This window comes from Lynx canadensis, chromosome X, assembly GCF_007474595.2.
Source record: "Lynx canadensis isolate LIC74 chromosome X, mLynCan4.pri.v2, whole genome shotgun sequence".
Classification (NCBI taxonomy): domain Eukaryota; kingdom Metazoa; phylum Chordata; class Mammalia; order Carnivora; family Felidae; genus Lynx; species Lynx canadensis.
The window spans coordinates 48301920-48446098 of NC_044321.2; the positions used below are offsets into that span (position 1 = coordinate 48301920).

The 144179-nt window shown below is 40.9% G+C and overlaps 1 protein-coding gene across 2 annotated transcripts; it reads left to right on the forward strand.

The window, feature by feature from the left end:
* Positions 1–16811: 16811 nt before the first annotated feature.
* On the forward strand, positions 16812–104813 carry NBDY (negative regulator of P-body association). 2 transcript variants are annotated; one of them, XM_030305189.1, is made up of 3 exons: positions 16812–17149; positions 18899–19017; positions 104158–104813. In XM_030305189.1, exon 1 carries the CDS (start codon positions 16915–16917, stop codon positions 17119–17121), a length of 207 nt encoding a protein of 68 aa, XP_030161049.1. In that variant the 5' UTR covers positions 16812–16914; the 3' UTR covers positions 17122–17149; positions 18899–19017; positions 104158–104813. The 2 variants fall into 2 exon arrangements, with proteins under 2 accessions (XP_030161049.1, XP_030161050.1); XM_030305190.1 differs by lacking the exon at positions 104158–104813 and adding an exon at positions 73561–73674.
* The last annotated feature ends 39366 nt before the right edge of the window (positions 104814–144179 follow it).

Consider the following 144179-nt stretch of genomic DNA (forward strand, 5'->3'; position numbering starts at 1 on the left):
AGAGAATAATATAAAGAATTACATGCTGACAAAGTGGGCAATGTAGAAGAAAGGAGAAATTCCTAGAAACATAAAAACTACCACAACTGAAACAGGAAGAAGAGGGAAAACACAAAGAGATCTACAACCAGCAAAAAAAAAAAAAAAAAAAAAAAAAAAAAAAAAAAAAAAATTGAATCACTAATCAATCTCCCAACAATCAAAAGTCCAGAGCCTTATGGTTTCCCAGGGGAATTCCAGCAGACATTTAAAGAAGAGTTTATAATATTCTTCTCAAACTCTTCCAAAAAATCGAAATGAAAGGAAAAGTTCCAAACTAATCCTACAAGTTCAGCATTATGCTGATTCAAAAACCAGACAAAAACTGCACTGAAAAGGGGATTTACATGCCAGTATCTCTGAAGAAAGTGGATATAATAATTTGCAACAAAATACTTCTTACTAGATACATCTCCTGAGGCAAGGAAAACAAAAGCAAAAATGAACTATTGGGACATCATCAAGACAAAAAGCTTCTGCACAGAGAAGGAAAATTCAACAAAACTAAAAGGCAACTGATCGAATGGGAGAAGAAATTTGCAAATGATAAATCTGATAAAGCATAGTATCCAAAATTTATAAGGGACTTATCAAACTCAACACCCAAAAATCAAATAATTCAGTTAAAAAATGGGAAGAAGACATGAATAGGCATTTTTCCAAAGAAGACATCCAGGTGGCCTACACATGAAAAAATGTTCAACATCACTCATCATTGGGGAAATACAAATCAAAGCTACAATGAGATAGCACCTCACACTTGTCAGAATGGCTAAAATTCATAACACAGGAAACAACAGATGTTGGTGAGGATGTGGAAAAAGGGGAATTGTCTTACGTTGTTGGTGGGAATGTGAACTGGTGCAGTCATTCTGGAAAACAGTATGGAGGTTCCTCAAAACATTATAAATAGAACTACCCTATGACCCAGCAATTGCACTACTAAGTATTTACCCAAAAGATACAAAAACACTGATTAAAAAGAGTATATGCACCCCAATGTTTATAGCAGCATTATCAATAATAGCCAAGTTATGGAAAGAGCCCAAATGTCCCTCAACTGATGAATGATGAATGGACATATATATATATACACATAAATATATATTTATTTATTAAATTTATTATTTATTATTATAAATTATTATTAAATATATAAATTTATATATATATGATGGAATATTACTCAGCCATCAAAAAAATGAAATCTTGCCATTTCAAATGACATGTATGGACCCAGAGTGTATTATGCTAATTGAAATAAGTCAGTTAGAGAAAGACAAATACCATATGATTTCACTTACACATGGAATTTATGATATGGTACAGGTGGACATTGGGGAGAAAAAAGGTAGAGGCAAACCATAAAACAGACTCTTCCTATAGAGAACAAACTGAGGGGTGCTAGATGGGAAGTGAGTGTATGGATGTGTTAAATGGGTGATGAATATTAAGAAGGGCACTTGTGATAAGCACTAAATGTTATATGTCAAGTGATGAATCACTAAATTCTACTGAAACTAGCATTATACTATATTTAAACTAACAGGGTTTTAAATAAAAACTGGAAACAATCAATCAATCAATCAATCATGGGGACATAAAGTACAACATGGCAATTATACTTAATAAATACTGTATTGCCAATTTGACAGTTGCTAATAGAGTAAATCTCAAAATTTTCACAAGAAAATTAATTATGTAAGTATGTATGGTGATAAATATTAAATAGAATTATTGTGGTGATAATTTTGCAATATATACAAATATCAAATCATTATATTGTATACCTGAAACTAATATAATGTTGTATGTCAATTATACCTCATTTTTTTTTAAATTTTTTTTTTCAATGTTTATTTATTTTTGGGACAGAGAGAGACAGAGCATGAACGGGGGAGGGGCAGAGAGAGAGGGAGACACAGAATCGGAAACAGGCTCCAGGCTCCGAGCCATCAGCCCAGAGCCTGACGCGGGGCTTGAACTCACGGACCGCGAGATCGTGACCTGGCTGAAGTCGGACACTTAACCGACTGCGCCACCCAGGCGCCCCTACCTCATTTTTTTTTTAAAAAGACAGAAGGGCGCCTGGGTGGCTCATCAGTTAAGCATCTGACTTTGGCTCAGGTCATGATCTCATGGTTTATGTGTTTGAGCACCTTGTCAGGCTCTGTGCTGACAGCACAAAGCCTGTTTCAGATCCTCTGTCTTCCTCTCTCTCTCTGCCTCTCCTCTGCTCATGCTCCCTCTCAAAAATAGATGAATAAACATTTTTTAAAAATGACTGTGAACAAACAGCAAAAAAAGAGATAAATAACAACAACAACAATACTACTACTACTACTAATAATAATAATAACTGTTGGGAAGGAGGTGGTAGCCAAACCCTTGTGCACTGTCAGTGAAAATGCCAAATGGTACGGTGACTAACATTTTGGTGTTTCTTCAAAAAATTAAACAGAATTACTATGTGATCTAGCAATTCCACTTCTGGGTCTTACCAAAAAACTTGAAAGCAGGATCTTCAAGAGATATTTTTACACTCATGTTCATGGCAACATTATTGACAATAGCCAAAACGTGGAAGGAACTCTAATGTCCAATAACAGGTGAATGGATGAAAAAATTGTAGTATATACATATAATAGAATATTATTCAGCTTTTCAAAGGAAGGAAATTCTGACACATATTCAGTTTTTAAAGGGAAGAAAATTCTGACACATGTTACAACATGAATAAAGTAATTCACAAAAAGAATAATATTGTATAATTATATATATATATATATATATATATATATATATATATATGAAGTAGTAGAGTAGTCAAACACATGCAAACAGGAAGTAGAATGGTGGTTGCCAGGGGATGGGAGCAGTGGTGAATGGGGAGTTGTTGCTTAAATGTTATAGTTCTCAGTTTGGCAAGATGAAGACTTGTGGAGATCGGTTGCATAATACCTAACACTCCGAGATTTACACTTTAAAATGATAAAGATGATTAAGATTTTTAAATAAAAAACTTTACATTATGTGTATTTTATCACAATAATTTTTTAAATATTAAAAATGAAGCACTGATATATGGTACATCATGAATCTGAAACATATGTGAAAGAATCCTGATGCATAAAGACCGTATATTCTATGATTCCATTTATATGAAATTCCAGAATAGACAAATCCATTGAGATAGAAAATAAATTACTCATTTCCAGGGGCTGGGGTAGCAAAGGATTGGGAATGACTACTAATGGGTACGTGGGTTTCTTTTTGGAGTAATGAAAATGTTCTGAAATTGAATAGTGGTGATACATGCACAATTGTGTGAAAATACTTAAACATGCCAAATTGCATGCTAAAAAAGGTGAATTTATGGTATATGTATTAATTGTCAATAAAAAAAACTGAGAACAACCAAAGTGTCCACAAACATTCATCCATAGAAAATTAGCTAAATAAAATATGCAAAGTCCATATAATGGGATTGTGTGCAGTCATTAAAAAAAAATTAACAATGAGAAGAACATATTATATGGAAAAATCACCAAGCTATATGATTCAGTTAAAAAAAAAAACAACTAAGTACAAAAACTGTAACTATATGATCATCTTTGTGAAATAAAAAAAAGAACACATATGCAAAATATGGATGCCATGACAGTGAGGATGGACGAGGCATAGGAGTAATTAGCGATATAGAAGACAAGATTATGGAAAATAATGAAGCTGAAAAGAAGTGGAAAACAAAAATCATGGCTTGCAAAGGCATATTATGGAATTCAGTGATATATTGATATGTACCAACTGTCCCAGTAGATTAACAGCAAAAAAAGGGGGCAAAAGTTTTATTTGAATAAATTTTAGCTGCAAACTTCCCCAATCTGGGGAAGGACACAGACATCAAAATCTAAGGAGCACAGAGAGCTTCCATTAAATCCAACAAAAGCCAACCATTACCAAGGGATATCATAGCCAAATTAAAAAAAAAAATACACAGGGGCGCCTGGGTGGCGCAGTCGGTTAAGCGTCCGACTTCAGCCAGGTCACGATCTCGCGGTCCGTGAGTTCGAGCCCCACGTCGGGCTCTGGGCTGATAGCTCGGAGCCTGGAGCCTGTTTCCGATTCTGTGTCTCCCTCTCTCTCTGCCCCTCCCCCGTTCATGCTCTGTCTCTCTCTGTCCCAAAAATAAATAAACGTTGAAAGGATTTAAAAAAAAAAATACACAGACTTTTGTAGCAACGTGGATGGAACAGGAGAGTGTTATGCTAAGGTGAAATAAGTCATACAGAGAAAGACAGATACCATATGTTTTCACTCTTATGTGGCTCCTGAGAAACTTAACAGAAGACCATGGGGGAGGGGATGGGGGGAAAATTTACAGAGAGGGAAGGAGGCAAACCATAAGAGACTCTTAAAAACTGAGAATAAACTGAGGGTTGATGGGGGGGTGGGAGGGGAAAGTGGGTGATGGGCACTGAGGAGGGCACCTGTTGGGATGAGCACTGGGTGTTGTATAGAAACCAATTTGACAATAAATTTCATATTAAAAAATACACAGAAAAATACACAGAGAAGAAAAGAATCCTGAAAGCATCAAGGTAGGGGGGGGGAGGCAGGAAACCTCCTTAACTTACAAGCGAAGACAGATTAGTTTCCAGCAGATGTATTTGCAGAAACTTGGTAGGCCAGAAAGTAGAGGCAGGAAATTATTCAGCATGCTGAATGGGAAAAAAAATGCAGTCAAGAATGCATTATCTAGTAAGGCTGTCATTCAGAATAGAAGCAGAGATAAAGAGTTTCCCAGAAAACAAAAACTAAAGGAGTTTGTGACCACTAAACCAGCCCCGTAAGAAATTTTAAGGAGGACTCTTAAGAGGAGGAAGAAAAAAAAAAGACTAAAAGCAACAAAGACTAGAAAGGACCAGAGAGCATTCCCAGAAACAGAAACCTCTACAGGTAACACAATGGCACTAAATTCATCTTTCAATAATCACTCCGAATTTAAATGGACTAAATGATCCAATCAAAAGACATATGGTATCAGAATGGATAATAAAAAAAAAAAACAAGATCCATCTATATGTGGCCTACAAGAGACTCATTTTAGGCTTAAAGACACCTGCAGATTGAAAGTGAGGGGATGGAGAACCATCTATCATGCCAATGAATGTCAAAAGAAAGCCTGAGTAGCCATACTTATTTCAGACAAACCAGATTTGGTTTAACAAAGACTGTCTCAAGAGATTAAGAGGGCAATATAAAATAATTAAGGGGTCCATCCATTAAGATCTAAAAATTGTAAATGTTTATTCCCCCCAATTGAGAGCACCCAAATATATAAATCCATTAATAACAAACATAAAAGCCTCATTGATTATAATATCATAATAGTAGGGGATTTAACACACCAATTTACAGCAACGGACAGATTACCTAAGCAGAAAATCAACAAGGAAACAATGAATGGCTTTGAATGACGCACTGGACTGAATGGAGTTAACAGATACATTCAGAACATTTCACCTGAAAGCAGCAGAATACACATGTTTTTCGAGTGAACATGGGACATTCTCCAGATTAGATCGCATACTGGGGCACAAATCAGCCCTCAACCAGTACAAAAATATCGAGATTATACCATGCAAATATCCATACCACAATGCTATGAATCTTGAAGTCAGCCACAGGAATAAATTTAAAAAAAACCCCACAAATACATGGAGGTAAAAGTACATCCCACCAAAGAATGAATAGGTTAACCAGGAAATTAAAGAAGAAAGAAAAAATACATGGAAGCAAATTAAAATCAAATCACGACAGTCTAAAACCTTTGCGATGCAGTAAAGGCAGTTCTAAGAGGAAAGCATATTACAATTCAGGCCTATCTCAAGAAGCAACAAAAGACTGAAATATACAACCTAACCTTACAACTACAGAAGCTAGAGAATGAACAGCAAATAAAGCCTAAAGCCAGCAGAAGAAGGGAAATCATAGAGTAGAGCAGAAATAAACAATATAGGGGGGAAAAAAACCCCAGTAGAACAGATCATTGAAACTAACAGCTGGTTCTTTGAAAGAATAAAGAAAATTGATAAACCCCTAGTCAGACTTATCAAAAAGAAAAAAGACATAACCCAAATAGATAAAATCACAAATAAAGAGGAGAGATCACAAACAACACCACAGAAATATAAACAATTATAAGAGAATACTATGAAAAATTATATACCAATAAAATGGGCGATCTAGAAAAAATGGAGAAATTCCTAGAAACTCAAACTACCAAAACTGAAACAGGAAGAAATAGAAAATTTGAACACATCCATAACCAGCAAAGTAACGGATTCAGTAATCAAAAATCTCCCAACAAACAAGAGTCCTGGACCAGATGGCTTTCCAGGAGAATTTTACCAGACATTTAAAGAAGAGTTAATACCTATTCTCAAACTGCTCTAAAAAATAGAAACGGAAATTAAACTTCCAAACTTATCCTATGAAGCCAGCATTATGTTGATTCCAAAACCAAAGACCCCATCAGTATTCCTGATGAACATGGATGTAAAAATTCTCAGCATGTTAATACCAAATCATATTCAAACGTACATTAAAAAAACATTCAGCATGATCAAGTGGGATTTATTCCTGGGCTTCAGGGCTAGTTTAATATGCACAAAACAATCAATGTGATACAACACATTAATAAAAGAAATGATAATGACCGTATGATCCTGTCAATAGTTACAGAAAAAGCATTTGACAAAATATAGCATCCATTTTAGGGTTTTTTTAATGCTTATTTTTGACAGAGAGAGAGACAGAGCATGAGCAGGGGAGGGGCAGAGAGAGGGAGACACAGAATCTGAAGCAGGCTCTAGGCTCTGAGCTGTCAGCACAGAGCCCGACGAAGGGCTTGAACTCACAGACCACGATATCATGACCCGAGCCAAACTTGGATGCTCAACCGACTGAGCCACCCAGGCGCCCCGAGTTTTTTTGTTTGTTTGTTTTGTTTTTTAATTTGAATACAAGTTAGTTACCATGTAGTGTAGTATTTGTTCCAGGAATAGAATTTAGTGATTCATCACTTACATATAACACCCAGTGTTGATTCCAACAACTATCATCTTTAATGCTGTTCACCCACTTAGCCCATCCCTCCACACACTGACTCTCCACCAACTCTCATTTAGTTCTCTATATTTAAGAGTATCTTATGGTTTGCCTCCTTCTCTTTTGTTTTTATGTTATTTTATTTTTACTTCTATTTCCATAAGTTCATCTGTTTGCTTTCATAAATTCCATATCCATTCTTGATTTAAAAAAAAACACTCAAAAAAGTAGGCATAGATGGAAAATACCTCAATATCATAAAGGCCATATCTGAAAGTTCCACAGCTAATATCATCCTCAATGGGGAAAACTGAGTCTTTCACCTACAGTCAAGAACAAGACAAGGATGTCCACTCTCACCATTATTATTTAACATAGTATTGAAAGTCTTAGCCTCAGCAATCAGACAACAAAAAGACTAAGATGCATACAAATCAGCAAGGGAGAATTCAAACTTTCACTAGCTGTAGATGATATGATACTCTATGTAGAAAAACCAAAAGACACCACCAAAAAGTTGCCAGAACTAATACATGAATTCAGGAAAGTTGCACATTATATAATCAATAGGCAAAAATCTGTTGAATTTCTATATACCAATAACCAAGCAATAGAAAAATAAATCAAGGAATGGATTTAATTTGTAATTGTACTAAAACCAATAAGATATTTAGGAATAAATCTAACTAAAGAGGTAAAGATCTGTACTCTGAAAACTATAGAATACTTATAACAAGAGAACACAAATAAATGGAAAAACGTTCCATGCTCATGGACTGGAAGAACAAACATTGTTAAAATGCCTATACTACCCAAAGCAATCTACACGTTTAATGCAATTCCTATCAAAATACCACCAGCCTTTTTCTCAGAGCTAGAACAAACAATCCTAAAACTTGTATGGAACCACAAAATACCCCAAAAAGCCAAAGCAATGCTGAAAGCCATAAGCAAAACTGTATGCATCATGATTTCGGATTTCAAGCCATATTACAAAGCTGTAGTCAAGAAAACAGTATGACACTGGCACAAAACAGACACATAGATCAATGGAGCAGAATAGAAAACCCAGAAATGGACCCACAACTATATGGTCAACTAATGCTTGACAAAGCAGCAAAGAATAGCCAATGGAAAAAAGACAGTCTCTTCAATAAATGGTGTTCAGAAAACTGGTGACATGCAGAAGAAAGAACCTGGATCACTTTCTTACACCATACAGAAAAATAAATTCAAAATGGATGAAAGACCTAAATGTGAGACACGAAACCATTAAAATCCTGGAGGAAGACACAGGAAGCAACCTCTTTGACTTTGGATGGAGCAATTTCTTACTAGACACATCTCTGGCAGGAAGGAAAACAAAAGCAAACATGAAGTATTGGGAACTTCATCAAGATAAAAAGCTTCTGCACAGTGAAAGAAACAATCAACAAAATTAGAAAGCAGTCTACAAAATGGGGAAAAGACACTTGCAAATGATATATCTGATAAAGGGTTAGTATCCAAAATCTAGAAAGAACTTATCCAATTAAACACCAAAGAGCAAACAACCCAGTTAAGAAACGGGCAGAAGACATGAATAGACATTTTTCAAAGAAGACATCTAGATAGCTAACAGACACATGAAAAGATGCTCAACACCACTCATCATCAGGGAAATGTAAATCAAAACCACAACAAGATACCACCTCACACCTGTCAGAATGGCTGAAGCTAACAACACAAGAACCAACAGGTGCTGCTGAGGATGCAGAGAAAGGAGAACTCTTTTTCACTACCTGTGGGAATGCAAACTGGTGCAGCCAATTTGGAGAACAGAATGTAGGTTCCTTAGAAAACTGAAAATAGAATTACTCCAAAATCCAGCAAATGCACTATTAGGCCTTTATCCAAAGGATACAAAAATACAGATTTGAAGGGGTACATGCACCTGAGTGTGTATAGCATGTACAGCAGCATTATCAAAAATACCCAAACTATGGAGAGAACCCAAATGTACATGGATTGAGAAATGGATAAAGAACATGTGGTGTTTATATATATATATGATTATATATAATGGAATATTATATATGTATAATGGAATATATATATGTATAATGGAATATTACTTGGCCATCAAAAAGAATGAAATCTTGCCATTTGCAATGACATGGATGGAGCTAGAATGTATTAAGCTAAATGAAATAAATCAATCAGAGAAAGATAGCAAAGGATTTCACTCATATGTCAACCATAAGAAACAAAACAGATGAACCTATAGGAAGGAGCAGAAAAAGAGAAGAGAAGGAAAAAAGCCATAAGAGACTCTTAATGATAGAGAACAAACAGGATTGATGAAAGGAGGACAGTGGAAGATGGTCTATATGGGTGATGGCTATTAAAGAGCACACTTGTTGTCATTAACACTGTGTGTTGTATGTTAAGTGATGAATTAGTGAATTCTCCTGAAACCAAAATTGCACTGTATGCTAACTAATGTTTAAATAGAAAGAAAAAAACTAAAAATAGAACTACTCTATGATCCAGAAATTGCACTATTTAGGTATTTACCCAAAGGATACAAAAATACAGATTCAAAACACCTCAGTGTTTATGGCAGTATTATTAACATAGCCAAACTATGGACACAGCTCAAATGTCCACCCACTGATGAATGGATAAAGAAGATGCAGTATATATATATATATATATATATATATATATATATATATATGATTTAATATTACTCAACCATCAAGAAAATAAAACCTTGCCCTATACAACGACATGGATAGATCTAAAATGTATTATGCTAAGCAAAATAAGTCAACCAGAGAAAGACAAATATCGTATGATTTCACTCATATGTGGAATTTAAGAAACAAAACAGATGAACAATGGGAAGGGGGAAAAAAAGAGAGGGAAACAAACCACAAGGACTCTTAATGATGGAGAACAAACTGAGTGCTGATGGAACAAGGTGGATGGGAGATGGGTTAGATGGGTGATGGATATTAAGGAAGGCATTTGTGATGAGCACTGAGTGTTGAATGTAAGTGATGAATAACTGAGTTCTATTCCTAAAACCAATATTGCACTGTATGTTAACTAAAAAAAGTAAATAAAAACAGAAAAAATTAAGCCCTCCAAAACCCCTAAAATAAAACAAATTATACTTGTAAGTCTCTCTCCAAATCATTCTTATTTCTCAATTTATGAAAATGCTAGAAAAACTCCATGGCTCTTGTCCTTACATTGGTACTGAAAAACAATTAACAGAGAAGTCCTTTATATATATATTTTTAATTTAACATGATACTTTATTTTTTTATTTATATGAAATTTATTGTCAAATTGGTTTCCATACAACACCCAGTGCTCATCCCAACAGGTGCCCTCCTCAATGCCCATCACCCACTTACCCCTCCCTCCCCCATCAACCCTCAGTTTATTCTCAGTTTTTAAGAGTCTTTTATGGTTTGGCTCCCTCCCTCTGTAAATTTTTTTTCCTTGCCCTCCCCATGGTCTTCTGTTAAGTTTCTCAGGATCCATATAAGAGTGAAAACATATGGTATCTGTCTTTCTCTGTATGGCTTATTTCACTTAGCATAACACTCTCCAGTTCCATCCACGTTGCTACAAAAGGCCATATTTCATTCTTTCTCATTGCCACGTAGTATTCCATTGTGTATATAAACCACAATTTCTTTATCCATTCATCAGTTGATGGACATTTAGGCTCTTTCCATAATTTGGCTATTGTTGAAAGTGCTGCTATAAACATCAGGGTACACGTGCCCCTATGCATCAGCACGCCTGTATCCCTTGGGTAAATTCCTAGCAGTGTTATGGCTGGGTCATAGGGTAGATCTATTTTTAATTTTTTGAGGAACCTCCACACTGTTTTCCAGAGTGGCTGCACCAGTTTGCATTCCCACCAACAGTGCAAGAGGGTTCCCGTCTCTCCACATCCTCTCCAGCATCTATACTCTCTTGATTTGTTCATTTTAGCCACTCTGACTGGCGTGAGGTGATATCTCAGTGTGTCTTTTTTTAATGTTTTTATTTCATTTTTGAGAGACAGAGCATGAGCAGGGAAGGGGCAGACAGAGAGGGAGACACAGAATCTGAAGCAGGCTCCAGGCTCTGAGCTGTCAGCACAGAGCCCGAAGCAGGGCTCCAACTCAGGGACCATGAGATCATGACCTGAGCTGAAGTTGGACGCTTAACCGACTGAGCCATCCAGGCACCCCTCTCAGTGTGGTTTTGATTTGTAGTTCCCTGATGAGGAGCGATGGTGAGCATCTTTTCATGTGCCTGTTGGCCATCTGGATGTCTTCTTTAGAGAAGTGTCTATTCATGTTTTCTGCCCATTTCGTCAATGGATTATTTGCTTTTCGGGTGTGGAGTTTGGTGAGTTCTTTATAGATTTTGGACACTAGCCCTTTGTCTGATATGTCATTTGCAAATATCTTATCACATTCCATTGGTGGCCTTTTAGATTTGTTGATTGTTTCCTTTGCAGTGCAGAAGCTTTTTATCTTCATGAGGTCCCAATTGTTCATTTTTGCTTTTAGTTCCCTTGTCTTTGGAGATGTGTCAAGTAAGAAATTGCTGTGGCTGAGGTCAGAGAGGTTTTTTCTTGCTTTTTCCTCTAGGGTTTTGATCGTTTCCTATCTCACATTCAGGCCCTTCATCCATTTTGCGTTTATCTTTGTGAATGGTGTAAGAAAGTGGTCTAGTTTCATTCTTCTGCATGTTGCTGTCCAGTTCTCCCACCACCATTTGTTAAAGAGACTGTCTTTTTTTCCATTGGATATTCTTTCCTGCTTTGTCAAAGATTAGTTGGCCATACTTTTGTGGGTCCAATTCTGTAGTCTCTATTCTATTCCATTCATCTATGTGTCTGTTTTTGTGCCAATACTACGCTGTCTTGATGATTACAACTTTGTAGTTGAGGCTAAAGTCTGGGATTGTGATGCCTCCCTCTTTGGTTCTCTTCTTCATCATTACTTTGGTTATTCGGGGTATTTTGTAGTTCCATACAAATTTTAGGATTGCTTGTTCTAGCTTCGAGAAGAATGCTGGTGCAATTTTGATTGGGATTGCACTGAATGTGCAGATAGCTTTGGGTAGTATTGACATTTTAACAATATTTATTGTTCCAATCCATGAGCACAGAATATTTTTCCATTTCTTTGTATCTTCTTCAATTTCCTTCATAAGCTTTCTATAGTTTTCAGCACGCAGATCTTTTACACCTTTGGTTAGGTTTATTCCTAGGTATTTTATGCTTCTTGGTGCAATTGTGAATGGGATCAGTTTCTTTGTCTTTCTGTTGCTTCATTATTAGCGTATAAGAATGCAACTGATTTCTGTACATTGATTTTGTATCCTGCGACTTTGCTGAATTCGTGTATCAGTTCTAGCAGACTTTGGGTGGAGTCTATCGGGTTTTCCATGTATAATATCATGTCATCTGCAAAAAGTGAAGCTTAGAGAAGTCCTTTATATTTGTACATGTAAGGGGAAATTTCTTGGCCTTGATCTGAAAGTCAATTTCCAAAAGAAATCACTATTAATCAACCAACTCTCCAATTTAAAAAACCCTAAATGAAAACAGACCGCGATCATGCAGAGGTGGTTCAGTTTTGTTCTCTATTGTTATTTTTTGACCGAAGTATACTAGATATACAACATTCTATTATTTTCAGCTGTACAACACAATATTTCAACATTTGTATGCATTGAAAAATGATCACCACAGTAAGTCTAGTTACTGTGTGTCACCATATAAAATTCCAAGTTTTTTTCTTATAATAGGAAACTTTATGATTTACTTTCTTAGCATATTTCAAATTTGCAATACAATATTATTCACTATATTCACTATGCTGTATATCACATCCCCATGACCAATTTATTTTATAATTAAACATTTGTACCTCTTGATCCTCTTCACTCATTTTACTCACTGCCCAAATTCCTGCCTTTTGGCAACCACCAATCTATTCTCTGTATCTGTGAGTTTTGTTTTGCTTTGCTTTGTTCATTTTTTTGTTTACTCCACATGTAAATGAAATAATATGGTATTTGTCTTTCTCTGTCTTACTTCAGTTAGCATAATACCCTCTAGGTCCATCTGTATTGTCACAAATAGCAATATTTCATGTTTTTTCATGGTTGAGTCATATGCCTGTGTGTGTGTGTGTGTGTGTGTGTGTGTGTGTGTGTGTGTGAATGTACCACATCTTCTTTATCCACTTATCCATTGTTTTGGACACTTAGGTTGTTTCTATACATTGGCTATTATGTGAATAATGTTGCAATGAACATGGGGTGCATATATCTTTTTGAGTTATTATTTTTATTTCCTTTGCATAAATACCCATAAGTGGAATTACTGGATCATATGATAGTTCTATTTTCAATTTTTTCAGGAACCTCCATACTGTTTTCCATAGTGATTGCACCAATTTACATTCCCACCAACAGTGCACAAGGATTCTCTTTTCTCCACATTCTCACCAACACTATGATCTTTTTGATCACAGCCATTCTAACAAGTGTGAGGGGACATCTCATTGTGGTTTTGATTTGCATTTCCCTGGTAATGACTGCTATTGACAATCTTTTCATGAGCCTATTGACCTTCTGCATGTCTTCTTTGGGAAAAAAATCTATTCCTATCTTATGTCTATTTTTAATCAGATTTTTTTTGTTATTGAATTGTATGTGTTCTGTATATATTTTGGATATTGGCCCCTTACCAGGTATACAGTTTATAAATATTTTCTTCCATTAAGTATATTGCCTTTTTTATTTTGTTGACAGTTTCCTTTACTATGCAGAAGCTTCTTAGTTTGATGTAGTCCCATTTGCTTATTTTTGCTTTTGCTGCCATTGTCTTTGGAGCCAGATTTAAAAAAATATTGCCAAGAGTGATGTCAAGGGGCTTACTGTCTATATTTTCTTCTAGGATTATTATGGCTTATGGTCTTACATTCAAATCTTTAATCCATTTTGAGTGAATTTTTGTGTATGCTGGAAAACAGTGATCCAATTTCATTCTTTTTCACTTGGCTGTCTGCCCTGTTTTCTGAGCACCATTTATAGAAGAGACTGTCATTTCTCCTCTGTTGTTGTCTTTTGAGCACTTAAAATTATGAAACAAATTCAGATCTATAACACTTCTCAACTCTGGTTTGATAGCCCTTTATCCTAACAGTGCCCTCTTCTGGTTTTATGATTCACATTCACCTATTTCATCTGTGTTACAAACAAAACAAAACAAAACAAAACAAAACAAAACAAAAGCTTAACTTGGAAAAAATGATGGGTAAAGGTCATTTTGAAACCTAGCTGTAAAAGGCTTTGGTTTTCCATTTTAGCATAACAAAAACAAACAAAAATCCAGTTGGGAGTACAATGGTGGTTACCAAGGACTGGGGAAAGGGGAAAACGGGAAGGCACTGTTTAATGAGTATGAAAAAATTCTGGAGATTGGTTGTACAACACTGTGAATATACTTAACACAACTAAACTATACATTTAAAAATGATAAAAATGATAAACTTTGTGATTTTTTACCACAATTAAAAATAAAAATAAATAAATCCAGTTGAGGTATAAATAGTCCAGGTTGATGGCAGCAGCTTAAGTTGGAACTGTTTTCACAAGTCAAATGTTTACCATAAATCAAACACGCCTGGATTTGATATAATTTTTAATTCCTGTCATTTTACTAAAATGGGCAATGTTTATCTTAATTTACTAAAACTATAGCTATAAAACAACTTAATTTCAACTTTTACTCTTAAAGTCTTTCATCTTGCAGATAATAAAATATTCTGCAGTACAAAAAAATAACAGTAAGGTTTGACTTATTCAAATGGGTAGAAGGGATAACATTCACTGAAATAAAAAAGACTAGGGAAGGAGCAAGTTTGGAGGGTTGGGATAAACCAATGGTTCTAAGAGGGGATGATTTTGCCTTCTGAGGGACATTTGGGAGCGTCTGGAAACATTTTTGTTTTTCACAGTTGGGAGTGGTATGGAGGTGCTACTGATGTATGTTGATATACTGCTAAACATCCTACAATGCACAGGGCAGTCCCCCACCACAAAGAGTGATCTGGCCTCAAATGTCAATAGTGCCAAGAGTGAGTAACCCTAAATTAGAATCCTTTCCTCTGACTTTAGCCACTGTTTCTCAGGCTTTGCAGCAGTTTATTCTTCTTCTGTCTATAATTACACAGTAGTCTGTCTTTAGCTCACTTCCTTTTTCCTCTATATTTTCTCTTGAGGATACCATCTATTCCCATGACATCAACCAACAGGTCTATGTTAGTGACTCCCACATCTGTTAAGTCTAGTCCCAACTACTTTTCTAAATCTAGAGCATTGTTTCTCTTAATTTCCCTTCACATGTTTTCACTAACCCACTGCTACAATATTTTTATTAGTGGCATCTGGTAGAAAACCACAGGGTCACTTATTTCCTAAACATTTACTGAGTATCTAGTTTGTGTAAAGGGCTGCACTGGTACTTAGAGGAAGGTAGTGATGGTGGAAATGAGAGGCAATCATGGTTAATAAGTACTTTAAATGCATGATCCCTAATTATGGCAATAGTTCTACAAGGAAGAAATTACTATTTCCTGGAAACCATAGCTCTAAATGTTTAATCGGCTACTTAAATATCACAGGGCTTGTAAGTAACAGAGTATTTTAAAAGTCAGTTCTATTTTGACATTAAGGATTGAACTCTTTCCATTAAAAAACACTGAGGACAGTGCTGTAAAACCGTGGTCTATTTTGTACATAGCCAAAGGGGAATGGATGTGAATGCTGAAGGTCTAAGAAGTTCCAGTAGCCTTTTCTTCTAAGCCATATCACACCCATTTCTTACCATATATCATATATATATCATATATCTTATTACCATATATCATTGAATATAATACACCAGTAGTAAGATGAATTATTATTTTCCATAACTCTAAGAAAACAAAAACTTTGCCAATTAAAGTATGGCATTCCATCGAGATTTAGATTTATTAACTGAGATTTTATAGATGTTGAAACATTAAAAATCATTAGACATTTTAAAAAGTAAGCCTTCAGAGATTTCTAATTTGTTAAAATATGAAGAAAAATGTAACCCTACATTCTAAGACATACGGCGAATTTATTTTCCACATTCAATTACTATGTTTAATGCTAGTGTGCTATTTTGCACTTTAGTCAACTACCATGTTTTCAATTGCTTTTCAAATTGTCCTAGTTAGTTTAATGGCTCTGTGTTACATAGCTGCAACTCGGTAGTAAAGCCCTTAGCTTTTCAATAATGTCTTTGTTCTCCCCCTCCCGCCACCTGCGCCCCTTACCCCCCACTCTACCCCTCCGCGCCTTTCCACAATCTATGCAGAGTTTACCAATTAGAAATAAACCTGGATTTCTTCTAATCTTAAAATTGCATAGATTGTGTAACACAGAACATAGATTTAGTTACATTTAGGGGGACGGACGGTGGTAAAACATTATATGTTAAATATACATGTCTTTTTAAGACCCACCCTTATAGAACGTTAAAATAGGGTGGAGTAAGGAGGGGAGGGCGGAGGCGGAGAAGGGATATGCGTTTCAGGATACAGGAAATACGGTCAGCGCGAAACCCGGAGGAAGCTCTGTGCCTGGAGGGGACCCGCCGCCATCTCAGGTCTCAGCCTCGCGGGGCCCACCACAGAGAGCTGACGCCCTGTCCTAAGAATCCTTATGGGTGACCAACCTTGTTTCTCCGGGAGATCCACGCTCCCACCTGGAAACACGCGGGAAACCAGGCCTCCAAAAAAGCGCTGCCTCCTAGCTCCACGGTGGGATTATCCAGAGGGAACCCCCAACGGAGGTAGTACCACTCTTCCCTCTGCACCTTCTCCTTCATCACCCGGCCTGAAATCGCACCCTCCTCCTCCGGAGAAGTAGTAGAATGTACTTCTCCCACCCAAACCAGGTCAGATTCTTTCCTTCTCATCTGGGACATCCAGGCTCTTTGCAACTTAATTACGCACTTTCCCAGATCTCCTTCCCCTTTTCTCTATTCCCATGATTTCATAATCGAAAAACACAGTAAACAAACAAAAACCATACTGGCATTGAGTAGCTCTTTCACAAAATATGCTTGGGCAAAATTATGGATATTGAATGACATTAAGTAAATTATTTTTGATATTTTAGCTGTGATAATTGTTATATTTTTTTAAGAAATAGATTTAAATCTCTTGATATGTTTAAAAGTAATTCAGTGGGGCGGAAGTGGGAGTTACAAACAAAATGTTCATGAGTTGATGATAACTGGGTGATGTATACATGGAAATTCATTATACTGTTCTACTACTTTTGTGTATATTTGAAACTTTTCCATTGAAAAGAAAATCCTTGGTTCAAGATCAGTAACAACATATGGAAGGCCTCATTCCTATGCTAACAGGCTCAATTCCTGTGCTAACGGAGGGTATTTTGAAGTGTCTTCAGGAGTGGGTTTCTCTGTATGTAGCAGGAAAATTTAATAAGTTAAAAACAAACAAACAAAAAAACAGTATGGTAAGTTAAACCCAAGGGCCATAATGTTTGCTTGTTCAAGGTATGCAGGGATCACCCAGGATGGACAAAGTCATTCTGCTTGGTAATAATCATGACCCATCAAAAAGGAAAGGGGAAATTTGGGTGGTTCTTTAAAGGGTGAGTGACATCTGGCATGTGGAAGGGGAGAGAATGCTTTTCAGGCCTGGTGTTTTCAGGACAAAAGTCCCAAAGTGGGCTTATGGGAAAAGCTTGGGTGTAATTCTGAATCTTTGAGAAAGAAGGACTTGGAAGTGCAATAGAGTGTTGCAAGGCCTTGAATGTTACGCTAAGGAGTATGCAGTTTAATCTAAAAGCAGTGGTAACCATTGAAGATTTTCAATCAAGTGATATATTTTAGGAATCCAGTTTTTACCATCAGAGAAACAGCCTTCTATTTAGAAGACTTTATGGAATGCAAAAAATAAAACCAAATCTGACCCAAGGCTCACAGGTCCTTGTAATCCAAAGGAAGCAGGGCATCCTTTTTTCATTCATACAGTAAACCCTTATGGAACTCTTGCAATGGACAAGGCATTGTGCTGGGAGCTGTAGGGAATGGATGAGCAAGGCATAGTGCCTGGTACATAGTTGGAGTGAAACAGATACTTGAATAAATAAGTCAATAAATGCTAGGATAACAGTGGCAACCAAGGAGGCTCTGGACTTGGGACTTGGTGACAGTGCATAGAAAAAGAATGAGCTTTTTTGCTTGAAAGCATCATCCAGTCATTCCTTTACACTCTGATTTCCATCATTTTTACCTCAATGTACAAAAGGGTAGTGCTGGTAGAGGTTAGGGCATAGGGATAGCAGTGCTCATGTAGAAAACCAAGGATGTTGTGCAGGGCAAAAACTGCAAGAGCTACATAATTTCATCTAGTGATTCAAATCATTGAAAATTGTAATATAGCATATATTTACTGAACATTTTTTATGTGCCAGACACTGTTCTAAGGGGCTTCTAGAATCCACACTCTTAATTTGCAATAGACCCCTTCTAATATGATCTATATAATTGTTTTACAGGAATATATAATAGAAATGGGAGCACGGTGGAACATAAGGACTTGAGGAGGCCAGGGGAAAGAAACGTCCAAAAACAGAGGAAATAATTTTACCTTATTTTACTATCTTTTAGTCTCTGAGGGATTGCAGAATGACTCCATTTCCTTGGTGCATTCATAAAATGGTTCACCCTGTGAAGATGATGAAGACTATTGACAATGCTGCCCTGATTTTTCTGATGTCCTACACCAGGTAATTGTGTTTTTTAAGGTACTTTCTTTACCAAAAACTTATTAAGGGAGGAAGAGGAATAAAAGTTGTAAAAATAAATAGCCAAACAAAAAACAAAGCTAGCACAAAATGGTAAAATTGAAACTATTTTCTACATTTTATAAAACCATACATACCATATAATAATAATGTAATTTATAAGCTGCTTTGTTAAATTCACTCCTAATTTACCTTATAGTTTTTGTTGTTAGTGTGAAATGTATTTAAATTTTTTTTAATGTTTATTTATTTTTGAGAGAGAGAGACACAGAGTACAAGTGGGGGCAGGGTCAAAGAGAGCAGGAGACACAGAATCTGAAGCAGGCTTCAGGCTCTGAGCTGTCAGCACAGAGCCCGTTGTGGAGCTTGAACTCAGGACTGGTGAGATCAGATCTGAGCTGAGGTCGGATGCTTAACTGACTGAGCCACCCAGGCATCCCTGAAATGTATTTTTAAAACCAGATTTTCTGATTTTTGTTGGTAAATGGGAACATGATTGATATTTTTACATAGTGATTTTATATGCTACAGATTCTCTGAGTTTTGTTCTGATAATTTATAGATTCTCTTGGATTGTCTATTAGCTATGTTGTGAATAATGGCAGTTTCTTTCTTTCAATATTTGTTTTTTAGCTTGTCTTACTGTGCTGGTTAGGACTTTCAGTACAATGAGAAATAGTAGCGATAGGAGATTTTCTTACCTTGCTTTTGAATTTACAGGGGAATTCTATAAATGTTTCACCATTTTTAGTAGATTTGCTTCTTCAGGATAAGGCAGTTTGTTTCTATTCTTAGTATGCTGAGAGCTTTAATTCTGAATGAATATGGAGTTTTTTCTCCATTAATATGACAGTGTGACCATGTGACAAATTACAATAATTAGTTTTCTAATCTGTTTCCTGCTTTTGGTTTCATCAGGCCTCACCATTGAATACTTTGTTTCCTACTTTAATAATTTTTGCTTTTATCTTTATTATTACCTTTTTTACTTGCTCATTTTCTAATTTATTTATTTGGACCTTTACCCAGTAATTTTCAATCTTCTTTTCTAAAATAAGAATTTATGGGGCGCCTGGGTGGCGCAGTCGGTTAAACGTCCGACTTCAGCCAGGTCACGATCTCGCGGTCCGTGAGTTCGAGCCCCGCGTCAGGCTCTGGGCTGATGGCTCGGAGCCTGGAGCCTGTTTCCGATTCTGTGTCTCCCTCTCTCTCTGCCCCTCCCCCGTTCATGCTCTGTCTCTCTCTGTCCCAAAAATAAATAAAACGTTGAAAAAAAAAAAATTTTTAAAATAAGAATTTATGATTATAAATCTTCCACTCTGTACAACTTCATAATTTCACAGATTTATATATGTATTTTACTATCATTCAATTATAATTTCCCTTATTTCTTTTTTGACTCATGAGTTGTTTAATTTACAAACATGAGTCTATTTTTTAAAAATCATATTGTGAAATCATTAGTCCAATTACAGTTAACTTCATCTGATTTTCTTCTTTAAAGTTTTTTTTTGTCTTTCTTATAAGAAAAAGCAAAATATACCAGCTTTTCATTTCAACACATTTGGCCATATAAAACTTTTTCTTTCATTACATACATAGAAATGCATGTGCATGCTATTCAATGATGGAGTTATTCCTGATACATATATTTATGTTTTAAAAAATTTGTTTTAATGTTTGTTTATTTTTGAGAGAGAGAGACAGAGTGTGAGTGGGGGAGGGCAGAGAGAGAGGGAGACAAGGATTCCAAAGCAGGCTCCAGGTTCTGAGCTGTCAGCATGGAGCCCGATGAGGGGCTCAAATCTGAGCTGAAGTCAGACGCTTAACCTACTATATTTTTGTTTTTTAAAACTTTTCATTTTGATCTCATTTTACACTTTAAAAAATTTTGAGAATATTACAAAGAACTCCCATATACCCTTAACCCAGATTCACCAATTAACATTTTCCCATACTTGCTTTTTCATTCTCTATTTCTCCCTCTCATACCTCTTCTCCTTCTCCCTTCCTTTTTTCCTCCCCCCCTTCTCCTCTCCCCTACCTCTCCTTTTCTGCCTTTCTCCCTCTTCCTCTTCCTCTGAACTATTTAAGAATAACTTGTAGATATCATGCTTCTTGACTGGTAAATACTTCAGTACCTGTAAATACGTCAGTGCATATTTCTTCAGAAAGATAACCTTACATAAGGTTATACATAACCTTACATAACCTCACTACATGTGTCAAAATAGAAATTGACAATGTTCTAATTTTTATGTGTTTCATATACCTTTATTGTCAAGATTATCCACTTATAAACAATGGAAAAGGGATGAATTTGGGAGAACACATATTTCAAGTGGACAATGCAAGCTGTATTATAGTTCTTTTTTGTCTTGCTTTATTGAAATATGTTTGACATACAATGTTGTGGTAGGTTTCAGGTATATAATATGATTTGCTGTATCTATATATTACAAAATAATTGCCACAATAAGATTTCACACAGTCATCTCACACAGTAACCATTTTGTGAGTGTATGATGAAAACTTTTAATATCTATTCTCCACGACTTTTAAGTATACAATTTTGTTAATTTTAGTCACTAGACTATAGTATTAACTACAATATTATATTGTATTTTGTATTAATTGTATTTTGTATTTGTATATTGTATTAATACAATATAGTATTAACTACAATACTAAATATAGTATTAACTACAATATTGTAGTATTAACTACAATAACTATACTATACAATTGCATAAGTATATATAACTATACTATTAACTATAGTATAATGTACATCATGCTGTATATTAGATACCCAGAGCTATTATTCATGTTATAACTGAGAATCTATACCCTTTGACCACTGTCATCCATTTTTCCCACCCTCCCACCTCTGGAAACTACCAATCTACTCTGTATTTATGAGTTTGTTTGTTTGTTTAGATTCTATGTATAAATGAGATCACTCAGTGTTTTTCTTTGACTTATTTCAGTTAGTATAATGCCCTCAAGTTTTATCCAATGTGTTGGAAATGAAATGTGTTGGAAATGAAATGTGTTGGAAATGAAATTTCATTTCATTTCCTTTACCTGTTCATCTGTCAGTGGAGACTTAGGTTGTTGCCATGTCTTAGTTATAAATAATGATGCAGTGAACATAGGGGTGCAGATGTTTCTTCAAGATTAGTGATTTTATTTCCTTTAGATATATACTTGAAGTGGAATTTCTGGATCATCTAGTAGTCCCAATTTTAATTTTTTGAAGAACCTCCATGCTATTTTACATAATAGATGTACCAGTGTACATTCCCATCAACAATGTACGAGGGTTCCCTTTTCTCCACATCTTCACCAGCATTTGTTATCTCTTGTCTTTTTTATAATACCCATTCTAACAAGTGTGGGAGATATATTGCTGTGGTTTTGGGGTTTTTTTTGTTCATTTTGTTTTTCAAACTATGGTTTTGATTTGCATATCCTGATGACTAGTGATGTTGAACACCTTTTAATGTGCCTATTAGCCATTTGCATATTTTGTTGGGAAAAAATTCAATTCAGGTCATTTGCATCTTAGTAAGTTGGATTATTTATTTTTCTTCTATTGAGCTGTATAAGTTTCTTACATATTTTGGATATTAATTCCTTATCGAATACATGGTTTGCAGATGTTTTTTCCCCATTCCATAGTTTGCCTTTTTATTCTTTTGCTGTGCAGAAGCTTTTTAGTTTGATGTAGTCACAACTTGTTTACTTCTTGTTTTTGTTGCTTGTGCTTTGAGTGCCAAATCCATAAAATCATTGCAAATTCCAATGTCAAAGAGCTTTTTTCCCTGTTTTTTTTTCCCAAGGGTTTTATGGTTTCAGGTCTTACCTTCAAGTCTTTAGTCAGTTTTGAATTAATTTCTGTGAGTGGTATAAGTAAGATAGGGTTTCAGTTTCATTTTTTTATATTAATACCCAGTTTTCCCAGCATCATTTATTGAACAGACTATCTTTTCTCCATTGAGTACTCTTGGCTCCCTTGTCAAATATATGTATTGACCATATAAGTGGGGGCTTATTTCTGGGCTCTCCATTCTGTTCTGTTGGTCTATGTGTCTGTTTTTATGCCAGAAAAATACTATTTTGATTACTATAGCTTTGTAGTATAGTTTAAAATGGTGTTCCCATATTATCTAGGCCATATTCAAATTTGACCAATTGTCCCAATATTGTTTCTTATATTTATTTTCATTTCTTGGTTGAAGTTTCAATCCAAGATGATGCATTGCATTTAGTTGTTGTGTCTCTTCAGTTTTCTTTAATCTGGAACAGTTCAGTCCTTTTTTTTTTCCTTTCGTAACTATTGACAATTTTTAAAAATATAGGACAACTAGTTTGTATATTGTCCTTCTGTTTAAGTTTGTGTGCCTTTTCTTCACTATTATATTTGGATTATGCATTTTGGCAGGAATACCAGAGAAGTAATGTTGTATTATTCTCAGGGCATCAGATCAGTGGCACATGATGCTGATTTGACCCCTTAAAAGTGATGTTAATCTTGATTACTTGGTCAAAATGATGTTTGCTAGATAAATCCACTCTAAAGTTACCATTTTCCTCTTTTTTAAAAAAATTTGAGAGAGAGAACATGAGCACATGAGTGGGGGAGAGAGGCAAAAGGAGAAAGAGAGAGGATCTTAAGCGGAGCTCAATCCCACGATCCAGGGATCATGACCTGAGTGGAAATCAAGATTCGGATGCTCAAACAACTGAACCACACAGGTGCCCCAGCATTTTCCTGTTTGTAGTTAATAATTTTGCTGGGAATACTTTGAAACTGTGTAAACATTTTGTTCCTCATCAAACTAAAGTCCACTGGCTTTAATATCCATTGATAATTCTTGACTGAATTAGTATGATGGCTGCAAGATGGGAATTTTTAATTTTTTTTTCAACGTTTTTTATTTATTTTGGGACAGAGAGAGACAGAGCATGAACGGGGAAGGGGCAGAGAGAGAGGGAGACACAGAATCGGAAACAGGCTCCAGGCTCTGAGCCATCAGCCCAGAGCCTGATGCGGGGCTCGAACCCACGGACCGCGAGATCGTGACCTGGCTGAAGTCGGACGCTTAACCGACTGCGCCACCCAGGCGCCCCAAGATGGGAATTTTTTAAACTACATCATTTTTACTATGTTTATAAATTTGTATTCTATTTTAAGGAAGAGTTTTATTCTCTGTTTACTTATTGACCTTCTTTTGGACACCTTCATTTTTACTTTATTTCATGAATATCTTATTGCTACCATTATTTATTTTAATGTTCAAATTATCCCAGACTTAACCAATGACAGCCCATTCAAGCTGGCTCCTCTGTCCATTTGATGTGCTCCCATCATTCTGATACATACTTTGACATCAGCATTTTCTTACTTCCTTACTTTTAGGCTTGTCTTTTATTCCCTGTCTCATTGAGAGGGAGATGGTATTTAGGAACCAAAACATCGGTACGTGTTTTTTTTTGTTGTTGTTTAACATGTTACTCTTGGGGAAGATGGCAGCGTAGGAGGACGCTGGGCTCACTGTGTGTCCTGCTGATGACTTAGATTCCACCTACACCTGCCTAACTAACCCAGAAAACCACTAAAAGACTAGCAGAACGGAGTTTCTGGAGCCAAGCGCAGACGAGAGGCCCACGGAAGAGGGTAGGAAGGGCGGAGAGGTGGTGCTTGCTGCACGGACTGGCGGGAGGGAGCTGGGGTGGAGGGGCAGCCTGCCGGCCAAGCAGAGCCCCAGAGTCTGGCTTGCAAAAGCGGAGGGGCCAGACGGAGTCTGTTCCCACAGCAAGCGCGACTTAGCATCTGGGAGGTCATAGGTTAACAGCTCTGCTCAGAAAGCTGGAAGGCTGGAGGACAAAGGGAGGGAGAGTTGCTGAGCCCCGGGATGACAGAGCTCAGTTTGGCGGGGAACAAGGGCGCTCGCCAGCGCCATCTCCCTCGCCCATCCCCCAGCCAAAATCCCAAAGGGAACCAGTTCCTGCCAGGGAACTTGCTTGCTCCACGCAAAAACCCAACTCTGTGCTTCTGCGGAGCCACCCCTCCGGCAGCGGGTCTGGCTCCCTCTGGCTGCCACAGGGCCCCTCCTGAAGTGGATCACCTAAGGAGAAGCGAGCTAAGCCTGCCCCTCCTGCTCCCGTGCACCTTGCCTACCCACCCCAGCTAATACGCCAGATCCCCAGCACCACAAGACTGGCAGTGTGCAAGTAGCCCAGACGGGCCATGCCACCCCACAGTGAATCCCGCCCCTAGGAGAGGGGAAGAGAAGGCACACACTAGTCTGACAGTGGCCCCAGCGGTGGGCTGGGGGCAGACATCAGGTTGGACTGCAGCTCCGCCCACCAACTCCAGTTATACACCACAGCACAGGGGAAGTGCCCTGCAGGTCCTCACCACTCCAGGGACTATCCAAAACGACCAAACGGAAGAATTCCCCTCAGAAGAATCTCCAGGAAATAACAACAGCTAATGAACTGATCAAAAAGGATTTAAATAATATAACAGAAAGTGAATTTAGAATAATAGTCATAAAAGTAATCGCTGGGCTTGAAAACAGTGTAGAGGACAGCAGAGAATCTCTTGCTACAGAGATCAAGGGACTAAGGAACAGTCACGAGGAGCTGAAAAACGCTTTAAACGAAATGCAAAACAAAATGGAAATGACGATGGCTCGGATTGAAGAGGCAGAGGAGAGAATAGGTGAACTAGAAGATAAAGTTATGGAAAAAGAGGAAGCTGAGAAAAAGAGAGAGAAAAAAATCCAGGAGTATGAGGGGAAAATTAGAGAACTAAGTGATACACTAAAAAGAAATGATATATGCATAATTGGTATCCCAGAGGAGGAAGAGAGAAGGAAAGGTGCTGAAGGGGTACTTGAAGAAATAATAGCTGAGAACTTCCCTGAACTGGGGAAGGAAAAAGGCATTGAAATCCAAGAGGCACAGAGAACTCCCTTCAGATGTAACTTGAATCGATCTTCTGCACAACATATCATAGTGAAACTGGCAAAATACAAGGATAAAGAGAAAATTCTGAAAGCAGCAAGGGATAAACGTGCCCTCACATATAAAGGGAGACCTATAAGACTCTTGACTGATCTCTCTTTTGAAACTTGGCAGGCCAGAAAGGATTGGCACGAGATCTTTAATGTGCTGAACAGAAAAAAAATATGCAGCCGAGAATCCTTTATCCAGCAAGTCTGTCATTTAGAATAGAAGGAGAGATAAAGGTCTTCCCAAACAAACAAAAATTGAAGGAATTTGTCACCACTAAACCAGCCCTACAAGAGATCCTAAGGGGGATCCTGTGAGACAAAGTACCAGAGACATCACTGCAAGCATAAATCATACAGACATCACAATGACTCTAAACCCATATCTTTCTATAATAACACTGAATGTAAATGGATTAAATGCGCCAACCAAAAGACATAGGGTATCAGAATGGATAAAAAAACAAGACCCATCTGTTTGCTGTCTACAAGAGACTCATTTTAGATCTGAGGACACCTTTAGATTGAGAGTGAGGGGATGGAGAACTATTTATCATGCTACTGGAAGCCAAAAGAAAGCTGGAGTAGCCATACTTATATCAGACAAACTAGACTTTAAATTAAAGCTGTAACGAGATGAAGAAGGGCATTATATAATAATTACAGGGTCTATCCATCAGGAAGAGCTAACAATTATAAATGTCTATGCGCCGAATACAGGAGCCCCCAAATATATAAAACAATTAACCAGAAACTTAAGCAACCTTATTGATAAGAAGGTGGTAATTGCAGGGGACTTTAACACTCCACTTACAGAAATGGATAGATCATCTAGACACACAGTCAATAAAGAAACAAGGGCCCTGAAAGATACATTGGATCAGATGGACTTGACAGATCTATTTAGAACTCTGCATCCCAAAGCAACAGAATACACTTTCTTTTCGAGTGCACATGGAGCCTTCTCCAAGATAGATCACATACTGGGTCACAAAACAGCCCTTCATAAGTATACAATAATTGAAATTATACCATGCATACTTTCAGACCACAATGCGATGAAGCTTGAAATCAACCACAGGAAAAAGTCTGGAAAACCTCCAAAAGCATGGAGGTTAAAGAACACCCTACTAACGAATGAGTGGGTCAACCAGGCAATTAGAGAAGAAATTAAAAAATATATGCAAAGAAACGAAAATGAAAATACAACAATCCAAATGCTTTGGGATGCAGCGAAGGCAGTCCTGAGAGGAAAATACATCGCAATCCAGGCCTATCTCAAGAAACAAGAAAAATAACATGTTATTCTTTCCATTTAATTGTACTTAGTACAGACATTTTCTTCACCAGTTTTTTTTTATTGTAAAATTTCAACTCTTCAGAAAAGTCAAAAGACATCCTTCAGGTAGATCTATCCATTGTTTATTTTGCTACATATAATCTTTTTTCAATGTTTATTTTAAGAGAGGGAGAGTCTGGGAAGGGCAGAACACGGTTTATATGATACTGTTTATTTAGTATTTGTTGAGATTTGCTTTATGTCCTTGTGTATTAATATATATTTTATATAATTTTATATATAAATTTATATATATTTGCTGAAACATTTGGAAGCAACTTGCAGATATTATGGCACTTAAGCCCTAAACACTTCAGTATGTCTTAAGAACAAGAGCATTGCTTTTATTACACTCAGAGAAACTTAACACTGATATAATTCTGTTATCAAACATATTGTCCCCAAATTTCCCAATTACCCTAACAATACCCTTTAAAGCTTTTTATTTTTTTTTGATACAGGATCCAGTCAAGGATCCTATACTGTATTTAGTTGTCATGCCCTTTTAATCTTTTTAAATCTAGAATAGCACTTCCTCATCCTTTCTTAATGAGGATTAGAAAATTAAAATTTTTTAAATTTCCCAAATATTGACATTTCTGATGAGTCCAGGCAATTGTCCTGCATATGTGCCACAAAATTTTTAAAATTTTCAAAATATGGACATTTCTGATGAGTCCAGGCAATTGTCCTGCATTGTGCCATGTGTTTCCCCATGATTAAGCACTTTTAGCAAGAAGACTACATAGGTGATGCTGTGTGTTTGCATCACATCAGGAGGCACAAAATACCAGTTTGTCACATTCATTATTGATGGTGCTAAGTTTGCTGATGTTTTTTACAGATTATTTTAAGAGTAGTTTTAAGTTCACAGCAAAATTGAGAAAAACACAGAGAGATTTCTCATATATCTACTGCCCCATAGTACATAGACTTCCCTATTATCAACATTCCCTACAAGAATGGTATAGTTGTCACAATTAATGAAACTACATTGGCATACAATAATCACCCAAAGTCCATAGTTACATTATTGTTCAATCTTGGCATTGAACATTCTGTGGGCTTGGAAAAATGAATAATGGTATGTACTCTCATTATGGTATCATACAGAGTATTTACACTGCCTTGAAAGGCCTCTTTATTCTGCCTATTCATCCCTCCCTCTAAACCTCTGGCAACCACTGATCTTTTTACTGTTTCATAGTTTTACTTTTTCAGAATGTTAGCAGTTGGAATCATACAGTATATAGCCTTTCAAGTTGGTTTCTTTCCATTAGTAATATGCACATAAGGTTCTTCCATGTCTTTTCAGGGCTTGGTAGCTCATTTCTTTTTAGAATAACATTCCATTGTTTGAATGTACCAGTTTATCCATTCACCTACTGAATGACACCTTGGTTGCATCTAAGATTTGGCAATTATGAATAAAGCGGCTATAAATACCTATGTGAAGATTTTTGTGTGGACATAATTTTTCACCTCCTTTGAGTAAGTATCAAGAAATGGGGCACCTGGGTGGCTCAGTTGGTTGAGTGTTTGACTTCAGCTCAGGTCATGATCACATAGTTTGTGAGTTCGAGCCCCACATCAGGCTCTCTGCTGTCAGCAAAAAGCCCAAGTCGGATCCACTGCCCCCCTCTCTGCCTCTCCCCTGCTTAACACTCTCTCTCTCTAAAAATAAATAATTACTAAAAAAAAAACCCAGAAACATGATTGCTTATATTTATAGTTCTATTTACATATTTATATACATATGCATCATAACAAATACATAAATATATTTTTTCTGAACCATTTGATGGTAAGTTGCCTTATGAATCCTATGTACTTCAGTCTGTGTTTCCTAAGACCATACTCATTTTTCACCAATTATGCCAGTAAATGCCATTTATTAAAAAATCATAAAGAATCTGGTCCAGGGTCCAATTCATAATCATGTTGCATTGAGCTGTCATGTTTGTTTTTTTTAACTTTTTGAAGTATGTATTTTAATTTATTTTATTTTTAAAATATAATTTGTCAAATTGGTTTCCATACAACACCCAGTGCTCATCCCAACAAGTGCCCTCCTCCCTGCCTGCCCATCACTCATTTTCCCCTCTCCCCCACGCCCCATCTACCCTTAGTTTGTTCTCAGACATGATATCTGTCTTTCTCTGCCTGGCTTATTTTAGTTTCCTTTAATCTGCAGTCGTTTCTTAGATTTTCTTTGTGTAGAAAAAAAAATTAGTTTTGAAGATGGTAACATGGTTATTTTATAGAATGTCCTTCAAGTTCAGTTTGTGTGGTGTTTCCTCATGATTACATTCAGCTTATGTGCTTTTGTCAAGGAACATCACTGGAATGATGTTTTGTTCTCAGTGTATTATATCAGGAGGCACATGGTGTCGATTTGTTCTATAACTTTACCTCTTAATTTCTTGTTACAAAATGCTGTTCAGGAGATTGCAGAATGCAAGGCTTTGATACCGTTTTGTAATATGGATAACTAGGTGGGTACTTTTCCCTTTTCCTTTAGGGAACACTTTTTTTGGACATGGGTGGAATTATATTTTATGACTGGTAGCATATTTTTTGTCTACTTTAACTATTTATAGATATGTTCATCATTAAATGGAGTTCTCATGTCTATTCTACCGTAATTCTACCATTATATATATATATATATTTTTTTTTTTTTGCCTCAGAGTATTTATTAGTCTGCCTATTTGTCTCTCTCAGAAAGGTTTTTTCAGCACCTTCACATGCACAGTCTCCTTTAGGTACATTTTTCTGTAAGGTTAGCCAGTTTTTTCCATTTCATTACATAAGGACCTTCCTGTACTACTTTATTATTTTATAATTATTTCAAATACTTTATTCTATGAAGCTAATTCATAATGTTTTTTAATCTTATTATTTTTCTAATTCCAATATAATTCACATACAATGTTAATGTAGTCCAGGTGTATAATATAGTGATTGAAAAATTCTATACATTATTCAGTGATCATCAAGATGAGTGGGTTCTTAATCACCTTCAACTGTTTCATCTATTCCCCCATCAACCTACCCTCTGTTTGTTTTCTATAGTTAATAGTCTGGTTTGTTGTTCGTCTGTTTTTTCCCTTGTTTGTTCATTTTGTTTCTTAACATACACATATGAGTGAAATTATATGGTACTTGCCTTTCTCTCACTGACTTATTTCACTTAACCTTACACTCTAGCTTCATCCATGTCCTTGCAAATGGCAAGAATTCATTCCTTTTTACAGCTGAGCAATAATCCATTGTGTAAATACACCACATCTTCTTTATCCATTCATCAATTGATACATGCTTGGGTTGCTTCCATATTGGCTGTTGTAAATAATGGTGCAGTAAACCTATGAGTGCATATGTCTTTTTCAAGACAGTGTTTTCATATTCTTTCAGTAAATACTCAATAGAGAAATTACTGGATCTCATGATAATTCTATTTTTAATTTTTTGAGGAGCCTCCATACTCTTTCCACAGTGGCTATCCCAATTTGCATTCACACAGAGCACATAAGTATTCCTTTTTCTGCATATTCTTGCTAACACTTCTTTCTTGTGTTTTTGTTTTTGCCATTCTGACAGGTGTAAGGTAATAGCGCTTTGTGGCTTTGATTTGCATTTCCTTGACGATGAGTGATGTTGAGCATCTCTTCATGTGTCTGCTGGCCATCAACATGTCTTTTTTGTTGAAATGTCTTTACATTTCTTCTGTCCATGTTTTAATTAGGTTATTTATTGTTTGGGTGTTGGTTTTCTAAGTTCTTTATATATTTTGGATACTAATCATTTATCATATATGTCATTTTAATTTTGTGATTGTTTCCTTCACTGTGCATGAGCACTTTTTATTTTATTTTTATTTTTATTTTATTATATAAATGTAATTTATGGTCAAATTGGTTTCCATACAACACCCAGTGTTCATCCTCACAGGTGCCCTCCTCGATGCCCATCACCCACTTTCCCCTCTCCCCCAACCCCCATCAATCCTCAGTTTGTTATCAGTATTTAAGAGTCTATTATGGTTTGTCTCCTTCCCTCTCTGTAACGTTTTTCTTCCCCCTTCCCCTCTCCCAAGGTCTTCTGTAAAGTTTCTCAGGATCCAATTATGAGTGAAGACATAGGGTATCTGTCTTTCTCTGCCTGCTTTACTTCATTTACCATAATACTCTCCAGTTCCATCCATGTTGCTACAAATGGCCAGATTTCAATCTTTCTCATTGCCAACTAGTATTCCATTGTATATCTAAACCACATCTTCTTTATCCATTCGTCAGTTGGTGGACATTTAGGCTATTTCCATAATTTGGCTATTGTTGAAAGCGTTGCTATAAACATTGGGGTACAAGTGCCCCTATGCATCAGCATTCCTGTATCCCTTGGGTAAATTCCTAGCAGTCCTATGGCTGGGCCATAGGGTAGATCAATTTTTAATTTTTTGAGGAACCTCCACACTGTTTGCCAGAGCAGCTGCATCAGTTTGCATTCCCACCAACAGTGCAAGAGGGTTCCCGTTTCTCCTCATCCTCGCCAGAATCTATAGTCTCCTGATTTGTTCATTTTAGCCACTCTGGTGTGAGGTGGTATCTGAGTGTGGTTTTGATATGTATTTCCCTGATGAAGAGTGACGTTGAGATCTTTTCATGTGCCTGTTGGCCATTTGGATGTCTTCTTTAGAAACGTGTCTATTCATGTTTTCTGCCCATTTGTTTTTCGGGTGTGGAGTTTGGTGAGTTCTTTATAGATTTTGGATACTAGCCCTTTATCCGGTATGTCATTTGCTAATATCTTTTCCCATTCCCTCGGCAGCCTTTTAGTTTTGCTGATTGTTTCCTTTGCAGTGCAGAAGCTTTTTATCTTCATGAGGTCCCAATAGTTCATTTTGCTTTTAATTCCCCTGCCTTTGGAGATGTGTTAAGTAAGAAATTGCTGCAGCTGATGTCAGAGAGGTTTTTCCTGCTTTCTCCTCTAGGGTTTTGATGGTTTCCTGTCACACATTCAGGTCCTTCATCTGTTTTGGTTTATTTTTGTGAATGGTGTAAGAAAGTGGTCTAGTGTCATTTTTCTGCATGTTGCTGTACAGTTCTCCCAGCACCATTTGTTAAAGAGACTGTCTTTTTTCCATTGGATATTCTTTCCTGGTTTGTCAAAGATTAGTTGGCCATATACTTGTGGGTCCAATTCTGGAGTCTCTGTTCTATTCTATTGGTCTATGTGTCTGTTTTTGTGCCAAAACCATACTGTCTTGATGATTAGAGCTTTGTAGTAGAGGCTAAAGTCTGGGATTGTGATGCCTCCCTCTTTGGTTTTCTTCATCAATATTATTTTGGCTATTCAGGGTCTTTTGTGGTTCCTTACAAATTTTAGGATTGCTTGTTCTAGCTTTGATAAGATTGCTGGTGTAAATTTTATTGGGATTGCTTTAAATTTGTAGATTGCTTTGGGTAGTATTGACATTTTAACAATATTTATTCTTCCAATCCTTGAGCATGGAATATTTTTCCATTTATTTGTATCTTCCTCAAGTTCCTTCATAACCTTTCTATAATTTTCAGCATACAGATCTTTTACATCTTTGGCTAGGTGTATTCCTAGGTATTTTATGCTTCTTGGTGCAATTGTGAATGGGATCAGATTCTTTATTTGTCTTTCTGTTGCTTCATTATTGGTGTATAAAAATTCAACCAATTTCTATACATTAATTTTGTATCCTGCAACTTTGCTGAATTCATGTATCAGTTCTAGCAGCCTTTTGGTGGGCTCTGTCAGGTATTCTATATAGCGTTTCATGTTGTCTGCAAAAAGTGAAAGTTTGACATCATCTTTGCCAATTTTGATGCCTTTGATTTCCCTTTGTTGTCTGATTGCTGATGCTACGATTTCCAACACTATGTTAAACAATAGTGGTGAGAGTGGACATCCCTGTCGTGTTCCTGATCTCAGGGGGAAATCTCTCAGTTTTCCCCATTGAGGATGATATTAACTGTGGGCTTTTCATAAATGGCTTTTATGATGTTTAAGTATGTTCCTTCTATGCCAACCTTCTCAAGGGCTTTTATTAAGAAAGGATGCTGAGGGGCGCCTGGGTGGGGCAGTCGGTTAAGCGTCCGACTTCAACCAGGTCACGATCTCGCGGTCCGTGAGTTCGAGCCCCGCGTCAGGCTCTGGGCTGATGGCTCGGAGCCTGGAGCCTGTTTCCGATTCTGTGTCTCCCTCTCTCTCTGCCCCTCCCCTGTTCATGCTCTGTCTCTCTCTGTCCCAAAAATAAATAAAAATGTTGAAAAAAAATTTAAAAAAAAAATAAAAAAAAGAAAGGATGCTGAATTTTTTCAGATGCTTTTTCTGCATCGATTGACAGGATCATATGGTTCTTAAGTTTTCATTCATTAATGTGGCGTATCACATTGATGGATTTGCAAATGTTGAACCAGCCCTGCAGCCCAGGAATGAATCCCACTTGATCATGGTGAATTATTCTTTTTACATGCTGTTTAATTCGATGTCCTAGTATCTTGTTGAGAATTTTTGCATCCATATTCATCAGGGATATTGACCTATAGTTCTCTTTTCTTCCCAGGTCACTGTCTGGTTTGGGAATCAAAGAAATGCTGGCTTCCTAGAATGAGTCTGGAAGTTTTCCTTCCCTTTCTATTTTGTGAAACAGCTTGAGAAGGATAGGTATAATCTCTGCTTTAAACATCTGGTAGAATTCCCCGGGGAAGCCACGTGGTCCACACCTCTTGTTTTTTGGCAGATTCTTGATAACTGATTCAATTTCTTCACTAGTTATTGGTCTGTTGAAATTTTCTATTTCTTCCTGTTTGAGTTTTGAAAGGGTGTGGGTGTTTAGGAATTTGTCCATTTCTTCCAGGTTGTCCAGTTTGTTGGCATATAATTTTTCATAGTATTCCCTGATAATTTTTTGTATTTCTGTGGGATGGGTTGTAATAATTCCATTTTCATTCATGATTTTATCTATTTGGGTCCTCTCTCTTTTCTTTTTGAGAAGCCTGGCTAGAAATTTATGAATTTTGCTTATTTTTTTCAAAAAACCAACTGTTGGTTTCATTGATCTGCTCTACTGTTTTTCTGTATTCTATATGCTTTATTTCTGTTCTGATCTTTATTATTTCTCTTCTTCTGCTGGGTTTGGGGTGTCTTAGCTGTTCGGCTTCTAGTTCCTTTACGTGTGCTGTTAGATTTTCTTCTTGGGGTTTTTCATGTTTCTTGAGATAGGCCTAGATTGCAATGTAGTTTCCTCTCAGGTGTGCCTTCGCTGCATCCCCCAAGGGTTTGGAGTGTTGTGTTTTCATTTTCATTTGTTCCCATATATTTTTTAATTTCTTCTTTAATTGCCTGGTTGACCCATTCATTCCTTAGTAGGACGTTCTTTAACCTCCTTGCTTTTGGAGATTTTCCATCCTTTTTCCTGGGGTTGATTTCAAGTTTCATAGCATTGTGATCTGAAAGTGTGCATGGTATGATCTCAAGTCTTTTATACTTATGAAGGGCTGTTTTGTGACTCAGTACGTGATCTATCTTGGAGAATGTCCCATGTGCACTCGAGAAGAAACTATATTATGCTGCTTTGGGATGTAGAGTTCTAAGTGCATCCGTCAAGTCCATTTTGTCCAATGTATCGTTCAAGGCCACTGTTTCTTTACTATTTCTCTGTCTAGATGATCTGTCCATTGTTGTAAGTGGAGTATTAAAGTCCCCTGCAGTTACCACATTCTTATCCATAAGGTTGCTTATGTTTGTGATTGTTTTATATATTTGGGGGCCCCCAAATTCGGTGCCCAGACATTTATAATTGTTAGCTCTTTCTGATGGATAGACCCTGTAATTATTATATAATGCCCTTCTTCATCTCTTGTTACAGCCTTTAATTGAAAGTCTAGTTTGTCTGATATAAGTATGGCTACTCCAGCTTTCTTTTGTCTTCCAGGATAGTTCTCCATCCCCTCACTTTCAACCTGAAAGTATCCTCAGGTCTAAAATGAGTCTCTTATAGACAGCAAAGAGATGGGTCTTGTTTTTTTATCCATTTTGATACCCTATGTCTTTTGGTTGGAGCGTTTAGTCCACTTACATTCAGTGTTTTCATTGAAAGATACGCGTTTAGAGTCATTGTGATATCTGTAGGTTTCATGCTTGTAGTGGTGTCTCTGGTACTTTGTGGTCCTTGCAACATTTCACTCACAGAGTCCCCCTTAGGAACTCTTGTAGGGCTGGTTTAGTGGTGATGAATTCCTCCAGTTTTTATTTGTTTGGGAAAACCTTTATCTCTCCTTCTATTCTGAATGGCAGTGTTGCTGGGTAGAGGATTTTTGGCTGCATATTGAAGATTTCCTGCCATTCCTTTCTGGCCTGCCAAGTTTCTGTAGATAGGTCTGCTACTACCCTCATGTGTCTACCTTTGTATGTTAAGGCCCATTTATCCCTAGCTGCTTTCAGAATTCTCTCTTTATCCTCGTATTTTGCCAGTTTCACTATGATATGTCGTGCAGAATATCGATTCAAGTTACGTCTGGAGGGAGTTCTCTGTGCCTCTTGGATTTCCGTGCCTGTTTCCTTCCCCAGATCGGGGAAGTTCTCAGCTATGATTTGTTCAAGTACACCTTCAGCCCCTTTCTCTTCTTCTTCTTCTGGAATTCCTATGATACAGATATTGTTCCATTTGATTGCACCACTTAGTTCTCTAATTCTCCCCTTGTACTCCTGGATTTTTTTTATCTCTCTTTTTCTCAGCTTCCTCTTTTTTCATAATTTCATCTTCTAATTCACCTATTCTCCCCTCTGCCTCTTCAGTCCACACTGTGGCCGCCTCCATTTTATTTTGCATCTCATTTATAGCATTTTTAATTCAGCATGACTATTTTTTAGTCCCTTGATCTCTGTAGAATAGATTCTCTGCTGTCTTCTATGCTTTTTTCAAGCCCAGCGATTAATTTTATGACTATTATTCTAAACTCTTGTTCAGTTGTGTTGCTTACATCTGTTTTGATCAATTCTTTAGCTGTCACTTCTTCCTGGAATTTCTTTTGAGGAGAATTCTTCTGTCTCGTCATTTTGGCTAGTTTTCTGTCCCTTATGAGTTTTAAAAGTTTGTTACACGCTCTGCACATGCAAGCACTGCTATATATACTGAAGGGCCTTACCCTTCAGGAGGTTGTTTTTGGAGAGTGTTTCTTGCTCTCTGTTGTTGTGACTTTGGTTATTTTATTTCCCTACTCGTAGTGATGTTTTGGACCCTCCACCTGGTGTGCTGATTTGTTCCTTGAAGTAGTCCTGGAAAGGAAAACCAACAAACAGACAAACAGGACAGACAATCAGGAAACAAAAACACGCAAACACACAAACAAATAATACAAACAAACAAAGAAAAACAAAAAACAGAAAACTAAAAACAATCAAAAAGCAAAAAACCAGAAACCCCAGCTACAAGTAAACACATGGTAGAGGCGGTGCTGATGCAAGAGCACATACAAAATGATAGATGACAGGGGCGTAGAAAAAGAAAAAATAAACATTGACCAGGAAGCGAGACTATTCGGCCTCATCCATAGAGAGAGAAAAGAAAAGAAAGAAGGAGGCGGGGGAAAAGAAACAAAGATAAAGTTACCCATAGAGAGAAACTATATAGCTTGATTATTCCAGAGAGAGAGAAAGAAGGGGTGTAGAACATGTGTCAAGAGAATCGATTAATTATGCCTGTTTAAACAAACCAATAACCAGAGTAACCAGCCTAGAGGAGGGAAGAGATAAGGAGGAGAAATGAAAGGGACAATATATCCATATAACAAGATTGTCCTAGAATTAATCCAGGCAATGCAGCAGGACTGGTCTGGAGGAGGGGTCCCTCTGTTTCCACAGCATCTATCCCACTCCAGTAGATACTCAGTTACCTGGCTTACAGGGGCGTGGTTTGTTGTAGGCTGGTTCTGCCTCCCCTGTGGGCCCCACAGACCAATCCCTGAGGCCCTGCCTTGGTGGTAGCGGGGAGAAAAATGGCGACCCCTAGTCTCTTCTTCACAACCCGGTGTCCCAAATCTCTCCTTTGTAGACATCCTGACTGTGCTGGGGGTTCAGACGAGGCTGTCTGTCTCAGTCCATCAACTCCTATGCCCTGGTGCTTGGCTGGGATTTAAACTCCCACTCTGTGGGCCCCAGTACTGGGGAAGCGCCTCCCAATATGTGATCCTTGCTGGTTTTGTCCTGTGCCATAGCCCTTCCAGGGAAGTGACCGGTTTCTCCTGCTGCTGACTGAGCCACTGACATAACAGGGAACATGGATGTGGCGCCCCTGCTCTCCAGGTGCATGAACAGGGCAGCTGGCCCCAGTCTGAAGGAAGCACTGCAGTTAGAGATGGGATCCCTCTCAGTCCTGGTCTGAGGTTTTTTTCTCTTGTCCAGATACAGTCCTACGTTTCCCCAGCCGCTCTTTCTCTTCCCTTTGTCTCTCCGCTGAAGAGGGTCCCTCCCCTAACGGGCGCCAAAGTGGACCGTTTTATCTCCCCCTACTCACAATCACCCACCTATGGCCCGGGACTTGTCCCGGTTTCTTCCTGGTAGACTCAGTCTCTTTTCCTCCCAGACTCTTGGGGTTCAAAGTCCTTTGGGTTCAGCCCTTCTTTCTTTGAGAGCCTCAGAAAGTTCTGATCCCCCTACTTCTCTGCCATGTTGGCATCTCTAGCTAACCAGCAAAGAAATTAAATCAGAAATCAAAAAAAATCTCCTAAACGATCAACAGTTCAGGCCTTATGGCTTCACAAGTGAATTCAAGCAAACATTTAAACAAGAGTTAATACTTACACTTCTCAAACTATTTCAAAAAAATATAAAAGGAAGGACAAACTTCCAAATTCATTCTATGAGTCCAACATTACCCCGATACCAACACCAGATAAAGACTCCACTAAAAATTAGAACTACAGGCCAATATCCTTGATGAACATACAGGCAAAAATTCTCAATACCAGGAAAGCAAATCTAGCAATACATTAGAAAAATTATTCACCATGACCAACTGGGATTTATTCCTGGGTTGCAAGGGTGGTTCAATATTCACAAATCAATCAATACAATATACCATATTAAAAAAGAATGGAAAGGACCATATGATCCTCTCAATATAAGCAGAAAAAGCAATTGACAAAGTATAGCATCCATTCATGATAAGAACCCACAACAAAGTATGGATAGAAGGAACATACCTTAACATTAGGAGGCCATATATGAAAAACCCACAGCTAGTATCATCCTCACTGTGCAAAAACTGAGAGCTTTGCCTCTATGGTCAGGAACAAGAAAGAAAATCCACTGTCACTATGGTTATTTAATATAGTACGGGAAGACTTAGTCTCAGGACTCAGATAACACAAAGCAATAAAAGGCATCCAAATTGGCAACGAAGAAGTCAAACTTTCACTATTTGCAGATGACATGATGCTGTATGTAGAAAACCCAACAGATTTCATCAAAAACTGCTAGAACTGATATACAAACTCAGTAAAATTGCAGAATACAAAATCAACGTGCAGAAATTTATGGTATTTCTATACACCAATAATGAAGCAATAGAAAGGTATCAAGGAATCAGTCCTATTCACAGTTGCACTGAAAACAGTAAGATGCATAGTAAGAAACCTAACCAAAGATCTCTACTCTGAAAACTATAAAACACTGATGAAAGAAATTGAAGATAACACAACAAAAAGGAAAGATATCTCATGCTCATAGATTAGAAGAACAAATATTGTTAAAATGTTTATATTCCCCAAGGCAATCTATACATTAATGCAATCCCTATGAAAATAACAACAGCATTTTTAACAGTGTTAGAACAGAGAGGCGCAGGAAGATGGCGGCGTAGGAGGACGCTGGGATCACCGCGCGTCCTGCTGATCACTTAGATTCCACCTACACCTGCCTAAATAACCCAGAAAACCGCCAGAGGATTAGCAGAACGGAGTCACCGGACCCAAGTGCAGACGAGAGGCCCACGGAAGAGGGTAGGAAGGGCGGCGAGGCGGTGCGCGCTCCACGGACTGGCGGGAGGGAGCCGGGGCGGAGGGGCGGCTCGCCAGCCAAGCAGAGCCCCCGAGTCCGGCTTGCAAAAGCGGAGGGGCCTGACGGACTGTGTTCCCACAGCAAGCGCGACTTAGCGTCTGGGAGGTCATAAGTTAACACCTCTGCTCCGAAAGCGGGAAGGCTGGAGGACAAAGGGAGGGTGAGCTGCGGACCCCCGGACGACAGAGCTCAGTTTGGCGGGGAACAAATGTGCTCGCCAGCGCCATCTCCCCCGCCCATCCCCCAGCCAAAATCCCAAAGGGAACCGGTTCCGGCCAGGGAAATTGCTCGCTCCGCGCAAACACCCAACTCTGTGCTTCTGCGGAGCCAAACCTCCGGCAGCGGATCTGACTCCCTCCGGCTGCCACAGGGCCCCTCCTGAAGTGGATCACCTAAGGAGAAGCGAGCTAAGCCTGCCCCCCCTCCCGCCGTGCACCTTGCCTTCCCACCCCAGCTAATACGCCAGATCCCCAGCATCACAAGCCTGGCAGTGTGCAAGTAGCCCAGACGGGCCACGCCACCCCACAGTGAATCCCGCCCCTAGGAGAGGGGAAGAGAAGGCACACACCAGTCTGACTGTGGCCCCAGCGGTGGGCTGGGGGCAGACATCAGGACTGACTGCGGCCCCGCCCACCAACTCCAGTTATACACCACAGCACAGGGGAAGTGCCCTGCAGGTCCTCACCACACCAGGGACTATCCAAAATGACCAAGCGGAAGAATTCCCCTCAGAAGAATCTCCAGGAAATAACAACAGCTAATGAGCTGATCAAAAAGGATTTAAATAATATAACAAGAAGTGAATTTAGAATAATAGTCATAAAATTAATCGCTGGGCTGGAAAACAGTATACAGGACAGCAGAGAATCTCTTGCTACAGAGATCAAGGGACTAAGGAACAGTCACGAGGAGCTGAAAAACGCTTTAAAGGAAATGCAAAACAAAATGCAAACCACCACGGCTCGGATGGAAGAGGCAGAGGAGAGAATAGGTGAACTAGAAGATAAAGTTATGGAAAAAGAGGAAGCTGAGAAAAAGAGAGATAAAAAAATCCAGGAGTATGAGGGGAAAATTAGAGAACTAAGTGATACACTAAAAAGAAATAATATACGCATAATTGGTATCCCAGAGGAGGAAGAGAGAGGGAAAGGTGCTGAAGGGGTACTTGAAGAAATCATAGCTGAGAACTTCCCTGAACTGGGGAAGGAAAAAGGCATTGAAATCCAAGAGGCACAGAGAACTCCCTTCAGACGTAACTTGAATCGATCTTCTGCACGACATATCATAGTGAAACTGGCAAAATACAAGGATAAAGAGAAAATTCTGAAAGCAGCAAGGGGTAAACGTGCCCTCACATATAAAGGGAGACCTATAAGACTCGTGACTGATCTCTCTTTTGAAACTTGGCAGGCCAGAAAGAATTGGCACGAGATTTTCAGGGTGCTAGACAGCAAAAATATGCAGCCGAGAATCCTGTATCCAGCAAGTCTGTCATTTAGAATAGAAGGAGAGATAAAGGTCTTCCCAAACAAACAAAAACTGAAGGAATTTGTCACCACTAAACCAGCCCTACAAGAGATCCTAAGGGGGACCCTGTGAGACAAAGTACCAGAGACATCACTACAAGCATAAAACATACAGACATCACAATGACTCTAAACCCGTATCTTTCTATAATAACACTGAATGTAAACGGATTAAATGCGCAAACCAAAAGACATAGGGTATCAGAATGGATAAAAAAACAAGACCCATCTATTTGCTGTCTACAAGAGACTCATTTTAGACCTGAGGACACCTTTAGATTCAGAGTGAGGGGATGGAGAACTATTTATCATGCTACTGGAAGCCAAAAGAAAGCTGGAGTAGCCATACTTATATCAGACAAACTAGACTTTAAATTAAAGGCTGTAACAAGAGATGAAGAAGGACATTATATGATAGTTACAGGGTCTATCCATCAGGAAGAGCTAACAATTATAAATGTCTACGCGCCGAATACCGGAGCCCCCAAATATATAAAACAATTACTCATAAACAGAAGCAACCTTATTGATAAGAATGTGGTAATTGCAGGGGACTTTAACACCCCACTTACAGAAATGGATAGATCATCTAGACACACAGTCAATAAAGAAACAAGGGCCCTGAATGAGACATTGGATCAGATGGACTTGACAGATCTATTTAGAACTCTGCATCCCAAAGCAACAGAATATACTTTCTTCTCGAGTGCACATGGAACATTCTCCAAGAGAGATCATATACTGGGTCACAAAACAGCCCTTCATAAGTTTACAAGAATTGAAATTATACCATGCATACTTTCAGACCACAATGCTATGAAGCTTGAAATCAACCACAGGAAAAAGTCTGGAAAACCTCCAAAAGCGTGGAGGTTAAAGAACACCCTACTAACGAATGAGTGGGTCAACCAGGCAATTAGAGAAGAAATCAAAAAATATATGGAAACAAACGAAAATGAAAATACAACAATCCAAACGCTTTGGGACGCAGCGAAGGCAGTCCTGAGAGGAAAATACATTGCAATCCAGGCCTATCTCAAGAAACAAGAAAAATCCCAAATACAAAATCTAACAGCACACCTAAAGGAAATAGAAGCAGAACAGCAAAGGCAGCCTAAACCCAGCAGAAGAAGAGAAATAATAAAGATCAGAGCAGAAATAAACAATATAGAATCTAAAAAAACTGTAGAGCAGATCAACGAAACCAAGAGTTGGTTTTTTGAAAAAATAAACAAAATTGACAAACCTCTAGCCAGGCTTCTCAAAAAGAAAAGGGAGATGACCCAAATAGATAAAATCATGAATGAAAATGGAATTATTACAACCAATCCCTCAGAGATACAAACAATTATCAGGGAATACTATGAAAAATTATATGCCAACAAATTGGACAACCTGGAAGAAATGGACACATTCCTGAACACCCACACTCTTCCAAAACTCAATCAGGAGGAAATAGAAAGCTTGAACAGACCCATAACCAGCGAAGAAATTGAATCGGTTATCAAAAATCTCCCAAGAATAAGAGTCCAGGACCAGATGGCTTCCCAGGGGAGTTCTACCAGACATTTAAAGCAGAGATAATACCTATCCTTCTCAAGCTATTCCAAGAAATAGAAAGGGAAGGAAAACTTCCAGACTCCTTCTATGAAGCCAGTATTACTTTGATTCCTAAACCAGACAGAGACCCAGTAAAAAAAGAGAACTACAGGCCAATATCCCTGATGAATATGGATGCAAAAATTCTCAATAAGATACTAGCAAATCGAATTCAACAGCATATAAAAAGAATTATTCACCATGATCAAGTGGGATTCATTCCTGGGATGCAGGGCTGGTTCAACATTCGCAAATCAATCAACCTGATACATCACATTAACAAAAAAAAGAGAAGAACCATATGATCCTGTCAATCGATGCAGAAAAGGCCTTTGACAAAATCCAGCACCCTTTCTTAATAAAAACCCTTGAGAAAGTCGGGATAGAAGGAACATACTTAAAGATCATAAAAGCCATTTATGAAAAGCCCACAGCTAACATCATCCTCAACGGGGAAAAACTGAGAGCTTTTTCCCTGAGATCAGGAACACGACAGGGATGCCCACTCTCACCGCTGTTGTTTAACATAGTGCTGGAAGTTCTAGCATCAGCAATCAGACAACAAAAGGAAATCAAAGGCATCAAAATTGGCAAAGATGAAGTCAAGCTTTCGCTTTTTGCAGATGACATGATATTATACATGGAAAATCCGATAGACTCCACCAAAAGTCTGCTAGAACTGATACATGAATTCAGCAAAGTTGCAGGATACAAAATCAATGTCCAGAAATCAGTTGCATTCTTATACACTAACAATGAAGCAACAGAAAGACAAATAAAGAAAATGATCCCATTCACAATTGCACCAAGAAGCATAAAATACCTAGGAATAAATCTAACCAAAGATGTAAAGGATCTGTATGCTGAAAACTATAGAAAGCTTATGAAGGTAATTGAAGAAGACTTAAAGAAATGGAAAGACATTCCCTGCTCATGGATTGGAAAAATAAATATTGTCAAAATGTCAATACTACCCAAAGCTATCTACACATTCAATGCAATCCCAATCAAAATTGCACCAGCATTCTTCTCGAAATTAGAACAAGCAATCCTAAAATTCATATGGAACCACAAAAGGCCCCGAATAGCCAAAGGAATTTTGAAGAAGAAGACCAAAGCAGGAGGCATCACAATCCCAGACTTTAGCCTCTACTACAAAGCTGTAATCATCAAGACAGCATGGTATTGGCACAAAAACAGACACACAGACCAATGGAATAGAATAGAAACCCCAGAACTAGACCCACAAACGTATGGCCAACTCATCTTTGACAAAGCAGGAAAGAGCATCCAATGGAAAAAAGACAGCCTCTTTAACAAATGGTGCTGGGAGAACTGGACAGCAACATGCAGAAGGTTGAAACTAGACCACTTTCTCACACCATTTACAAAAATAAACTCAAAATGGATAAAGGACCTAAATGTGAGACAGGAAACCATCAAAACCTTAGAGGAGAAAGCAGGAAAAGATCTCTCTGACCTCAGCCGTAGCAATCTCTTACTCGACACATCCCCAAAGGCAAGGGAATTAAAAGCAAAAGCGAATTACTGGGACCTTATGAAGATAAAAAGCTTCTGCACAGCAAAGGAAACAACCAACAAAACTAAAAGGCAACCAACGGAATGGGAAAAGATATTTGCAAATGACATATCGGACAAAGGGCTAGTATCTAAAATCTATAAAGAGCTCACCAAACTCCACACCCGAAAAACAAATAACCTAGTGAAGAAATGGGCAGAAAACATGAATAGACACTTCTCTAAAGAAGACATCCAGATGGCCAACAGGCACATGAAAAGATGTTCAGCGTCGCTCCTTATCAGGGAAATACAAATCAAAACCACACTCAGGTATCACCTCACGCCAGTCAGAGTGGCCAAAATGAACAAATCAGGAGACTATAGATGCTGGAGAGGATGTGGAGAAACGGGAACCCTCTTGCACTGTTGGTGGGAATGCAAATTGGTGCAGCCGCTCTGGAAAGCAGTGTGGAGGTTCCTCAGAAAATTAAAAATAGACCTACCCTATGACCCAGCAATAGCACTGCTAGGAATTTATCCAAGGGATACAGGAGTACTGATGCATAGGGGCACTTGTACCCCAATGTTCATAGCAGCACTCTCAACAATAGCCAAATTATGGAAAGAGCCTAAATGTCCATCAACTGATGAATGGATAAAGAAATTGTGGTATATATACACAATGGAGTACTATGTGGCAATGAGAAAAAATGAAATATGGCCCTTTGTAGCAACGTGGATGGAACTGGAGAGTGTAATGCTAAGTGAAATAAGCCATACAGAGAAAGACAGATACCATATGGTTTCACTCTTATGTGGATCCTGAGAAACTTAACAGGAACCCATGGGGGAGGGGAAGGAAAAAAAAAAAAAAAGAGGTTAGAGTGGGAGAGAGCCAAAGCATAAGAGACTGTTAAAAACTGAGAACAAACTGAGGGTTGATGGGGGGTGGGAGGGAGGGGAGGGTGGGTGATGGGTATTGAGGAGGGCACCTTTTGGGATGAGCACTGGGTGTTGTATGGAAACCAATTTGTCAATAAATTTCATAAAAAAAAAAAAAAACAGTGTTAGAACAAACCATCCTAAACTTTGTATGGAAACACAAAAGACCCTGAACAGGTAAAGCAATCTTTGAAATGGAAAAACAAAAGTGGAGGCATCACAATCCCAGATTTCAATGCTGTAGTGATCACAAACAGTATGGAAGTGGTACAAAAACAGACACATAGATTGATCGAACAAAATAGAATAGTCAGAAATAAACCCAGAAGCACATGGTCCACTAATCTTGGAGAAAGCAGGAAAGGATATCCAGTGGGGAAAAGTCTCTTCAACAAATGGTGTTGGGAAAATTGGACCACAACATGCAAAAGAATGAAACCGGATCACTTTCTTACACCATGCATAAACATACATTCAAAATGTATTAAAAACCTAAATGTGAGACATGAAGCCATAAATATCCTAGAGATCACAAGTAGTGACCTCTTTGACATTGGCTGTAGCAACTTCTTTCTAGATATGTCTACTGAGGCAAGGGAAACAAAAGCAAAAGTAAACTGCTGCAACACCATCAAAATAAACTGCTTCTGGAGCTACTGGGTGGCTCGGTAGGAGGAGCATTCAACTCTTGGTTTCAGTTCAGGTCATGACCCCCAGGGTCATGGTATTGAACCCTGTGTCCGAATCCACACTAAACATGGAGCCTACTCAAGATTCTTTCTCCCTCCCTCTGCCCCTCGTCTCACTCTCTGTCTCTAAGAAAATAAAATAAGGGCAAAGGGGGCCAACAAGGTGGAGAAGTAGGGGGATCCATACTTCCCGTGTCTTTCATACAAAGAAGGGCAGAAGCCAAAGCACATTGAACCCCAGGGCATGGGAGGAAAAGAGACTCACTCTACCAGGAAGAAAATGGGAAAACGGGAGAAAAGATAGGTGGGTGTTTGCGAACTGGGGAAGATAAAAAAGGCCGCATGGGCATGGAGGGGAGGGACCCCCTTCCTTCTGTGAAGAGACAAAGGGAAGAGAAAGAGTTGCTAGTGAAGGGTAGGACCGTATCTGGACAGGAGAAAGACCTCGGACTGAGACTGAGAGAGATCCTATCTCTAACTACAGGGCTTTCTTCAGACTGGGGCTGGCTCCCTGTTTGTGCACCTGGGGAAGAGGGGAGCCAGCCTTGGGTGCGGTGGTAGATCAGGGGCACAGTCCGCAGTTGGAGAAAGTGATTCCCTCCCTGGAGGGCTGCACGCAAAGCCTGCCTGCATCCACCCCCCCCAATGCTGCCCCCCTCAGCCCCCCCTTCAGTGGCTGCCCCAAGGGTGCAGTATGCAGTAGGAGAAGGCATCCCTCTCCCTGGAGTGCTGTGGGAAAAGACAAAGCCTGCCGGTGTCTGCCTGTGACCGCCACCGCCAACCCCGGGGTGCGGCAGTGAGGGTGGTGGCACAGTCTGCAGTAGAAGACGGTCCTCCCTGAAGTGCAGTGGCACAGACAAAGCCAGCCGGAACCACATTTCGGGACTGCACTGAGAGGTGCTTCCCCAGTGCCAGAGCACATGGAGTGGGACTTGAATCACATCCAGCACAGAGTCAGGGGAGTTGTCGGAGTGAGAAGGACTGCCCCATCTGCACCCACGGTATAGTGAGGACAACTCAAACTGCACCCATGGCACAGTGAGGATGACTCAAACGGAGTCTACTGGGTATTATTCCTTGGAGAAGAGACTGGGGGAATCACCATTTCCCCCACCCCCACCACCAAGGCGGGGCCTCAGGATCACTCCAGGGGCCCATAGCAGAGGTGGGTCCAGATTACACCATACCACACCCCTTTGCACTGGGTAACTGTGTATCTACCAGACCAGGACAGACCCTGGGGACAGCTCCTCCAGACAAGGGTTGCAGCATTGACTAGATTAACTCTAGGTCATTTCTGGATATAAAGATATATTCTCCCCCCATGCCCCCCCCCCACCATTTCTCCTCCTTATCTCTTCCCTCCTCTAGGCTGGTTACTCTGGTTATTGGTTTGTTTAAACAGGCATATTTAATCGATTCTCTTGACACATGTTCTACACCCCTTCTTTCTCTCTCTCTGGAATAATCAAGCTATATAGTTTCTCTCTATGGGTAACTTTATCTTTGTTTCTTTTCCCCCGCCTCCTTCTTTCTTTTCTTTTCTCTCTCTATGGATGAGGCCGAATAGTCTCGCTTCCTGGTCAATGTTTATTTTTTCTTTTTCTACGCCCCTGTCATCTATCATTTTGTATGTGCTCTTGCATCAGCACCGCCTCTACCATGTGTTTACTTGTAGCTGGGGTTTCTGGTTTTTTGCTTTTTGATTGTTTTTAGTTTTCTGTTTTTTGTTTTTCTTTGTTTGTTTGTATTATTTGTTTGTGTGTTTGCGTGTTTTTGTTTCCTGATTGTCTGTCCTGTTTGTCTGTTTGTTGGTTTTCCTTTCCAGGACTACTTCAAGGAACAAATCAGCACACCAGGTGGAGGGTCCAAAACATCACTACGAGTAGGGAAATAAAATAACCAAAGTCACAACAACAGAGAGCAAGAAACACTCTCCAAAAACAACCTCCTGAAGGGTAAGGCCCTTCAGTATATATAGCAGTGCTTGCATGTGCAGAGCGTGTAACAAACTTTTAAAACTCATAAGGGACAGAAAACTAGCCAAAATGACGAGACAGAAGAATTCTCCTCAAAAGAAATTCCAGGAAGAAGTGACAGCTAAAGAATTGATCAAAACAGATGTAAGCAACACAACTGAACAAGAGTTTAGAATAATAGTCATAAAATTAATCGCTGGGCTTGAAAAAAGCATAGAAGACAGCAGAGAATCTATTCTACAGAGATCAAGGGACTAAAAAATAGTCATGCTGAATTAAAAATGCTATAAATGAGATGCAAAATAAAATGGAGGCGGCCACAGTGTGGACTGAAGAGGCAGAGGGGAGAATAGGTGAATTAGAAGATGAAATTATGAAAAAGAGGAAGCTGAGAAAAAGAGAGATAAAAAAAATCCAGGAGTACAAGGGGAGAATTAGAGAACTAAGTGGTGCAATCAAATGGAACAATATCTGTATCATAGGAATTCCAGAAGAAGAAGAAGAGAAAGGGGCTGAAGGTGTACTTGAACAAATCATAGCTGAGAACTTCCCCGATCTGGGGAAGGAAACAGGCACGGAAATCCAAGAGGCACAGAGAACTCCCTCCAGACGTAACTTGAATCGATATTCTGCACGACATATCATAGTGAAACTGGCAAAATACGAGGATAAAGAGAGAATTCTGAAAGCAGCTAGGGATAAATGGGCCTTAACATACAAAGGTAGACACATGAGGGTAGTAGCAGACCTATCTACAGAAACTTGGCAGGCCAGAAAGGAATGGCAGGAAATCTTCAATATGCAGCCAAAAATCCTCTACCCAGCAACACTGCCATTCAGAATAGAAGGAGAGATAAAGGTTTTCCCAAACAAATAAAACTGGAGGAATTCATCACCACTAAACCAGCCCTACAAGAGTTCCTAAGGGGGACTCTGTGAGTGAAATGTTGCAAGGACCACAAAGTACCAGAGACACCACTACAAGCATGAAACCTACAGATATCACAATGACTCTAAACGCGTATCTTTCAATGAAAACACTGAATGTAAGTGGACTAAACGCTCCAACCAAAAGACATAGGGTATCAAAATGGATAAAAAAACAAGACCCATCTCTTTGCTGTCTATAAGAGACTCATTTTAGACCTGAGGATACTTTCAGGTTGAAAGTGAGGGGATGGAGAACTATCCTGGAAGACAAAAGAAAGCTGGAGTAGCCATACTTATATCAGACAAACTAGACTTTCAATTAAAGGCTGTAACAAGAGATGAAGAAGGGCATTATATAATAATTACAGGGTCTATCCATCAGAAAGAGCTAACAATTATAAATGTCTGGGCACCGAATTTGGGGGCCCCCAAATATATAAAACAATCACAAACATAAGCAACCTTATGGATAAGAATGTGGTAACTGCAGGGGACTTTAATACTCCACTTACAACAATGGACAGATCATCTAGACAGAGAAATAGTAAAGAAACAGTGGCCTTGAACGATACATTGGACAAAATGGACTTGACGGATGCACTTAGAACTCTACATCCCAAAGCAGCATAATATAGTTTCTTCTCGAGTGCACATGGGACATTCTCCAAGATAGATCACGTACTGAGTCACAAAACAGCCCTTCATAAGTATAAAAGACTTGAGATCATACCATGCACACTTTCAGATCACAATGCTATGAAACTTGAAATCAACCCCAGGAAAAAGGATGGAAAATCTCCAAAAGCAAGGAGGTTAAAGAACGTCCTACTAAGGAATGAATGGGTCAACCAGGCAATTAAAGAAGAAATTAAAAAATATATGGGAACAAATGAAAATGAAAACACAACACTCCAAACCCCACCACTGCTTTGCTGGTTTTATGGATGTGATCAGCATTGACCAGACTGGGGTGAATTTCTATTTGTGACTGGAGGTGCTAACCTGGGAAGAATTGGTGTGATCGTCAACACAGAGAGACACCCTGGTTCTTTTTATGTACTTCATATGAAATATGCCAATAGCAACAGCTTTGCCACCCAGCTCTCCAACATTTTTGTTGTTTGCAAAGGCAACAAGCCATGGATCTCTTCCCTGTGGAAAGGGTACCTGCCTCACTATTGCTGAAGAGAGACAGGAAACTGGCAGCCAAATAGATCAGTGGGAAAAACGGTTTCTAGGTGATATGATTGGATGTCTTTATACTTAAAGATACTACAGCAAAATAAAAAAAAATTACTTTGAATGTAAATGGACAGTACTTCAATCATAAGGCATATTGTTGCCAAATGGATAAAAAAGTGATATCCATTTATATGCTGCCTAGGAGAGACACCTTTCTTTATATATTTAATGTTTATTTGTTTTGAGAGAGAGCAAGCATGTGCAGAGGAGGGGCAGAGAGACAGGGAGAGAGAATCCCACTGACAGTGCAGAACCTGATATGGGGCTCAAACTCACAAACTGTGAGATCATGACATTAGCTGAAATCAAGAGTCAGATGCTTAACCAACTGGCTACCCAGGCGTCCCCAGTAGATACATTTCTGATGTAAGTACACATGCAGATCGAAAATGAGGGTATGGAGAAACACTTACAATACATGGATGCCAAAAGAAAGCCAGGGTAGCAATACTTATATTGGACAAAATAGACTTTAAAACAAAGACTCTAGGTAGAAACAAAGAAAGATGCTCTATAGTTACAAAGGGGGCAATCCAACAAGAACATACAAAAATTACAAATGTACATTTACCAAACACGGGAATAACAAAATACATAAAATGGTTCATAACAAACATAAAGGAACTAATTGATAGTAATAAAATCGTAGTAGGGGACTTTAATACTTCACTTACATCAATTGATCATCTGAACAGAAAATCAAAAGGGAAACAGTGGGTTTGAATGACACACTGGACCAGATGGACCCAAATTCAGAACATTCCATTGTAATACAGAATACACATTATTTTCAAGTACACATGGAATATTCTTCAGACTATATCACATATTAGGCCACAAAACAAGTTTCAAAAAAATGAAAAATATTGAAGTCAGTTTAGACCACAAGGCTTTAAAACTAGGAATCAACCATGAGAAAAATGCTAAAAAGATCACAAATACATGGAGGTTAAATAACATGCTACTAAACAGTGAATGAGAACACCAAGAAATCAAAGATAAAGTTAAAAATTACATAGAAGTGAAAATAAAAATACAACAATCCAAAAACAAAACAAAACAAAACAAAAACAATGATCCAAAGTCTTTGGGATGCAATAAAACAATAAAAGTGGTTCTAAGTGGGAGGTTCATAGCCAAATAACAGCAATATAGGCCTATTTCAAGAAGCAGGAAAAAATATCAAACAACTTAACGTTACATCTGAAGGAGGTACAAAAAGAACAACAAACAAACCCCATACCAGGAGAAGGATGAAAATAATAAAGATTAGAACAGAAATAAATGATATAGAAAGAAAAAGATAATATTAAATATCAATGAACTAAGAGCTGGTATCTTTTTTTCCCCCAATGCAATCCTTATTTATTTATTTATTTATTTATTTATTTATTTATTTATTTATTATTTTAATATGAAATTTATTGTCAAATTGGTTTCCATACAACACCCAGTGCTCATCCCAAAAGGTGCCCTCCTCAATACCCATCACCCACCCTCCCCTCCTTCTCACCCCCCCCCATCAACCCTCAGTTTGTTCTCAGTTTTTAAGAGTCTTTTATGCTTTGGCTTTCTCTCGAACAAGAGCTGGTATCTTGAAAAGATTGACAAAGGTGATAAACCTTTAGCCAGACTCATGAAAAAAAAAAAGCATTCAAATAAAATCAATAGCGAGAGAGGAAAAATAACAACTGACACCACAGAAATACAAAAGGTTGTAAGAGAATATGAAAATTATATGCCAACAAATTGGACAATCTGGAAGAAATGCATAAATTCCTAGAAACATACAACCAACCAAACTGAAGTAAGAACAAATAGAAAATTTCAACAGGACAATTACCAACAATGAAATTGAATCAGTAATCAAGAAACTAACAAGAAACAAAATCAGGACCAGATGGCTTCAAAGGGAAATTCAACCAAACATGTACGGAAGAGTTGATACCTATTCTTAGCATGCTTTTCAAAAAAAAAAAAAAAAATAGAAGAGGAGGGAAAACTTCCAAATTCATTTTATGAGGTCAGCATTACCGTGATACCAATACCAGATGAAGCTATCACAAAAAAGGAGAACTACTGGCTAATGTCCCTGATGAATATAGATGCAGAAATTCTCAATAAAATACTAACAAACCAAATGTAACAAAAAATTTTTTTAAAAATCATTCAAGATGATCAAGTGGGATTTATTCCTGGGAGGTGGTTCAATATTTGCAAATCAATCAATGTTATCTATCCCATCAGAAAAAGAAAGGATGAAAACAATAGAATCATTTCAATAGCCGCAGAAAAAGCATTTGAGAAAGTACAACATCCACTCATGATAAATACCTCAGGAAAGTAGGTTTTGAGGGAAGATACCTCAACATAATCAGGTTTGTATATGAAAAACACATAGCTAACATCATGCTAAATGGGGAAGAAATGAGAGCTTCCCCCCTAAGGTAAGGAACAGGACAAGGATGTTCAGTTTCACCACTTTTATTCAACATAGTACTGGAAGTCTTAACAATCTGACAACAAAAAGAAATAAAAGGCAAACATATTGGTAAGGATATACTAAAACTTTATTTGCAGATGATATGATACCCTGTATAAAAAACCCCAAAGACTCCAGGAAAAAAACAAAAACAAAAAACTCCTGGAACTGATAAATGAATTAAGTAAAGTTACAGGATACAAAATCAATGTGCAGAAATCTGGTCCATTTCTCTGCACTTATACTGAAGCAGCAGACAGAGAAGTTAAGAAAACAATCTCATTTATGTTTGTACCAAAAATAATAAAATTCCTAAGAATATAATTAGCCAAAGATGTGGAAGACATGTACTCTGAAAACTATAAAACACTAATGAAAGAGATTGAACATGACACAAAGAAATGGACAGATATTCCATGTTTATGGATTGGAAGAACAAATTCTGTTAAAATGTCTACACTACCCAAAGTAATATACACATATAATTCACTCCCTATAAAAATAACAACAATGTTTTTAACAGAACCACATCAATCGTAAAATTTGTATAGAACCACAAAAATCTGAAATAGCCAAAGCAGTTGTGAAAAAGAAAAACAAAGATAGAGGTATCAGAATTCCAGATTCCTAGTTACATTACAAAGCTGTGAAATCAAAGCAGTATGGCAGTGGCACAAAAATAGAGACATATATCAATGGAAAAGAATAGAAAGGCCAGAAATGCATCCACAATTAAATGGCTGATTAAATTCCAATAAAGTAGTCGAATATATGCAATGGGAAAATGATAGTCTCTAACCAGTGGTGTTGGGAATACTGGACAGCTGCATGTAAAAGAATGAAAATGGACCACCTTCTTACACCATAAACAAAAATGAACTCAAAACGGATTAACAACCTAAATATGAAACCTGAAACCATAACAATCATAGAGGATACACACAATAATTACTCTGACATTAGTCATAGCAACATGTTTCTGTGTATGTCTCCTGAGGCAAGGTGGGGGAAGCAAAGAAACTATTGGGAATATATCAAAATAAATAGCTTCTGCAGAGTGAGGGAAACAATAAAAAAAAACCACTAAGAATCAACCCATTGAATGGGGAAAGATATTTGCAAATGACATATCTGATAAATGGTTAGTATCCAAAAGACATAAACAGAATATACAACCCAACACCAAAAAAACAAATAATGCAATTAAAAATGGTAACAAGACATGAACAGAAATGTCTTCAAAGAAGACATCCAGATGGCCAACAAAAACATGAAAAAAAAAATGCTTATCACCACTTATCAGGGAAGTACAAATTAGAAGTACAATGAAATATCACCACACACCTGTCGTAATGGCTAAAATCAACAACACAAGAAACAATAGATTTGGAAAGAATGTGCTGAAAAGGAAACACTTGTGCACTATTGGTAGAAATGCAAACTGGTGGAGCCACTTTAGAAAACAATGTGGAGGTTCCTCAAAAAGTTAAAAATACAACTACTTTATGATCCAGAAGTTGAACTACTGAGAATTTACCCAATTAATACAAGTACACTAACTCAAAGGGATACATGCACCCCAATGTTTATAGCAGCATTATTTACAATAGCCAGGATATGGAAGCTACCCAAGTGTCTGTCAATTGATGCATGCATAAAGAAATTATATAATATATAGGGAAATATTATTCAACCATAAAAAAGAATGTAATTTTACCATTTATAAGGACATGAATAGAGCTAGACAATATAATGCTTATCAAAATAAGTCAGAGAAAGACAACATATCATTTCACTCATATATACAATGTAAGAAAAAAACAAATGAGCAAAGGAAAAAGAAAGGTAAACCAAGAAACAAACTCTTAATTATGGAACACAAACGGACGGCTACTAGAGGTGAGTGGGAGGGTGAGTGAAATAGGTGATGCGTATTAAACACACTTATCATTTAAAAATAATAATAAATGAAGTGGCAAAACAAGATAGGCATACAAATTTGTAAGTAAGAAATCAAACTGTCATTTTTGGAGATGACTTGATAATACGTAAAGAAAACCCTAAAGGGGCATCTGTTAAGTGTCTGACTCTTGATTTCAGCTCAGGTCATGATCTCTCACTGTCATGATATGGAGCCCCACATAAGGTGCCATGGTGAGCAAGGAGGCTGCATAGGATTCCCCTTTCCCTCTCTGCCCCTCCCCCACTCACACTTACTTTCTTGCTCAAGTTGAATAAATATTAAAAATATGTTTAGATATTTATTTTTGAGACAGAGAGAACACAAGCAGGGGAGGGGCAAAGAGAGAGAGGGAGACGCAGAATCTGAAGCAGGCTCCTGGCTCCAAGTGGTCAGCACAGAGCACAGAGCCTGACATAGGACTTGAACCCATGAAATGTGAAATCATGACCTGACCTAAAGTCACACCTTTAACCAATTGAGCCACCCGGGGGACCGCATTTAATGAATATTATTTTTAAAAAGAAAACCCTAAAAACTTCACCAAAAAAGTATTAAAACCAATAAGTTCAGTAAATTTGGTAACTATAATGTTAATATATGGAAATCAGTTGTTTTTATACACTAACAATGAACAAGCAGAAAGACAGATGAAGAAAACAATCCCAATTACAGTTGGACTAAAAAGAATCAAATTACCTAGGAATATATTTAACCACAGAGACAAAAATCTATACTATAAAAAATGTAAGATATTGATTTAAAAATTAAATTAAATGGAAAGACATACTATGTTCATAGATTAGGAGATTAAATTGTTAAAAATTTTATATTATTAAAAGAACACTAGCGATTCAATGAAAAATGTAACAGTGGTCTTTTTTACAAAACTGCAGCAAATGATACTGTATTTTATGTGGAGCAACAAAGACATTGAACACCCAAAACAATCTTGATGAAGAAAAAAATCTGTAAGTTATCAAAACCGAGATTACAATATAAACAAAAAGTAATTGTAATCAAATTGTATGATGCTGGAATGAGAAACAGAGATGTAGATCCATTGAGAATGATAAGGAGTCGGAAAAAAAAAAAAAACTAGAGTCCCACCCAATGTGAAGAATGTAGGTTTGTATGTCCATTTCTTTTTGCTTCTCCCAAGAGCTTGAGTCAGGAAAAATGGGGTAGCATGAGAGGAAGGGAAAAGGCCATCATAGTGTGCAGCCTCGTGGTCAGTGGTCATTTGGCCCTGTGTATTGGGTGCTCAGCTTGGACCTTGTTAGCTGGTTTGTTTCTATTTCTCTTGTTCTTCATTCCATGTTGTAGGGTATATTTTGCCCTGTGGTTTTCTGGGTTTGATGCTTTGTAGTCTGAGTGTGGTGTGGGTTTTCCTGTTGTGTGTTTCAAGGGGGTTTTGGTTTTTGCTTCTTTGTTTTCCATTTTCTTTGTTAGGGGGTTTTTCTTGTTGTTGTTGTTGTAGGGTTTTTTCTCGTCGTCGTCGTCGTTGTCGTCGTTGTCGTTGTCGTTGTTGTCATTGTTGTCGTTGTTGTCGTTGTTCATTTTGTTTGTTTGCCCTTACCTGAGTAGGATGAGGACCCAGACCTGAGGTGGTGGTTTGAAGGGGAAGGGGGCAGGGTAGGCATTCTGTTGGCATTCATTCGTGGAGCCATACTGCCATCAAGTGGAAAATGTTTCTGTCCAAGGGAGCTGCATGGGCTCAAGTGCTGGGGAAAAGCTCAGGAGTGGGAAGGAGATGACCTTGTGTATATGTGTCAGTTGCAGGAAGCAGTGGGGGCTGGTGCGGGGTAGGTTCCTGCAGAATGGAGGGGGGGGGGCAGGGTGTGTGTGTGTGTGTGTGTGTGTGTGTGTGTGTGTGTGTGGTTTGTCCTGAAACTGCATTGGATCCCTAGCTCCTGGCCTTCCCTTCACCTGTGTGCTGGATCCGAGATTCCACCCCGGCTCCAGGGCTGAGGAAGGCACTCAGAAACCCCAGGGACAGCCTGAGATGGCTGAGCCCTGGAGTTGCCTAGGACTGCCAAGCACCAGAGTCCCGGCCCCAGAATCTCCAAAGGCCCCCGCTCCCAGTGTGGAAAGGGGCCTCCTGATGCCTGAGTGCCCCAGCGTGGCACCCACCTACTCAGCACAAAGGACACCAGAGGAAACGCCCCCAGGTCCCTGCATTCAGGGGGTGAGTAGCTTCTCCTGGACCCATCCCAAAATGGCTGACAGGGAAGCTCCGCCCCCTGGGCTGCTTGGTCTTGGGGCCGCCTGCTGTGTCCCCAGGGCCCTTAGAGTTCCTGCATCCCCGCTGGGTCCCAGTGGCAGTCACACTTCCCTCTAGGCCTCTGACCCCTCATGTGGAAAACCTGGCTTGGGCAGAGCCCAGACAACCCAGCAGCACATCCTTGCTGACCCCTGTGGCTGCCAGAAGGCAGGTTGCTGCTGCCTGGGCTTTTCAGAGACGGTTTCCGCTGGATGGCACTGTGGCTCCAGATATGGCACTCACCCCCTTTCCCTGCCCCCACTCAACCTTCCTCTCCCTGCATTTGCTGTCAAACACAGGGAAGGGAACAACAACAACAAAAATCATTCATCATCCCCTTCCATCCTCCTCCTGTTCCTCCTGCTCTTGTCTTCCTCTTCCTCCTCCTCCTCCTCCTCCTCCTCCTAGTCCTCCTATTCCTCCTCTTCCTGCTCCTCCTCCTCCTCCTCCTCCTCCTCCTCCTCAGCCTCCGGGTCCTCCTCCTCCTCCCTAGCCCCTGGTCCCTCCTGCTGCTCCTTCAGGCCAAGGATCACCCATATCACCTCTGGCTGATCTCCAGGCCAACTTGACCACTTTGGGGGCAAACCTGCAAAGGTAGCTAGGCTTTTTTTGTTCTTTTTCTTTAAGTATTCTTGTTTTAATTCCAGTTAGTTAACATGCAGTGGTACATTGGTTTCAGGTGTACAATATAGTGATTCAGCATTTCCATACATCACCCTGTGCTCATCAGGGCACGTGCACTCCCTTAATCCTTATCACCTATGTCATCCAACCCCTCCACCCCCTCCCCTCTGGTAACCATCATTTCTCTATAATGAAGAGTCTGTTTCTTGATTTCTGTATCTCTCTGTCTCTGTCTCCCACTCTCTCCCTGTCTCTCTCTCTCCCTTTCTCTCTCTCTCTCTCTCTCTCTCTCTCTCTCTGCCTCCATACTCTTTCATTTTGTTTTGTTTCCCTATATTACAGAGGAGTGAAATCACATGGTACTGGTCTTTCTCTGACTGACTTATTTCGCTTAGCATTATACTCTGCAGCTCCATCCATGCCCTTACAGATGGCAAGATTTCATTCTGTTTTTATGGCTGAGTAGTGTATACTCCATAGTGTGTGTGTGTGTGTGTGTGTGTGTGTGGTGTGTGTGTACACCCACGTTCTTTATCCATCCATCAGTGGATGGGACACTAGGGCTGCTTCCGTATCTTGGCTATTGTAAATAATGCTGCTAGAAACATAGGGGTGGGGTGCACGTATCCCTTTGACTTAGCGTTTCTTGTATTCTTTGGGTAAATACCCAGTAGTGCGATTGCTGGATCCTAGGGTAGGTCTGGTTTTACCTTTTTGAGGAACCTCCATACTGTTTTCCACAGTGGCTGTACCAATTTGCATTCCCACTGACAGTGCAGTGCAGGAGTGAGCGTTCCATTTCCTCCACATCGTCGCCAACACCTGTTGTGTCTGGTGTTCTGGTTTTTCGCTAGGCTTTTCTTGACTCTGCTCATCCTATTGGTTCACCGTGAACACAGGGGACCCTCAAGGGATGCCAGCAGTGGGCTTGCAGATTGTTTTCTTTGAATCTTCAGACCCGCCCTGGCCTCGTGTTTATCTGCACTGCGCCTGCTCCTTGGCAGCAGCAAACTCCCTTCTCCTGAAGCCTCCTGCTTTACTGGGCCAAAGATTGGGCCAGAGGCGGCCAGGTCCCACAGGGGTCCAGAACCTGTTGACCCATCCTGTGGAACGGGGTCTTGCCCAGTGTCCCAAGGCTCCGAGGGCCACCAGCTACGTCCCAACACACACAGGCACACACACGCACGCACACACACGCATGCATGCACGGCTTTATTCGGGTAGACCCTCCTGGGCAGGCACCCACACTCGCACAGAGGGACACTCTGTGCGAGGAGGCTCAGTGGGCCCGACTGACGCCCTTCCTTGTTCCTTTTCCTTCCTCCTTACCCCTTTCCGTTTGGCCTCCCACTTCCCAGTTGGGTCCAAGAGCATAGCAAAACAGGCCTCTCTCTGGACAGGGCTCAACCCCTGCCCTGAGTGGCTGAGACTTTGCCTTGGCTGATGACTCTTCCCCTAAGAGGCCCCTGCTGGTTCCACCTGTCCAGTTGGGGCGCAGTGCCTTTTGAGATCACATTCATTCTTCTCTTCCGCTACAGTTCTTTCTGTGCTTGCAGTTTGCTCTCTCCACTTTGGTCTCCTTACTCTCACTCCTCTTCTGGCACTTCTTGCTCTGTGGATGTCCCCAGAATAAAAACTGTACTTGTCCTGTGGAAGTGAAAATGGCCGCGTGGATTGGGGGAGCAAGGGACATCCCCTTACAACCATCCCTTTATTACCCTGGGAGAGTAAGGCATCCCTCACGTCCCTTGTCCCCTACATCCCCTTTTTGTGAACCTAGTGGTGTTTTCCCTGGGTGCCCTCCTACCCTCTCTTTGCCCTGCGTGCATACGCCCAGGCCCTTTGGCCCTTTGGCCCTTTGGCCCTTTGGAGTGGGCCCCTTCCATACTCAAGGTGTGGCTCAGCGTCTCCTTTTGCCCTCTGCAGGCCCTACAGGCGGACCTCTGGGTCAGAACCCAGCGGTGGCACACAGGAAGGCACCCCTTTGACGACAGGCTGCCTGGCGGTGGGCCCTGTCCTGGCCAGGCAGCTTGTAGCTTGTGTCTCCTTGTCATTCCTCCTGTCTGTTACCCCCACAGTGAGGCGGGCCTAGGCTGCATCCACATCCACCACAACATTGGCCGTGGCAAGGTGGATGGTGGTGACATTCTGCTTCTCTCTGTTCCTTTCCCTTTCTATGCTGAGCCCACTGCTGGGCGGGGGCGGGGAGCTTGGGGCGGAGGGGGGGCGGGTGGCGTGGGGGAGAGGGGTGCTGCGGCAGGCTGTGGGGCAGGCTGTGGGGCGCTGTTGGTGGTGATGGGTGGGGAGGGGTGTGCTAGGGGCTGGGCGGTGTGGGGGCGGCGGCGGGTGGGTGGGATGCGGTGGCGGGTGGCTTTGTGTTTGGGGGGGGGGGGGGGTGGGGGGTGCGTGAGGGGGAACCAGTGGTCCATGGATCCTCCTATCACCTCTGATCTTTGGTGTGGGGCGGTGGGGGTTGGGGGGCCCTGGTATAGCAGAAGGCCGTATAGAGGTGCAACGGTGTCCCTTCTTGGACACTTGGTGGAGGTCACGCTCATCCTTGAAACACATGACCCAGAGGTTACTCTGCAACGAAACAGCATCATGAACCCAAGACTTGCAAAATACCTCGTGGCTTTCCATTCCATGCAGTTCTTCTTCTGACCCAAGCTGTTAAAGTCAACGCTTGAACCGGTTGGAGCCTCTTCAAGTTGTGCCCTCCTTCCCCTTGTTCTCAGTCCAGTCGCCTGACCCGGCCCGATACGGGTTTCAGTGTGTGCCTACAAGCTGTGTCCTGCATTTCCACATGCGGCTGGGAGGGGCGTGCGGGGGGCTGGGGGTCGGGGCTAAGGAAAGCACATAGGCGAGCACCCACTCCCGCCACACGCTCGGGTACACATGGGGCCACACAGGCACGCACCCAGGCATGCACCGTAGATGCAGACTGAGCATGCTCACACAGGCACACACTCACTCACACAGGGTCAGGGACCCACGCATTCCCGGGTGGGCTCTCAAAGAGGGACCTGCAGCCAGGCAGTCTTGCGTTGCATGAGTTGGTCATCTGTGAGCAGGTCTGCCCAAGCGAGGGGTGTGAATCTGGAGCCTCGCTTGTTTACCCAGATAGATGGGGACTCCCGGTTGGAGGAGAGTCAGTGGCCTTCCTCCACAGAATGGGGGGCCCCCGTGTGGGGCCGGGCCGTGTGACGCGGGGATGTTGGATGGCCTTGCCAAGGCCCCTCCCTGTGTGAGAGCGAGGGCTGCCTGCCCAGAGCCAGTGCTTATGTGAGTGCTTGGTTCCCCGTTCTGGGGGGCCTCCTGGATGTAGCCCTGTGGTTGCAGGTTCGGGCCAGCCATTTCGGGCTGCTTTGTCCAGCCAGCCCAAGGTGCTGGTGACCTCAGCCTGTAGCTCCAGGCCCTGGGGAGCAAGCGCGCCAGTGACTTACCGGCCGGCATGGTGGCTGCTGGCTTGTCCAGGAGGGGTCCTATTGGACATAAACCCTCACGCAGGGTCACAGAGGCGGGTTGATGTGTCTTTTGCCCTTTGCTTCTCCCAAGAGCTGGAGCCAGGAAAAATGGGGTAGGATGAAAGGAAGGGGAAAGGCCTGCATGTTGTGCAGCCTCGTGGTCAGTGGTCATTTGGCCCTGTGTATTGGGGTGGTCAGCTTGGACCCTCCTGGTGGCTGGTTTGTTTCTATTTCCCTTGTTCTTCATTCTGTGTTGTGGGGTGTGTTTTGCCCCGTGGTTTTCGGGGTTTGATGCTTTGTGGTCTCTTTGAGTGTGGTGTGGGTTTTCGTGTTTTGTGTTTCAAGGGGGTTCTGGTGTTTGCTTCTTTGCTTTCCATTTTCTCTGTTAGGGGGTTTTTCTTGTTGTTGTTGTTGTAGGGTTTTTTTCTCGTCGTCGTCGTCGTTGTCGTCGTTGTCGTTGTCGTTGTCGTTGTTGTCATTGTTGTCGTTGTTGTCGTTGTTCATTTTGTTTGTTTGCCCTTACCTGAGTAGGATGAGGACCCAGACCTGAGGTGGTGGTTTGAAGGGGAAGGGGGCAGGGTAGGCATTCTGTTGGCATTCATTCGTGGAGCCATACTGCCATCAAGTGGAAAATGTTTCTGTCCAAGGGAGCTGCATGGGCTCAAGTGCTGGGGAAAAGCTCAGGAGTGGGAAGGAGATGACCTTGTGTATATGTGTCAGTTGCAGGAAGCAGTGGGGGCTGGTGCGGGGTAGGTTCCTGCAGAATGGAGGGGGGGGGCAGGGTGTGTGTGTGTGTGTGTGTGTGTGTGTGTGTGTGTGTGTGTGGTTTGTCCTGAAACTGCATTGGATCCCTAGCTCCTGGCCTTCCCTTCACCTGTGTGCTGGATCCGAGATTCCACCCCGGCTCCAGGGCTGAGGAAGGCACTCAGAAACCCCAGGGACAGCCTGAGATGGCTGAGCCCTGGAGTTGCCTAGGACTGCCAAGCACCAGAGTCCCGGCCCCAGAATCTCCAAAGGCCCCCGCTCCCAGTGTGGAAAGGGGCCTCCTGATGCCTGAGTGCCCCAGCGTGGCACCCACCTACTCAGCACAAAGGACACCAGAGGAAACGCCCCCAGGTCCCTGCATTCAGGGGGTGAGTAGCTTCTCCTGGACCCATCCCAAAATGGCTGACAGGGAAGCTCCGCCCCCTGGGCTGCTTGGTCTTGGGGCCGCCTGCTGTGTCCCCAGGGCCCTTAGAGTTCCTGCATCCCCGCTGGGTCCCAGTGGCAGTCACACTTCCCTCTAGGCCTCTGACCCCTCATGTGGAAAACCTGGCTTGGGCAGAGCCCAGACAACCCAGCAGCACATCCTTGCTGACCCCTGTGGCTGCCAGAAGGCAGGTTGCTGCTGCCTGGGCTTTTCAGAGACGGTTTCCGCTGGATGGCACTGTGGCTCCAGATATGGCACTCACCCCCTTTCCCTGCCCCCACTCAACCTTCCTCTCCCTGCATTTGCTGTCAAACACAGGGAAGGGAACAACAACAACAAAAATCATTCATCATCCCCTTCCATCCTCCTCCTGTTCCTCCTGCTCTTGTCTTCCTCTTCCTCCTCCTCCTCCTCTGTCTTCCTCTTCCTCCTCCTCCTCCTCCTCCTAGTCCTCCTATTCCTCCTCTTCCTGCTCCTCCTCCTCCTCCTCCTCCTCAGCCTCCGGGTCCTCCTCCTCCTCCCTAGCCCCTGGTCCCTCCTGCTGCTCCTTCAGGCCAAGGATCACCCATATCACCTCTGGCTGATCTCCAGGCCAACTTGACCACTTTGGGGGCAAACCTGCAAAGGTAGCTAGGCTTTTTTTGTTCTTTTTCTTTAAGTATTCTTGTTTTAATTCCAGTTAGTTAACATGCAGTGGTACATTGGTTTCAGGTGTACAATATAGTGATTCAGCATTTCCATACATCACCCTGTGCTCATCAGGGCACGTGCACTCCCTTAATCCTTATCACCTATGTCATCCAACCCCTCCACCCCCTCCCCTCTGGTAACCATCATTTCTCTATAATGAAGAGTCTGTTTCTTGATTTCTGTATCTCTCTGTCTCTGTCTCCCACTCTCTCCCTGTCTCTCTCTCTCCCTTTCTCTCTCTCTCTCTCTCTCTCTCTCTCTCTCTCTCTCCCTCCATACTCTTTCATTTTGTTTTGTTTCCCTATATTACAGAGGAGTGAAATCACATGGTACTGGTCTTTCTCTGACTGACTTATTTCGCTTAGCATTATACTCTGCAGCTCCATCCATGCCCTTACAGATGGCAAGATTTCATTCTGTTTTTATGGCTGAGTAGTGTATACTCCATAGTGTGTGTGTGTGTGTGTGTGTGTGTGTGTGGTGTGTGTGTACACCCACGTTCTTTATCCATCCATCAGTGGATGGGACACTAGGGCTGCTTCCGTATCTTGGCTATTGTAAATAATGCTGCTAGAAACATAGGGGTGGGGTGCACGTATCCCTTTGACTTAGCGTTTCTTGTATTCTTTGGGTAAATACCCAGTAGTGCGATTGCTGGATCCTAGGGTAGGTCTGGTTTTACCTTTTTGAGGAACCTCCATACTGTTTTCCACAGTGGCTGTACCAATTTGCATTCCCACTGACAGTGCAGTGCAGGAGTGAGCGTTCCATTTCCTCCACATCGTCGCCAACACCTGTTGTGTCTGGTGTTCTGGTTTTTCGCTAGGCTTTTCTTGACTCTGCTCATCCTATTGGTTCACCGTGAACACAGGGGACCCTCAAGGGATGCCAGCAGTGGGCTTGCAGATTGTTTTCTTTGAATCTTCAGACCCGCCCTGGCCTCGTGTTTATCTGCACTGCGCCTGCTCCTTGGCAGCAGCAAACTCCCTTCTCCTGAAGCCTCCTGCTTTACTGGGCCAAAGATTGGGCCAGAGGCGGCCAGGTCCCACAGGGGTCCAGAACCTGTTGACCCATCCTGTGGAACGGGGTCTTGCCCAGTGTCCCAAGGCTCCGAGGGCCACCAGCTACGTCCCAACACACACAGGCACACACACGCACGCACACACACGCATGCATGCACGGCTTTATTCGGGTAGACCCTCCTGGGCAGGCACCCACACTCGCACAGAGGGACACTCTGTGCGAGGAGGCTCAGTGGGCCCGACTGACGCCCTTCCTTGTTCCTTTTCCTTCCTCCTTACCCCTTTCCGTTTGGCCTCCCACTTCCCAGTTGGGTCCAAGAGCATAGCAAAACAGGCCTCTCTCTGGACAGGGCTCAACCCCTGCCCTGAGTGGCTGAGACTTTGCCTTGGCTGATGACTCTTCCCCTAAGAGGCCCCTGCTGGTTCCACCTGTCCAGTTGGGGCGCAGTGCCTTTTGAGATCACATTCATTCTTCTCTTCCGCTACAGTTCTTTCTGTGCTTGCAGTTTGCTCTCTCCACTTTGGTCTCCTTACTCTCACTCCTCTTCTGGCACTTCTTGCTCTGTGGATGTCCCCAGAATAAAAACTGTACTTGTCCTGTGGAAGTGAAAATGGCCGCGTGGATTGGGGGAGCAAGGGACATCCCCTTACAACCATCCCTTTATTACCCTGGGAGAGTAAGGCATCCCTCACGTCCCTTGTCCCCTACATCCCCTTTTTGTGAACCTAGTGGTGTTTTCCCTGGGTGCCCTCCTACCCTCTCTTTGCCCTGCGTGCATACGCCCAGGCCCTTTGGCCCTTTGGCCCTTTGGCCCTTTGGAGTGGGCCCCTTCCATACTCAAGGTGTGGCTCAGCGTCTCCTTTTGCCCTCTGCAGGCCCTACAGGCGGACCTCTGGGTCAGAACCCAGCGGTGGCACACAGGAAGGCACCCCTTTGACGACAGGCTGCCTGGCGGTGGGCCCTGTCCTGGCCAGGCAGCTTGTAGCTTGTGTCTCCTTGTCATTCCTCCTGTCTGTTACCCCCACAGTGAGGCGGGCCTAGGCTGCATCCACATCCACCACAACATTGGCCGTGGCAAGGTGGATGGTGGTGACATTCTGCTTCTCTCTGTTCCTTTCCCTTTCTATGCTGAGCCCACTGCTGGGCGGGGGCGGGGAGCTTGGGGCGGAGGGGGGGCGGGTGGCGTGGGGGAGAGGGGTGCTGCGGCAGGCTGTGGGGCAGGCTGTGGGGCGCTGTTGGTGGTGATGGGTGGGGAGGGGTGTGCTAGGGGCTGGGCGGTGTGGGGGCGGCGGCGGGTGGGTGGGATGCGGTGGCGGGTGGCTTTGTGTTTGGGGGGGTGGGGGGGTGGGGGGTGCGTGAGGGGGAACCAGTGGTCCATGGATCCTCCTATCACCTCTGATCTTTGGTGTGGGGCGGTGGGGGTTGGGGGGCCCTGGTATAGCAGAAGGCCGTATAGAGGTGCAACGGTGTCCCTTCTTGGACACTTGGTGGAGGTCACGCTCATCCTTGAAACACATGACCCAGAGGTTACTCTGCAACGAAACAGCATCATGAACCCAAGACTTGCAAAATACCTCGTGGCTTTCCATTCCATGCAGTTCTTCTTCTGACCCAAGCTGTTAAAGTCAACGCTTGAACCGGTTGGAGCCTCTTCAAGTTGTGCCCTCCTTCCCCTTGTTCTCAGTCCAGTCGCCTGACCCGGCCCGATACGGGTTTCAGTGTGTGCCTACAAGCTGTGTCCTGCATTTCCACATGCGGCTGGGAGGGGCGTGCGGGGGGCTGGGGGTCGGGGCTAAGGAAAGCACATAGGCGAGCACCCACTCCCGCCACACGCTCGGGTACACATGGGGCCACACAGGCACGCACCCAGGCATGCACCGTAGATGCAGACTGAGCATGCTCACACAGGCACACACTCACTCACACAGGGTCAGGGACCCACGCATTCCCGGGTGGGCTCTCAAAGAGGGACCTGCAGCCAGGCAGTCTTGCGTTGCATGAGTTGGTCATCTGTGAGCAGGTCTGCCCAAGCGAGGGGTGTGAATCTGGAGCCTCGCTTGTTTACCCAGATAGATGGGGACTCCCGGTTGGAGGAGAGTCAGTGGCCTTCCTCCACAGAATGGGGGGCCCCCGTGTGGGGCCGGGCCGTGTGACGCGGGGATGTTGGATGGCCTTGCCAAGGCCCCTCCCTGTGTGAGAGCGAGGGCTGCCTGCCCAGAGCCAGTGCTTATGTGAGTGCTTGGTTCCCCGTTCTGGGGGGCCTCCTGGATGTAGCCCTGTGGTTGCAGGTTCGGGCCAGCCATTTCGGGCTGCTTTGTCCAGCCAGCCCAAGGTGCTGGTGACCTCAGCCTGTAGCTCCAGGCCCTGGGGAGCAAGCGCGCCAGTGACTTACCGGCCGGCATGGTGGCTGCTGGCTTGTCCAGGAGGGGTCCTATTGGACATAAACCCTCACGCAGGGTCACAGAGGCGGGTTGATGTGTCTTTTGCCCTTTGCTTCTCCCAAGAGCTGGAGCCAGGAAAAATGGGGTAGGATGAAAGGAAGGGGAAAGGCCTGCATGTTGTGCAGCCTCGTGGTCAGTGGTCATTTGGCCCTGTGTATTGGGGTGGTCAGCTTGGACCCTCCTGGTGGCTGGTTTGTTTCTATTTCCCTTGTTCTTCATTCTGTGTTGTGGGGTGTGTTTTGCCCCGTGGTTTTCGGGGTTTGATGCTTTGTGGTCTCTTTGAGTGTGGTGTGGGTTTTCGTGTTTTGTGTTTCAAGGGGGTTCTGGTGTTTGCTTCTTTGCTTTCCATTTTCTCTGTTAGGGGGTTTTTCTTGTTGTTGTTGTTGTAGGGTTTTTTTCTCGTCGTCGTCGTCGTTGTCGTCGTTGTCGTTGTTGTCGTTGTCGTTGTTGTCATTGTTGTCGTTGTTGTCGTTGTTGTTGTTGTTGTTCATTTTGTTTGTTTGCCCTTACCTGAGTAGGATGAGGACCCAGACCTGAGGTGGTGGTTTGAAGGGGAAGGGGGCAGGGTAGGCATTCTGTTGGCATTCATTCGTGGAGCCATACTGCCATCAAGTGGAAAATGTTTCTGTCCAAGGGAGCTGCATGGGCTCAAGTGCTGGGGAAAAGCTCAGGAGTGGGAAGGAGATGACCTTGTGTATATGTGTCAGTTGCAGGAAGCAGTGGGGGCTGGTGCGGGGTAGGTTCCTGCAGAATGGAGGGGGGGGGGGAGGGTGTGTGTGTGTGTGTGTGTGTGTGTGTGTGTGTGTGGTTTGTCCTGAAACTGCATTGGATCCCTAGCTCCTGGCCTTCCCTTCACCTGTGTGCTGGATCCGAGATTCCACCCCGGCTCCAGGGCTGAGGAAGGCACTCAGAAACCCCAGGGACAGCCTGAGATGGCTGAGCCCTGGAGTTGCCTAGGACTGCCAAGCACCAGAGTCCCGGCCCCAGAATCTCCAAAGGCCCCCGCTCCCAGTGTGGAAAGGGGCCTCCTGATGCCTGAGTGCCCCAGCGTGGCACCCACCTACTCAGCACAAAGGACACCAGAGGAAACGCCCCCAGGTCCCTGCATTCAGGGGGTGAGTAGCTTCTCCTGGACCCATCCCAAAATGGCTGACAGGGAAGCTCCGCCCCCTGGGCTGCTTGGTCTTGGGGCCGCCTGCTGTGTCCCCAGGGCCCTTAGAGTTCCTGCATCCCCGCTGGGTCCCAGTGGCAGTCACACTTCCCTCTAGGCCTCTGACCCCTCATGTGGAAAACCTGGCTTGGGCAGAGCCCAGACAACCCAGCAGCACATCCTTGCTGACCCCTGTGGCTGCCAGAAGGCAGGTTGCTGCTGCCTGGGCTTTTCAGAGACGGTTTCCGCTGGATGGCACTGTGGCTCCAGATATGGCACTCACCCCCTTTCCCTGCCCCCACTCAACCTTCCTCTCCCTGCATTTGCTGTCAAACACAGGGAAGGGAACAACAACAACAAAAATCATTCATCATCCCCTTCCATCCTCCTCCTGTTCCTCCTGCTCTTGTCTTCCTCTTCCTCCTCCTCCTCCTCTTGTCTTCCTCTTCCTCCTCCTCCTCCTCCTCCTAGTCCTCCTATTCCTCCTCTTCCTGCTCCTCCTCCTCCTCCTCCTCCTCAGCCTCCGGGTCCTCCTCCTCCTCCCTAGCCCCTGGTCCCTCCTGCTGCTCCTTCAGGCCAAGGATCACCCATATCACCTCTGGCTGATCTCCAGGCCAACTTGACCACTTTGGGGGCAAACCTGCAAAGGTAGCTAGGCTTTTTTTGTTCTTTTTCTTTAAGTATTCTTGTTTTAATTCCAGTTAGTTAACATGCAGTGGTACATTGGTTTCAGGTGTACAATATAGTGATTCAGCATTTCCATACATCACCCTGTGCTCATCAGGGCACGTGCACTCCCTTAATCCTTATCACCTATGTCATCCAACCCCTCCACCCCCTCCCCTCTGGTAACCATCATTTCTCTATAATGAAGAGTCTGTTTCTTGATTTCTGTATCTCTCTGTCTCTGTCTCCCACTCTCTCCCTGTCTCTCTCTCTCCCTTTCTCTCTCTCTCTCTCTCTCTCTCTCTCTCTCTCTCTGCCTCCATACTCTTTCATTTTGTTTTGTTTCCCTATATTACAGAGGAGTGAAATCACATGGTACTGGTCTTTCTCTGACTGACTTATTTCGCTTAGCATTATACTCTGCAGCTCCATCCATGCCCTTACAGATGGCAAGATTTCATTCTGTTTTTATGGCTGAGTAGTGTATACTCCATAGTGTGTGTGTGTGTGTGTGTGTGTGTGGTGTGTGTGTACACCCACGTTCTTTATCCATCCATCAGTGGATGGGACACTAGGGCTGCTTCCGTATCTTGGCTATTGTAAATAATGCTGCTAGAAACATAGGGGTGGGGTGCACGTATCCCTTTGACTTAGCGTTTCTTGTATTCTTTGGGTAAATACCCAGTAGTGCGATTGCTGGATCCTAGGGTAGGTCTGGTTTTACCTTTTTGAGGAACCTCCATACTGTTTTCCACAGTGGCTGTACCAATTTGCATTCCCACTGACAGTGCAGTGCAGGAGTGAGCGTTCCATTTCCTCCACATCGTCGCCAACACCTGTTGTGTCTGGTGTTCTGGTTTTTCGCTAGGCTTTTCTTGACTCTGCTCATCCTATTGGTTCACCGTGAACACAGGGGACCCTCAAGGGATGCCAGCAGTGGGCTTGCAGATTGTTTTCTTTGAATCTTCAGACCCGCCCTGGCCTCGTGTTTATCTGCACTGCGCCTGCTCCTTGGCAGCAGCAAACTCCCTTCTCCTGAAGCCTCCTGCTTTACTGGGCCAAAGATTGGGCCAGAGGCGGCCAGGTCCCACAGGGGTCCAGAACCTGTTGACCCATCCTGTGGAACGGGGTCTTGCCCAGTGTCCCAAGGCTCCGAGGGCCACCAGCTACGTCCCAACACACACAGGCACACACACGCACGCACACACACGCATGCATGCACGGCTTTATTCGGGTAGACCCTCCTGGGCAGGCACCCACACTCGCACAGAGGGACACTCTGTGCGAGGAGGCTCAGTGGGCCCGACTGACGCCCTTCCTTGTTCCTTTTCCTTCCTCCTTACCCCTTTCCGTTTGGCCTCCCACTTCCCAGTTGGGTCCAAGAGCATAGCAAAACAGGCCTCTCTCTGGACAGGGCTCAACCCCTGCCCTGAGTGGCTGAGACTTTGCCTTGGCTGATGACTCTTCCCCTAAGAGGCCCCTGCTGGTTCCACCTGTCCAGTTGGGGCGCAGTGCCTTTTGAGATCACATTCATTCTTCTCTTCCGCTACAGTTCTTTCTGTGCTTGCAGTTTGCTCTCTCCACTTTGGTCTCCTTACTCTCACTCCTCTTCTGGCACTTCTTGCTCTGTGGATGTCCCCAGAATAAAAACTGTACTTGTCCTGTGGAAGTGAAAATGGCCGCGTGGATTGGGGGAGCAAGGGACATCCCCTTACAACCATCCCTTTATTACCCTGGGAGAGTAAGGCATCCCTCACGTCCCTTGTCCCCTACATCCCCTTTTTGTGAACCTAGTGGTGTTTTCCCTGGGTGCCCTCCTACCCTCTCTTTGCCCTGCGTGCATACGCCCAGGCCCTTTGGCCCTTTGGCCCTTTGGCCCTTTGGAGTGGGCCCCTTCCATACTCAAGGTGTGGCTCAGCGTCTCCTTTTGCCCTCTGCAGGCCCTACAGGCGGACCTCTGGGTCAGAACCCAGCGGTGGCACACAGGAAGGCACCCCTTTGACGACAGGCTGCCTGGCGGTGGGCCCTGTCCTGGCCAGGCAGCTTGTAGCTTGTGTCTCCTTGTCATTCCTCCTGTCTGTTACCCCCACAGTGAGGCGGGCCTAGGCTGCATCCACATCCACCACAACATTGGCCGTGGCAAGGTGGATGGTGGTGACATTCTGCTTCTCTCTGTTCCTTTCCCTTTCTATGCTGAGCCCACTGCTGGGCGGGGGCGGGGAGCTTGGGGCGGAGGGGGGCGGGTGGCGTGGGGGAGAGGGGTGCTGCGGCAGGCTGTGGGGCAGGCTGTGGGGCGCTGTTGGTGGTGATGGGTGGGGAGGGGTGTGCTAGGGGCTGGGCGGTGTGGGGGCGGCGGCGGGTGGGTGGGATGCGGTGGCGGGTGGCTTTGTGTTTGGGGGGGTGGGGGGGTGGGGGGTGCGTGAGGGGGAACCAGTGGTCCATGGATCCTCCTATCACCTCTGATCTTTGGTGTGGGGCGGTGGGGGTTGGGGGGCCCTGGTATAGCAGAAGGCCGTATAGAGGTGCAACGGTGTCCCTTCTTGGACACTTGGTGGAGGTCACGCTCATCCTTGAAACACATGACCCAGAGGTTACTCTGCAACGAAACAGCATCATGAACCCAAGACTTGCAAAATACCTCGTGGCTTTCCATTCCATGCAGTTCTTCTTCTGACCCAAGCTGTTAAAGTCAACGCTTGAACCGGTTGGAGCCTCTTCAAGTTGTGCCCTCCTTCCCCTTGTTCTCAGTCCAGTCGCCTGACCCGGCCCGATACGGGTTTCAGTGTGTGCCTACAAGCTGTGTCCTGCATTTCCACATGCGGCTGGGAGGGGCGTGCGGGGGGCTGGGGGTCGGGGCTAAGGAAAGCACATAGGCGAGCACCCACTCCCGCCACACGCTCGGGTACACATGGGGCCACACAGGCACGCACCCAGGCATGCACCGTAGATGCAGACTGAGCATGCTCACACAGGCACACACTCACTCACACAGGGTCAGGGACCCACGCATTCCCGGGTGGGCTCTCAAAGAGGGACCTGCAGCCAGGCAGTCTTGCGTTGCATGAGTTGGTCATCTGTGAGCAGGTCTGCCCAAGCGAGGGGTGTGAATCTGGAGCCTCGCTTGTTTACCCAGATAGATGGGGACTCCCGGTTGGAGGAGAGTCAGTGGCCTTCCTCCACAGAATGGGGGGCCCCCGTGTGGGGCCGGGCCGTGTGACGCGGGGATGTTGGATGGCCTTGCCAAGGCCCCTCCCTGTGTGAGAGCGAGGGCTGCCTGCCCAGAGCCAGTGCTTATGTGAGTGCTTGGTTCCCCGTTCTGGGGGGCCTCCTGGATGTAGCCCTGTGGTTGCAGGTTCGGGCCAGCCATTTCGGGCTGCTTTGTCCAGCCAGCCCAAGGTGCTGGTGACCTCAGCCTGTAGCTCCAGGCCCTGGGGAGCAAGCGCGCCAGTGACTTACCGGCCGGCATGGTGGCTGCTGGCTTGTCCAGGAGGGGTCCTATTGGACATAAACCCTCACGCAGGGTCACAGAGGCGGGTTGATGTGTCTTTTGCCCTTTGCTTCTCCCAAGAGCTGGAGCCAGGAAAAATGGGGTAGGATGAAAGGAAGGGGAAAGGCCTGCATGTTGTGCAGCCTCGTGGTCAGTGGTCATTTGGCCCTGTGTATTGGGGTGGTCAGCTTGGACCCTCCTGGTGGCTGGTTTGTTTCTATTTCCCTTGTTCTTCATTCTGTGTTGTGGGGTGTGTTTTGCCCCGTGGTTTTCGGGGTTTGATGCTTTGTGGTCTCTTTGAGTGTGGTGTGGGTTTTCGTGTTTTGTGTTTCAAGGGGGTTCTGGTGTTTGCTTCTTTGCTTTCCATTTTCTCTGTTAGGGGGTTTTTCTTGTTGTTGTTGTTGTAGGGTTTTTTTCTCGTCGTCGTCGTCGTTGTCGTCGTTGTCGTCGTTGTCGTTGTTGTCGTTGTCGTTGTCATTGTTGTCGTTGTTGTCGTTGTTGTTGTTGTTGTTCATTTTGTTTGTTTGCCCTTACCTGAGTAGGATGAGGACCCAGACCTGAGGTGGTGGTTTGAAGGGGAAGGGGGCAGGGTAGGCATTCTGTTGGCATTCATTCGTGGAGCCATACTGCCATCAAGTGGAAAATGTTTCTGTCCAAGGGAGCTGCATGGGCTCAAGTGCTGGGGAAAAGCTCAGGAGTGGGAAGGAGATGACCTTGTGTATATGTGTCAGTTGCAGGAAGCAGTGGGGGCTGGTGCGGGGTAGGTTCCTGCAGAATGGAGGGGGGGGGGGTAGGGTGTGTGTGTGTGTGTGTGTGTGTGTGTGTGTGTGTGTGGTTTGTCCTGAAACTGCATTGGATCCTTAGCTCCTGGCCTTCCCTTCACCTGTGTGCTGGATCCGAGATTCCACCCCGGCTCCAGGGCTGAGGAAGGCACTCAGAAACCCCAGGGACAGCCTGAGATGGCTGAGCCCTGGAGTTGCCTAGGACTGCCAAGCACCAGAGTCCCGGCCCCAGAATCTCCAAAGGCCCCCGCTCCCAGTGTGGAAAGGGGCCTCCTGATGCCTGAGTGCCCCAGCGTGGCACCCACCTACTCAGCACAAAGGACACCAGAGGAAACGCCCCCAGGTCCCTGCATTCAGGGGGTGAGTAGCTTCTCCTGGACCCATCCCAAAATGGCTGACAGGGAAGCTCCGCCCCCTGGGCTGCTTGGTCTTGGGGCCGCCTGCTGTGTCCCCAGGGCCCTTAGAGTTCCTGCATCCCCGCTGGGTCCCAGTGGCAGTCACACTTCCCTCTAGGCCTCTGACCCCTCATGTGGAAAACCTGGCTTGGGCAGAGCCCAGACAACCCAGCAGCACATCCTTGCTGACCCCTGTGGCTGCCAGAAGGCAGGTTGCTGCTGCCTGGGCTTTTCAGAGACGGTTTCCGCTGGATGGCACTGTGGCTCCAGATATGGCACTCACCCCCTTTCCCTGCCCCCACTCAACCTTCCTCTCCCTGCATTTGCTGTCAAACACAGGGAAGGGAACAACAACAACAAAAATCATTCATCATCCCCTTCCATCCTCCTCCTGTTCCTCCTGCTCTTGTCTTCCTCTCCCTCCTCCTCCTCCTCCTCCTCCTCCTCCTCCTATTCCTCCTCTTCCTGCTCCTCCTCCTCCTCCTACTCCTCCTCCTCAGCCTCCGGGTCCTCCTCCTCCTCCCTAGCCCCTGGTCCCTCCTGCTGCTCCTTCAGGCCAAGGATCACCCATATCACCTCTGGCTGATCTCCAGGCCATCTTGACCACTTTGGGGCAATCCTGCCTGTGTAGGGAAGCCTGTTTTCCCTCTCGGCCTCTGACTGCCCCCATGAGGGAAACTTTGGTTGTGCATAGCCCAGAGAACTCTGCAGTACATCCTTGCTGACCCCTGTGGCTCCCAGATGGCAGGTTGCTGCAGTCTGGGCTTTTCAGGAGCAGTCTTATGTGAATTCTTAAAGTTTTTACTTAGGGATATTTTGCAAAGTGTAATTATGTACTGCCATGTTAATTCATTTTATTTTGTAATCTATGTTCAAAAATCTCATCATAATGCGAATGTTTTATTTAAGATACTTAATATCTAGTCATCGATATTGCTCAAGGTTTTAACTCTTGGACCTCCTTTGTGGTCCTTATCTTAAGGTTCATTAGTTCCAACCCACTTTGTACTTCTCTGCTTTCCAGGAGGAGCTAGTCGGATCACCATCCACATCTACTTGTTCCCATCTCCTGCTTTTGCTTCTATGCAATATAAAGATTTAAAAATAAAATAAAATATAATAAATTTATATTTTTATTGTAATATCGTATGTGAGATTAATCATTGTTAGCCTTCCTCTTGTACTATATTTGTATATTATACATCTTATATTACTTGGGAATTTTTCTTTGAATTTGTAACGTTATTTACCTATGAGTTGTAAACAGTTTTATTTTTTTTTATTGGTTGATCATTTTCTCTGACATTAAATTCCCTTCGTTGCATGAAAATAATTACCTTTGGATTGTTCTTGTCTAGATAGGGACTTCAGCATTATGGGCTTTTTGAGGCCCCGTTTTATTGTGTTTTCAAAAATAATGTGAATATTGTGTGCAAAATACAGGATAGTCAAATTATTTCCCAGGTTCAAATCGATGTTCTAGATTTTCCACAAATCTTAGAACTCTAATATCCATGTAGAAAAATATTAAAATAATGTTACCTATGTCACTTTTTCCTTCAGTCATATCTACGAGTCCTTCCTTTGGAAAGATTTCACTTCTTAGGGAAATTGAAAATAGTATTACCTTTGCATGCTAGTCACCACTCTTTGATCGCATAATATTTGCTGCCTTGGCCCCTACATAATTCCATGATGCTGACTGTAATTGAGTCGGTTCCCTTGTGTCCTGGTCACTTCTTCTCCTCCCTGGTACTGGCGTTTTCAGTATGTTCTGTCTGTTACCCAGGATCCTGATGCACTGCTGCTTCCTGCTCTTCAGGATCACACTGTCTATAAGTTGTGTTATTTCTGTGATGTCCTTTATTTCCTGTGTTTTAAGTCTTGCCTTTGACTTGTCATCTGGGGATGCATTGTGTCTCACCCCTTGTGTCCTAAGTTGTGGTTTCACTGGGGCTGATCTGCTGTTACCTTGAACCCTTCCCAGAATTCCTGATTTGTGGTTTTAAACTTCTGTGGCCATACACACACACACACACACACACACACACACACACACACACCCTGCCCCCCCCTCCATTCTGCAGACACCTACCCCGCACCAGCCCCCACTGCTTCCTGCAACTGACACATATACACAAGGTCATCTCCTTCCCACTCCTGAGCTTTTCCCCAGCACTTGAGCCCATGCAGCTCCCTTGGACAGAAACATTTTCCACTTGATGGGAGTATGGCTCCACGAATGAATGCCAACAGCATTCATGTGTGTGGTTTGTCCTGAAACTGCATTGGATCCCTAGCTCCTGGCCTTCCCCCTAGATCCTGAGTTGCTGCTTTGATTTGTCATCAGAAGCTGCCGCTCTGCTGTGTCTAGTTTCTTATATGCCAAGTAGCATATATGATCACTAACACTAGGACCAATCTGCTGCTGTTACACCCCTCATCCCTGGTTCCTAAGTTAAGACTTTGACTTCCATCACTAAGACATGTATCTTGTTTTCTGCACACTTCCCTCTGCTTTCTGAGAACACACTTTGACCTCCAGGGCATGCTGTTACTGCACTCCTTTCCCTGGGCCCAGGCCACTGCTATAATTGGTCAGGCTTAAGCTCCTGATTCAGCTGCATCCTGCTTTTTTTTCTGCCAGGACCTTAGTCACATGCTGAGTCCCAGTGATTCAGTCCAAGTTCAGTAAGTGTTGTGCACATGCCCTGAAATCTGAAACCAGCACTATGGTAAATGCAAATACTCCTGTGCCCTAGGCTTCAGATGCTGTAGTAGTTCCACATGCCTCTGAGCCCAAAACCCCTAGCTCTGTTGTCACTGAGTGCCAGCATGCAAGACTTGGCTCCAAGTAGGACACCTTGTATAGAACTTCCCTCCATGGGTGCAAAAGGAGAACCAAAGAAGCCCAATGGCCTTTGCCTCCGAGGAATCCAACAGCTCTAGCCACCACTTCCACCACAAACATGTGCAGGGGACCTGCAAACTTGGCCACTGTGATACATATAGTATTTTCTTTATTGACCTTAGCTGACAGAACTGCTTGGAGAATACACTCCTGCACCCTCCTCAGAATCAGAGATGCTGCATCCTACTCAACTTGTACCCTTTATCTTTAACAAAATATTAGCAAACCAAATTAAAAAATACATTAGAAGGATCATATACCATGATCAAGTACGATTTATTCTTGGGATGCAGGGATATTTCAACATCCACAACTAAATCCTATGTTGCACCATATAGACAAAATGAATGATATAAATCATATGATTATCTCAATATATGCAGAAAAATTATTTGACAAAATTTATCATCCTTTTATGATAAAACCTCTCAACAAAGTGGGTGTAAAGGAAATGTACCTCAACATAATGAGGCCATTTATGACAAACCCTCAGTGGTGAAACATTAATAGCTTTTTCTCTAAGGTCAGGAGCAAGATAAGGATACACACTGTCTCCACTTTAATTCAACATAAAAGTGCGAGGACTAGCTACAGCAGTTAGGCAAACAAAAACAAACAAGCAAAAAATCATGCCAACTGGAAAATAAGAAGTAAAACTGTCACTATCTTCAGATCACATGATATTTTATATAGAAAATCCTAAATATTCCACCAAAATAACTGTTACAACTTTACAAATTCAGTAAATTTGCAGGATACATAATTAATATGCAAAAAATCTGTTGCATTTTTACATGCTAATACTGAACAATAAGAAAAATAAATTAAGGAAGCAATCCATTTTATAATTGCATCAAATCTAATAAAACACCTAGAAATAAGTTAACCAAGGATTTGAAAGACTTGTACCCTGAAAGCTTTAAGAGACTCTTGCAAGAAATTGAAAAAAAAATAAATGGAAATGTATTCCGTGCTCATGAATTGGAGGAATTAATATTGTTAAAATGTAAATATTAAGCAAAGTTTATCTACACATTGTATCCAATCACTTTCAAAATTCCAATAACATTTCTTACAGAAATAGTAGAAAGAATCCTAAAATCTGTATGGAATTGTAAAAAAAAAAACATCCTAAATTGTGAAAGCAATCTTAAGAAAGAAGAACAAAACTGGATGCAACAGACTTCCTGATTTCAAACTATATACAAAGGTATAATTATCAAAACAGTACGATGTTGGTATAAAAATAGACACATAGATCAATGGAACCTAATAGAGACCCCAGAAATAAACCATGTATGTATGGTCAATTAATTTGCTACAAAGAAGCCAGAAACTGGTACCAGACAAACAGGACAGCCATATGCAAAGGAATGTAACTGGACCACTATCTTATACCTTCCAAAAAATTATCTCAAAATAGATTAAAGACTTGAATATAAGACCTAAACCCATACAACTCCCTAGAAGAAAACTTAGCAGGTAAGCTCTTTGACATAGGTCTTGTTGATGAATTTTTGGAACTGACTCCAGTAGCAAAAGCAACAAAAGAAAATAAACAGTTGGGACTATATCAAACCAAAAAGCTTCTGTACCTTACAGGAAACCATCAACAAATGAAAAGGCAACCTAGTGAATGGGAGAAAATGTTTGTATGTCATATATTTGATAAGGGGTTAGTATTCAAAACATATATTAAAAACCACAAACAACTCATTAGCTAAAAAAAAAAAAAAATACCTGATGAAAAAAACAGTCCTAGGAAATGAATAGATATTTCCCAAAGAAGACATACAGATGGCTATCAGGTACATGAAAAGATGTTCAACATCACTAATCACCAGGGAAATGCAAATCAGAATCACAGTGAGGATAATGTTACACCTGTTAGAGTGTGTTTTGTCAAAAAGACAAGAAATAAATGTTTGCAAGAATGTCAAGGCAATTATACACTATTGGTGGGAATGTAAATTAGTGCTGCCACCATAGAAAACAGTATGGAGGTTTCTTAAAAAAATTCAAAATAGAGGTGCACCTGACTGGCTCAGTTGGTAGAGCATGTGACTCTTGATCTGAGTCATGAGTGAAACTTCACATTGAGCACAAAGCTTACTTAAAAAAAAGTTTAAAATATGGGGCACCTGGGTGGCTCAGTCAGATAAATGGATAAAGAAGATACCACACATACACATGCACATATGTGTATGTGCACACACACACACACACACAAATAATATTCAGTAATAAAAAAATGAAAATTTGCCAGTTGTAACATCGGGGATGGTCATTGTAGGCATTATGCTAAGTGAAATAGGTCAGACAGAGAAAGTCAAATACCATATGATTTCACTTATATGTGGAATCTAATCACCCCCCCCCCAAAAAAAAAGCTTGTAGATAAAGAGAACAGATTGGTGTTTTACTAGAGGTGTGGCCATCAGTGGGCAAGATGGGTGAAGGGACTCTAAAGGTACAAACTTCCAAATTTGAAATAAGTCATGGAGATATAATGTACAGCATGGCAATGATGGTTAGTAATACTTTACTGCATATTTGAAAGTTGCTAAGAAGTCCTCATGAAAACAGAAAGTTGTGATTATGTATGGTAGTAAATGTTAACTTGATCTATTGTGGTGGTTCTTTCACAATACATACAAATATTGAATCATATTGTACAATTAAACTAATATAGTTCAATTGTATCTCAATTAAGATGAAGAAAAAAAATAAAAAAGAAGAAAAAATGAGAAAAAAATGTGACATAAACAAAATGTGGGGTAGAGGCAAGAAAATATTGGGAATTTCTATGTATAATTGACATTATTATTGGTCTAAAATAGACTTAGAAGATATATTATGAAAGCCTTATTGTAACTAGATAGCTAAAACCTATAGTACATACACAAAGACAAAGAGAAATGAATCAATCCATAATCTTACAAAAGTAATCAATACACAAATGAAACAGTAAAGAGGTAGAAAGGAACAAAGGATCTTTAACAGAATCAGAAAATAACTTAAAATCACAATAGGAAGTTCTTAATATATAATTAGTCTGAATGAAAATAGTTTAAATTCCTCTATCAAAGTGCATAGAGTGGCCGAATGGGTAAAAATGTGACACATAGCTATATTCTGCTTAAAACAAACTCACTTAAAATTTAAGGAAATGCATTCAAGAGTCTTCTTGATGTTGTTATTTGTTTCTTTGTTTCTGAAAGTGAAAGTATGGGAAGGATATTCCATGAAAAATAGACACCAACAGAAAACAGGGGTAACTATACTTAGATAAAACAGTTTAATAAGTCAAAAGCTGTGAATAGAGCCAAATGTTATTATATAATAATAGGAGAATTTTAAGAAGATATAAGAACTGTAAACATATATTCACCCAATATTGGAGCACCTAAATATATTAAACAGTTATTAACAGATCCGAAGGAAAAAAAAATATCAATGCAATAATAGGTACATCAATACCCTATTGTCAACAATGGATAGATCACACAGGCAGAAAATGAATATTAAAATAGTGGACTTGAAGTGTACTTTAGATTAAATTGACCTAACAAACACATAGAAAACATTCCACCCAACAGCAGCACAATGCATATTTTTCTTAAGCACACAGAAACATTTTCCAGGATAGATCATATAGTGGTTACAAAGTAACTTTTAACATTTCAAAATATTGAAATCATATCAGATATCTTTTCCAAACATAATAGTATGAACTTAGAAAACAATAGCAAGAGGAAAACAGGAAATTTCACCAATATGTGAAAAATAACACACTCCTGTAAAACCAAAGGCAATAAGTGAAAGAAGAAATCAAAAAGGAAATCAGAAAATATCTTGAGGGGAAAAAAACCTTCAAAAACAAATGGAAACATCATACTAAAACTTGTGGGTTGCAGGGTTTCCAGTCCAAGATGGTTACTTAGGAGGACATCCTCCATGGAACACACCCAGTTATACCTATTTATAGAGCAATTCTTTCTGAAAAAGAACTGACAATCCATTAAGCAGCTTCTGCACAATGAAAGAACAGTAAAAGAGACAAGATCCATAGTAAAAAAAAAAAAAAAAAAAAGAGAGAGAGAGAGAGAGAGAGAGAAACCCCACCTCTGGTGCTGCAACTGCAGACAGGAGGAATAGTATTGAGCGACTAGGAAAAGATTCATCTGTCCTTGGGCACAAGGCTGTGGTTTAAAGGAGCAACCAGTTTATAAAAGAGTCAGCCCCAGAACTCTTGCCACCTGGAGCTGCTGGAACTTTCTCCGGGTGAGATGGCCTGACATGGTCTATGCTCACCCTTCACCTTGAAAGCAGAGATCAGTGTGCAGTTTGTGTGCCCTAATCATCCTACCACCTCAGTGAATCCTGGGCCCCTAGTCTACACCAGCCCTAGCCATCCCATCAAGGTGGCCACAGGGTGGTGCACACCAAGACAATCCTGTTCAGTGCCCACTATAGCTCCATCCTTTCCTCCCAGATGACACAGGTACAGAGCACCCTAGAACAGCCAGGCCCATACTAGTTCAACTTCAGATGGCTTCCTAGGTCACCGCTATTGCAGAATGCTCCAGAACCTCCCAAATGACTGCTTTGGATCCAGCTACCCTACCAGGGTGACCCCTGTGCAGAGCACCCCAGGAACCCCTCCCTGCCCTGTGCCTGCACCAGTTCTAGCCATCCTGGCAAGGCACTCTCTGCAGAGTGCCCCAGAATATCTCTGCCTGCACTGGTCTCAGTTCCAGTTGTCTGGCCAAGACATCCTCTGCATTGAGCACCCAGGGACATCCCAGCATGCAACCAGTTCAGCTTCAGTTGTCACACCAGGTCACCCACAGTGTGGAGAGCCCCAGAACACCTTGCTTTGTATCCACTTCAGCTATCTTGCCAAGTTGTCCTCTGTGCAAAGTGCGTTGGGTTCCCTGGCTTACACCCACTTCTATCAGAGAACCCTGTGCTCAGAGAGCCCAGGAACCTCGCAGCCCACATACCACCTCAACTCCAGCCACCCCAGTAGAGACTCCCTGCATGGATAGCACCTGAACAACCTGGGTTGCGTCCATTTCAGCTTCAGCTATCCTGCCAGGGTGCATTCAGCATGTAGAACTCTAGGATCCCCGGCTTGCATCCACTGAAGCTTAAGGTGTCCTGACAGGATACATGCTGCACAGAGAACCACAGAATCCTCCAGATTAAGCCCATTTTAGCTCCAGCTGCCCTGCCAGAGTGTACCCGATGAGAAGCACCCTGGGACCCCCTTGCTCATATCCACATCAGCTTTAGCTGTCCTGCCAGCATGCCATCAGTGAGTAGAACCATGAGACACCCCAGTGTGCATCTGCTTTAGCTGCCAGGGTGCCCATGTACAGAAAACCACAAGACCTTCCAGCCTACACTCTGTCCCTGAGCTCCAGCTGCACAGCCAGAGCACCATCTATGGAGAGCTCTGGGATACCCCAGCTAATACCTATTTCAGCTTCTGTGCATAGATCTCAGAACAACACAGCTTGCGTGAAATTTAGTTTTTGTTGTTTGTTTTTTGTTTTTTTAATATGAAATTTATTGTCAAATTGGTTTCCATACAACACTCAGTGCTCATCCCAAAAGGTGCCCTCCTCAATACCCATCACCCACTCTCCCCTCCCACCCCCCATCAACCCTCAGTTTGTTCTCAGTTTTTAAGAGTCTCTTATGCTTTGGCTCTCTCCCTCTCTAACCTCTTTTTTTTTTCTTCCCCTCCCCCATAGACTGCTGTTAAGTTTCTCAGGATCCACATAAGAGTGAAAACATATGGTATCTGTCTTTCTCTGTATGATTTATTTCACTTAACATAACACTCTCCAGTTCCATCAACATTGCCACAAAGGGCCATATTTCATTCTTTCTCATTGCCATGTAGTATTCCATTGTGTATATAAACCACAATTTCCTTTTAACTGTTTTGCCAAAGCACCTGCTGCATGGAGAGCCCATGGGCCACACCCATCTGTGACCATGTTGGCTTTAGCTGTCCTGGCAGGGGAGTCACTTCTTAAACTTTGGAGAGCATTGGAGCCCTCAGCCCATGACATCCACAGCTCCAGCTAGTCAGCTAAATTCTCCAAGCGCACAGTCTACATAGGGAACCATACATAAAATGATGCCTTCAAATTTTTAGAAGTAGCTGTTCCTCCTAGTCCATAGAAACAAACACAGAAAGTCAGGAAAAATGAGGAAACAGAGAAATATGCTGCAAAAGATAGAACAACACAAAATCTCTGAAAAAAAACTAATGAAACAAGGATAAGCAAAATGCCTGATGAGAATTTAAAGTAGTCATACTAGAGAGCTGCCCTGGGCAGGAGAGGAGTTAAAGACCTCAGTGAGACCTTCAATAAAGAGATACAAAATATGAAAAAGAGCCAGTTAGAGTTGAAGAATAAGGTAACTGAAATAAAAAAAAATACACTAGAGGAAATCAACAGATTAGCAGATGCAGGAGAATGTATCAGTGATCTGGAGGACAGTATAATAGAAAGCACCCAAGCTGAACAACAAAGAGAAAAGAATTTTAAAAATGAAAATAGCTTAAGGGATCTAAAGCTAAAAAAAATTATTATAAGGGTCTCAGAAGAGAAAGAATGAGGCAGAAAACTAATTTGAAGAAATAGCTGAAAAGTTCCCTAACCTGAGAAAGAAAATAGACATCCAGGTTCAAGAATCACAAAGAGCTCCAAGCAACATAAACCCAAGGAGGAACAGACCATGACATATAGTAACTAAAATGTCAACGATTAATGATAAAAATATCTTAAAAGCATTGAGAAAGAAACAAAAATTTACCCAAAAGGGAAAGCCTATGAGACTATCAACTGATTTATCGGCAGAAACTTTGCAGCCAGAAGAGAGTAGCAGGGTATATCCAAAGTGCTGAAAGAAAATGAAAAAAAAAACAAAAACAAAAAACACCTACAACCAAAAATATTCTACCAGGCAAGATTATCATTCAGAATTGAAAACGACATGGAGTTTCCCAGACAAAGAAACGTTAAAGGAGTTTATCACCACTAAACCAGTCTTATAACAAATGTTAAATTTCTTTAAGCAGAAAATAAATGGCCATAATTACATGTATGAAAATTGTGAATAAGAAGTAGAAAAATGACAGCACATACATAAAGTGTGAAGTAGAAAGTAAATAAAGAATTTTCTTTTGTTTTTTGTTTGTTCGTTTGTTTTAGAATGTTTGAAATTAAATCCATCAACTTAACATAGACTGCTGTATACTTGGGATGCTATATATAAACCTCCTGGTAACCACAAACCCTAAAACTATAGTAGATACACAAAAGGTAAACAGAAATAAACTAAACATAAAACTACAGAAATTTATTAAACATAAAGGAGAACAAAAGAGGAAGAAAGGAACAGAGAAGAACTAAAAAACTAACCAGAAAATAGTGAACAAAATGGCAATAAATACGAACATATCAATAATTACTGATGAGTGGATAAAGAGGAAGTGGTATATATATATACAATGGAATACTCCTCAATGATGAAAAAAATCTTGCCATTTGCAACAACGTGGTTGGAGCTAGAGGGTATTATGCTAAATTAAATAAGTCAGTCAGAGAAAGACATGATTTCACTCATATGTGGAATTTGAGAAACTCAACAGATGAACATAGGGGAAGGGAAGGAAAAATAAGGTAAAAACAGAGAGGGAGGCAAGCCATAAGAGACTTAAATACAGAGAACAACCTAAGGAATGCTGGAGGGGAGGTGGGTGGGAGGATGGGTTAAATGGGTAATGGGCATTGAGAAGGGCACTTTTTGGGAAGAGCACTGGGTATCATATGTAAGAGATGAATTACTGGGTTCTACTGAAGCCAAGACTACACAGTATGTTAACTAATTTGAATTTAAGTAAAAACAAACAAACAATTATTTTAAATGTAAATGGCCTAAATACTTTAAGCAAAAGCCATAGGTTGGCAGAATGCATGAAAAAACAAGACCCATCTATTTGCTGCCTACAAGAGACTCACCTCAGATCCAAAGAAAGATATACACTAACAGCAAAGAGAGGAGAAAATATTTACCATGCAAGTGGAAGTGAAAAAAAAAGGCTAGAGTGTAAGTACTTAGACAAAATAGATTTTTTTGGGGGGGAATTTATTTTTAAGTAATCACTATACTCAACATGGGACTTGAATTCACAACCCTGAGAGCAAGAGTCACATGCTCTACTGACTGAGTCAGCCAGGCACCCCAAGACAAAATACATTTTTAAAAAAAAAAATTAATGTTTATTTATTTTTGACAGAGAGAGAGAGAGACAGAGCATGAGAGGGGGAGGGGCAGAGAGAGAGGGAGACACAGAATCCAAAGCAGGCTCCAGGCTCTGAGCTGTCAGCACAGACCCCGATGCTAGGCTCGAACTCACAGACTGCGAGATCATGACCTGAGCCGAAGTTGGACGCTCAACCGACTGAGCCACCCAGGCACCCCCAAAATAGGCTTTAAAACAAAGACTGTAACAAACACAGAAGAACATTGCATAATGATAAAGGGATCAATTCCAACAAGAGGATATTACAATTATAAATATCTGTACACCCAATATTGGAGCACCTAAATGTATAAAGCAAACATTAATGGATAATGTCTTTGAATGACACATTAGAACAAATGGACATAATAGACATATAAAAATAATTATCTCTAAAACCAGCAGAATATACATTCTTTTCATGTCTGCATGTAATATACTCCAGAATAGATAACGTTAGGCCACAATACAAGTCTCAATAAATTTACAAATATTAAAATCATACCATGCATGTTATCCAATCACAGCAATATGAAATTAGTAATCAATCACAAAATAATTGAAAAAGTCACAAACACATGGAGGCTAAACAACATGGTACTAAACGATCAATGAGTCAATGAAGCAATGAAAGAAGAAATCAAAAAATGCATGGAGACAAATAAAAATTAAAACACAGCAGTTCAAAATCTTTGTGACAGAATAGTTCTAAGAGGGAAACATAGTGATAGGCCTACCTCAAGAAACAGGGAAAAGCTGAAATAAACAACCTGACTTTACACCTAAAGGAACTAAAAGAAAAGGGAAAAAGGAACAAAGTTCAACATAAGTAGAAGGAAGGAAATAATACAGGGCAAAAGTAAATGACATAGAAGCTTTTTCAAAAATGGAAAAATGCAATGAAACAAAGGGCTTGCTCTTTGAAAAGATAAACAAAATTGGCAAACCGTTAGCCAGACTCATCAAGAAAAAAAAAAGACCAAAAAAATTAATAAATTAAATCAGATATGAGACAGAAGTAACAACTGACACCACAGAAATACAAAGGATTATGAGACTACTCTGAAAAATTATATGTCACCAAGTTGGACAACCTAAAAAAAGTAGATAAACTTCTAAACAACTATAATCTTCCAAAACTGATTCAAAAAGAACTATTAAATTTGAACACACAAATTACAAGTAAAGAAATTGAATAAGGAATCAAAAACCAACCAAAAAATAAAAGTCCAGGACTAGGGAGAGGGAAGACGGTGACAGAGTAGGAGGACCATAGGCCTGTTCCATCCCATGAACACAAATAGATAACTATTAAATCATCCCAACTACTCCAGAAATTGGCATGAAAACTGACAGAACAATCTCCACAACTAAAAGGAGAAAGGAGGCGACAACAAAAAAGTTAGGAAGTGAGGAGACACAGTTTAGGGGAGAATCAGATCATGGGTGCTACGGAGGGGAGGGTGCCATGGACAAGAAAAGTGAGAAAGAGAGGAGCACATAGGGAATGCACAAGGAGAACATTTACCCAAAGCTATTACCATGGAAAACAACAGGGGCTGAATTTCAAGAGTTCTTGAAACGAGGGGGACTTAAACACTGGAATTTTATTTTATTTTTTTAATATGAAATTTATTGTCGGGGCGCCTGGGTGGCGCAGTCGGTTAAGCGTCCGACTTCAGCCAGGTCACGATCTCGCGGTCCGTGAGTTCGAGCCCCGCGTCGGGCTCTGGGCTGATGGCTCAGAGCCTGGAGCCTGTTTCCGATTCTGTGTCTCCCTCTCTCTCTGCCCCTCCCCCGTTCATGCTCTGTCTCTCTCTGTCCCAAAAATAAATAAACGTTGGAAAAAAAAATTTGTTGTCAAATTGGTTTCCATACAACACCCAGTGCTTATCCCAACAGGTGCCCTCCTCAATGCCCATCACCCACTTTCCCCTCCCTCCCGCCCCCCATCAACCCTCAGTTTATTCTCAGTTTTTAAAAGTCTCTTCTGGTTTGCCTCCTTTCCTCTATGTAACTTTTTTCCCCCTTCCCCTCCCCCATGGTCTTCTGTTAAGTTTCTCAGGATCAAAGGTCAGTGGGATTGGCTGGAATAGAGACTAGGAGGCACTGTGTTACTGCTGAAGAGAAGGTAGGCAAATAACCTGGGGGCAGACAGCATGGAAACATCCACCTGAAGAGAGCCTGGGGCACACAAGCGGGATATTATTGGCTCTTCTGTGACTTAACCAAGAAATAGCATTCACTGAGACTCCACTCCAGGAACAAAGGAGATGCTGGCACCATTTCCTACACCCACCCCTCAGCATAAACATAGAGGTACCTGTTGGAAGCAGCCCAGCCCAGACACTGGCTGCCTAACTTGTTTATACCAAGCCCCAAGGCCCTGCCTTCTAGCAGGTCTGACCTTCTCAGTCACTCTTGCCTCAGTTGCAGCATAGCAGGCCCCTCCCCTAGAAGACCAGAACAAAACATTGCCCACACCATATCTCCCAACCAGAGAGCTCTGCAGAGCCCCGATTCTGGTGGAGGTGGTATCAGCTCATTTCAGAGGCAGATCAGAAAACACCTAGTTTAAATTCACCACATTCAGGCCAGGGACCAAATACTGCCTACATATGGCAAGGAGAATGTCTTCAGATGACTGGCCTGAAGGATAGAGCAACCAAAACACAACACCAGAGTGCACACAGCATACACTGGAGAAACTCCCTGAAGCACCAAACCCTGGGAACTACATGACCTCATCTTCTTAAGGACATTATTTTCAGGAGTAGGAGACATAACTGGCTTTTCCAACACAGAGAATAAGGCATATACTTAGACAAAGGTGAAGACAGAGGAGTTCATCCCAAATGAAAGAGCAAAATAAGGCCATTGCCAGAGATGTAAGCAAAACAGATAAAAGAAACTTGCCTGATGGAGAACTTAAAGCAACAATCATAAGGATTCTCACTGGGCTTGAGAAAAGAATAGGAGACATCAGAGATACTCTTACCACAGAGGTAAAATAATTTAAAAAAATCAGAGATGAAGAACAAAATAAAAAGATTGGAAATAGGTTTGATGCAATGAAAAGCAGGCAGCAAACAGAGGAATGGATTAGTGACCTAGAACACAAAATAATGGAAAATGATAAAGCTTAACAAAAGAGAGAATGAAGAATAATGGAAAACAAGAATAGATGTAGAGAATTTAGTGACTACATCAAACATAATATTCATATTTTAGGAGTCCCAGAAGAAGGAAAGAGAAAAAGGGACAGACAGTTTATTTGAAGAAATGATCCAGACATCTAGATCCAGGAGGCACAGGAAAATCCCATTAAATCAACAAAAGGAAGCCAACCACAGGATACATTGTAATTAGATTTACAAAATATTGTGATAAAGAAAAACCCTTAAAAGCAGCAAGAAAAAAGACATACTTAGCATACATGGTAAGACCCATAAGCTAGCTACAGGGCAAGAAGGCAGTAGCATGATATATTCAACATACTGAAGGGGAAAATTATGCATCCAAGAATATCTATCCAGCAAAGCTATCATTCAGAAAAGAAGAAGGCGTAAGGAGTTTCTCAAACAAAAACTGAAGAAGTTGGTGACCATTAAACCAGCCCTGTGCGAAATATTAAAGAGGACTCTTTGAGTTGGATGGAAAGACCAAAAAGGACACAGACAAGAAAGAAACAGAGAAAATCTCCAGCAATGGCAAAACAAGTAATAAAATGACACTAAATGCATATCTATCAATAATTATTCTGAATGTAAATGAATTAAATGCTTAAATTAACAGACATAGGGTTGTCAGAATGGATTAAAGAACAAGACCCATCTATACACTGCCCACAATACACTCATTGTAGATCTCAAGACACCTGCAGTTTGAAAGTGAGGGGATGAAAAACCATTTATCATGCAAATATACATAAAAGGAAAGCTGGATTAGCAATACTTATATCAGACAAAATAGACTTAAAATGAAGACTGTAACAAGAGACAAAGAAGGCAATAATTATTAACCATGAAGGGGACACCGAACAGGAACATATAACAATTGTAAATATTTATGAACCCAGCATGGGGCATATAAATATATAAAACAATGAATATGAAACATAAAGAAATTGTTAATAATACAATAACAGTAGGGGATATTAACACCCCAGTTACATGAATGGATAGATCACCTAAACACAAAATCAAGCAAATGATGACTTTGAATGACACCCTGGAACAGATGAACTTAACGGATATATTCAGAATATTTCATTCAAAAACAACACAATACAGATATTTATTGGGAAGATGCCGGCGTAAGAGGACACTGGGCTCACCGCGTCCTGCTGATTGGTTAGATTCCACCCACATCTGCCTAATTTACCCAGAAAACCGCCAGAAGACTAGCAGAACAGACTCTCCGGAGCCAAGCGTAGAGGAGAGGACCACGGAGGAGGGTAGGAAGGGCGGAGAGGCAGTGCGCACTACACGGGCTGGGAGGAGGGAGCCAGGGCGGTGGAGGGGCAGCCAGCCCACCTGGCAAGGCAGAGCCGCTGAGACAGGCTTGCAAAAGTGGAGGGGCCAGAGTGTGTTCTGACAGCCAGCAGGACTTAACATCTGAAATGTTATAAGTCAACAGCTCTGCTCGGAGAGCAGGAGGGCTAAAGGACAACAGGAGGGAGAGCTGTTGAGCCCTGGAGGGCAGAGCTCAGCTTGGCTGGGAACAAAGGCGATGGGAAGTGCCATCTCCCTCACCCATCCCCCAGCCTACATCCCAAAGGGACCAGTTCCTGCCACGAACTTGCTTGCACCGCACAAACACCCAACACTGTGCTTCTGTGGATCCATCCCCCCGATGGGTCTACCTCCCTCCTGGTGCCACAGGGCCCCTCCCAAAGCAGACCACCAAAGGCAAAGTGAGCTGAGCCTGTCCCTCCCACCCCTGTGCACCTTGTGGATCCACCCCAGCTAATAGGCCAGTTCCCATCTAAGCAGCACCACAAGGCTGGCAGTGTGCAAGCAGCCCAGACAGAGGCCAAACCACTCCACAGTGAGTCCTGCCCCTGGGAGAGGGGAAGAGAAGGTACACACTAGTCTGACTGTGGCCCCAGCGGTGGGCTGGGAGCAGATATCAGGTCTGACTTCGGCTCCACCCACCAACTCCAGTTATACACCACAGCACAGGGGAAGTGCTCTGCAGTTCCCCGCCACTCCAGGGACTATCCAAAATGATGAAACAGAAGAATTCTCCTCAAAAGAAACTCCAGGAAGTAGCGATAGCTAAAGAATTGATCAAAACCAATTTAAGCAATATAAGAGAAAATGAATTTAAAATAATAGTCATAAAATTAATCGCTGGGCTTGGAAAAAGTATAGAGGACAGCAGAGAATCTATTGCTACAGAGATCAAAGGACTGAGAAACAGTCAGGAGGAGATAAAAAATGCTATAAATGAGCTGCAAAATAATATGGAGGCGACCACAGCTCGGATCGAAGAGACAGTGGAGAGAATAGGTGAATTAGAAGATCAAATTATGGAAAAAGAAGACGCTGAGGAAAAGAGAGATTAAAAAATCCAGGAGTATGAGGGGAGACCTAGAGAACTAAGTGACATAATTAAACGAAATAATATATGCATAATTGGGATTCCAGAGGAGGAAGAGAGAGGGAAAGTTGCTGAAGGTGTACTTGAAGAAATCATAGCTGAGAACTTCCCTGATCTGGGAAAGGAAAAAGGCATTGAAATCCAAGAGGCACAGAGAACTCCCCCCAGACATAACTTGAATTGATCTTCTGCACAACATACGATAGTGAAACTGGCAAAATACAAGGATAAAGAGAGAATTCTGAGCAGCTAGGGATAAACATGCTCTAACATATAAAGGGAGACCGATAAGACTCGTGACGGGTCTGTCTACTGAAACTTGGCAGGCCAGAAAGGAATGGCAGGAAATCTTCAATGTGATGAGCAGAGAAAAAAATGCAGCTGAGAATCCTTTATCCAGCAAGTCTGTCATTTAGAATAGAAGGAGAGATAAAGGTCTTCCAAAACAAACAAAAACTGGAGGAATTCATCACCACTAAACCAGCCCTACAAGAGATCCTAAGGGGGATCCTGTGAGACAAAGTTCCAGAGACATGACTGCAAGCGTTAAAATTATAGACATCACAATGTCTCCAAACCCGTATCTTTCTATAATAACACTGAATGTAAATGGACTAAATGCTCCAACCAAAAGTCATAGGGTATGACAATGGATAAAAACACAAGACCCATCCATTTGCTGTCTACAAGAGACTCATTTTAGACCTGAAGACACCTTCACATTGAAAGTGAGGGGATGGAGAATTATCTATGTTGCTACTAGAAATCAAAAGAAAGCTGCAGTAGCCATACTTATATCAGACAACTAGACTTTAAATTAAAGGCTGTAAGAAGAGATGAAGAAGGGCATTATATAATCATTACAGGGTCTATCCATCAGGAAGAGCTAACAATTATAAATGTCTATGCACCGAATACGGGAGCCCCGAAATATATATAACAATTAATCACAAACATAAGCAACCTTATTATTGATAAGAATGTGGTAGTTGCAGGGGACGTTAATACTCCACTTACAACAATGGATAGATCATCTAGACACAGGAACAATAAAGAAACAAGGGCCCTGAATGATACGCTGGATCAGATGGACTTGACAGATATATTTAGAATTCTACATCCCAAAGCAACAGAAAATACGTTCTTCTCGAGTGAACATGGAACCTTCTCCAAGATAGATCACATACTGGGTCACAAAACAGCCCTTCATAAGTATACAAGAATTGAGATCATACCATGTATATTTTCAGACCACAATGCGATGAAGCTTGAAATCAACCACAAGCAAAAGTCTGGAAAACCTCCGGATCATATGGCTCTTACCTTTCTTTTATTAATGTGGTATATCATATTGATTAATGTGTGGATATCGAACCACCCCTGTAGGCCCAGAATGAATTCCACTTGATCTTGGTGTAGAAGTCTTTTTATGTACTGTTGGATTCAACTTTCTTGCATCTTGTTGACAATTTTTGCATCCATGTTCATCAGGGATACTGTCCATTTTAACGGGGTCTTTGTCTGGTTTCATGATCGAGGTAATGCTGGCCATGTAGAATGAGTTCGAAAGATTTCCTTCCATTTCTATTTTTTGGAACAGTTTAAGAAGAATAGGTATTACCTCATCTTTAATTGTCTGGTAGAATTCCCCTGGGAGCCCATCTGGCCCTGGACTTTTGTTTGTTGGGAGACTTGATAGCTGATTCAAATTCTTTTCTGGTTATGGGTCTGTTCATATTATCCATTGCTTTCTGTTTTAGTTTTGGGAGTTTGTATGTTTCTAGTAATTTATCCATTTCTTCCACATCACCCATTTTTTTTAGCATATAATATTTAATAATATTCTCTTACAATTGTTCGCATTTCTGTGTTGTTGATTGTGATCTCTCCTGTTTCATTCCTGATTTTATTTATTTGGGTCCTTTCTCTCTTCTTTCTAACAAGTCTGGCTAGTGGTTTATTAATTTTATTAATTCTTTCAAAGAACCAGCTCTTAGATTTGTTAATTAGTTCTACTGGTTTTTGTTTGTTTCTACATCGTTTATTTCTTCTCTAATCTTTATTATTTACCTTTTGCCTGTGTTAGGCCTTCTTTGATGTTCCTTTTCTAGCTTTGGGTGTAAGGTTAGGTTGAGTATTTGAGAATTTTCTTGCTTCTTGAGGTCTGCCTGTATTGCTATTTATTTCCCTCTTATGACCACCTTTCTTGCATCTCAGAGGTTTTGGACTGTCATGCTTTCATTTTCATTTGCTTCCATGTATTTTTTAAATTCTTCTTTAATTTCCTAGTTAACTCATTCATTCTTTATTAGGATGTTCTTTAACCTCATGTATTTGAGGGCTTTCCAATATTTTTTTCTTGTGATTGACTTCAAGTATTTACAGCCTTGTGTCTTAAAATATGCATGGTATGATCTCAATCTTTTGTACTTGTTGAGGGCTGATTTGTGACCCATTATGTTATCTGTTCTGGAGAATGTTCCATGTGTACTCTGAAAGAATGTGTATTCTGTTGCTTTAGGATAAAATGTTCTGAATATATCTGTTAAGTCTATCTGGTCTAGTGTGTCATTCAAAGCCATTGTGTTTCCTTGTGATTTTCTGCTTAGATGATCTGTCCAATGTTGTAAGTGGGGTGATAAAGTCCTGTACTATTATTATATTATTTTCAACTGGTTTCTTCATGTTTGTTATTAATGGATTTATATAGTTGGGTGTTCCAAGTTGGAAGCATAAGTATTTAAAATTTTTAGATCTTATTTGATAACCCCCTTCACTATGGCATAGCGTCCTTCTTATCTCTTGTTACAGTCTGTTTAAAAATCTAGTTTTTTTTCCTGGTGTAAGTATGGTTACTCTTTCTTTTGATGTCCATGAGTTTGATAAATTGTTCTCCATTCTCTCACCTTTAATCTTGGGCGTCTTTAGGTCTACAATGAGTATTTTATAGGCAGCATATACACGGGTCTTGTGTTTTTTTTTCTTTTACCCATTTTGATGCTCTATTTATTTGAATTGGAGCATTTAGTCCATTTACATTCAGAGTAATGATTGATAAATAAGAATTTAGTGCTGTTGTGTTACCTGTTAGTTGTTGTTTCTGGAGATTTTCTGTGTTCCTTTTGTAGCCTTTTTTGCAGTTTGTCTTTCTTTCCCACTCAAAGGGTCCCCTTTAATATTTCTTGCATGACTGCTTTACTGGCCATGGACTCCTTTTAGTGTTTTGTTTGGGGAAACCTTTATCTCTCTTACTCTGAATTGAAGCCTAGTTTGATAGAGTGTTCTTGGATGCATATTTTTACCCTTCAGCACATTGAATGTATCATGCCACTCTCCTTTGGTCTTCCAGGTTTTTGTGTAGAGATCTGCTGCCAACCTTTTTTGTCTTCCTTTTTAGGTTAAGGATTTCTTTTCCCTTGCTGCTTTCAGGATTCTTATCTCTGCGATTTTTACTACAATATATCTTGGTATTTTGTGGCTTTTTTAAATTTGATGGGCTTTCTCTGTGTCTGCCGGATTTGGGTATCTGTGTCCTTCCCCAGATTATGGAAGTTTTCAGTTATAATTTGCTCAGATATACCTTCTGCTCCTTTATCCCTCTTTTCTTCTGCAACTCCTATCATATGGATGTTATTATGCTTTATGGAGTCGCTGAGTTCCCTAAGTTTACATTTGTGATCCAACATTTTTATTTCCCTTTTCTTTTCAGCTTCATAATTTTCCATAATTCTATCTTCTCTATCATGGATTAATTTTCTGTTTCTTCCATCCTACTTGTCATTCAGTCAGTTTTGCATCTCAGTTATAGCCTTTTTTTTTTTATTTTGGCCTGACTACTTTTTGTTTTTTGGTTTTTGGTTTTTTTTCCTCTGCAGTAAGGGATTCTCTAGTGTCTTGTATACTTTTCTCAAACAAATCTAGTATCCTTACAATTATTGATTTAAGTTCTAATTCAGGCATGTTACTTATAGCTGTTTCAGTTAAGTCCGTCCTCATGACCTGTTCTTGTTCTTTACTTTGGGGTGAATGCCTCCATCTTGGCATTTTGTCTAGGTCACTGTTTTGTTTATGTGTATTGGGAAAGCTTGTTATATTACTTGCTTCTGAGACTAATGACTATATTAAGAACAGGTCCTATATTATCCAGGGTCTGGCACTCCAGGAAGTCTCTCAGAGTGTGCACTATGTTTTGTTTTGGCTGCTGTTTCCCTCAGATCAGTTGTCTGCAGTTTCTCCTTGCCTTCAGTCAGGCCTGTTGGACCTTTTCCAGTGTATGGCATTTTAACTAGGTGTGCTAGTGTCTGCTTGTTAAAATTAGCCTGATCCTGTTACAACTAGAGCTGAAGCTTTGCAGCACTCTATGATCAGTAGACTTTGCATGTGTGAGAGGTTTGTGCTGGTCTTCTGAGGGACAGGCAAATGCTGCATTGATTCTCAGGTGGACTTGCCCTAGTAAAGATGCACTTGCAGGGTGCAGGAAGGTAGAACTTGATGTAAGTCACTCCATCCTCCAATAGCGGCTCTTTGTTGCTCACTGAATTTGGTACTGCTGATGGGTGAGGGTAAAAAGCATTGCCCCACTCTCTTGTCCTCGGAACAAGGAGTTTGTGCTCACCATTCTTCAGGAAACCCTGACATAAGAGCAAACAATCTCCCCTCTAGTGTCCTAGGCTTCTGTCTGATCCCTGCATTCACCCTGTGTTTGTCCATGCTGTCTACCCACCAGGCGGTGCAGTGTTCTGTATTTTACCTCAGGTGCACAGCTGAGTTTCAAAACTCCCATGTTTTAGGGATCTGGCACAGCATGGACCTGCGCTGATCCTCTGGAGGAGGATCTTGCCATGCTGTAGCTGGTTCTAGTGTGTCCCAGAAAAGCAATCGCTTGATCATGTACGGGATTGGAGTGTATGGTAATGCACAGCAAAAAGCTGGCAGAAAGGTTAGTTGCCCTCAACAGTGTGTCTGTTCCTATGCTAATAAACGGGGAAGAGTGTTTGCACCCTGCTGCTCTTCTGTCCCCTGAGCCACTGTGCCACCTCTTCCAAATGCATTTGAAGAAGGGAACTTTCTCTCTCAGGGAGACCCAGAAGGTACCCAGAGCACCCTGTCCGCTCCCGGGGATCTACCCTCCTTTCCCACAGCAGCACTGCTATTCCTGCCAGGCACCACCCAGTGATTGCATGGACTTCTAAAACGTCAGATTTTCATCTCTGCTGCTCATGAAGACTTGTGGTAATCAGCTGCTTCCATTTTCCCAGTTAGTTATTTTGGGGAAGTGTTTCTCTTGTGCAATCCCCTGCATACTGCTTTCCCTCTGTTTTTTTTCTCTCTCTCTCTTTCTCTCCTCTCTCTGATATCAAAGTTCCTTCCCCTCTGCAGCACCCATGGTTCTTTTTTCCCCAGAATCATATCTCCACACCTCCTACTTTTCACAGTTTGACTTCTTTTCTCTCTGTAGTGCTGCAGTTTGTTTTCTCAGCATTCAAATAGATGTTTGGGTGTTTGGAATGATTTGATTTTTATCTAGTTGTGTTCCAGGGATGAAGCAAGCATAGGCTCCCCTACTGCTCCACCATTTTCTATTGTAGCATTATTTAGAAAAGCAAAGATATGAAACCAACCTAGGTGTCTATTGATAGATGAATCAATAAGGAACCTGTGCCATATACACACAATGGAATATTATGCAGCCATAAAAATGGATGAGAATTTGCCAGTTACCACTACATGGATGGAACTAGATGGTATTATGCTAGTGAAATTGCTTGTCTGAGAAAGTTAAATACCTATAATTATACTCATATGTGGAATACAAAAATGAATAAACTAAAAGCAGAATCAAACCTGTGAATACGGAGAAACAACTGGTGGTTTCCAGGGGAGAAGGGGTTGGGAAAGTAGGCAAAATGAGTGAAGGAGAGTGGGAGATACAGACTTTCAATTTTGGAATGAATGGGTCACAGTCATAAAAGGTGTTAAATAAGGAACACAGTCAGTGCTATCGTAATAACATATGGTGAAAGATGGTAGCCACACTTGTGGTGAACTAGCAAAATATGTACAGATTTTGAATCATCATGTTGTACACCTGAAACGAATGTAACATACTGTGTGCCAACTCTACTTTAATTAAAAAAATAAAATAAAACCTCTGGGATGCAGCAATAGGAGTCCTAATAGGAAAGTTTTTAATGATAAAGAACTACATTAAAGAAAAAGATCTTAAGGAAATAAAGCGTACATTTTTTTTATTTCTCCACTTTCTTGGGGTTCACAAATACAAATTGAAAGGGTAAATTATGTTGAAAGACTGTTAGAAGAGCAGATTCACATGCACAAGTTTGACTTTCGGCATTCAGCTTGTAGAATAAAGGAGTCTATCCAGCAGGATATAAAGCAAGTACTTGGAACAAAACCGGAATGATTAATAACTACAATAACTGAACTATATTTGGAGAGGTTATTACATAATTACAGTCATAATGAGCACTACATAATCTCACTGTCTTACCATTGCAGTCTGGAAGGGCTTTTTGTTTGTTTGTTTCTTGTTTGTTTGTTTTTATATAATTTATTGTCAACTGGGTTTCCATACAACACACAGTGCCCATCCCAACCGGTGCCCTCCTCAATGCCCATTTCCCACTTTCCCCTCTCACCGACCCGACATCAACCCTCAGCTTGTTCTTAGTATGAAAGAGACTCTTATGGTTTGCATCCTTCCCTCTCTGTAACTTTTTCTCCCACCCCCTCCCCCATGGTCTTCTGTTAAGTTGTTCAGGATCCACATAAGAGTGAAAACATATGGTATATGTCTTTCTGCCTGACTTATTTCACTTAGCATAATACTCTACATTTCTGTCCAAGATGCTACAAATGGCCAGATTTCATTCTTTCTCATTGTCACGTAGTATTCAATTGTATGTATAAACCACATCTTCTTTATCCATTCATCAGTTGATGGACATTTAGGCTCTTTCCATAATTGGGCTATTGTTGAAAGTGCTACTACAAACATTGCTGTACAAGTGCCCCTATGCATCAGTACTCCTGTATCCCTTGGGTAAATTCCTAGGAGTGCTACTGCTGGGTCATAGGGTAGACCTATTTTTAATTTTGTGAGGAACCTCCACACTGTTTTCCAGAGTGGCTGCACCAGTTTGCATTACCAACAACAGTGCAAGAGGGTTCCGTTTCTCCACATCCTCGCCAGCATCTATAGTCTCCTGATTTATTCATTTCAGCCACTCTAACCGGCATGAGGTGATATCCCAGTGTGGTTTTGATTTGTATTTCCCTGATGAGGAGTGACGTTGAGCATCTTTTCGTATGCCTGTTGGCCATCTGGATGCCTTCTTTAGAAAAGTGTCTACTCATGTCTTCTGCCCATTTCTTCACAGGATTACTTGTTTTTCAGATGTGGAGTTTGGTGAATTCTTTATAGATTTTGGATACTAGCCCTTTGTCTGATATGTCATTTGCAAATATCTTTTCCCATTCTGTTGGTTGCCTTTTAGTTATGTTGGTTGTTTCCTTTGCAGTGCATAAGCTTTTTATCTTCATGAGGTCCCAATAGTTCATTTTTCCTTTTAATTCCCCTGCCTTTGGAGATGTGTTAAGTAAGAAATTGCTGCGGCTGAGGTCAGAGATGGTTTTTTTCTGCTTTCTCCTCTAGGGTTTTTATTGTTTCGTGTCACACATTCAGGTCCTTCATACATTTTGAGTTTATTTTTGTGAATGGTGTAAGAAAGTGGTCTAGTTTCATTCTTCTGGATGTTGCTGTCCAGCTCTCCCCGCACCATTTGTTACAGAGACTGTCTTTTTTCCTTTGGATATTCTTTCCTGCTTTGTCAAAGATTAGTTGGCCATACATTTGTGGGTCCAATTCTGGAATCGCTATTCTATCCCATTAGTCTATGTGTCTGTTTTGTGCCAATACCATGCTGTCTTGATGATGACAGCTTTGTAGTAGAAGCTAAAGTCTGGGATTGTGATGCCTCCCGCTTTGGTCTTCTTCTTCAATATTACTTTGGCGATTCAGGGTCTTCTGTGGTTCCATACAAATTTTAGGATTGCTTCTGCTAGCTTGGTGAAGAATGCGGGTGCAATTTTGATTGGGGTTGCATTGAATATGTAGATTGCTTTGGGTAGTATTGAAATTTTAACAATATTCTTCCAATCCATAAGCATGGAATGTTTTTCCATTTCTTTGTTATCTTCTTCAATTTCCTTCATAAGCTTTCTATAGTTTTCAGCATACAGATTTTTTACATCTTTGGTTAGGTTTATTCCTAGGTATTTTATGATTCTTGGTGCAGTTGTGAATGGGTTCAGTTTCTTTATTTGTCTTTCTGTTGCTTCATTGTTAGTGTGTAAGAATGCAACTGATTTCTGTACATTGATTTTGTGTCCTGCGACTTTGCTGAATTCATGTATCAGTTCTAGCAGACTTTGGGTGGAGTCTATCGGGTTTTCCATGTATAATATCATGTCATCTGCAAAAAGGGAAAGCTTGACTTCATCTTTGCCAGTTTTCATGCCTTTCATTTCATTTTGTTTTCTGATTGCTGATTCTAGAACTTCCAACACTATGTTAAACAACAAAGGTGAGAGTGGACATCCCTGTCGTGTTCCTGATCTCAGGGGGAAAACTCATTTTTCCCCACTGAGGATATTAGCTGTGGGCCTTTCATAAATGGCTTTTATGATGTTTAAGTATGTTCCTTCTATCCCGACTTTCTCGAGGGTTTTTATTAAGAAAGGATGCTGTATTTTGTCAAATGCCTTTTTTTCTGCATCTATTGACGGTGTCATATGGTTCTTATCTTTTCTTTTATTAATGTGATGTATCACATTGATGGATTTGTGAATGTTGAACCAACCCTGCAAGCCAGGAGTGAATCCCCCTTGATCATGGTGAATAATTCTTTTTACATGCTGTTGAATTCGATTTGCTAGTATCTTATAGAGAACTTTTGCATCCATATTCATCAGGGATATTGGCCCATAGTTATCTTTTTTTCTGGTCAGTGTCTGGTTTGGGAAACATAGTAATGTTGGCTTCATAGAAGCAGTCTGGAAGTTTTCTTTCCCTTTCTATTTTTGGAACAGCTTGAGAAGGACAGGTATTATCTCTGCTTAAATGTCAGGTAGAATTCCCCAGGGAAGCCAAGTGGTCCACGACTCTTGCTTTTGGGAGATTTTTGATACCTGATTCAATTTCTTCACTAGTTGTGTGTTTAAATTTTCTATTTCTTCCCATTTGAGTTTTGGAAGTGTGTGGGTGTTTAGGAATTTGTCCATTTCTTCCAGGTTGTCCAGTTTGTTGGCGTATAATTTTTTGTAGTATTCCCTGATAATTGCTTGTATTTCTGAGGGATGGGTTGTAATAATTCCATTTTCATTCGTGATTTTATCTATTTGGGTCATCTTCCTTTTCTTTTTGAGAAGCCTGGCTAGAGATTTATGAATTTTGGTTATTTTTTTCAAAAAAAAAAAAAAAACAAACAACTGTTGGTTTCATTGATCTGCTCTACTATTTTTGGATTCTATATTGTTTATTTGTGTTCTGATCTTTATTATTTCTCTTCTTCTGCTGGGTTTGGGGTGTCTTGGCTGTTCTGCTTCTAGTTCTTTTAGGTGTGCTGTTAGATTTTGTATTTGGGATTTTTCTTGTTTGTTGAGATAAGCCTGGATTGCAATGTATTTTCCTCTCAGGCATGCCTTCGCTGCATCCCAAAGTGTTTGGATTGTTGTATTTTCATTTTCATTGTTTCCATATATTTTAAAATTTCTTCTCTAATTGCCTGTTTGGCACATTCATTCTTTAGTAGGATATTCTTTAACTTCCTTGCTTTTGGAGATTTTCCAGACATTTCCATGTGGTTGATTTCAAGGTTCATAGCATTGTGGTCTGAAAGTGTGCATGGTATGATCTCAATTCTTGTATAGTTATGAAGGGCTGTTTTGTGACCCAGTACGTGATCTATCGTGGAGAATGTCCCATGTGCAGTCGAGAAGAAACTATATTATGCTGTTTTGGGATGTGGAGTTCTAAGTGTATCTGTCATGTCCATCTGGTCCAATGTATCTTTCAAGGCCATTGTTTCTTTACTCTTTCTCTGTCTAGATGATCTGTCCAGTGTTGTAAGTGGAGTATTAAAGTCTCCTGCAATTACCACATTCTCATCAATAAGGTTGCTTATGCTTATGATTAATTGTTTCATATATTTGGGTTCCTCCGAGTTCGGTACATAGACATTTATAATTGTTAGCTCTTCCTGATGGATAGACCCTGTAATTATTATATAATGCCCTTCTTCATCTCTTGTTACAGCCTTTAATTTAAAGTCTAGTTTGTCTGATATAAGTATGGCTACTCCAGCTTTCTTTTGACTTCCAGTAGCATGATAGATAGTTCTCCACCCCCTCACTTTCAATCTGAAGGTGTCCTCATGTCTCCATTGTGTCTCTTATAGACAGAAAATACATGGGTCTTGATGGGTTTTTTTCCATTCTGATACCCTATGTCTTTTGGTTGGAGCACTTAGTCCATTTACATTAGTTTTATTATTGAAAGATATCGGTTTAGAGTCATTGTGTTATCTGTAGTTTTCATGCTTGTAGTGATGTCTCGGGTCCTTTGTGGTCCTTGCAACATTTCACTCACATGGTCCCCCTTATGATATCTTGTAGGGCTGGTTTTTGGTGATGAATTCCTTCAGTGTTTTTTTTTTTTGGGGGGGGGGGTGGGGGAACCTTTGTCTCTCCTTCTATTCTGAGTGACAGATTTGCTGGATAAAGGATTCTTGGCTTCATATTTTTCCTCTTCATCACATTGAAAATTTACTCCCATTCTTTTCTGTCCTGCCAAGTTTCCGCAGATAGGTCTGCTACTACCCTTATGTGTCTGCCTTTGTATTTTAAGGCCCATTTATCCCTAGCTGCTTTCAGAATTCTCTCTTTGTCCTTGTATTTTGCCAGTTTCACTGTGATATTCCATGCCGAAGATCGATTCAAGTTATGTCTGAAGGGAGTTCTCTGTGCCTCTTGGATTTCAGTACCTGTTTCCTTCCCCAGTTTGGGGAAGTTCTCAGCTATGATTTGTTCAAGTACACCTTGTAGCCCCTTTATCTTCCTTCTTCTTCTGGAATTCCTATGATACGGATATTGTTTCATTTGACTGAATCACTTAATTTTCCAATTTTCCCCTCGTGATACTGGATGTTTTAAATCTTTTACTCAGCTTCCTCTTTTTCCATAATTTTATCTTCTAATTCACCTATTCTCCCCTCTGCCTCTTCCATCCATGCTGTGGCTGCCTCCATTTTATTATGCACCTAATTTATAGCAATTTTTAATTCATCATGACTATTTTGATCTCTGTAGCAGTAGATTCTCTGCTGTCTTCTATGCTTTTTTCACGTCCAGTGATTAATTTTATGACTATTATTCTAAATTCTTGTTTAGTTAGATTTCTTATATCTGTTTTGATCAATTCATTTGTCGCTTCTTCCTGGAATTTCCTTTGAGGAGAATTCTTCTGTTTCATCATTTTAGCTATTTTTCTGTCCCTTACTAGTTTTAAAAGCTTTTCATGTGCTCTGCCCCTGGGAGCACTGCTATATTAAAGGGTGGGGGGTCATACACTGTCCAGGGCCTTGCCCTTCAGGAGATGTTTTTTGAAGATTGTTACTTGCTCTCTGTTGTTGTGACTTTGGTTATTTTATTCCCCTACTCTTGGCCCCTCCACCAGGTGTGCTTTGATTTGTTCCTTGATGTAGCCCTGGAAAGGAAAACAACCAGAGAAACCAACGGGAAACAAAAACACGCAAACACACAGACAAATAAAGCAAACAAACAAAAACAATCCAAAAGGAAAAAAACCAGAAACACCATCTACAGGTAAAGAACAGGGTGGAGGCGGTGCTGATGGAAGAGCATATACAAAGACATAAATGACAGGTGAGGGGAAAAAGAAAAACATTAACCAGGCAGAGAGACTAAATGGCCTAATCCATAGAGAGAGAAAGGAAAATAAAGAAGGAGACAGAGAAGAAGAAATGAAGATAAAGTTAACCAGACAGAGAAACTAGACGGCTTGATTATTCCAGAGAGAAGGAAAGGAAAGTAAAGAAGGAGGTGTAGAACCTGTTTCAAGAGAATGCATTAAATTTGTCTGCTTAAACAAACCAACAACCAGAGTAACCAGCCTAGAGGAGGGAAATGATAAGTAGGAGAAAAGAAGAATGAATATATCTAAATAACAAGAATTGTCCAAGAATTAATCCAGGGAATGCAGTAGTGCTAGTCTGGAGGAGGGGGCTGTCTGGTTCTTCAATGTCTATCCCGCTCCAGTAGTTACCTGGCGGCAGAAGGCCGTGTTTTGGTGTAGGTGGGTCCCGCCTCCATTCTGGGCCCCATGGACCGATTCCTGAGGCCCAGCCTTGGGGGGGGGGGAGGGCAAAATGGCGACCTCCCAGTCTCTTCTCCACAGGCCCAGTGATCCAAATCACGTCTTTGGAGTTGTCCTCGCTGTGCTGTGGGCACAGACATGGCAGTCTGTCTCCCTTCCCCGACTCCCGTGCCCTGGCGCTTGGCTGGAATTCTAACTCCCACTCTGTGCACCCTGGCACTGGGGAAGCACCTCTCCATGTTGCCAGATATGTGGTTCTGGCTTGTTTTGTCCTGTCCCACAGCACTTCAGGGAGTGGACCACTTTCTCCTACTGCGGACTGCACCCCTGTCCTAGACACTGAGCCTCGAGGTGACTCGCCTTCTCCCCAGGTGCGGTAACAGGGCACCTGGCCCCAGTCCAGAGAAAGCCCCGCAGTTAGAGATGGGATCCCTCTCTGTCCCAGTCAAAGAGGTTTTTATCTTGTCCAAAGACAGTACTACACTTCCCCAGCCTCTCTTTCTCTTCACTTTGTCTTTGCACAGAAGAGGATCCCTTCGCTCCATGCCTACTTGGCCCATTTTATCTCCCCCAGTTCCCAATCACCCACCTATGACATGTCAGATTGTTCTGGTGTCTCCCTGATAGACTCAGTCTCTTTTCCTCCCAGCGGAAAGAGTTTATATAGAATGTGATAACACTTTAAAGACATGTTATGGATTCATTATTAGCTTCCAGAATGTACAAAACACTAATATGGTAATATCAAAGCACAAATAACTCAATAGAAGAATGGTCAAAGAAAGACAACTCTTATAATAAAAAGAAAGACAAAATATAAATGTTCAATAATAATAATAAATTGATTTCATTACTATCACGGGAATATAATTCAACATGAGATACCACTTTTAGCCGATCATACTTCCAATAATTAAAAGTCTCTATCATCTTCAATTTTAAGAAAGATGTGGTGAGATATACACTGTTTATGAGAGTGTAATTTTTTAATGTTTACTTTGAGATGGAGACAGAGAGAGAGCGCAAGTGGGGAGGGGCAAAGAGAGAAGGAGAGAGAGAATCCCAAGCAGGCTCTGTGCTGTCAGTGAAGAGCCCAGCATGGGGCTCGATCTCACAAACCATGAGATCATGACCTGAGCCAAAATCAAGAGTTGGACACTTAACTGACTGAGCTACTCAGGCTCCCCGAGATTGCAATATTTAATACTATTTTAGCAATATCAAAACTTTAATGTGTATGCTCTTTGATACATATTTTTTGTGGAAACCGTGAAAATACTCCTACATATGAACAAATACACTTTAATAAAGAAAAGTTGTATGGGTACTAAATGCTTTTTACTAGAAGAATTATTAATAATTATCCTTTCATACAATGTAGTGTCATGAAGCAGTTGAAAAAATGGGAAAGTTCTGTTTTGATATAGAAAATTCCTTGTGGGTGCCTGGGTGGCTCAGTTGGTTGAATCGGACTTTGCTTCAGGTCATAATCTCAGAGTTAGTGAGTTCGAGCCCTGTGTCAGGCTCTGTGCTGACAGCTCAGAGCCTGAAGCCTGCTTCAGTTTCTGTGTCTCTCTCTTTTTCTCTGCCCCTTCCCCACTCATGCTCTGTCTCTCAAAAATGAATAAACGTTAAAAAAAGAAAGAAAAATCATTGAGACATTATTAATTGGATCTAAACAATTAGGAGAATAGTATGTATCGTATGATCTAATAATTTATCAAATCCTCTTATCTAAAACTTTACATTAGTGTAAATACTATCTGTGTGTACATTTAAATGCATAGAAAAATGTCTCGAAAGTACCGATACTTGTGTTTTCTTCTGGATATAGGAGGACTGAAAAAAGGCAAAAGTTTGGTGGCAAGAGTTTTGTCTGTGTTGTTTGGATTATTTATAGTTCCATTATATCCATTTATCATTTGTGTGAATGAATAAATAAATACAGATCTTCTAAAGAACATAAAAATGTGTTGAAGGCTAAAGGGGTCAACATGGGGCCAGTTGATCAGTTAAAGAAGCCTAGAAAAACAAGAAACACAGAAATAGACTTCCCAGCACTTTTCTTAGGGAAAAAAAAAAAAAAAAACAACTCCTAAGATGATGAAACATCTGGTCTATGTGACAGATAAATCACTGTGCAGTCAGACTCTTCAGACATAAAGCAAGATGCCAGTTATCAGCATCATATGACTTTGATTTTATGTTTACAAAGAAATGCTCTAATAGTTCTGATTTTCTTGTAACCCACCTAGAAGGGAAAGTGGGGTGTTATCTTCTCAACAGTCATATCTGACCCATATGATACTTGGATTTCTCAGTACGAGTTAATTAATTGACCTTCTTTGTTTATATCTTTCAGTCTTGTGATAATCAGCATAATTTCACCTCCTGAATTTGAATGAATTATGGGACATAACCAAGATCAGACTGTAGACGTCTAAGATTGAAGGCCATGGCCTGGATCCTAATGAACTCACCAGGGCAAATAAACCCTGTGAGATGGTCCTGCAGCAGCCAATCAATGCTCTTTTGTGCCACCCAGTCCCTGCTGTGTAACTTTGAGTTTCTATAAATCCATTAAGGTCCCAATAAATTTTGTGTCTCATTGCTCTCTTAGTTCTATATGACTACTAGCTAATAAACTGAATTTTTAGTAAATGTTTTGTAATAACTCCAAATACAAAATACTACCAAAATTGGTGTAAAAATATAACTTTTTTTTCCTACAAATGGCCTTCTACTCATTTTTTGTAGTGTGGAAATATCAGGGAAGTGTGTGTGGGAGAGATAAAGGGTAAAATCTGAAAAAGAATTAAAGTTCCAGAACATTCTCCTCCCTTTACTGTCAATATTTCCATGCTGTCTATCTATCCTATGATATGCCTTATTCGTATAGATAATTTTTTTCCTGATCATGATGGTTGATGTGCTTGTTTTTTGTAAAATTCCACTTGTAATATGTTCTGTATTAAAGAAATAAGCTACGTCAATTAAAAGCATTTATGAAAATTAAAACTTCCGGGGAAGATGCTGAAGTAGGAAGATCCTAGGCTCATCCCATCCCATGATACACCTAAATACCCACATCAGTATAAATAATGTAGAAAATGACCAAAACACTGGAAGAACAGACTCTCCACAGCTAAATGCAGAGAAGAGGCCACATCGAAAAGGATAGTAAGGGCTGAGATGTAGTTGGGAGACAAACTGTCCCATTGGATTGTCTGAAAGGAGGAGGGAGGTCTCAGCCATGGGGAGGGGAGAGGAGCAGACCCCACACAAGTCACCCCCAGCATGGAGGATGCACAATAGGAAGATGAATCCACATAACATTTGGCTTTGAAAACCAGAGTGACATAACTTAACAAGTTTTTAGTCAGTGGGGCTGAACACCTGGAACTTTAAAAAATCAGCCAGCTTGTCTCTGGGAGAGGTAGAAGTTGATGGGAGATTGAGTTGCCACGGTGAAAGAGATAGCACAATAATCATTCTCCCTAGATACAGCATAGAACCATCAGTTTGAAAAATACCTGTGATATATGAGAGGGAGATTTGTTTACCAATCTCAGAGTGTGTGCTGAAAAGGGCAGGGATCTTCAGGAGACTTTGTCAGAACAAAAGAGCTAGTTGGCACCATTTCCCTTCCCCACCCCCAGCCTAGATACCTGGACACCTGTGTGAACCAGGGCAGAACAATCTCCACCTAGCTTGCTAACAGCATACCATGCCCCTATGCCCTTCTGTGTATCTACCCCCTGCAGTCCAACCCCAGCAGGTGTTTTCCAGATTGGCTGCAGGTCCCCACCTACATGGACCTTGATGGCATCATGCACCCTGCCCTCATGTTCTCTTGAAGACCCACCCTATCCAACATGCTCTTGACAGGTGTCCATCAAAGTGGCACCACAAGCATGGCCATGTGCAACGAGCCGAAAAGGGCAAGAATCACACCAAAGTGACTCCTGACCAGAGGAGAGGGGAAGTAAACCACACACAATAGTTTGCAGCCTCAGCAGTGGGTTGGGGGCAAAATGTCTTCTAACGTCAGGCCCCACCCACCAATGAAAGCTTCTCAAGGGACAACACAGGGAGAGCACGCTTCAGTTTGGTGCCATTGCAGCTCTGGAAAACACCAAGTCTAACCTAACACAAGCTAAAAGCTGCCTTACACTGTCCCATTAGCAACAGAAAATAACCTTTCCCACAACAAGCCAAAAGAGGCATTGCAGATGGCTGGACTGAAGACAAATGAGGCATAAACACAACAGTGGACAAAGGAGACATCCCTAAAGTACCAGGTTGTCATGAGCAGGGGACATTGCACTGCAGAGCACTACAGGACCTCTTCTTCACATGGCCATTACTATCAAGTGCAGAAGACATAGCTGAACTTCCTACTATATAGAAATAGAGGGAGAGTTAAACAAAATGAGGAGATAGGTGAACAGGTCCCAAATGAAAGAACAAGGCAAAATCAAAGCAGGAGAGCTAAATAAAACAAGTAAAATGCTTGATAGAGAACTTAAGGTAATGGTCATAAAGATATTCACTGGACTTCAGAAAGGAGGGAAGGACCTCAGTAAGATCCCCAACAAAGAGATAGAAAGCAAAACAAAAGAACCAAGCAGAAATTAAGAACTCAATAACTGAAATTTAAAATACACTAGAAGGAATAAATAGTAGACAAGAGGAAGCAGAAAAGATCAGGTACTTGGAGGACAGAATAATGAAAAGCAATCAAGTTGAAGAAGAAAGAGAAATAAAGGATAATAAAATAGATTAAGGGGACTCAGTGACACAATAAAGTGTAACATTCATATTATACCAATCCTAGAAGAAGAAATAGAAAGTGGGCATAAAATTTATTTGAAGAAATAATAGCTGAATACTTCTCTAATCTGGGGAAGATAACAGACGTCCAGATCCAGGAAGAAATGAGAGCCCCCCCAAGAAAATCACCCAAGGATCTCCACACCAAGACAGATATGTAAAATGGCAAAAAGTAGCTATAGAGAATTCTAAAAGCAGAAAGAGAAAAGTAAACAGTTGAATACAAGGGAAATCCAGAGGGCTATCAGCGGATTTCTCAGCAGAAACTTTGCAAGCCAGAAAGGAGTGACTTGGCATATTCAAATCGCTGAAAGGAAACAAAACAAAACAAAACAAAACAAAACAAAACAAAACGGCAACCAGAATACTCTATCAAGCAAGGTTATCATTCAGAACAGAAGGAGAGATTTAAATTTTTCCTAAACAAAGTTAAAGGAATTCATACCAGCCTTACAAAAATGTTAAAGGGTAATCTGAGTGGAAATGAAAATTGATAAGGAGGAATAAAAAAATAAGCACAAAATCAGCAAAATTAAGTATATTTATAAAAATCAGTCAAGGTATTCTGTGGGAAATAAGTTTAGGAATTCTGTGAACTTGCATCAATGGGTGAAGAAGGCTTAGGACAAATCCATAGGAATGGGAAGCCACAGGATGAAAGCGTCCAGGATACATAAACGGTGTAAGTGCCTCCAACACAGGACAAAAGCAGAAAGCTGCTTTCACAAGATGGAGCATCCAGAATAGGCAAACAGGTAAATAGGGCTATAGATGGCCACAGCAAGGTGAAATTGCCCAGAGTGGAGCTAATTAGGGAAAAAAAAAAAAAAAGAAAAGAAAAGCTGCCTTGTTGACCTTGATGTAGCATGCTCTGTCTTATCTCCTAGGCAAGTTGAGATAAACAGACGTGGCACCCGGTGCCTGCAATAAACAGCCATCTGCTCAGCCTGAGGATTTTGTTTTATATTGACCCAAACCCCTAACACCATATCTTCGAAACCCCCTTTCTCTCACACACGAGTTAATCATCACTGTTTCATTGTCTTTTTCTGCATGTTCATCACGTTTGTAAGCCTTCTGATCCTAATAAAAATGGAGCAAGAACCCTTACTCAAGGCTCTTGTCTCCTCCCAGACATTAGCCTCTCTTGCATTTAATTCTGCGTCTACTCTCTTGCTGGACAAGAGAGAACTCCAGACTCAAAATCTGTGACAGTATTTACAATATAAAAATGTGAACGTGAAAACATATACATAAAATGTAGGGGGCAGTTTTAAAAATTTAGGGCATTTAGAATAGTTCAAACTTAAGTGGCCATCAACTTAATATAGATTACTATATGCATGGAATGCTATATATAAACCCAATGGCAGCGACAAATAAAAGACTTGTCACAGATATGCAAAAAATAAAGGAAATGGATGTCAAGCATATTCACTACAAAAACCATGTAAAACCACATGAGAAGAGAGTAAGAGAAGAAAAGAACAGAGAACCAAAAAAAGCCATGAAACAAGTAAAATGGCAATAAGTACATACCTATAAATAATTACTTTGAATGTATATGGATGAAATGCTTCCACTAAAAGACATAAAGTGAGTAAATGGATAAAAAACCAAGACCCGTCTATATCCTGCCTTCAACAGATTTGCTTTATACCTAAGGACACATGAAGACTGAAATTGAAATGATAGAAAAACATTTATCATGCAAATGGAGGTGAAAAGAAAGCTGGGGTAGCAATATTGGAAAAATAGACTTTATTATTTTTTTTTTGAAAAATAGACTTTAAAACAAATACTGTAACAAGAAACAAAGAAAGACAAGTAACGATAAACAGAACAGTCAAACAAGAAGATATGACAGTTGTAAATATTTATGGGAGATAAATAAATAGTTATGGGAGATAGATAAATAGTTGGGAGAGCCAAATACATAAAGCAACTATTAACACATATGAAGGAAGAAATGTATAGTCATACAGTAATAGTATGGAACGTCGACACCAAACTTACATCAATGGATAGATCATCCAGACAGGAAAATAACAAAGAAATGGCGGCCTTGAATGACACATTGTACCAGATGGGTCTAACAGATATATTCATAACATTTCACCCCAAAACAGAATACCCATTATTTTTTAATATGATCTCTGAAGAATATTTTGTATTAAGTTTTTAACTCCAACATAGTTAATATAGTGTTTTATTAGTTTCAGGTGCACAATATAGTGGTGGAACAATTCTATACATTACTCAGTGCTTATCATGATAAGTGTACTCTTTAATCTTCATCACCTATTTCACCCATTATCCCACCCACCTCCCCTCCAGTAACCATCAGTTTGCTTTCTATAGTTATGAATGTTTCTTTGTCTCTCTTTCATTTTCCTTTGTTAGTTTTTTTGTAAATTCCACATAATGTTTCTTAATTTCTCTTTCTGTGACTTCATTATTGGCGTATAGAAATGAAACAGATTTCTGTACTTTGATTTTGTACCTGCAACAGTACTGAATTTGTTTATAATTTCCAGAAGTTCTTTTGGTGGAGTCTTTCAGGGTTTCTATATACAGTATCATGTCATCTGCAAATAGTGACAGTTTTACTTCATACTGATTCGGATGCCTTTTATTTCTTTTTGTTGTCTGATTACTGTGGCTAGGACTTCCAGTACTATTTTGAATAAAAGTGGTGAGAGTGGACATCTTTGTCCTATTTCTGACCTTAGAGAAATACCTCTCAGTTTTTCCCCATTGAGGATGATGTTAGGTGTGGGTTTTTCAGATGTGGTCCTTATCATTTTGAGGTATGTTCTCTCTAAACCTACTTTGTTGCGGGGTTTTTATCATGAATGGATGTTTTACTTTGTCAAATGCTTTTTCTGCATATATTGAGATGATCATATGGTTCTTATCTTTCTCTTATTTATATAATGTATCATGTTGATTGATTTGTGAATATTGAACTGCTCTGGCAACGCAGTAATAAAACACACCTGATCATGGTGAATGATTTTTTTAATGATTGTTGAATTCAATTTGCTACTATTTTATTGAGAAGTTTTGCATCTATATTCATCAGGGATATTGTCCTATCTTTCTATATTTTAGTATTGTCTTTATCCCCTTTTGGTATCAGGATAATGCTGTCCTCATAGAATGAATTTGGAATATTTCTTCCTTTTCCTAATTTTTGGAATAGTCTGGGAAGAATAGGTAGTGACTCTTCTTTAAAAGTTTGGTAAAATTTGCCTGTGAAGACATCTGCTCCTGTACTTTGGTTTGTTGGGAGTTTTTTGATTACTGTCTCAATTTTCTTGCTAGTTATCAGTCTGTTCAAACTTTTTATTTCTTCCTGTTTCATTTTTGGTAGTTTATATGTTTCCAGGAATGTATCCATTTCTTCTAAGTTGTTCAATTTGTTGGCATGTAGTTTTTCATAATATTCTCTTGTAACGGTTTGTATTCCTGTGGTGTTGTTTTTTATGTCTCCTCTCTCATTTGTGATTTTATTTATTTGGGCCCTTTTGCTTATATTTCTTAGTAAGTGTGGCTAGAGGCTTGTAAATTTGATTTTTGCTTTTTTTTTTTAAAGAACCACCTTCTGTTTCCATTGATTTGTTCTACCTTTTTGTTTGTTTGTTTTTATATCATTTATTTATGCTTTAATGTTTATTGTTTCCTTCCTTTTGATGATTTTAAGGTTCTTTTTTGAGGGACAGAGAGTATGAGTGGGGGAGGAACAGAGATAGAGGGAGAGAGAAAACTTTTTTTTACAGTTCTGTATCATATTTATTGAAAGAAAAAAATCCATGTAGAGTGGATCCATGCAGTTCAGACCCAATTGTTCAAGAATTGTTCAAGAATCACCTCATCAATATAAGGTGAATGAGTTCTGGGGATCTACTGTACAGCATGGCCACTATAGTTAACACACTGGATTGTATACTTGGAAGATGCTATGAGAAGAGACCTTTCATGTGCTCACATAACAACAATAAAACAGTAACAGTGTGAAGTGAAGGATGGGTTAACTAACCTTACTATACTAATAATTTCACAATATATATGTGTATCATCATCACATTGTATACCTTAAACTTACACAGTGTTTTTTTAATTCCCTCTTTTAAATTTTTTAATATAAAGTTTAGTTAGTTGGTTCAGGAATAGAATTCAGTGATTCATCACAACACCCAGTGCTCGTCACAACAAATGGTCTCCTTAATACCCATTACTCATCTAGCCCATCTCCCACCCACCTCCCTCCATCGCCCCTCAGTTTGTTCTCTATGATTAAGAGTCTCTTGGGAGACAGAGACTATTAAGCAGGTTCCATGCCCCGTGTGGAGCCTGATGGACGCTCAGTCTCACAAATGTGAGATCATAACCTGAGCCAAAATCAAGAGTCAAATGCTTAACCGACAGAGCTACCCATGCTCCCCTGATTTCAGGTTTTGTTTGTTGTTTCTTTTCTATCTCTTTTAGGTTTAAGATTAGGTTGTGTTTTTGAGACCTTTCTTGCTTCTTGATTTAGGCCTGTATTGCTATAAACTCCCTGTTAGAACTGCTTTTGCTTCATCCCAGAGTTTTTTAAACATTGTGTTTTAATGTTCATTTGGTTCCATTTATTTCTTTTTTGTTTGTTTGTTTTTGTTCTTGTTGCTTTTCATTCTAATTTCAATTAACATATAGTGTCATATTGGTTTCAGGTATACAATATGGTAATTCAACATGTCACATATCACCCTGTGCTCATCAAAACAAGTGAACTCTTTAATACCCATCACCTATTTGACTCATTCCCCACCCATTTCCCCTCTGGTAACCATCGGTTTGTTCTCTGTAACTAATAATCTGTTTGTTGCTTTGTGTGTCCCTCTCTTATTTCCCCTTTGTTTTCTTGTTTTGTTTCTTAAATTCCACATATAAGTGAAATCATATGGTATTTTTCTTTCCCTTACTGAATTATTTCACTTAACATTGTACTCTCTAGCTCCATACTTGTTGTTGCAAATGACAAGATTTCACTGTTTTTTTTTATTACTGAATAATATTCATCAGTTGATGGACACTTGGGCTGCTTCCATATCTTGGCTATTGTAAATATTGCTGCTATCAACATAGGGGTGCATGTATCTTTTTGAATTAGTGTTCTTGTATTCTTTGGGTAAACGGGTACCTGGTAGTGAAATTGCTGTATCATGGGGTAGTTCTATTTCTAACTTTCTGAGGAACCTCCATACTATTTTCCATAGTGGCTGCACCAGTTTGCATTCCCACTGAGTGTGTATGAGTGTTCCTTTTTCTCCATATCCTTGCCAACACCTGTTTTTTCTTGTGTTGTTGATTTTAGTCATTCTGAATGGTATTCCTTATATTTTTTAAATTTCTTCTTTGATTTCCTGGTTTACCCATTGATTGTTTAGTAGCATGTTTTTTAACCTCCATGTATTTATGGTCTTTCCCATTTTTTTCTTGTGGTTGACTTCTAGTTTCAAAGCATTGAGATAAGAACATATGCATGAATATGATTTTGATCTTTTTGAATTTGTTGTGGTTTGCTTTTTGGGTTAATATGTAATCTATTCTGGAGGATGTTCTTTGTGAACTTGAAAAGAATGTGTATTCTGATGTTTTAGGATGGAATGTCTTTTTTTTTTTTAATTTTTTTTTCAACGTTTTTTTATTTATTTTGGGACAGAGAGAGACAGAGCATGAACGGGGGAGGGGCAGAGAGAGAGGGAGACACAGAATCGGAAAGAGGCTCCAGGCTCCGAGCCATCAGCCCAGAGCCTGACGCGGGGCTCGAACTCACGGACCACGAGATCGTGACCTGGCTGAAGTCGGACGCTTAACCGACTGCGCCACCCAGGCGCCCCTAGGATGGAATGTCTTGAATATATCTGTTAAGTCCATATGTTCCCGTGTTTCATTCAGAACCAATGTTTCCTTGTTGATGTTTTGCTTAGATGATGTGTCCACTGATGTTAAATGGGGTGTTAAGAGTTCAACTATTAACATACTAATATTACTTTGCGCCTTTATTTATTTTATTCTCAAGTTAGTTAACACAGTGTAGACTTGGCTTCAAGAGTAGAATCCAGTGATTCATCACTTAAATATAACACCAATGCTCATCCAAACAAGTGTCTTCCTTAATGCTCATCACCCATCACCCATCTTCCCCAACCTCCCACCTCCCACCCCCATCAACCCTCAGTTTTTTCTCTGTATTTAAGAGTCTCTCATGGTTTGCCTCCCTCTCTGTTTTTATCTTATTTTTCCTTCCCTTCCCTTATGATCATCTGTTACATTTCTCAAATTCCACATATGAGAGAAATCATGTGATATCTATCTTTCTCTGACTGACTTATTTCGCTTAGCATAATACCCTTCAGTTCATCCACATTGTTGCAAATGGCAAGATTTCATTCTTTTTCAATGCTGAGTAGTATTCCATTGTATATGTATATAAATATATTTTACCACATCTTCTTAATCCATTCACCAGTTGTTGAACATTTGGGCTTTTTCTATAATTTGTCTATTGTTGATAGTGCTGCTATAAACATTGGGGTGCATGTGCCCCTTTGAATCAGCACTCCTATATCCTTAAGATAAATTCCTAGTAGTGCAATTGCTGGGTCGTGGAATAATTTTTTTTTAAATTTTTTGAGGACCCTCCATATTGCTTTCCAGAGTGGCTGCACCAGTTTTCATTCCCACCAACAGTGCAAGAGGGTTCCCCTTTCTCCACATTCTCCCTGACATATGTTGTTTCCAGAGTTGTTAATTTTAGCCGCTCTGACTGATGTGAGGTGGTATCTCATTGTGGTTTGGATTTGTATTTATCTGATGATGAGTAATCTTGAGCATCTTTTCATGTGTCTGTTAACCATCTGGATGTCTTCTTTGGAAAAGTTTCTATTCATGTCTTCTGCCCATTTCTCCACTGGATTATTTGTTTTTTTGCATGTTGAGTATTTTATCCACCTGCTAACTGTGGACACATCCAGACAGCCACTAGATGTCTCTTCAGTATTCATGGTAGTCTACAGCCTTCATAAGATTACATATCAAGACAAAATAAAATCTTAAGTCTTCTCCACAAATATACGTAAAAAGCACTAGCTATCATATCGAACAGGTAACCTTATCTTGTCCCATATTGGCCAGAAACACAATTTAGATGAAAATATAAAGTGGAGTAAGATGAGAGTCAACTATTTTATATAAACCAGTAAGATTTATATTACTCTGTTGCCTGATTCATGGTTAAAATTTTACAGTAAAAGCTATAAGATCTCTGTTTGCATCTGTATGACTGCATATGTATGTATGTATTTGTTATCTATATGTTATATTTTTCTACCTCCACATGGTACTGCCAGCGTGATCCATAAAATCCCTTAAAAGAGTCTTATTTAAATTGACGTGGAGATAAATGAGAAATAAATTAAATAGTCTTAAATTTATTAAGAATTTTATATATTCTTAAAACTGTAAGAAATATAAGAAGAAACTCAAATGCTTTTCAAGTGAACATGAGTTGGGAAGTCTTTGGTAAACAATATTAGTTTAACACTTTAGTAGTTTAATATTAGTGTTAAATAGCAAAGTAATATTAGTAATCATATTTGTTTAATTCTCTTTAATATGTAATGTGGTGGATTCTAATCACTTAAATCTAGTATTAAAGTTAATAAACTTGCTTTAAAAACAGCTGTGTCTTCTGAATTATCAGCATTATTTGTAATGTCAGCATATGTTTTTATTCTTTTATGCTTATCTCTCTTTTTAAATTCTACCTAAATATCCTATCAAAATAAAGTTTAAAATAGAAAATAGAGATGGGGCGCCTGGGTGGCTCAGTCAGTTAAGAGTCTGACTCTTGGTTTTGGTTCAGGTCCTGGTTTCATGGTTCCTGAGTTCAAGCCCCACTTTGGGCTCCACACTGACAGCACAGAACCTGCTTGGGTTTCTGTCTCCCTCTCTCCCTCTCTATTCCTCCCCACTCACGCTTTCTCTCTCTCAAGTAAATAAAACCATCAAAAATGAAATAGAGGAGGAGTTAAGATGGTGCAGAAGTAGGGGGACAGTGGGCTTTCCCCATCTCTCAAACACAGCTTTATTGAGGTCAGATTACTTGAAACACTCGGGAAACAAGTTTGAGGAGTGGCAGAAGGATCTCCACATTTGGAGGGAGATAGCTTGGCAGATATGAGGTGCTTAAATGTTAACTGGGGGATAAAAAATGGCAGAGCTGTGGAGGGGAAAGAACTCTTTCCCTGGAGAACAAAAGGGAAAGAAAGAGAGAGGGTTTGAAACAGTGCATCATTAAGTTAGCACAAGAGGTAAACCACTCTGGACTATGGACTAGGGAGTGAGAAGTGCTGAATTTCCCAGTTCTTTTTTGAAAACAGCTTCTGGAGCTCAAACTCTCAGGTTTTGGAAGTGTGAGACTTTATCCAGAGTGGGCTGTTGTACACGTGCCTGGGGAGGTGGGAGCTGACCCTGGAGTGCATAGTGTGGTGCAGCAATCTCCGGTGTGAACTGGGAAAGAATAGTCCCTTTCCTGGAGTACTTCTGGAAGAGGATTTATTGCCTCCGTAAGAACAAAAAGCAAAAAACAAACAAACAAAAAACTCTGCAAGGGCCAGGCAAAAGCGTTTCATCAGCAGAGTGGAGAGGCTCTGCTCTGGAGGAGGGGAGCAGATCTGTGCTTCCTTTGAGACTTTGGTTTTGAATCCAGCCATGCACCAAAGAAAAAAGAGAGTTCTGGTGCAGGGTGAGCTACCTTCCCTTGCTCTTCTGTAAGGGCTGCCTGAAAAGTAAGGGTTGATTTCCCTGGTCCAAGGAAGAGAGATTGGGGTGGAGTCACATGGTAGGACTTCAGAGAACAACACAGAAGCCCCAGTGGAAGCAGGACCTGCTTACACAAAACCCTTTCCCTCTGTGTCTGGCAACTGCTTATTTACTGGGGCAAGACTGACTCTGATCCAATGCAGCCAGCCTCTCCTCCAGACCAGCACAGCCACAACATCCTAAGCACCAACAGACAACACTTCTTTTTTCTTTTATCCTAATTCCTTTTTAAATTTTGAAATCATGCTCACAGTTTTATCTTTTATCCATTTCCTTTTCTCTTTCTCACTCTCTTCTCGGTCTCTCTCTCTCTCTCTCTCTTTTTTTTTTTTTTTTTGAATCAGGCATTTTTCGTCCTTTGTTTTTCCTTCTTTTTTCTTTCCTTCTTCCTTTTTCTTTATTTTTTCTTTTTCTATGGAATCAGCTTTATATTTTTTTTACTCTCTGACTGTCTTTTGTTGTTGTTCCCCTTCATTTTCTTTTTTGGGATAAGGCCTTCCCACCATTTCTTTTTCTCTAGGATTGCTTCAAAAAACAAATCAAAGCATACCTAGTTAAAGGTCCAGGGGCGCCTTGGTGGTTCATTTGGTTGAGCGTCCGACTTCAGCTCAGGTCCTGATCTCGTGGTTTGTGAGTTTGAGCCCCATGTTGGGCTCTGTGCTGACAGCTCGGAGCCTGGAGCCTGCTTCAGATTCTGTGCCTCCTTCTCTCTCTGCCCACCCCCCACTTGTGCTCTGCCTCTCTCTGTCTCTCAAAAATAAATAAATAAATAAATACATGTAAAAATTTAAAAAAAAACTTAAAAAAAGGTCCAAACACTCCACCACTGCAAGAAAGGAGGAGCTGTGCAGAGGACTGACCAGTGGGTAAGAACAGCCAAGGTGCAATAGCAGAGTGCACGCAGCATACACCAGAAACAGTTCCTGGAGTGCCAGGCCCTAAACGATATATGATCCCTTTTTCATATAGTAATACTCTCAAATGCAGGACACATAACAAGCTTTAAAACATGCAAAAGGCATAAGCTTAGTCAAAAGGACAAGATGGAAGAATTCTCCCCAGTAGAAAGGTCAGGGAGAAATTACAGCCAGGGACTTGCTGAAAACAGATATAAGCAATATATCTGAATAAGAATTTAGAACAACAGTCATAAGACTACTAGCTGGGCTTGAAAAAAGCATAGAAGACGCCAGAGAAATCCTTGTTGCAGAGATCAAAGATCTAAGAACTAGTCAGGATTAATTTAAAAATGGTATAACTGGGATTCAAAATAAATGAGAAACAGTGACAGCAAGGATGGAAGAAGCAGAGGAAAGAGTAGGGAAAATAGAAGATAAAAATATGGAAAATAATGAAGCTGAAAAAAAGAGGGAAAGGAAGTTACTAGATCATGAAGGGAGACTTAAAAACTGAGTCCCTGAAACAAAACAATATCCATATCATTGCAGTACCAGAAGAATCAGAGTGATAAAAGGGGGCAGAAGGTGTATTTGAACAAATTATGGCTGAGAACTTCCCTAATCTGGGGAAGGAAATAAGCATCCAAGAACAAAAGGCACAGATAACCTGTTTACAAATCAACAAAGACAGGTAAACACCACAACGTATCGTAGTGAAACTTACAAAATACAAAGATAAAGAGAAAATACCGAAAAAGCAGCTAGGGACAAATGGTCCTTAACCTACAAGGGTAGACACATAGGGTTAGTAGCAGTATTGCCTACTGAAACTCGTCAGGACATAATGAAATGGCAGGAAATATTTAATGTTCTGAATAGAAAAAATATGGAGCCAAGAATCCTTTTAACAACAAGTCTGTCATTCAGAATAGGAGGATCAAGATTTTGTAAGACAAAAACTAAAGGGAATTCATGACCACTAAACCAGCCCTGCAAAAAATGTTAACGGGGACTCTCTGAATGGAGGAAAAAAAAATACCAAAGAGCAGAGACTATAAAGGAGCAGAGAACATCACCAGAAACACCAAATTTACAGATAACACAATGGCACAAAATTCATATCTTTCAATAATCACGCTGAATGTAAATGTACTATATGATCCAATCAAAAGATAACAGTATCAAAATGGATTAAAAAATAAAGATCCATCTATATGCTGCCTATGAAAGACTCATTTCAGACCTAAGAACACCTGCAGACTGAACGTCAGGGGATGGAGATCCATCTATAATGATATTGGATGTCAAAAGAAAGCCAGAATAGCCATACTTATATCAGAAAAATGATATTTTAAAACAGACTATAACAAGAGGTGAAGAAGAGCATTATATCATAATTAATGGTTCAATTCATTAAGAAGATATAACAATTTTAAATATTTATGCCCCCAACTTGAACACCCAAAAATATGTAAATCATTTAATCACTATCATAAAGAAAGTTATTAATAATAAGACCATTAGAGTAGGAGACTTTAATACTCCACTTATAGAAATGGACAGATCATCTAAGCAGAAAATCAACAAGGAAACAATGGCTTTGAATGACACACTGGACCAGATGAACTACACAGATATATTCAGAACATTTCATCTTTTTAAAAACTTTTAAAGTTTATTCATTCTTGAGAGACAGAGACAAGCATGAGTGTGGGAGAGACAGAGTGAGAGAGGGAGACACAGAATCCAAAGCAGGCTCCAGGGTCCAGGCTCTGAGCTCTCAGCACAGAGCCTGATGTAGGGCTTGAACTCATGATCTGTGAGATCATGACCTGAGCCAACGTCGGACGTTTAAACCAACTGAGCTACCCAGGCGCCCCACGGAACATTTCATCTTAAAGCAGCAGAACACACATTCTTCTCAAGTGTACACGAAACATTCTCCAAAAGAGATCACATAGTGGGTCACAAAACTTCCATCAACAGGTAAAAAAGATCGAGATAGTTCCATGCATACTTGATTTTTTAAGTTTATTTGTTTATTTTGAGAGAGAGGAGAGAGAGCAGACAAGTGGAGGTGGGAGAAAGAAAGGGTGTGAGAGAGAATCCCAGGAAGACTCCACACTGCCAGCACAGAGCCTGATGAGGGGCTTGAACTCAGAAACCATGAGATCATGACCTGACCCAAAGTTGGACTCTTAACCAACTGAGCCACCTAGATGTCCCATACCATACACATTTTCAGATGACAACACCATGAAACTTTAAATCAACCACAAATAAAAATTTGGAACGTCCTCAAATACATGGAGGTTAGAGAATATCCTGCAAATAATTAATGGGTTATTAATGAGTTAACTAGGAAATTAAAGAAGAAATTTAAATAAATTATATATATATATATATATATATATATATATGAAAATGAAACCACAGCACTCCACATCCTTTGGGATGCAGCAAAAATAGTCCTTAGAGGAAAGTACCGTGCAATTCTAGCCTAACTCAAGAAGCAAGGAAGGTCCCAAATACACAAGTTAACCTTACACCTAAAGGGGCTAGAAAAAGAGCAGGGCTAGAAATATAGCAGGGCTATATTTTGTTGAAAATATTGCCCACAGACCAGAAGAAGGGAAATAATGAGGATTAGAGCAGAAATAAATGATATAGAAACAAACAAACGAACAAACAAACAAACAAAAAACCCAGTAGAACAGATCACTGAAACTCAAAGCTAGTTTTTCGAACAAATAAATGAATTGATAAACCCCTACCCAGACTTCTCAAGAAGAAAAGAGAGAGGGCCCAAATAGATAAAATCATGAATGAAAGAGGAGAGATCACAACCAATACCACAGAAATACAAACAATTATAAGAGAATACAATAAAAAAATTATATGCCAACAAACTGCACAATCTGGAAGAAAAGGACAAATTCCTAAACACTCACACACCACCACATTTCAAAAACAGGAAGAAATATGAACAGGTCCATAACCAGCAAAAAATTTGAATTGGTTATCAAAAACCTCCCATCAAACAAAAGTCCAGGGCCAGATGGCTTCCCTGGGGAATTCTACCAGACATTCAAAGCAGAATTGATACCTATTTTTCTCAAACTGCTCCAAAGAATAGAAGTGGAATGAAAGCTTCCAAACTCATTCTATGAAGCCAGCATTACCTTGATTCCAAAACCAAACAAAGACACCACTAAAGGGGAGAATTACAGGCAAATATCCATGATGAACGTGGATGCAGATATTATCAAGAAGATACTAGCAAATCAAATTCATCGGTACATTAAAAGAATGATTCACCACAATCAAGTGTTATCCATTTCTGGGGCCGCAGTGCTGGTTCAATATTCACAAATAATCAACATGATACACTACATTAATAAAAGAAAGGATAAGAAACACATGACCCTGTCAATAGATGCAGAAAAAAGCATTTGACAAAATACAGTGTCCTTCTTGATAAAAAAAAAAACCCTCAGGAAAGTCAGAATAGAAGGAACATACCTCAACATCATAAAAGCTATATATGAAAGCCCACAGCTAATATCATCCTCAGTGGGGAAAACTGAGAGCTTTCCCCCAAGGTCAGGAATACAACAGGGATGTCCACTCCCACCACTGTTGCTCAACATAGTATTCTAAGTCCTAACCTCAGCAATCAGACAACAAAAAGAAACAAAAGCATCCAAATTGGCAGGGATGAAATCAAACGTTGACTCCACAGGTGACATGATACCCTACATGGAAAACCCAAAAGACTCGACCAAAAAACTGCTAGAGCAACAGCAACTCAGCAAAGTTGCAGGATGTAAAATCAACCTACCAGAATTGGTTACATTTCTACACACGAATAATGAAGCAGAAGAAAGAGAAATCAATGAATCGATCTCATTTGCAATTTCACCAAAAAACAAACAAACAAACAAACAAACAAACAACAACATATGATACCTAGGAATAAACCTAACCAGAGAGGAAAAAAAAAACTTTACAGTGAGAACTATAGAAAGCTTATGAAAGAAATTGAAGAAGACATAACGAAATGGAAAAACATTCCATACTTATGGATTGGAAGAAGAAATATTGTTAAAATGTTGATACTACCTAAAGCAACCTGCACATTCAATGCAATACCTATCAAAATAACACCAATACTCTTCAAGAGCTGGAACAAACTATCCTAAAATTGGTATGGAACTGCAAAAGACACTGAATAGACAAAGTAATGTTGAAAAAGAAAACCAAAAATGAAGGAATCACAATAGGGGACTTTAAGCTGCATTACAAAGTTGTAGTCATTAAGACAGTATGGTACTGGCACAAAAACAGACACCTAGATCAATGGAACAGAATAGATAACCCAGAAAAGGACCCCCAAATATATGGCCAACTGATCTTGAACAAAGCAGGAAAGAGTATCCATGGAAAAAGGACAGTCTCTTCAACAAATGTTGCTTAGTTAAACTGGACAGCAACATGCAGAAAAATGAAAGTGCACCATTTTCTTACACCATACAAAAAAATAAATTCAAAATCGATAACAGACCTAAATGTGAGACAGGAAACCTTCAAAATCCTAGAGAAGAAAACAGGAGCAACCTCTTTAACCATGGCTGCAATAACTTCTTGATAGGCATATCTCCGGAGGCATCAGAAATAAAAGCAAAAAATGAACTGTTGGGACCTCATGAAGATAAAAAGCTTCTGCACAGCAGAGGAAACCATCAAGAACAACAAAAAAACCGGCCCTCAGAATGGGAGAAGATATTTGCAAATGACATATTGGATAAAGAGTTACTATCCAAAATCTATAAAGAACTTATCAAATTCAACACCCAAAAAACAAATAATCCAGTGAAGAAATGGGCAGAAGACATGAATAGACACTTTTCAAAAGAAGACATCCAGATGTCTAACAGACACATGAAAAGATGCTCAACATCACTCATCATCAGAGAAATACAAATCAAAACCACAGCGAGATACCACCTCACACTGGTCCTAATGACTAAAATTAACTCAGGAAACAACAGATGTTGATCAGCATGCAGAGAAAGGGGAATGCTTTTGCACTGTGGATGGGAATGCACAGTGTTGTAGCCACTCTGGAAAACAGTATGGAGGTTCCTCAAAAATTAAAAGTAGCACTACCAGGCTCAGCTTGGCGGGGAACAAAGGTGCTGGCAAGCTCCATATCCCTCTCCCATCCCACAGCTGAAATTCCAAAGGGAACTAGTTCCCGTCACCGAACTTGCTTGCACCACACAAACACCCAACGCTGTGTTTCTGTGGATCCATCTTGCTGACGGGTCTACCTCCTTCCCTGTGCTGCAGGACCACTCTCACAGGTGACCACTGATGGCAAAGCGAGCTACGCCTGCCCCTCCTGCCCTTGTGCACCTTGCGGATCCACCCCGGCTAATACGTCAGATCCCATCAACGCAACACCACAAGCCTGGCAGTGTGCAAGTAGTCCAGACAGGGGCCAAACCACTCCACAGTAACTCCTACCCCTAGAAGAGGGGAAGATAAGGTACACACCAGTCTACCTGTGGCCCCAGCAGCGGGCTGGGGGGCAGCCATTGGGTCTGACCACAGCCCCACCCACCAACACAAGTTATTCTGGATAGCACATGGGAAGTGCCCTGCAGTTTGGAGCCACTGCAGGGACTACCCAAAATGATGAAACGGAATAACTCTCCTCAAAAGGAACTCCAGGAAGTAGTGACAGCTAATGAATTGATCAAAAACAAGTTAAGCAATATAATGGAAGAAGATTATAGAAAAATAGTAATAACATTAATCGCTGGGCTTGAAAAAAGCATAGAGGACAGCACAGAATCTATTGCTACAGAGATCAAGGGATTAAGAAATAGTCATGAGGAGCTAAAAAAAATGCTACAAATGAGGTGCAAAATAAAATGGAGGTGGACACAGCACGGATTGAAGAGGTAGAGGAGAGACTAGGTGAATTAGAAGATAAAATTATGAAAAAAGAGGAAGCTGAGAAAAAGAGAGTTAAAAAAATCCAGGAGTATGAGGAGAGAAATAGAGAACTAAGTGATGCAATAAAATGGAACAATATCCGTATAATAGGAATTCCAGAAGAGGAAGAGAGAGAGAAAGGAGCTGAAGGTGTACTTGAACAAATCATGGCTGAGAACTTCCCTGATCTGGGGAAGGAAAAAGGCATTGAAATCCAAGAGGCACAGAGAACTCTCTTCAGAGGTAACTTGAATCGATCTTCTGCATGGCATATCACAGTGAAACTGGCAAAATACAAGGACAAAGAGAGAATTCTGAAAGCAGCTAGGGATAAATGGGCCTTAAAATACAAAGGCAGACACATAAGGGTAGTAGCAGACCTATCTGCGGAAACTTGGCAGGACAGAAAAGAATGGGAGTAAATTTTCAATGTGATGAAGAGGAAAAATATGAAGCCAAGAATCCTTTATCCAGCAAATCTGTCACTCAGAATAGAAGGAGAGACAAAGGTTCCCCCACCCCCCCCCAAAAAAAAAACACTGAAGGAATTCATCACCAAAAACCAGCCCTACAAGATATCATAAGGGGGACCATGTGAGTGAAATGTTGCAAGGACCACAAAGGACCCGAGACATCACTACAAGCATGAAAACTACAGATAACACAATGACTCTAAACCGATATCTTTCAATAATAAAACTAATGTAAATGGACTAAGTGCTCCAACCAAAAGACATAGGGTATCAGAATGGAAAAAAACCCATCAAGACCCATGTATTTTCTGTCTATAAGAGACACAATGGAGACATGAGGACACCTTCAGATTGAAAGTGAGGGGGTGGAGAACTATCTATCATGCTACTGGAAGTCAAAAGAAAGCTGGAGTAGCCATACTTAGACAAACTAGACTTTAAATTAAAGGCTGTAACAAGAGATGAAGAAGGGCATTATATAATAATTACAGGGTCTATCCATCAGGAAGAGCTAACAATTATAAATGTCTATGTACCGAACTCGGAGGAACCCAAATATATGAAACAATTAATCATAAGCATAAGCAACCTTATTGATGAGAATGTGGTAATTGCAGGAGACTTTAATACTCCACTTACAACACTGGACAGATCATCTAGACAGAGAAAGAGTAAAGAAACAATGGCCTTGAAAGATACATTGGACCAGATGGACATGACAGATACACTTAGAACTCCACATCCCAAAACAGCATAATATAGTTTCTTCTCGACTGCACATGGGACATTCTCCACGATAGATCACGTACTGGGTCACAAAACAGCCCTTCATAACTATACAAGAATTGAGATCATACCATGCACACTTTCAGACCACAATGCTATGAACCTTGAAATCAACCACATGGAAATGTCTGGAAAATCTCCAAAAGCAAGGAAGTTAAAGAATATCCTACTAAAGAATGAATGTGCCAAACAGGCAATTAGAGAAGAAATTTTAAAATATATGGAAACAAATGAAAATGAAAATACAACAATCCAAACACTTTGGGATGCAGCGAAGGCATGCCTGAGAGGAAAATACATTGCAATCCAGGCTTATCTCAACAAACAAGAAAAATCCCAAATACAAAATCTAACAGCACACCTAAAAGAACTAGAAGCAGAACAGCCAAGACACCCCAAACCCAGCAGAAGAAGAGAAATAATAAAGATCAGAACACAAATAAACAATATAGAATCCAAAAATAGTAGAGCAGATCAATGAAACCAACAGTTGTTTGTTTTTTTTTTTTTTTGAAAAAAATAACCAAAATTCATAAATCTCTAGCCAGGCTTCTCAAAAAGAAAAGGAAGATGACCCAAATAGATAAAATCACGAATGAAAATGGAATTATTACAACCCATCCCTCAGAAATACAAGCAATTATCAGGGAATACTACAAAAAATTATACGCCAACAAACTGGACAACCTGGAAGAAATGGACAAATTCCTAAACACCCACACACTTCCAAAACTCAAATGGGAAGAAATAGAAAATTTAAACACACAACTAGTGAAGAAATTGAATCAGGTATCAAAAATCTCCCAAAAAGCAAGAGTCGTGGACCACTTGGCTTCCCTGGGGAATTCTACCTGACATTTAAGCAGAGATAATACCTGTCCTTCTCAAGCTGTTCCAAAAAATAGAAAGGGAAAGAAAACTTCCAGACTGCTTCTATGAAGCCAACATTACTATGTTTCCCAAACCAGACACTGACCAGAAAAAAAGATAACTATGGGCCAATATCCCTGATGAATATGGATGCAAAAGTTCTCTATAAGATACTAGCAAATCGAATTCAACAGCATGTAAAAAGAATTATTCACCATGATCAAGGGGGATTCACTCCTGGCTTGCAGGGTTGGTTCAACATTCACAAATCCATCAATGTGATACATCACATTAATAAAAGAAAAGATAAGAACCATATGACACCGTCAATAGATGCAGAAAAAAAGGCATTTGACAAAATACAGCATCCTTTCTTAATAAAAACCCTCGAGAAAGTCGGGATAGAAGGAACATACTTAAACATCATAAAAGCCATTTATGAAAGGCCCACAGCTAATATCCTCAGTGGGGAAAAATGAGTTTTCCCCCTGAGATCAGGAACACGACAGGGATGTCCACTCTCACCTTTGTTGTTTAACATAGTGTTGGAAGTTCTAGAATCAGCAATCAGAAAACAAAATGAAATGAAAGGCATGAAAACTGGCAAAGATGAAGTCAAGCTTTCCCTTTTTGCAGATGACATGATATTATACATGGAAAACCCGATAGACTCCACCCAAAGTCTGCTAGAACTGATACATGAATTCAGCAAAGTCGCAGGACACAAAATCAATGTACAGAAATCAGTTGCATTCTTACACACTAATAATGAAGCAACAGAAAGACAAATAAAGAAACTGAACCCATTCACAACTGCACCAAGAATCATAAAATACCTAGGAATAAACCTAACCAAAGATGTAAAAAATCTGTATGCTGAAAACTATAGAAAGCTTATGAAGGAAATTGAAGAAGATAACAAAGAAATGGAAAAACATTCCATGCTTATGGATTGGAAGAATATTGTTAAAATTTCAATACTACCCAAAGCAATCTACATATTCAATGCAACCCCAATCAAAATTGCACCCGCATTCTTCACCAAGCTAGCAGAAGCAATCCTAAAATTTGTATGGAACCACAGAAGACCCTGAATCGCCAAAGTAATATTGAAGAAGAAGACCAAAGCGGGAGGCATCACAATCCCAGACTTTAGCTTCTACTACAAAGCTGTCATCATCAAGACAGCATGGTATTGGCACAAAACAGACACATAGACTAATGGGATAGAATAGCGATTCCAGAATTGGACCCACAAATGTATGGCCAACTAATCTTTGACAAAGCAGGAAAGAATATCCAAAGGAAAAAAGACAGTCTCTGTAACAAATGGTGCGGGGAGAGCTGGACAGCAACATCCAGAAGAATGAAACTAGACCACTTTCTTACACCATTCACAAAAATAAACTCAAAATGTATGAAGGACCTGAATGTGTGACACGAAACAATAAAAACCCTAGAGGAGAAAGCAGAAAAAAACCATCTCTGACCTCAGCCGCAGCAATTTCTTACTTAACACATCTCCAAAGGCAGGGGAATTAAAAGGAAAAATGAACTATTGGGACCTCATGAAGATAAAAAGCTTATGCACTGCAAAGGAAACAACCAACATAACTAAAAGGCAACCAACAGAATGGGAAAAGATATTTGCAAATGACATATCAGACAAAGGGCTAGTATCCAAAATCTATAAAGAATTCACCAAACTCCACATCTGAAAAACAAGTAATCCTGTGAAGAAATGGGCAGAAGACATGAGTAGACACTTTTCTAAAGAAGGCATCCAGATGGCCAACAGGCATACGAAAAGATGCTCAACGTCACTCCTCATCAGGGAAATACAAATCAAAACCACACTGGGATATCACCTCATGCCGGTTAGAGTGGCTGAAATGAATAAATCAGGAGACTATAGATGCTGGCGAGGATGTGGAGAAACGGAACCCTCTTGCACTGTTGTTGGTAATGCAAACTGGTGCAGCCACTCTGGAAAACAGTGTGGAGGTTCCTCACAAAATTAAAAATAGGTCTACCCTATGACCCAGCAGTAGCACTCCTAGGAATTTACCCAAGGGATACAGGAGTACTGATGCATAGGGGCACTTGTACAGCAATGTTTGTAGTAGCACTTTCAACAATAGCCCAATTATGGAAAGAGCCTAAATGTCCATCAACTGATGAATGGATAAAGAAGATGTGGTTTATACATACAATTGAATACTACGTGACAATGAGAAAGAATGAAATCTGGCCATTTGTAGCATCTTGGACAGAAATGTAGAGTATTATGCTAAGTGAAATAAGTCAGGCAGAAAGACATATACCATATGTTTTCACTCTTATGTGGATCCTGAACAACTTAACAGAAGACCATGGGGGAGGGGGTGGGAGAAAAAGTTACAGAGAGGGAAGGATGCAAACCATAAGAGTCTCTTTCATACTAAGAACAAGCTGAGGGTTGATGTCGGGTCGGTGAGAGGGGAAAGTGGGAAATGGGCATTGAGGAGGGCACCGGTTGGGATGGGCACTGTGTGTTGTATGGAAACCCAGTTGACAATAAATTATATAAAAACAAACAAACAAGAAACAAACAAACAAAAAGCCCTTCCAGACTGCAATGGTAAGACAGTGAGATTATGTAGTGCTCATTATGACTGTAATTATGTAATAACCTCTCCAAATATAGTTCAGTTATTGTAGTTATTAATCATTCCGGTTTTGTTCCAAGTACTTGCTTTATATCCTGCTGGATAGACTCCTTTATTCTACAAGCTGAATGCCGAAAGTCAAACTTGTGCATGTGAATCTGCTCTTCTAACAGTCTTTCAACATAATTTACCCTTTCAATTTGTATTTGTGAACCCCAAGAAAGTGGAGAAATAAAAAAAATGTACGCTTTATTTCCTTAAGATCTTTTTCTTTAATGTAGTTCTTTATCATTAAAAACTTTCCTATTAGGACTCCTATTGCTGCATCCCAGAGGTTTTATTTTATTTTTTTAATTAAAGTAGAGTTGGCACACAGTATGTTACATTCGTTTCAGGTGTACAACATGATGATTCAAAATCTGTACATATTTTGCTAGTTCACCACAAGTGTGGCTACCATCTTTCACCATATGTTATTACGATAGCACTGACTGTGTTCCTTATTTAACACCTTTTATGACTGTGACCCATTCATTCCAAAATTGAAAGTCTGTATCTCCCACTCTCCTTCACTCATTTTGCCTACTTTCCCAACCCCTTCTCCCCTGGAAACCACCAGTTGTTTCTCCGTATTCACAGGTTTGATTCTGCTTTTAGTTTATTCATTTTTGTATTCCACATATGAGTATAATTATAGGTATTTAACTTTCTCAGACAAGCAATTTCACTAGCATAATACCATCTAGTTCCATCCATGTAGTGGTAACTGGCAAATTCTCATCCATTTTTATGGCTGCATAATATTCCATTGTGTGTATATGGCACAGGTTCCTTATTGATTCATCTATCAATAGACACCTAGGTTGGTTTCATATCTTTGCTTTTCTAAATAATGCTACAATAGAAAATGGTGGAGCAGTAGGGGAGCCTATGCTTGCTTCATCCCTGGAACACAACTAGATAAAAATCAAATCATTCCAAACACCCAAACATCTATTTGAATGCTGAGAAAACAAACTGCAGCACTACAGAGAGAAAAGAAGTCAAACTGTGAAAAGTAGGAGGTGTGGAGATATGATTCTGGGGAAAAAAGAACCATGGGTGCTGCAGAGGGGAAGGAACTTTGATATCAGAGAGAGGAGAGAAAGAGAGAGAGAGAAAAAAAACAGAGGGAAAGCAGTATGCAGGGGATTGCACAAGAGAAACACTTCCCCAAAATAACTAACTGGGAAAATGGAAGCAGCTGATTACCACAAGTCTTCATGAGCAGCAGAGATGAAAATCTGACGTTTTAGAAGTCCATGCAATCACTGGGTGGTGCCTGGCAGGAATAGCAGTGCTGCTGTGGGAAAGGAGGGTAGATCCCCGGGAGCGGACAGGGTGCTCTGGGTACCTTCTGGGTCTCCCTGAGAGAGAAAGTTCCCTTCTTCAAATGCATTTGGAAGAGGTGGCACAGTGGCTCAGGGGACAGAAGAGCAGCAGGGTGCAAACACTCTTCCCCGTTTATTAGCATAGGAACAGACACACTGTTGAGGGCAACTAACCTTTCTGCCAGCTTTTTGCTGTGCATTACCATACACTCCAATCCCGTACATGATCAAGCGATTGCTTTTCTGGGACACACTAGAACCAGCTACAGCATGGCAAGATCCTCCTCCAGAGGATCAGCGCAGGTCCATGCTGTGCCAGATCCCTAAAACATGGGAGTTTTGAAACTCAGCTGTGCACCTGAGGTAAAATACAGAACACTGCACCGCCTGGTGGGTAGACAGCATGGACAAACACAGGGTGAATGCAGGGATCAGACAGAAGCCTAGGACACTAGAGGGGAGATTGTTTGCTCTTATGTCAGGGTTTCCTGAAGAATGGTGAGCACAAACTCCTTGTTCCGAGGACAAGAGAGTGGGGCAATGCTTTTTACCCTCACCCATCAGCAGTACCAAATTCAGTGAGCAACAAAGAGCCGCTATTGGAGGATGGAGTGACTTACATCAAGTTCTACCTTCCTGCACCCTGCAAGTGCATCTTTACTAGGGCAAGTCCACCTGAGAATCAATGCAGCATTTGCCTGTCCCTCAGAAGACCAGCACAAACCTCTCACACATGCAAAGTCTACTGATCATAGAGTGCTGCAAAGCTTCAGCTCTAGTTGTAACAGGATCAGGCTAATTTTAACAAGCAGACACTAGCACACCTAGTTAAAATGCCATACACTGGAAAAGGTCCAACAGGCCTGACTGAAGGCAAGGAGAAACTGCAGACAACTGATCTGAGGGAAACAGCAGCCAAAACAAAACATAGTGCACACTCTGAGAGACTTCCTGGAGTGCCAGACCCTGGATAATATAGGACCTGTTCTTAATATAGTCATTAGTCTCAGAAGCAAGTAATATAACAAGCTTTCCCAATACACATAAACAAAACAGTGACCTAGACAAAATGCCAAGATGGAGGCATTCACCCCAAAGTAAAGAACAAGAACAGGTCATGAGGACGGACTTAACTGAAACAGCTATAAGTAACATGCCTGAATTAGAACTTAAATCAATAATTGTAAGGATACTAGATTTGTTTGAGAAAAGTATACAAGACACTAGAGAATCCCTTACTGCAGAGGAAAAAAAACCAAAAACCAAAAAACAAAAAGTAGTCAGGCCAAAATAAAAAAAAAAAAGGCTATAACTGAGATGCAAAACTGACTGAATGACAAGTAGGATGGAAGAAACAGAAAATTAATCCATGATAGAGAAGATAGAATTATGGAAAATTATGAAGCTGAAAAGAAAAGGGAAATAAAAATGTTGGATCACAAATGTAAACTTAGGGAACTCAGCGACTCCATAAAGCATAATAACATCCATATGATAGGAGTTGCAGAAGAAAAGAGGGATAAAGGAGCAGAAGGTATATCTGAGCAAATTATAACTGAAAACTTCCATAATCTGGGGAAGGACACAGATACCCAAATCCGGCAGACACAGAGAAAGCCCATCAAATTTAAAAAAGCCACAAAATACCAAGATATATTGTAGTAAAAATCGCAGAGATAAGAATCCTGAAAGCAGCAAGGGAAAAGAAATCCTTAACCTAAAAAGGAAGACAAAAAAGGTTGGCAGCAGATCTCTACACAAAAACCTGGAAGACCAAAGGAGAGTGGCATGATACATTCAATGTGCTGAAGGGTAAAAATATGCATCCAAGAACACTCTATCAAACTAGGCTTCAATTCAGAGTAAGAGAGATAAAGGTTTCCCCAAACAAAACACTAAAAGGAGTCCATGGCCAGTAAAGCAGTCATGCAAGAAATATTAAAGGGGACCCTTTGAGTGGGAAAGAAAGACAAACTGCAAAAAAGGCTACAAAAGGAACACAGAAAATCTCCAGAAACAACAACTAACAGGTAACACAACAGCACTAGATTCTTATTTATCAATCATTACTCTGAATGTAAATGGACTAAATGCTCCAATTCAAATAAATAGAGCATCAAAATGGGTAAAAGAAAAAAAAACACAAGACCCGTGTATATGCTGCCTATAAAATACTCATTGTAGACCTAAAGACGCCCAAGATTAAAGGTGAGAGAATGGAGAACAATTTATCAAACTCATGGACATCAAAAGAAAGAGTAACCATACTTACACCAGGAAAAAAACTAGATTTTTAAACAGACTGTAACAAGAGATAAGAAGGACGCTATGCCATAGTGAAGGGGGTTATCAAATAAGATCTAAAAATTTTAAATACTTATGCTTCCAACTTGGAACACCCAACTATATAAATCCATTAATAACAAACATGAAGAAACCAGTTGAAAATAATATAATAATAGTACAGGACTTTATCACCCCACTTACAACATTGGACAGATCATCTAAGCAGAAAATCACAAGGAAACACAATGGCTTTGAATGACACACTAGACCAGATAGACTTAACAGATATATTCAGAACATTTTATCCTAAAGCAACAGAATACACATTCTTTCAGAGTACACATGGAACATTCTCCAGAACAGATAACATAATGGGTCACAAATCAGCCCTCAACAAGTACAAAAGATTGAGATCATACCATGCATATTTTAAGACACAAGGCTGTAAATACTTGAAGTCAATCACAAGAAAAAAATATTGGAAAGCCCTCAAATACATGAGGTTAAAGAACATCCTAATAAAGAATGAATGAGTTAACTAGGAAATTAAAGAAGAATTTAAAAAATACATGGAAGCAAATGAAAATGAAAGCATGACAGTCCAAAACCTCTGAGATGCAAGAAAGGTGGTCATAAGAGGGAAATAAATAGCAATACAGGCAGACCTCAAGAAGCAAGAAAATTCTCAAATACTCAACCTAACCTTACACCCAAAGCTAGAAAAGGAACATCAAAGAAGGCCTAACACAGGCAAAAGGTAAATAATAAAGATTAGAGAAGAAATAAACGATGTAGAAACAAACAAAAACCAGTAGAACTAATTAACAAATCTAAGAGCTGGTTCTTTGAAAGAATTAATAAAATTAATAAACCACTAGCCAGACTTGTTAGAAAGAAGAGAGAAAGGACCCAAATAAATAAAATCAGGAATGAAACAGGAGAGATCACAATCAACAACACAGAAATGCGAACAATTGTAAGAGAATATTATTAAATATTATATGCTAAAAAAAATGGGTGATGTGGAAGAAATGGATAAATTACTAGAAACATACAAACTCCCAAAACTAAAACAGAAAGCAATGGATAATATGAACAGACCCATAACCAGAAAAGAATTTGAATCAGCTATCAAGTCTCCCAACAAACAAAAGTCCAGGGCCAGATGGGCTCCCAGGGGAATTCTACCAGACAATTAAAGATGAGGTAATACCTATTCTTCTTAAACTGTTCCAAAAAATAGAAATGGAAGGAAATCTTTCGAACTCATTCTACATGGCCAGCATTACCTCGATCATGAAACCAGACAAAGACCCCGTTAAAATGGACAGTATCCCTGATGAACATGGATGCAAAAATTGTCAACAAGATGCAAGAAAGTTGAATCCAACAGTACATAAAAAGACTTCTACACCAAGATCAAGTGGAATTCATTCTGGGCCTACAGGGGTGGTTCGATATCCACACATTAATCAATATGATATACCACATTAATAAAAGAAAGGTAAGAGCCATATGATCCGGAGGTTTTCCAGACTTTTGCTTGTGGTTGATTTCAAGCTTCATCGCATTGTGGTCTGAAAATATACATGGTATGATCTCAATTCTTGTATACTTATGAAGGGCTGTTTTGTGACCCAGTATGTGATCTATCTTGGAGAAGGTTCCATGTTCACTCGAGAAGAACGTATTTTCTGTTGCTTTGGGATGTAGAGTTCTAAATATATCTGTCAAGTCCATCTGATCCAGCGTATCATTCAGGGCCCTTGTTTCTTTATTGTTCCTGTGTCTAGATGATCTATCCATTGTTGTAAGTGGAGTATTAACGTCCCCTGCAACTACCACATTCTTATCAATAATAAGGTTGCTTATGTTTGTGATTAATTGTTATATATATTTCGGGGCTCCCGTATTCGGTGCATAGACATTTATAATTGTTAGCTCTTCCTGATGGATAGACCCTGTAATGATTATATAATGCCCTTCTTCATCTCTTCTTACAGCCTTTAATTTAAAGTCTAGTTGTCTGATATAAGTATGGCTACTGCAGCTTTCTTTTGATTTCTAGTAGCAACATAGATAATTCTCCATCCCCTCACTTTCAATGTGAAGGTGTCTTCAGGTCTAAAATGAGTCTCTTGTAGACAGCAAATGGATGGGTCTTGTGTTTTTATCCATTGTCATACCCTATGACTTTTGGTTGGAGCATTTAGTCCATTTACATTCAGTGTTATTATAGAAAGATACGGGTTTGGAGACATTGTGATGTCTATAATTTTAACGCTTGCAGTCATGTCTCTGGAACTTTGTCTCACAGGATCCCCCTTAGGATCTCTTGTAGGGCTGGTTTAGTGGTGATGAATTCCTCCAGTTTTTGTTTGTTTTGGAAGACCTTTATCTCTCCTTCTATTCTAAATGACAGACTTGCTGGATAAAGGATTCTCAGCTGCATTTTTTTCTCTGCTCATCACATTGAAGATTTCCTGCCATTCCTTTCTGGCCTGCCAAGTTTCAGTAGACAGACCCGTCACGAGTCTTATCGGTCTCCCTTTATATGTTAGAGCATGTTTATCCCTAGCTGCTCAGAATTCTCTCTTTATCCTTGTATTTTGCCAGTTTCACTATCGTATGTTGTGCAGAAGATCAATTCAAGTTATGTCTGGGGGGAGTTCTCTGTGCCTCTTGGATTTCAATGCCTTTTTCCTTTCCCAGATCAGGGAAGTTCTCAGCTATGATTTCTTCAAGTACACCTTCAGCAACTTTCCCTCTCTCTTCCTCCTCTGGAATCCCAATTATGCATATATTATTTCGTTTAATTATGTCACTTAGTTCTCTAGGTCTCCCCTCATACTCCTGGATTTTTTAATCTCTCTTTTCCTCAGCGTCTTCTTTTTCCATAATTTGATCTTCTAATTCACCTATTCTCTCCACTGTCTCTTCGATCCGAGCTGTGGTCGCCTCCATATTATTTTGCAGCTCATTTATAGCATTTTTTATCTCCTCCTGACTGTTTCTCAGTCCTTTGATCTCTGTAGCAATAGATTCTCTGCTGTCCTCTATACTTTTTCCAAGCCCAGTGATTAATTTTATGACTATTATTTTATTTCATTTTATTTTTTTCAATATATGAAATTTATTTTCAAATTGGTTTCCATACAACACACAGTGCTCATCCCAAAAGGTACCCTCCTCAATACCCATCACCCACCCTCCCTTCCCTCCCACCCTCTATCAACCCTCAGTTTGCTCTCAGTTTTTAAGAGTTTCTTATGCTTTGGGTCTCTCCCACTCTAACTTCTTTTTTTTTTCCTTCCCCTCCCCCATGAGTTTGTGTTAAGTTTCTCAGGATCCACATAAGAGTGAAAACATATGTTATCTGTCTTTCTCTGTATGGCTTATTTCACTCAGCATCACACTCTCCAGTTCCATCCATGTTGCTACAAAGGGCCATATTTCATTCTTTCTCATTGCCATGTAGTACTCCATTGTGTATATAAACCACAATTTCTTTATCCATTCATAGGTTGATGGACATTTCGGCTCTTTCCATAATTTGGCTATTGTTGAGAGTGCTGCTATAAACATTGGGGTAGAAGTGCCCCTATGCATCAGCACTCCTGTATCCCTTGGGTGAATTCCTAGCAGTGCTATTGCTGGGTCATAGGGTAGATGTATTTTTACTTTTGAGGAACGTCCACACTGTTTTCCAGAATGGCTTGCACCAGTTTGCATTCCCACCAATAGTGAAAGAGGGTTCTCTTTTCTCCACATCCTCCCCAGCATCTATAGTCTCACTCTGACTGGTGTGAGGTGATATCTGAGTGTGCTTTTGATTTGTATTTCCCTGAGAAGGAGCCTCGTTGAGCATCTTTTCATGTGCCTGTTGGCCATCCAGGTGTCTTCTTTAGAGAAGTGTCTATTCATGTTTTCTTCCCATTACTTCACTGGGTTATTTGTTTTTCGGAAGCTCTTTATAGATTTTGGATTCTAGCCCTTTGTCCGATATGTCGTTTGCAAATATCTTTTCCCATTCCGTTGGTTGCCTTTTAGTTTTGTTGGTTGTTTCCTTTGCTGTGCAGAAGCTTTTTATCTTCATATGATCCCAGTAATTCATTTTTGCTTTTAATTCCCTTGCGTTTGGGTATGTGTCGAGTAAGAGATTGCTATGGCTGAGGTCAGAGAGGTCTTTTCCTGCTTTCTCCTCTAGTGTTTTGATGGTTTCCTGCCTCACATTCAGGTCCTTTATCCATTTTGAGTTTGTTTTTGTGAATGTTGTCAGAAAGTGGTCTAGTTTCATTCTTATTCATGTTGTTGGCCAGTTCTCCCAGCACCATTTGTTAAAGAGACTGTCTTCTTCCATTGGATGTTCTTTCCTGCTTTGTCAAAGATTAGTTGGCCATATGTTAGTGGGTCTAGTTCTGGGGTTTCTATTTTATTCCATTGGTCTATGTGTCTGTTTTTGTGCCAATACCATGCTGTCTTGATGATTACAGCTTTGTAGTAGAGGCTAAAGTCTGGGATTGTGATGCCTCCTGCTTTGGTGTTCTTCTTGAAAATTACTTTGGCTATTCAGGGCCTTTTGTGTTTCCATATGAGTTTTAGAATTTCTTGTTCTAGTTTTGAGAAGAATGCTCGTGCAATTTTGATTGGGATTGCACTGAATATGTAGATAGCTTTCGGTAGTATTGACATTTTGACAATATTTATTCTTCCAATCCATGAGCAGGAAATGTCTTTCCATTTCTTTAAATCTTCTTCAATTACCTTCATAAGCTTTCTATAGTTTTCAGCATACAGATCTTTTACATCTTTGGTTAGATTTACTCCTAGGTATTTTATGCTTCTTGGTGCAATTGTGAATGGGATCAGTTTCTTTATTTGTCTTTCTGTTGCTTCATTGTTAGTGTATAAGAATGCAACTGATTTCTGTACGTTGATTTTGTATCCTGCAACTTTGCTGAATTAATGTATCAGTTTTAGCAAACTTTTGGTGGAGTCTATCGGATTTTCCATGTATAATATCATGTCTTCTGCAAAAAGCGAAAGCTTGACTTCATTTTTGCCAATTTTGATGCCTTTGATTTCCTTTTGTTGTCTGATTGCTGATGCTAGAACTTCCAACACGATGTTAAACAACAGTGGTGAGAGTGGGCATCCCTGTCGTGTTCCTGATCTCAGGGAGAAAGCTCTCAGTTTTTCCCCATTGAGGATGATGTCAGCTGTGGGCTTTTCAAAAATGGCTTTTATGATGTTTAAGTATGTTCCTTCTATCTCGACTTTCTCAAGGGTTTTTATTAAGAAAGGATGCTGGATTTTGTCAAAGGCCTTTTCTGCATCGATTGACAGGTTCTTATGTTTTTCTTTTATTCATGTGATGTATCACGTTGATTGATTTGCGAATGTTGAACCAGCCCTGCATCCCAGGAATGAATCCCACTGGATCATGGTGAATAATTCTTTTTATATGCTGTTGAATTCGATTTGCTAGTATGTCATTGAGAATTTTTTCATCCATATTCATCAGGGATATTGGCCTGTACTTCTCTTTTTTACTGGGTCTCTGTCGGCTTTAGGAATCGAAGTAATACTGGCTTCATAGAATGAGTCTGCAAGTTTTCCTTCCCTTTCAATTTCTTGGAATAGCTTGAGAAGGATAGGTATTATCTCTGCTCTAAACGTCTGGTAGAACTCCCCTGGGAAGCCATCTGGTCCTGGACTCTTATTTGTTGGGAGATTTTTGATAACCAATTCAATTTGTTCGCTGGTTATGGGTCTGTTCAAGCTTTCTATTTCCTCCTGATGGAGTTTTGGAAGAGTGTGAGTTTTTAGGAATTTGTCCATTTCCTCCAGGTTGTCCAATTTGTTGGCATATAATTTTTCATAATATTCCCTGATGATTGTTTGTATCTCTGAGGGATTGGTTGTAATAATTCCATTTTCATTCATGATTTTATCTATTTGGGTCATCTCCCTTTTCTTTTTGAGAAGCCTGGCTTGAGGTTTGTCAATTTTGTTTATTTTTTCAAAAAACCAACTCTTGGTTTCGTTGATCTACTCTACAGTTTTTTTAGATTCTATATTGTTTATGTCTGCTCTGATCTTTATTATTTCTCTTCTTCTGCTGGGTTTAGGCTGCCTTTGCTGTTCTGCTTCTATTTCCTTTAGGTGTGCTGTTAGATTTTGTATTTGGGATTTTTCTTGTTTCTTGAAATCGGCCTGGATTGCAATGTATTTTCCTCTCAGGACTGCCTTCGCTTCGTCCCAAAGCGTTTGGATTGCTGTATTTTCATTTTCGTTTGTTTCCATATATTTTTTAATTTATTCTCTAATTGCCTGGTTGACCCACTCATTCTTTAGTAGGGTGTTCTTTAACCTCCATGCTTTTGGAGGTTTTCCAGACTTTTTCCTGTGGTTGATTTCAAGCTTCATAGCATTGTGGTCTGAAAGTATGCATGGTATAATTTCAATTCTTTTATACTTATGACGGGCTGTTTTGTGATCCAGTATATGATCTATCTTGGAGAATGTTCCATGTGTACTCGAGAAGAAAGTATATTCTGTTGCTTTGGGATGCAGAGTTCTAAATATATGTGTCAAGTCCATCTGATCCAATGTGTCATTCAGGGCCCTTGTTTCTTTATTGACCGTGTGTCTAGATGATCTATCCATTTCTGTAAGTGGAGTGTTAAAGTCCCCTGCAATTACCACCTTCTTATCAATAAGGTTGCTTCTGTTTATGAGTAATTGTTTTATATATTTGGGGGCTCCGGTATTCGGCGCATAGATATTTATAATTGTTAGCTCTTCCTGATGGATAGACCCTGTACTTATTATATAATGCCCTTCTTCATCTCTTGCTACAGCCTTTAATTTAAAGTCTAGTTTGTCTGATAGAAGTATGGCTACTCCAGCTTTCTTTTGGCTTCCAGTAGCATGATAAATAGTTCTCCATCCCCTCACTCTGAATCTAAAGGTGTCCTCAGGTCTAAAATGAGTCTTTTTTAGACAGCAAATAGATGGGTCTTGTTTTTTTATCCATTCTGATACCCTATGTCTTTTGGTTGGCACATTTAATCCATTTACATTCAGTGTTATTATAGAAAGATACGGGTTTAGAATCATTGTGTTGTCTATATGTTTTATGCTTGTAGCGATGTCTCTGGTACTTTATCTCACAGGATCCCCCTTAGGATCTCTTGTAGGGCTGGTTTAGTGGTGACAAATTCCTTCAATTTTTGTTTGTTTGGGAAGACCTTTATCTCTCCTTCTATTCTAAATGACAGACTTGCTGGATAAAGGATTCTCGGCTGCATATTTTTCCTGTTTAGCACACTGAAGATCTCGTGCCAATCCTTTCTGGCCTGCCAAGTTTCAAAAGAGAGATCAGTCACGAGTCTTATAGGTCTCCCTTTATATGTGAGGGCACGTTTATCCCTTGCTGCTTTCAGAATTTTCTCTTTATCCTTGTATTTTGCCAGTTTCAGTATGCTATGTCGTGCAGAAGATCGATTCAAGTTACGTCTGAAGGGAGTTCTCTGTGCCTCTTGGATTTCAATGCCTTTTTCCTTCCCCAGTTCAGGGAAGTTCTCAGCTATTATTTCTTCAAGTACCCCTTCAGCACCTTTCCCTCTCTCTTCCTCCTCTGGGATACCAATTATGCGTATATTATTTCTTTTTATTGTATCACTTAGTTCTCTAATTTTCCCCTCATACTCCTGGATTTTTTTCTCTCTCTTTTTCTCAGCTTCCTCTTTTTCCATAACTTTGTCTTCTAGTTCACCTATTCTCTCCTCTGCCTCTTCAATCTGAGCCGTCGTCGTTTCCATTTTATTTTGCATTTCGTTTAAAGCGTTTTTCAGCTCCTCGTGACTGTTCCTTAGTCCCTTGATCTCTGTAGTAAGAGATTCTCTGCTGTCCTCTATCCCGTTTTCAAGTCCAGGGATTAATTTTATGTCTATTATTCTAAATTCACTTTCTGTCATATTATTTAAATCCTTTTTAATCAGTTCATTAGCTGTTATTTCCTGGAGATTCTTTTGAGGGGAATTCTTCCGTTTGGTCATTTTGGATAGTCCCTGGAGTGGTGCGGACCTGCAGGGCACTTCCCCTGTGCTGTGGTGTATAATTGGAGTTGGTGGGCGGAGTTGCAGTCAGACCTGACGTCTGCCCCTAGCCCACTGCTGGGGCCACAGTCAGTCTGGTGTGTGCCTTCTCTTCCCCTCTCCTAAGGTGGGATTCACTGTGGGGTGGCGTCGCCCTTCTGGGTTACTTGCACACTGCCAGGCTTGTGGTGCTGGGGATCTGGTGTATTAGCTTGGGTGGGTAGGCAAGGTGCACGGGGGCAGGAGGGGCAGGCTTAGCTTGCTTCTCCTTAGGTGATCCACTTCAGGAGGGTCGTGTGGCAGCGGGAGGGAGTCAGACCCGCTGCTGGAGGTTTGGCTCCACAGAAGCACAGTGTTGGGTGTTTGCTCGGAGCAAGCAAGTTCCCTTGGAGGAACTGGTTCACTTTGGGATTTTGTCTGGGGGATGGGCGTGGGAGATGGCGCTGGTGAGCGCCTTTGTTTCCCAACAAACTGAGCTCTGTCATCTGGGGGCTCAGCAACTCTCCCTCCCTTTGTCCTCCAGCATTCCTCTTTTCTGAACAGAGGTATTAACTTATGACCTGCCGGATGCTAAGTCGCGCTTGCTGTTGGAACACACTCCGTCTGGCCCGTCCGCTTTTGCAAGCCAGACTCGGGGGCTCTGCTTGGCCAGCAGGCTGCCCCTCCACCCCGGCTCCCTCCCGCCAGTCTGTGCAGCGCGCACCGCCTCTCTGCCCTTCCTACCCTCTTCCGTGGGCCACTCGTCTGTGCTTGGCTCTGGAGACTCCGTTCTGTTAGTCTTCTGGTGGTTTTCTGGGTTAGTTAGGCAGGTGTAGGTGGAATCTAAGTGATCAGCAGGATGCGAGGTGAGCCCAGCGTCCTCCTAAGCCGCCATCTTCCCTCCCTCCCGCATGAGTATTATTTTAAATTCATTTTCTGCTATATTGCTTAAATTGGTTTTGGTCAGTTCTTTAGCTGTCGCTACTTCCTGGAGTTTGACAAGAATTCTTCTGTTTCATCATTTTGGATAGTCCCTGGAGTGGCGGGGAACTGCAGAGCACTTCCCCTGTGCTGTGGTGTATAACTGGAGTTGGTGGGTGGAGCCGAAGTCAGACCTGATGTCTGCTCCCAGCCCACCGCTGGGGCCACAGTCAGACTAGTGTGTACCTTCTCTTCCCCTCTCCCAGGGGCAGGACTCACTGTGGAGTGGTGTGGCCTCTGTCTGGGCTGCTTGCACACTGCCAGCCTTGTGGTGCTGCTTTGATGGGAACTGGCCTATTAGCCAGGGTGGATCCACAAGGTGCACAGGGGTGGGCAGGACAGGCTCAGCTCACTTTGCCTTTGGTGGTCTGCTTTGGGAGGGGCCCTGTGGCACCAGGAGGGAGGTAGACCCATCGGGGGGATGGATCCACAGAAGCACAGTGTTGGGTGTTTGTGCAGTGCAAGCAAGTTCGTGGCAGGAATTGGTTCCCTTTGGGATGTAGGCTGGGGGATGGGCGAGGGAGATGGAGCTTCCCAGAGCCTTTTTTCCCAGCCAAGCTGAGCTCTGCCCTCCAGGGCTCAACAGCTCTCCCTCCTGTTGTCCTTTAGCCCTCCTGCTCTCCGAGCAGAGCTGTTGACTTATAACATTTCAGATGTTAAGTCCTGCTGGCTGTCAGAACACACTCTGTCTGGCCCCTCCACTTTTGCAAGCCCGTCTCAGGGGCTCTGCCTTGCCAGGTGGGCTGGCTGCCCCTCCACCGCCCTGGCTCCCTTCTCCCAGCCCGTGTAGTGCGCACTGCCTCTCCGCCCTTCCTACCCTCCTCTGTGGTCCTCTCCTCTACGCTTGGCTCCGGAGAGTCTGTTCTGCTAGTCTTCTGGCGGTTTTCTGGGTAAATTAGGCAGATGTGGGTGGAATCTAAGCGATCAGCAGGATGCGGTGACCCCAGCGTCCTCTTACACCAGCATCTTCCCAATAAATATCTGTATTATGTTGTTTTTGAGTGGAATATTCTGAATATATCCGTTAAGTTCATCTGTTCCAGGGTGTCATTCAAAGTTATCATTTGCTTGATTTTGTGTTTAGGTGATCTATCCATTCATGTAACTGAGGTGTTAATATCCCCTACTGTTATTGTAGTATTAACAATTTCTTTATGTTTCATATTCATTGTTTTATATATTTATATGCCCCATGCTGGGTTCATAAATATTTACAATTGTTATATGTTCCTGTTGGGTGTCCCCTTCATGGTTAATAATTATTGCCTTCTTTGTCTCTTGTTACAGTCTTCATTTTAAGTCTATTTTGTCTGATATAAGTATTGCTAATCCAGCTTTCCTTTTATGTACATTTGCATAATAAATGGTTTTTCATCCCCTCACTTTCAAACTGCAGGTGTCTTGAGATCTACAATGAGTCTATTGTGGGCAGTGTATAGATGGGTCTTGTTTTTTTTTTTTTTTTTTTTAATTTTTTTTTCAACGTTTATTTATTTTTGGGACAGAGAGAGACAGAGCATGAACAGGGGAGGGGCAGAGAGAGAGGGAGACACAGAATCAGAAACAGGCTCCAGGCTCTGAGCCATCAGCCCAGAGCCTGACGCGGGGCTCGAACTCCCGGACCGCGAGATCGTGACCTGGCTGAAGTCAGACGCTTAACCGACTGCGCCACCCAGGCGCCCCTAGATGGGTCTTGTTTTTTAATCCATTCTGACAATGCTATGTCTATTAATTTAAGCATTTAATTCATTTACATTCAGAATAATTATTGATAGATATTCATTTAGTGTCATTTTATTACTTGTTTTGCCATTGCTGGAGATTTTCTCTGTTTCTTTCTTGTCTGTGTCCTTTTTGGTCTTTCCATCCAACTCAAAGAGTCCTCTTTAATATTTCGCACAGGGCTGGTTTAATGGTCACCAACTCCTTCAGTTTTTGTTTGAGAAACTCCTTATGCCTTCTTCTTTTCTGAATGATAACCTTGCTGGATAGATATTCTTGGATGCATAATTTTCCCCTTCAGTATGTTGAATATATCATGCTATAGCCTTCTTGCCCTGTAGCTAACTTATGGGTCTTACAAAAACAGAAATGAGAGGAGTGGGGTGGGGGGTGGGGGAATAAATGTTGATTAGGCAGAGAGACTAAAAGGCTTAATCCAGAGAGAGAAAGGAAAATAAAGAAGGAAGTGGGAAAAACAAAGCGAAGATAAAATTACGCATACAGAGAAACTATATCATTTGATTATTCCAGAGAGAGGGAAAGGAGTTTAAAGAAGTAGGTGTAGACCATGTATCAACACAATAGATTAAATATGTCTGTTTAGACAGACCAATAACCAGAGTAACCAGCCTAGGGGAGGGAAGAGATAAGGAGGGAAATGGGGGGGGGAGAATATATATATCCAGAATTGACCTAGAGTTAATCCAGGCAATGCTGCATTGTTTGTCAGGAGGAGCAGTCTGCAGGGTCTGTGCCACTCAGGTGGATACACAATTACACAGTGCAAGGAGGGCGTGGTTTGGCATATTCTGAACCCACCTCCACTAGGGGCTCTGGGAGTGATCCCTGAGGCCCTGCCTTGGTGGTGGTGGCAGGGGGTAGGGGGGCAGTTGGGGGGGTGGTGATCTCCCAGTCTCTTCTCCATGGAGCCAGACCCAGTGGACTCTGTTTGAATCATCCTCACTGTGCGGCAGGGGCATTCCTTCTTGCTCCACCAACTCCCCTGACCCTGTGCTTGGCTAGGATTCAAAGTCCTGCTCCGTGCTCTCTGATACTGGGGAAGCACCTCTCAGTGTGGTGATATGTGGTCCCGGCTGGCTTTGTATGCACTTCAGGGAGGACAGACTTCTATTAGGGACTGAGAGCTGCTGCCCTCGTTGTGAGCCCCTTGGATGGTGGACGTAGTCAGGCTTTGTCTTTTCCCACAGCACTCCAGGGAAATGGCCGCCTTATCCTCCTACATACTGTGCCCTAGGACCAACCACTGTGCCCTGGGGTGGCAGAGGCAGGCAAGTTCTGTGCTATAGCACAGTCCTCTAGGGAGGGAACCACTTTCTCCAGCTGTGGACTGAGCCACTGACCCACCACTGCACCCAGGGCTGGCTCCCATCATCCCCAGGTGTGAGAACAGGGAGCCTGTCCCAGTCCAAAGAAAGCCCCACAGTTAGAGATTGGATCCATCTCAGTCTGAGTCCCAGGTCTTTCTCCTGTCCAGCTAAGGTCCTGCACTTGCTTAGCCCCTCTTTCTCTTCCCCTTGACTCTCCGCAGAAGGGGATCCCTCCCCTCTGTGCCAACACAGACTTTTTTTTTATCTCCCCCTGTTCGCTGTTACCCACCTTTCCCCCAACTTTCCAGTTTTCTTCTTAGTAGATTTAGTCTCTTTTACTCCCAAGCTCTGGTGTTCAAAGTCCTTTGGCTTCTATACTTCTTTGTTTGAGAGACTCAAGATGTATGTATCTCCCTATTTCCCTGCCATGTTGGCCCTCCCCTTTTCCAAAAGGAAAATTTTTAAAAGACCTGCAATAAATAAAAAATTAAAAACCATCAAAACTTAATGCAATGCATCAAAAATAGTGACATGGAGGAAGTTCATAGTAATAAACTACATTAAGAAAAAAGAAGGATCTTGAATAAATATTGGAACTTTACACTTAAGGGACTAGGAAAAGAAGAATAAAGTAAACCCAACAATAGCAGACAGAGGGAGATAAAAGTTGGATTGAATTGAAATTTTAAAAAGATCAGCAAAGCAAATAGTTTTTTGAAAGGTAAACCAAATGGGCAAATTTATCTAGACTTTAAATGAACTAATTCAAATCAATAAGACAATAAATGAAAAAGAAGATATTACAACTGATACCACAGAAATACAAAGGATCAAAAGAAACTGCTATGAAAAATTATGTACCAACAAATTGGACAACCTGGAAGAAATGAATAAATACCTGTAAACATACAACTTACCATATCTGAATTATGAAGAAGTAGAAAATCTGAACAGACAAATAACAAGTAAGGAGATTGAATCATTAATCAAAAACTTCCTAACAAAGAAAAGTACAAGACCAGGTGGCTTTACAGGTGAATTCAACCAAAATTATAAAGAATTAATGCTAATTCTTCATAAACTCTTTGAAAAACTTGAAAAGGAATAAACAGTCCTTTTATTTTTGTTGAGGTACAGTTGACATACAACATTACATAAGTGTCAGGTGTACAACATAATGATGTGACATTTGCATACATTGTGAAATGATCACAATAAATCTTGTTAATATCC

Bases quoted from the DNA above. Each gene is read 5' to 3' on its own strand.
- NBDY (XM_030305189.1), top strand. From the start codon at position 16,915: ATGGGTGACCAACCTTGTTTCTCCGGGAGATCCACGCTCCCACCTGGA.